This window comes from Esox lucius, chromosome 3 (genome assembly GCF_011004845.1).
Source record: "Esox lucius isolate fEsoLuc1 chromosome 3, fEsoLuc1.pri, whole genome shotgun sequence".
NCBI lineage: Eukaryota > Metazoa > Chordata > Actinopteri > Esociformes > Esocidae > Esox > Esox lucius.
This window is the reverse complement of record NC_047571.1, coordinates 35,933,598-36,049,597: the sequence shown is the minus strand read 5'-3', so window position 1 is coordinate 36,049,597 and position 116,000 is coordinate 35,933,598. Positions and strand designations below refer to the sequence as shown.

At 42.8% G+C, this 116,000-nt stretch overlaps 4 protein-coding genes and 1 long non-coding RNA gene across 11 annotated transcripts; 3 read left to right on the top strand and 2 right to left on the bottom strand.

The window, feature by feature from the left end:
• Positions 1-4,784: 4,784 nt before the first annotated feature.
• On the bottom strand, positions 4,785-42,572 carry atp6v1h (ATPase H+ transporting V1 subunit H). Of its 4 annotated transcripts, none has more exons than XM_034290701.1 (15): positions 42,466-42,572; positions 40,624-40,777; positions 39,072-39,171; positions 38,414-38,503; positions 36,564-36,677; positions 34,206-34,310; positions 33,584-33,703; positions 31,548-31,604; positions 30,269-30,366; positions 29,766-29,958; positions 19,591-19,769; positions 18,145-18,270; positions 16,821-16,922; positions 16,171-16,284; positions 4,785-5,252 (listed from the first exon to the last, which is right to left on the bottom strand). In XM_034290701.1, exons 2-15 carry the CDS (start codon positions 40,725-40,727, stop codon positions 5,183-5,185), a joined length of 1,572 nt encoding a protein of 523 aa, XP_034146592.1. In that variant the 5' UTR covers positions 40,728-40,777; positions 42,466-42,572; the 3' UTR covers positions 4,785-5,182. The 4 variants fall into 4 exon arrangements, with proteins under 4 accessions (XP_034146592.1, XP_034146594.1, XP_034146602.1 ...); XM_020043046.2 differs by lacking the exon at positions 4,785-5,252 and adding an exon at positions 5,565-5,607; XM_034290703.1 differs by lacking the exon at positions 33,584-33,703 and having other exon boundaries at positions 42,466-42,571.
• A 4,203-nt stretch (positions 42,573-46,775) lies between these two features.
• Positions 46,776-58,033, top strand: rgs20 (regulator of G protein signaling 20). 4 transcript variants are annotated; one of them, XM_034289010.1, is made up of 6 exons: positions 46,776-47,504; positions 47,693-48,604; positions 53,359-53,531; positions 54,831-54,908; positions 55,057-55,291; positions 55,639-58,033. In XM_034289010.1, exons 2-6 carry the CDS (start codon positions 48,362-48,364, stop codon positions 55,825-55,827), a joined length of 918 nt encoding a protein of 305 aa, XP_034144901.1. In that variant the 5' UTR covers positions 46,776-47,504; positions 47,693-48,361; the 3' UTR covers positions 55,828-58,033. The 4 variants fall into 4 exon arrangements, with proteins under 4 accessions (XP_034144901.1, XP_034144899.1, XP_034144897.1 ...); XM_034289008.1 differs by having other exon boundaries at positions 47,552-48,604; XM_034289006.1 differs by having other exon boundaries at positions 46,776-48,162; positions 48,257-48,604.
• Positions 58,034-59,517: 1,484 nt separating this feature from the next.
• LOC117593447 lies at positions 59,518-64,441 on the top strand. The gene is made up of 2 exons (XR_004574856.1): positions 59,518-61,874; positions 62,013-64,441. It is a non-coding gene; the product is annotated as an uncharacterized LOC117593447 (long non-coding RNA).
• A 4,125-nt stretch (positions 64,442-68,566) lies between these two features.
• On the bottom strand, positions 68,567-82,252 carry tcea1 (transcription elongation factor A (SII), 1). Its single transcript, XM_013131713.4, has 9 exons — positions 82,055-82,252; positions 75,152-75,214; positions 73,398-73,503; positions 71,397-71,502; positions 70,763-70,911; positions 70,428-70,639; positions 70,125-70,271; positions 69,403-69,474; positions 68,567-69,020 (listed from the first exon to the last, which is right to left on the bottom strand). The coding sequence occupies exons 1-9, from the start codon at positions 82,127-82,129 to the stop codon at positions 69,012-69,014; spliced, it is 939 nt and encodes a 312-aa protein (XP_012987167.2). The 5' UTR covers positions 82,130-82,252; the 3' UTR covers positions 68,567-69,011.
• Positions 82,253-86,481: 4,229 nt separating this feature from the next.
• On the top strand, positions 86,482-107,086 carry LOC105007149 (oxygen-regulated protein 1). The gene is made up of 10 exons (XM_034291565.1): positions 86,482-86,571; positions 87,777-88,088; positions 92,290-92,715; positions 97,215-97,383; positions 97,541-97,833; positions 97,925-100,642; positions 100,751-101,013; positions 104,336-104,576; positions 104,836-105,612; positions 107,015-107,086. The coding sequence occupies exons 2-10, from the start codon at positions 87,792-87,794 to the stop codon at positions 107,084-107,086; spliced, it is 5,256 nt and encodes a 1,751-aa protein (XP_034147456.1). The 5' UTR covers positions 86,482-86,571; positions 87,777-87,791.
• The last annotated feature ends 8,914 nt before the right edge of the window (positions 107,087-116,000 follow it).

Below are 116,000 nucleotides of genomic sequence, written 5' to 3'. Positions count from 1 at the left end.
ACAAATAAGGTCTGTCTACCCTGATGAAGATGTGTTTAATCATTGTCACATATTTGTTACTGCATTAGAGCTAGAGTGTGCAGCTTTTGCTTTCCTTTTCAATTAGGTCTTACCTAGCATTTCACTAACTCATTGGCCAAATGTTGTTCAGTAGGTAACACTGTGTACAGAGAAACATTATGGTTGTCAGGGCGTTTTGGCACATGATATACATTCTGTTTCTTTACCATATGGATTAACATGAACTATTCTAGAACCTGTTATTACATTATGTAGCTATTTTAGAACCTGTCATTATATAGAATTTGTCTTTACCATATGCACTTACAGTAACTATTGTAGAATCTGGTGTTACATGATATTCATCCTGCAGCTTTACCATGTAGAACTAGAATTACTATTCTATCTGTACTTAATGTAATACTTCTAGAACTTGATGCATATCTTGTTTATTTATTATGTGGACCTGCTCTTTAAATATTGCACCTTTTCTAAAACCTGTCCTAACATGATGTAACTATTCTAGAACCTTTCTTTATGTGTTGTGTATCCTTTTTCTTTACCATGTGGACCTACAGTAATCAGTACCTTTACGAGACATCTGTTCTAGAAGATACTTTAGAAGAGTAAATATGTGAAGATGTTGATACTTTCCTCCAGTTAATGACACACAGCATGACGTGTTGCTTAGTTACTGTAAGACTGCAGGTGCTGGTAGAGTTTCTCACCAAATGATATGGGCTGGGGCGCATTGTTCCAGAACTTATACCACAAATTAATACAATTCTAAACAATTCCCTTCCAATAATCAGCAATTCCCAACCTGTATTCACTGATTGAAACATCCATATCTTAATAGACATTGTTCACTTGTGCCGACTAGCATGAAAATTAAATGCAATCTGCAGCTTATACAAATGAGCTGTCACATTTAACATGGACCTGAGATTGACAGTTCTGAGAGGATCAGATTGTTAGAGTAACTGAATGTGAGAGAGGTAGAGACAGGAATTGAAAGAGACTGAGGAAGAGACTGAGCATGAAAGGAAAAGAGGGATGTGAGAGAACGTTAAAGTAGATAATGAAGAGAAAGTATGAGGTTTGGAAGGTCCTTGAACAGTGAGAAGACAGGAGCTTCTAACTCACCAACACAATGCTGTACCAAGGCATAAAGCTTCTCTAATTTCCATGGCAACAAAACATCCAGTGGCATGGGAGGTCGGTTATAGAATACTTTCCAGATGGCTGAGATAGTCCTTGGTAAATCAAACTGTACTAGATATGTAAAGTATTTTATTCTACAAACGGTTACCAGGGTGATGCTACAGTATATAACTACAAGACAGGTGACATTACAATATTTAACATGGCAAGATGGATGATGCTACAGAAACCATGTCAAACTAACTGTGATGTCTTCAACAACGACTGCCATAGTCCTGATATGACATGGTTCTGTTCTGGTCCTCATATCACATGTTACTGCCATAGTCCTGATATGACATGGTTCTGTTCTGGTCCTCATATCACATGTTACTGCCATAATCCTGATATGACATGGTTCTGTTCTGGTCCTCATATCACATGTTACTGCCATAATCCTGATATGACATGGTTCTGTTCTGGTCCTCATATCACATGTTACTGCCATAATCCTGATATGACATGGTTCTGTTCTGGTCCTCATATCACATGTTACTGCCATAGTCCTGATATGACATGGTTCTGTTCTGGTCCTCATATCACATGTTACTGCCATAGTCCTGATATGACATGGTTCTGTTCTGGTCCTCATATCACATGTTACTGCCATAGTCCTGATATGACATGGTTCTGTTCTGGTCCTCATATCACATGTTACTGCCATAGTCCTGATATGACATGGTTCTGTTCTGGTCCTCATATCACATGTTACTGCCATAATCCTGATATGACATGGTTCTGTTCTGGTCCTCATATCACATGTTACTGCCATAATCCTGATATGACATGGTTCTGTTCTGGTCCTCATATCACATGTTACTGCCATAATCCTGATATGACATGGTTCTGTTCTGGTCCTCATATCACATGTTACTGCCATAGTCCTGATATGACATGGTTCTGTTCTGGTCCTCATATCACATGTTACTGCCATAGTCCTGATATGACATGGTTCTGTTCTGGTCCTCATATCACATGTTACTGCCATAATCCTGATATGACATGGTTCTGTTCTGGTCCTCATATCACATGTTACTGCCATAATCCTGATATGACATGGTTCTGTTCTGGTCCTCATATCACATGTTACTGCCATAATCCTGATATGACATGGTTCTGTTCTGGTCCTCATATCACATGTTACTGACATAATCCTGATATGACATGGTTCTGTTCTGGTCCTCATATCACATGTTACTGCCATAATCCTGATATGACATGGTTCTGTTCTGGTCCTCATATCACATGTTACTGCCATAATCCTGATATGACATGGTTCTGTTCTGGTCCTCATATCACATGTTACTGCCATAGTCCTGATTTGACATGGTCCGATGTGTGATTTCAGTGTACCCTTAATTTTTGAGCAGTGTGCATATTTTACCCAGGGTTAAATGGGCTGTTACTATGAAGACAGAAACTATCCAGGGTTAGAGGGGTTATTACTAGAAATGATCCAGGGTTAGAGGGGTTATTACTATTAAGACAGAAATTATCCAAGGTTAAAAGTGTTGTTACGTAGAAGACAGAAATTATCCAGTCTCCATGGAAACTGAACATTTCTATCACTGCAATTCAAGAGGAAATAGATTGGGTCAATATCTACAGTTGATAATAGTGAAACATACACAGACAGTGAAAGGGATAGACAGAGAGAAACACAAAGGCACAGACAAAAACACAGACAGACACAGGCAGAAACACAAAGGCACACCCGATAAGACTGACAGACAGACAGTTAAAGGAATGAACGGACACAAACAGAAACACAAAAGGACAGACTGAAAGACGGATAGACACATTTAAAAAATACATATTTATGTGGATTCATGGATTGATGAATGTTGTTAAGAACAGTATTTTTCCCTTTACTGTTTACTTGCCTTTCTAATTATTTACAAAGAATGCTGGTGGGAGAGACTTCATTTAAAACCATTATTATTCAGTCCTGGATTACAAGGCAATAGAGATGTTATTTTATTTTTCTTGTCCTAACAGCCATCCCAGATAATCTTTGGCATGTAGCTTATAAGTCTACTAGATCTAAATATTGTTTACTGGCCTGGGTAGGGGAGTGATGTTTCTCATGGGTGTCCAGGGTGTTTCTTGGCAATGGCTTGAAAATATATTTCTCTGGGCAGTGTCCTGGAGACAAGATGAGGTTTCTTGTGGCAGTGTCCTGGAAACGGGTAGATGTTTCTTGTGGCAGTGGTCTGGGGAGTATAAGCTCCATGTCCAGGTGATTACATGGTGTGAATAAGCTACATGTCCAGGTGATTACAGGGTGTGAATAAGCTACATGTCCAGGTGATTACATGGTGTGAATAAGCTACATGTCCAGGTGATTACATGGTGTGAATAAGCTACATGTCCAGGTGACTACAGGGTGTGAATAAGCTACATGTCCAGGTGATTACAGGGTGTGAATAAACTACATGTCCAGGTGATTACATGGTGTGAATAAGCTACATGTCCAGGTGATTACAGGGTGTGAATAAGCTACATGTCCAGGTGATTACAGGGTGTGAATAAGCTACATGTCCAGGTGATTACAGGGTGTGAATAAACTACATGTCCAGGTGATTACAGGGTGTGAATAAGCTACATGCCCAGGTGATTACAGGGTGTGAATAAGCTACATGTCCAGGTGATTACAGGGTGTGAATAAGCTACATGTCCAGGTGATTACAGGGTGTGAATAAGCTACAGTGGGGTATTTGATGCACTGACGATTTTGCAGGTTTTCCTACTCACAAAGCATGTAAAAGTCATGTAGATCATGAGGAAGGTGAGGGATCAGCCCAGAACTACACGGCAGGACCTTGTCAATGACCTGAAGATAGCTGCTCAAGCCATCGCATGTCCAGGCCCATCTGAAGTTTGCCAATGACCATCTGGATGATCCAGAGAAGGAATGGGAGACTATCATGTGGTCTGATGAGACAAAAAGAGCTTTTTGGTCTAAACTCCACTCGCCGTGTTTGGAGGAAGAAGGAGGATGAGTACAACCCCAAGAACACCATCCCAACCGTGAAGCATGGAGGTGGAAACATGATTATTTGGGGATGATTCTCTGCAAAGGGGACAGGATGACTGCACCGTATTGAGGGGAGGATGGATGGGGCCATGTATCGCGAGATCTTAGAAAATATTTGGAGGGAGCTGAAAGTCCGTATTGCCCAGCAACAGCCCAGAAACCTGAAGGATCTGGAGAAGGTCTGTATGGAGATGTGGGCCAAAATCCCTGCTGCAGTGTGAGCAAACCTGGTCAAGAACAGGTTTCTGCACCAAATATTAAGTTCTGCTTTTCTGATGTATCAAATACTTAATTACATAAAAATCTGTCACTCACAGTTGAGGAGTACCCTATGATAAAAATTACAGACCTATTCATGCTTTGTAAGTGGGAAAACCTGCAAAATTGGCAGTGTATCAAATACTTGTTCTCCCCACTGTACATGTCCAGGTGATTACAGGGTGTGAATAAGCTACATGTCCAGGTGATTACAGGGTGTGAATAAGCTACATGTCCAGGTGATTACAGGGTGTGAACAACCGGATAAAGAAAGTCAACTAGACCATCCAGATTAGTAGACTTTATTGGAATGCATACTCAATGTTTTACAGACAACAAAACTAATAATTTGAGCCATTTGACATTTAGCACAACAACGTTTTTTAATCACCGTACATTACTTAGTTGTAAGGACACATAACTTCTCATAATATGCTGCGACACGCTTAGGAAATCTACACTGGAGGAGACAAGGAGAGGACTTTTAAACATCATCTCATTACAGCAAATGGACATTTGATCTAGGTCAGTAAATCGGACAATATACATGAACACAGACACATAGCTAGCCAGCAGCACACTCAGCCAGGCAGAGGACACACCAGTATGTATATTTACTCCAGTACGTATATGAACCCAAACTGCCAGCAGGTTCCGTGCAGGAGTCAAAGATCAGGGGTCAGTTCAGCTCCTTGCAGTCACAGCCTGTTGCTGCTGCTGATCAGATGACTGAAGCTGTTTCCCCAGGTACTCCCTAGAGAACAGAAAGGATATCATCAATAACACATGTATAGCCATTACTGAAGCAGTTTCCCCAGGTACTCCCTAGAGAACAGAAAGGATATCATCAATAACACATGTATAGCCATTACTGAAGCAGTTTCCCCAGGTACTCCCTAGAGAACAGAAAGGATATCATCAATAACACATGTATAGCCATTACTGAAGCAGTTTCCCCAGGTACTCCCTAGAGAACAGAAAGAATATCATCAATAACACATGTATAGCCATTACTGAAGCAGTTTCCCCAGGTACTCCCTAGAGAACAGAAAGGATATTATCAATAACAAATGTATAGCCATTACTGAAGCTGTTTCCCCAGGTACTCCCTAGAGAACAGAAAGTATATCATCAATAACACATGTATAGCCATTACTGAAGCTGGTTTCCCCAGGTACTCCCTAGAGAACAGAAAGGATATTATCAATAACACATGTATAGCCATTACTGAAGATGTTTCCCTGGGTACTCCCTAGAGAACAGAAAGTATATCATCAATAACACATGTATAGCCATTACGGAAGATGTTTCCCCAGGTACTCCTTAGAGAAGAGAGGATCAATTATAAATCAACTGAAGCTTTAAACTTGTAACTGGAAGGCATCAGCTATTTGTTTAGTCTTAACATCAGCTATACAACTGGTATAGTCTGACTGAGAGCATCATACTTTCAAATGACTCTGTTTGAGAACATCTGAATACTGTAAGTTATTTTCTTTTTATTTATCCAGGAAGGACTCAAATGTCTTTTTCAGGAGTGTCCTAGCCAATACAGGCATGGTAAGGCTTTTCTACCCATCTCTGTGTGGACAGTGGGAACTAACAGTAGATAGACATCCTGTGATGGTAAGACTTTTCTACCCATCTCTGTGCAGACAGTGGGAACTGATAGTAGATGGAGATCCTGTGATGGTAAGACTTTTCTACCCATCTCTGTGTGGACAGTGGGAACAGCCACTAGATAGAGATCCTGTGATCGTAAGTAATAGCTTTTAGGACTTTTTTGCTGATAAGTGCGCAAAGGTAGGATCGTGTCAAACCCCTAATAGCTTCATAAAAGTACCAATGAGAGATCCTACGTGTCGACAAGGAGGGCCAGCCTACTCAATTTTATAGAACACAGTGGTGAGAGAGCGCTCTAAGATTAGTAATGAACCTTAAAGCACTATGGTAAACAGTGTCCAGAGCATGTAAAGCCTGACAAGAAGCATGCATGTAGATGACATCCCCGTAACCTAAAACAGGCAGAAAAGTAGCAAGTACAAGTTCGTTTCTAGCTTCAAAAGAAGAACAAGACTCATTTTGAAAATAACAACCCAACTTTAACCTCAGTCATGTGTCTTAAAGGAGAGAGTATCATCAATTAAAATCCCAATATATTTGTATACAGACACAGGATCAATTATATTACAATGCAGAGTGGTAGGTAATGGAAGATCAATAGATTTTTTCTTTGAATCTGAAAACAACATGTATTTTGTTTTATCAGCATTTAGTTTCAGCTGATTAAATATTTGTTGAACAATATTGAAAGCCAGTTGCAACTGAGAAAGGGCTTGAATTTGATAAGGTGCTGAAAAAAATAATCACAGTATCATCTGCAAATAAATGAAAGTTAGCTTGGGGTACATCTATGCCCATCTTATTTATTAAATTGTAAAAAGGAGTGGTCCCAGAACTGATCCCTAAGGCACACCCTATAACACATTCACCGGCTTAGAGGTGAGTACCTGCACACATTGTGATCTATTTGACAAATAGTTTAAAATCCACGAGACAGTTTCTCCTTATAAACCTATATCCAAGAGTCTACGCTTCATCATTTCATGATCCACTGTACGAAAAGCCTTTGATAGGTTGATACAGAGGGCTGAACAGTGGTGCCCCTTGTCTAGAGAGACAAAAACATTATTAATTACTTGACCTGCTGTAATTGGGCTGTATTTTCATTTTCAAGTAAAACATATTTCAGTTGACTCTCTGTTGCGCACTTGTGCAATTGGGCTGTACGCTGCTGGCAATACTCGGCCCTCATTCAGGGGGGTTGCGGTTGGTGGGTGTCCCTTTGGTTGATGCCTGGCAATGTGGTTGGATTGATTTCCTGCCTGTTGGGCCCTGTCCGGGGCCTCCCCCGGGTAGGGCCACAGTGTCACCGGACCCCCCCGTCTCAGATCCAAGGTGTTACGCTGCTATATTATTGTGCTGGGGGATATGAGGAATGCACTTCTAACTTTTCTCAGTTTCCTCCAGTTTAAAATGTTAGGAGGAGATGAGGTCCTGGTCCACATCTGTGGAGTACCTGGTTTGGGGGGCCCGTTGCTGACCCTGTCCTTGTCCACCCGGTCATACTTCTGACCTAGTCTAAAATCAAATAGTCTCTGGATTTAGCCCAGAGAAGTGTATTAATTATTCCAATTGGACTCTTAATATCTCACCCGGCACAGCCAGAAGAGGACTGGTCACCCCTCTGACCCTGGGTCCTCTCTATGTTTCTTCCTAAAATTCAGCCTTCTTAGGGAGTTTTTCCTAGCCACTGAAATTTAACACTACTGTTGTTTGCTCCTTGGGGTTTAAGGCCGGGTGTCTCTGTAAAGCACTTTGTGACAACTGCTGTTGTAAAAAGGGCTTTATAAATACATTTGATTGATTGATTGAGATGCTAACAAGTGATTCTATGTTTTTTGCTAAAACAGAGAGTTTGGAAATAGGTCTATAATTATTTAACAATGTGGGACCTACTTTTAACAGGGAAAGCACAAAGGCAGATTCCCAAATTTATGAAATTTAGTTTGATCTTAATGAAAGAAAAGAAATAAGAAAATTGGTGCAATAAAATCAGAAGCTAGTTTAAAATAATAGATCTAAATTATCAGGACTAGCTGATTTATTGATATCCAAAGATGTGAGGGCTTTGAGGGCTCTGAGTTAAAATATCTGTCTAAAAAAAAAAAAGATTGGTTTGATGATTATGAGTAACAGCATTTTCAAGTATTGGGCAGGTACTTTTTAGAGACAGAAAAAAACAGAAGTAACATAATGCTCATTAAATTGAAAACATTTTGAGCACTTTCTAAATCCGGAATGAGGTAAATCTTCTCCCAGCCAAACTGAAATAACTCATGCATGAAACCTTGTCCTACAATCTGTTTCATATTTCACTTAATTATTATACAAGGCTTTGTTTTCTCTAATTTAGCCTGTCTAACGGTTGCAACTACATAATGGTCACTGGTGTCATTTGCAAAGCCAGAAGCTGAGGGGTATTTATGTGGAGCATTTGTGAGAATTAAAACTATTAGTGATGATTTCTCAGGATATTTTAAATCGGTCTGTATGACTATTGACCACTTGAAAGTAAATTAAAGAATAACAGTGTGATTCTCCCGAATACATGCATTGATCTCCTCCTCTCTAGACTACTGCAACACTCTGATTTCTGACATCAACTCTTCTTTCACTCTACTACAAATGATCCAAAACTCAGCAGTCAAACCTCTTACCCACACCAAGTCCTGGCAGCACAACACCCCTATCCTCTGGGAACTACACTGGCTCCTCGTCCCTCAGCGCATTGATTATAAAATACTTCTATAAAACAGCTACCAGACATATGTTTAAAATGACCATATAATAGCCTACATTTAAACAACAGTAAACTCTTTGATCCAACAAATGTTTTTTATTTAAATTAGTCAGCAGAAGTCTTCCCAATCTTTGCGAACTGAGCATATAGGCTACAACTAGGGCTGTCGCAATTATTAATTGCCTGACCTAAATCATTTGAGTAAGATCCCAATCTTTTTGCACAATATTATGATTCCAGAATCATGTCTCCAATCTGAATAAGGGAGATTGAGGCCAATGTTAGAAACGTCTCAACAAATACCATGCAAATGATGTCTGTTTCCATAGGTTCTCAGAGCGTTTGGCAGCTCTGCAGAAAGTTACAGGCGTGGATCATTTACTGAAACTTAGGGTATGTTTAACTTAAGTTTAGAATTGTTTTGCAATGCACCATAATGTAGCCTAATTTCGCAACATTATCATTTAATAGACAAACACGTATCAGTAACTTATTTGTCGCATCAACTCTGATCAACAGATAGAAAAAATACTCAAGCAAGTGTCAAATATTTTGGCTAATATTGTAAGTCGAACTGTGTCATTTCCAACTATATTTTGTAATTAGATAATCCACATTAAAATGTATGGATATAGGCCTAAATATATGTTGTCCCATTGCATATTAAACGTTGAAACACGTTTTGCTACTTAAGGAAGGCTATTTCAAATAACAAGGCTATTCTGTTTTGTAAACTGGCCCGGGGATGTCTGCTTTGCCTTTGACATTTGGGACTCACATGCGGGAGCTGCTGCCGGAGTGTGCGGCTTTTGAATCAACCCACCATGCTTAGTCACATGACTAAATACTCAGTAATGTCTTACTGTAAGAGGCATGCTGTTTTCTTAACAACATATCATATAGGTCATATAATTAGGCTTTATTATGTGAGTAGAGAGAGAGCCAGCCTATGGGAGCGAGATGACCTCACCCCAGCAGCTTGTTCAATGTTCAACACCAACAGAGTCAGGGCATTGGCGAGCCAAAAGATGTCCGAACTGTGGTTAAACTTCTACTGTTGCCACTTTGTGACCCAAAATGCAAAGCTGGCCATGGCAACACATCCAACCTGAGGAAACACCTGGTCAAACACAATATTTCTTGAAGCTGAAGCGTGAAACGTATTTGATGGCATGAAAGACAAGTTGCCCGCAGCGGCCGCAGCTAACGTTAGCGCTACAAAAGTACCGCTGGGTACCAGTACCGAATTCCAAGTACCGGTGTTGGTTAAAATGCGAACGGTACCCAACCCTAGCAGGTACTGCCTCATGCTACCAGTGGTAACAAGGACACTAGCAAAACGCAAAACTAGAGAAGAAGGATAAGGAGAGAGCAATTGTCTGTAGCCACCACCTGCAAAACCATTCCCTTTTTGGGGGTTGTCTTGCAGTTGCCTCTCCAGTGCACCTGTTGTCACTTGCATTTGCACCAAATGAGGTGACACTGATTTACAATCGCTTATGCTTCCTCACTGGACAGATTGATATCCCTGATGTTTAACTGACTTGGTGTTATACTGTGATGATTACGTTTCCCCTTCGTTCAGAGATGGGGACAAGTCACACATGGTCAAGTCCAAGCAAGTCTCAAGTCTAAACCATCAAGTCTTGAGTCAAGTCACAAGTCACAGTTCAGATAAATCAAGCAAGTCAAGTCAAGGGTTCACCCTAAGCAAGTCAAGTCGAGTCCTTATAAGTTTCAAGTCAAGTCAAGTCACAGTACTAAAGAGATGAACACACACACACACACACACACACACACACACACACTGTCCTCTGTTTCTGACATGCGCTCGGTGCGAAGCTCGATTTAAAAATCAAATATTTTTCTCCTCCGCGGTACAATTTTTTTGGGGGACGAAGCGGAAGGATCTTGAATCAGCCTGAAGGGGTTGTATTCGCTATAACAACCGCCTCGCTATACCTTATCCCGCTTATTACATGGCTACCTACCAAATAAATCTATAATTTCACACAAAATATTGATTTCAAAAGGAATTTATTGATTTAAAAACGATTGTATTGCTTCCTCTAAAGAAAATAGTCCGATCCGTCTCTGGTTAGAATCCTGTGGCGTCAATTGCAACGCGCTGTTTTTCAAGGCAACGGTCTGTTATCAAGAAATAACACGCATTCTGCACTGGAATTCAGCCAATCCATGTAATAAGGGCTAATAATAACAACAACCTTATAAACTAATTATTGTGACTGAAAAACTGCCTAATATGTAATTACGCTGTAATTATTCTTGTCTGTATGAGTAAAAAAAAAAAACCTCTTCGAAATGTTTAGGTGCTAATCACATCGGCGCCTCCATGTTAGCCTTTCATACAATAAAGTTAATGCTTTTTAGTTTCCACACGCAGTCCACAAACACTTGAAAATGCCCACATTTAATACAGACATTATAGCCTACGTGTAATAATATACATGCCCGCTCATTTTAAGATGCCCATCAACATTAACAGGGGTGATAGTAGAAAAACATCCTGAGCCTGAACTTTTTTTCCCTGGGAGGTAAGCCAAGATAAATGCCCTGATCAACATAATTGTCAAGCGGGATCCAGGGGTGTGCTCCCCTGGAAGAACATTCTATATCATAATAAAGATCAGAGCAAAAATCTTCTACATCTGAGCCAAACGGTCTCATGAGGGCCTTAGCAGTATTGGACACCATGTGAACAGTGTCTCCTGATATATCTAGGAGATTAGGGTTCTCCTTCCTTGCTAACGTTTCAAGCCCAGATTTCTTTCCCCTCATCACAGCACAATTGTCCAGAAGAATGCTAGTGACTTGTCTCCACTCCAGCCTATATGATTGCAGGACACCTTTTAGTTGCAGCATCAGTGCTGAGGCATTTGCAACATTAACCTTTTTGCTGGCAAGATGCTGTGTTTTCACACTGCCTGCATCCTCGTCATAAAATCGGACCAGTACATTTAGAATCTTATCCATGCTTTTGTCCGTGGCCTCATCAATGTTAAGTGAAAACATGTTATTCTTAAGCTTGTAGGACAGATTTCTTTTAAATTCTGGCGAGATGCCGTGTGTAATAAGATAGCCCGCATGCTGCCTCGAGACAGACAGATGCGTGAGAGCGAGTTTATCCTCCGCTAATTTCTGACAGAAAGTGACGAGTGGACGAGCGATTGTAAACGACAGATCAAACTCGGCAATGAAGGAGCACAAGCGAATTTTTAAATCAGCCACGCGATCGGTCATCGAGGCTCGGATATCTGCTGTGGCTGTTGCCCCCGGCAAACGTGAGGTGTGTTGAATTGCTCGGACAGCTGCTTGATGACTAGGGTCTAACTCGTGCCGTGGCAGCACTTTTTTCCCGCTAGTACCATATAATATTTTCCTTGCGCACAAAGTGCAGAAACATGCTCCTGCTTGCCGGAGTTTTTGACACCAGCTTCCAAAGGGCTTTTCGTCTCTACCCACCTCCTCTATCCAAGACCAGCGCCATTTATTCTTTATGCCTTTATCGACGAGTTTGGTGTCTTCCCCTGGCTTCATAAAGTTGCGCTCCATGACTTTTCGCGTTTCGCGCTGCCAGTGTGGGAAACAAAACAAATTCGCACGTGGAGTGACAGCTGAATCAATCTGATTGGCCAAAACCCAAGACCAGCCCCTACCCTATTACCGATTGGCTGAAGTAGGCTTACTAGTGTGGTTTAGTGAAAGCGCCACTCAGATCTTGGGAATTGTCAGATCACGCGAACGCGAAACTGATTTTATTTTATTTTTCGCAGACACATCTGTACGCCGGAAATCCGGCGTGGCGCCGGAGCGCTATCAGCCATGCATTAAAATTCAGGCTATGCCACTGTTATAGTCAAATTTCCGTACATCTATTTACCAGACGTATTCAGTAATGATAATGGTCACATTTCTAACAAGAAAAAAAACCAAACATAATATGCAACCAAGGCCAAATTATGACAAACAAAAGATTAATTAATTACATTAGTAACTTAATCGTAATAGAGTGAAACTGAATATATAAAGAGATTACTTTCTTACCTTTCCTTGTGGTTCTTAAAATAACGAATGAAATTTGACGTTGTTGCATATTTTGCATCTGGCAAATTATTCACACGGTCCAGTTCAACGTCTTTGTATCCAAACGATACTAATTGTGGAGCTCGACTAACGTTACTGTCTGCCATGTTTTGCGCGGTTTGAATTGTGCAGCGTTAAAGGCACATACGCTGATTATTGGTGCTGATGTCACAACATGTAAAATAATTTTATTGCTGTTTGTTTATTATAAGTTCAAGTCATTGTCGAGTCTTCCACTTCAAGTCAAGTCAAGTCTCAAGTAACTTGTTCTCAAGTCAAAGTCAAGTCAAGTCATTTTCATACTTTAATCAAGCAAGTCACAAGTCCTGAAAATTGTGACTCGAGTCAGACTCGAGTCAAGTCATGTGACTCGAGTCCCCCACCTCTGCCTTCGTTACAGTTCCTCATCTCATAATATATATAAACCCAGAATCGAGAATCTGACCAATTGCGCAAGATTTAAATTCAAGGTAAAATGACATTAACCAGCATCCAATTAGTTGAAAGACATTTGGTTGTAAGCACACACAATGTTTCTAAACATTTCATAATTCATAAGACTACTGCCACCATGTTATACTTTGGATCACAGGCAGTTCCTTTTTTCTACTGTCACAGATTCTATCATGGGGTAATGTACATGGGGTAATGTACATGTCTTCGTCACACTACACATTCTGTTCTCCAGAACCACTGACACCCACACTACTACACATTCTGTTGTCCAGAACCACTGACACCCACACTACTACACATTCTGTAGTCCAGAACCACTGACTCCCAGACTCCAATCTGTTTTTCAGAATGACTGACTGTTTAAAACAATAACACTAAAACAGGTCAGTTTCATTTCAGTTAAATCAAAACACAGACAAACCTTAAACACAAAATGTTGTGAATGACGGCATCATTGACGCAGAACAAACTAACAATACTGAGATGAAAGATCCTTCATGTTATCAACCTACACACTAATTAGCAAAAATAGCCCTGCAAAGGAGTCTGATGTTTTCCTTGGATGCAACTACATTTCCAAGACTGTGTCACTGCAGGACCGAGGACTTGCAGTATGGTGATGCATCATGACATATCACAGGGCGGGGGGGATAGCGGTACCATGACATATCACAGGGCGGGGGGGATAGCGGTACCATGACATATCACAGGGCGGGGGGGATAGCGGTACCATGACATATCATAGGGCGGGGGGATATCGGTACCATGACATATCACAGGGCGGGGGGAAGCGGTACCATGACATATCACAGGGCGGGGGGATAGCGGTACCATGACATATCACAGGGCGGGGGGGATAGCGGTACCATGACATATCACAGGGCGGGGGGGATAGCGGTACCATGACATATCACAGGGCAGGGGATAGCGGTACCATGACATATCACAGGGCGGGGGATAGCGGTACCATGACATATCACAGGACGGGGGGGATAGCGGTACCATGACATATCACAGGACGGGGGGGTAGCGGTACCATGACATATCACAGGACGGGGGATAGCAGTATCATGACATATCACAGGACGGGGGATAGCGGTATCATGACATATCACAGGACGGGGGGGATAGCGGTACCATGACATATCACAGGACGGGGGGGTAGCGGTACCATGACATATCACAGGACGGGGGGGATAGCGGTACCATGACATATCACAGGACGGGGGGGGTAGCGGTACCATGACATATCACAGGGCGGGGGGGATAGCGGTACCATGACATATCACAGGGCGGGGGGGTAGCGGTACCATGACATATCACAGGGCGGGGGATAGCGATATCATGACATATCACAGGGCGGGGGGGTAGCGGTACCATGACATATCACAGGGCGGGGGATAGCGATATCATGACATATCACAGGGCGGGGGATAGCAGTACCATGACATATCACAGGGCGGGGGATAGCGATATCATGACATATCACAGGGCGGGGGATAGCAGTACCATGACATATCACAGGGCGGGGGATAGCGATATCATGACATATCACAGGGCGGGGGATAGCGATATCATGACATATCACAGGGCGGGGGATAGCGATATCATGACATATCACAGGGCGGGGGATAGCGATATCATGACATATCACAGGGCGGGGGATAGCGATATCATGACATATCACAGGGCGGGGGATAGCGGTACCATGACATATCACAGGGCGGGGGATAGCGGTACCATGACATATCACAGGACGGGGGGGATAGCGGTACCATGACATATCACAGGACGGGGGGGTAGCGGTACCATGACATATCACAGGACGGGGGATAGCAGTATCATGACATATCACAGGACGGGGGATAGCGGTATCATGACATATCACAGGACGGGGGGGATAGCGGTACCATGACATATCACAGGACGGGGGGGATAGCGGTACCATGACATATCACAGGACGGGGGGGATAGCGGTACCATGACATATCACAGGACGGGGGGGATTGCATCTGTATATATTCCCACTAGCACTTCTAATCTGAGAACTGCTGACTGCTTATAGCTGGAGCAAGCCAACTGTTGACAGATCAATTAGGATGCCATTTGTCATCAGTTACCATGGCGAGCAATGCAGCCAGAAATCTGAACACTGAGACTGACTTCAATAAGAGAAGCATCAGAACCTGTTAAAGATATATTCCACAGCTAGTAGTCTGGAATCAAAAATGAAACTAGTTATCAAGCCCTTTACTACTTGATTCAGGTGAGTTAGTTCAGCACTACAACATTGAGACAACTGCGAGCAGCCCTCAGGAAAGGCTTCAAATAAATATTAAATAGACCCCTCAGGGTGATGGACTAAGCAAAACCTCAGCTATTCTGTGAAGACCAATGTTTCAACCACAAAAGTATTTAGTACACTGTAATATAATACAAAACAAATTATGCAATTTAGCAGACATTTTTATCCAAAGTGACTGCATACCCATGTACAAATTCACTACCCTGACATGTACAAATTCACTACCCTGACATTTACAAGTGCAGTGATCGAACTCTGCTACAAAGGGACAATGAAGATGTTCATGAACTGTTCTACCAGATGTTGAACAAGTTATTCTAAGGTTATGAAAAAAATACCTGTAATTAATCACGAGTTGAACATTAGTAAAACTAGAAGTGTAATATTCAAGAGTAAAATAATCAACAGACGAATAGTTATTAGTAAAATAGTTGAACTACTCACCAGTTGTGAACCATAAGTTTCTGCACGGCGAGTAGGGCATTGTAGCGAACCAGCTGGTCTTCATGGTGCATATGGTTCATCACCAGCTGTTTACCTCCCAACTGCTCTATGACCCTGGAGGACGAACAGATACATCTATAAATACAGATTATATATGCAGACGGAGAGTATATAGACAGATTATATATGCAGACAGATAATAGAGATTGAGATTACATAGACAGATTAGATATACAGACAGAAGTTGTATATACAGACAGATAATATAGACAGACCGATATAAAGAGAGTGAGATAATAGACATATTATATTTACATATATTATATACAGGCAGATTATATGGAAAGATGATATATATGCATTATAACATGTTTTCTCAATTTGGTCAGGCTCAGCTGGGGCCCAGTAGATCTGTTTGGGTTTGTGATGCCCCATAGGCCCAGGACTAGCAGTTTAGGATGCTTTGGTATAGAGGTTTTGAGAGTATGCTTCCTCTGAGCAGCAGGGTTCTGGCTCAGTCACTCAAGCATTTGGGAAATTGGAGCTAATACTTCTGGTTCTCATAATTTTCCATAAGTGTACTATTCACTCTATACACTTTGAGGGCCCAGGAAAACTGACAGACATGAAGCCTATATAAATGTTCTCACCGTTTTCCTCTAGGGTAGTGTCTGACGTACTCTCCAACGTCGTGAGCTGCAACAGCAATAACCTGAGGGTCATCAGAAACCTCCAGCAGCCGAGTTAAGATCCTGAGGACATAACAAGCAGGACATATCGTCACACCTGCCAGAACCTGATGACAACAGCCTCGATGTACTCTGAGACAACCTCCCCCCTCACTGCCACTGAAGACCGTCCCAGTGCATGCTGAAGGTCCTGGCTTGAAGGGGCCAACACGACAACATCATCCGCAAAGAGCAGAGATGTCCCCAAACCTGACACCCTCCGGCCCCTGGCTGCGCCTAGAAATTCTGTCCATAAAAATTACGAACAGAACAGGCGACAAAGGGCAGCCCTGCCGGAGTCCAACATGCACTGGGAACAAGTCTGACTTACTGCCGGCAATGCGGACCAAGCTCCTGCTTCGGTCGTACAGGGACCTGACAACCCTTAGCAAAGGACCCAGGACCCCATATTCCCGAAGCACTCTCCACAGGATGCCGCGAGGGACACAGTCGAATGCCTTCTCCAAATCCACAAAACACATGTGGATTGGTTGGGCAAACTCCCATGAACCCTCCAGCACCCTGTAGAGGGTATAGAGCTGGTCCAGTGTTCCACGGCCCGGACGAAAACCACACTGTTCCTCCTGAATCCGAGGTTCTACTAGTAACTAGTACTTGTAACATCCACCATACATAATACTTTTAAATTTCTGCCCTCCTCTATTTACTGGACTTGTACTTGTTCAATGACAATAAAGTTGAATCTAATCTAATCAAAGACAACAGATCAAATGTTGAAACTGAGAATGTTAATTGTTTTTGGAAAAATGCATGCCTATTTAGGATTTGAGGTCAGCAACACATTTAAAAAAAAGTTGGGATGGGGGCATATTTACCACTGTGTTGCATCACCTCTTCTTTTAACAATACTCTGTAAGCATTTGGGAACTGAGGAGACCAACTGCTGTAGTTTTGTAAGTGAAATGTTTTACCATTCTTGCTTGATATAGGATTTCAGCAGCTCAACAGTTCAGGGACTCCTTTGTTGTATTTTTTGTTTCATAATGCGCCAAATGTTTTCAATGGGGAACAGGTCTGGACTGCGGGTAGGCGAGTTTAGCACCCATGGTAGTATACTCTAGCTAGTGTTGTGTCTAACTACATCCACATTGGGTAGTATACTCTAGCTGGTGTTGTGTCTAACGAAAACCACATTGGGTAGTATACTCTAGCTAGTGTTGTGTCTAACGAAATCCACATTGGGTAAAGCGCTAACATCCACACTTGATACTGATAGGAGGCTTACTTGAGGAGTTCATAGTTCTTCTCATTGAGGCGGACAGCATTCTCACGCCAGAACTTCTCTGACTTGTGGACTGGGCTCCACTCCAAACGACCAGACTTCAGTTCTGAACTGTACTCATCAAAAGAACTTAAAGAAAAAGAGAAAAGACAGGTAGGAGAAAGGTAAGGTCCTCAGTAGGGGATGTACCAGGTCTCGGGCCGATACCGGGCACATAGAAATATACCGACACCATGCACCGATACCACATCATGGAAACATGAACTGAAACTCCATGGTTGTGTCGACTCTGGACGCATAAGTATAGAATATAGAACTTAGATTGGTGGAGCGGGAAGACGGAGATGTCAGCCAGGACAATTCTGCTGAATTGTCATGAGGAAAGGAAAAACACTAATTTAACACAAGCAATTTGATAAAACATTGTTAGACACAATACAGCACAGAGTTCGAGTATGCTAAAGCTAGCAGCAACTCCAACACTGGAGAAGCGAAATAAAATGTCCAGAGACAGTCCGCGGGTAGAGAAATGAAAGAGCAGAGCATGAAAAGATTCAATGAATCGCGCACAGATTAAAAATCGCGCGAGCATTAGAGCAGAGAAGCAACGTTCTGAGTATCAAACCATCTTGTGAGGTCAGAGAAAAGTCACAGGCTGTGTCTGTGCATGCGCACGTTTGCATTTAACGGTCAGTAAGTGGCTGTCACATTGATATAAAGGCAGCCATCGTCTGAACGACAACTCAAGGTAAGAAGCTAACTGCCACATCTCGATAACAACAATGGATCTGCGTCATGCAGGCAACAAGTGATTCAGCAGCAGCAATAAGACCTCCGGCTTTCATATTTTGCCTTCAAAGCAGAAGTGTGTGGTGAAACGTTATATACATTCGCCAGCAACAATAAGACTTCAGATTTTCGTATTTGTCCTTCAAAATAAAGGCTTGCGATGGGTTGTGTGTACTGTTCATATTTTCAAAGGAAAAACTAAAATATAAATTAAACAAATGACTACTTAAATATTTACTAATATTTTACTACTAAAATAAATAATATCATAAGGTGGAGCATATTGAGAAATGGTTAGAGCTAAGTAAGTTAACGTAAAGAATCACAACATGTTTACAGAGGACAAACTTTTTTTGGTGAAACAAATCCTACCTAGTGCAGCTTTGAGTACTTGGTATCGGTACTCGGTATCGGCAAGTACTCAAATATAAGTACTCATACTTTACTCGGTCTGAAAAAAAGTGGTATCGGTGCATCCCTAGTCCTCAGTAAAAGTTACAGTATGGTATGATTAAAGGCCAGGTTCAGAGGTCACAAAAATTAAGTCCTGTATGAACACTCCAGGTTTAATTAACTAGTTCACTATTGTAACCATCTAAAATGTGGTAAAATTACCCCTTTACCAGTACAGTAACTGAGGTTACGGTTAAAGCCACCTACCTGAGGTCCTGAACACTCTCACCCAGACTCTCCAACAAGAACTTAATGTCTTCAGTGATATCTTCGTCATCGTACTTTTGCTGGTCCAGATTCTCCAGCTGTTTCAGAACCTTACACTGGATCATGGCCAGGGCATATTCCTGACGGGTCTCCCGCTCGGCTGACTTCTCCAACAGGTTCTGGACAATAAGAATTATACGGATGGGGCCAAGTAGAGGATCACATGTAAACAGGATTATGTAATCCATTAAATAATAACTAATTAGCCTGAAATTCACAGTAAAAAATCTGGAGTCCATGCACTATTTCCCAGATGCATATCACAAGGCTGGGAACATTCAACTGTAGGGCATTTAGTACCAATAATGATATCAAGGTCATTATATCAATCAAACCTGTCTTTTTCTTCCCCAGAGCTGCTACTTACATGCAATGTTATCTTTTTACGTTGACACAGCAAGGAAATACCCATTCCCTCAATTAATCCTAAATTTTACTATATTTTAGTTTATTTATCAGTATGTTTTCCCACAATTGTATTCAGAAATTCATAAACAAACATACATATTCATTATACTATGATGTTGGATTCACCAGAAGGCCCAAACTGTGCCCCCTCCTGACATTCATTTCTTGGGGCTAAATGATGGTCTTTGGTGTAATAATGACTTTTAGACAACATATTTCTGGAGGAAATAAAAGTAGCCAAATAATAATGTTGTTTTACCTATTTTATTATTACTCATCAATAACTGATGATTGATAAGTAACTAATCAATTCTTCTATATAAGATGGCTCAGGATGTGGCCAAGAAAAAAGTGTCCTGTCTGACAGATGGCTGACTGACTATGGAGTGTTGTATAGTTCAGCTCCCATGGGGAAATAAAACAGAACTCATCTGCATACAGCAAATATTCAGCAATAATATATTACACATAATGAAAGCACAAGGTCATTATTTCATAAAACACCTAGTTTAAAGTAAAGTTGCGGAGAGTAGCTGTATGTCCTTTAACACCCACAGATACATTCTTTACCTCTTCTTTATAAGCGGTCTCATCATTGTTGCAGATGAGACCCAGGATGGTTGTCGCCCGCGAATGAGGATGATGTTGGGAGCTGTGAGTGGCCATGCAGTCATGTGTAAACAGGGAGTACAGGAGGGGACTGAGTATGCAGCCCTGTGGGGCTCCAGTGCTCAAGGTCAGTGCAGAGGAGGTGAGGTTGCCCATTCTCACCATCTGGGGTCTGCTCGTCAGGAAGTCAGGATCCAATTGCAAAGCAAGTTAAGTCCCTGGGTCCTGAGCTTAGGAACAAGCATGGCGGGCACAATAGTGTTGAATGCAGAGCTGTAGTCCACAAACAGCATCCTCACACGTGTTGCCTTTTTCCAGGTGGGAGAGGGAGGTGTGTCGCCAGGGCAATGGCATCATCCTTCTTAGGGAGTTTTTCCTAGCCACTGAAATTCAACACTACTGTTGTTTGCTCCTTGGGGTTTAAGGCTGGGTGTCTCTGTAAAACACTTTGTGACAACTGCTGAAGTCAAAAGGGCTTTATAAATACATTTGATTGATCATCCGTACATCTATTGGGTTGCAAATTAAAAGGGGTCCAAGGTGTCAGGAAGGGTGGATCAGATGTGAGTTCTGATGAGCTGCTTAAAGCACTTCATGATGGTGGAGGTCAGTGCTACAGGGCAGTAGTTGTTCAGGCAGGTGATGGAAGGTTTCTTTGGTACAGGGACGATGGTGGTCTTTTTGAAGCAGGAGGGGACTACAGACAGAGACAGGGAGAAGTTGAATATGGAGGTGAAAACCTCCGCTAGCTGGTCGGCACACCCCCTGAGGATGCGGCCTGGAATGCCTTCTGGCCCTGGTGACATCCGAGGATTTTTTTTAAATTTTATTTGTGAATAACAATGGTCAAAAGTCTGATCAGCCCGGGTAGGAAAGTTAATGTGCTGGTGGTATTTTGGTAGAACCTTTCCTCATATCTGCTCTATTAAAATCACCATCAATAACAGAAGCTACCTCAGAGTGGGTGTCCTCTAGTCCATTTATTACTCCATATAGGAGTTTCAGCGCGTGTGGGGAATATAGATTGAAGGTAGAAGGGTCATATATAGACAGTAGCGCTAGGTCTGGCGAACAATGTGTAGATAACAATGCAACATCCGTTTCCCAGCAAGAGTTAACCATAATGCAGACCCCTCTACCCTGACTTTTACCTGACTCCGACGTTCTGACCTGTCGGTAGATAGAAAATCCAGCAAGAGTGATGCACGAATCTGGCACCGAAGGATCCAGCCATGATTCCACGAACGCTAGCTCACAGCAGTTTACAATATCCTGTTGAAAGTTCATCCGTTGCGTGTAGTTCGGACATTTTATTGTCCAGGGACTGAACGTTTGTAGAATGGTCCTAATAGTGGATTGCAGTATCTCGTCCGAGGGCTGAGATCTGCATACGACACCAGCACCGTCTGCCGGTCTTCTTTCTCTTCCATCGGCTTATTGGTAAACAGATCGGCAGCACAACAGAAGAATTGCAGCAGTCACTCCGGTGAGTAGTGTAAAACTCTGTGTTCAATGATGAACAAATATCCAAAAGTACTTGTTGATCATACTGTATGAGCGACAGGGCAGCGTGAACAAAATAGTAAAACAATAGCAAGCTGAAAACTACATGGTAAATGGGAAGCCATTGTCAGTGTGACCGTCCTCTCTGGTGCATCGGATCCTGTCAGGAGGGTATATGTGCAGAGCCCCAGTCGGGGGCCTTAATATGGGGGTTATGCCCATTGATCTGGTGTTTTATTATTAAGTACGTCCATTTATGAAGGAAGAATTTGGGGGTCAAGGTCAGGAAGTACATACAGTACATATGACAACTTTTAGCTATATATTTAGGAATGAGTAACTAAGGTTACTAAGATCACTTATCTACTAAATTCTTTATTTAAATCTGAGATTGAAATAATTACAGAACACAGAAAACTCCAAAACCCTTATAGCTATGTTTAAAGATATCTACAGTTGTGCTCATAAGTTTGCATACCCTGGCAGAAATTTTGACACTTTGACAGTGATTTTGAATATATGACTAATCATTCAAAGAAAAAACTCTTATTTAAGGATAGTGATCATATGAAGCCATTTATTTACACATAGTTGTTTGGCTCCTTTTTAAATCATAATGATAACAGAAATCACCCAAATGGCCCTGATCAAAAGTGTATTTACCCTTGAATGTTTAGCCTTGTTATAGACACACCAGATGACACACAGAGGTGAAAATGGCTTTTTAAAGGTGAATATCCCACACCTGTAACTTTTTAAATTGCAATTAGTGTCTGTGTATGAATACTCAATGACTTTGTTAGCTCTCACATGGATGCATTGAGCAGGCTAGATATTGAGCGTTGGGGAGCAGAAAAGAACAGTCAAAACACTTGCGTAACAAGGTCATGGAACTTTATAAAGATGGAAAAGGATATAAAAAGATATCCAAAGCCTTGCAAATGCCAGTCAATATTGTTCACTCACTTATTAAGAAGTGGAAAATTCAGGGCTCTCTTGATACCAAGCCAAAATCAGGTAGACGAAGAAAGATTTCAGCTAGAGGAATTGTGCGGAATACAAAGAAAAACCCACTACCAACCTCAGGAGAAATACAGGCTGCTCTGGAAAAAGATTGTGTTTTTTTCAAAGAGCACATAACGACGATACTTGAACAAAAATGAGCTGCATGGTCGAGTTGCCAGAAAGAAGCCTTTACTGCAACAATTTCACAGAAAAAGCCCTGTTACAATATGCCCGACAACACCTTGACACGCCTTACAGCTTCTGGCACACTGTAATTTAGAGTGACGAGACCAAAATAGCAGAGAGGGAACAGAATTCCACCCCACCGTGAAGCAAAATACTGGCAGACAATATGCATTCTTCTTCGCTAAAGCTGCGCATGGGACGCTCTTGTACTTTCCAGCACGACAAGGCCAAGTTGACTCTCCAGTGGTTACAGCAGGTGAAGGTTCTGGAGTGGCCATCACAGTCTCCTGAACTTAATATCATCTAACCACTCTGAGATCTCAAAGGTGTGGTTCATGCAAGACGACCAAAGACTTTGCATGACCTGGAGGCATTTTGCCGAGACGAATGGGCAGCTATACCACCTGCAAGAATTTGGGGCCTCATAGACAACTATTACAAAAGACTACATGCAGTCAGTGATGCTAAAGGGGTAATACACAGTATTAAGAACTAAGGGTATGCAGACATTTGAACAAAGGTCAGTTCATATTTTTCTTTGTTGCCATATTTTATGATTGTGCCATTCTGTTATGACCTACAGTTGAATGTGCATCCCACAAGAAATAAAAGACGTGTTTTGCCGGCTTCTTTACAAATGGGACATCTATTACCAATTCTCCAAGTGTACGCAAACTCCTGAGCACAACTAACTACATGACGAGGTAGCCTACATGTTAGTCAGCTCTACTCAGTTACAGTACATTATAACTATCTAAAGTTGCATTGATGACACTGATCCACCTGTCAATATATGCAAGCAGGCAAGATCCATGAACAACCAACAAGAAAAGGAACCAGGCAAGTCTAGATCAGCCAGGCCGCGATTAGAAGTGATGAATGTTGCTGTCCTCGCTGGATTCGAACTGGGATCCCTCATGTGACAGGTGGCGTCTTTAACCACTACGCCACTAAGATACCTGTGCCGAGTGTCGGTAGTGTCTCGACATTAGATCATTTTGCCACGCATTAACATCACACCAAGTTTGAACATTTTGCTAGACACCATGAAGCATTGCATTAAATTGGCTAATATTTCTTATTAAGTATGCTGCCACCACAAATAGCATCTATGAAATGTATGGCTTTTTGGTTTTCCTACTTACAAAGCATGTAGAAGTCTGTCATTTTAATCATAGGTACACTTCAACTGTGAGAGACTGAATCTAAAACAAAAATCCAGAAATTCACATTGTATGATTTTTTTTTATTATTAATTAGCATTTTATTGCATGACATAAGTATTTGACCTCCTACCAACCAGTAAGAATTCCGGCTCTCACAGACCTGTAAGTTTTCCTTTAAGTACCCCTCCTGTTCTCCACTCATTACCTGTATTAACTGCACCTGTTTGAACTTGTTACCTGTATAAAAGACACCTGTCCACACAATCAAACAGACTCCAACCTCTCCACAATGGCCAAGACCAGAGAGCTGTGTAAGGACATCAGGGATAAAACTGTAGACCTGCACAAGGCTGGGATGGGCTACAGGACAATAGGCAAGCAGCTTGGTGAGAAGGCAACAACAGTTGGCGCAATTATTAGAAAATGGAAGAAGTTCAAGATGACGGTCAATCTCTATCGGTCTGGGGCTCCATGCAAGATCTCACCTCGTGGGGCATCAATGATCATGAGGAAGGTGAGGGATCAGCCCAGAACTACAAGGCAGGACCTGGTCAATGTCCTGAAGAGAGCTGGGACCACAGTCTCAAAGAAAACCATTAGTAACACACTACACCGTCATGGATTAAAATCCAGCAGTGCACGCAAGTTCCCCCTGCTCAAGCCAGCACATGTCCAGGCCCGTCTGAAGTTTGCCAATGACCATCTGGATGACCCAGAGGAGGAATGGGAGAAGGTCATGTGGTCTGATGAGACAAAAATAGAGCTTTTTGGTCTAAACTCCACTCGCCGTGTTTGGAGGAAGAAGAAGGATGAGTAAAACCCCAAGAACACCATCTGAAATGTGAAGCGTGGAGGTGGAATCATAATACTTTGGGGATGCTTTTCTGCAAAGGGGACAGGACGACTGCACCGCATTGAGGGGAGGATGGATGGGGCCATGTATCGCGAGATCTTGGCCAATAACCTCCTTCCTTCAGTAAGAGCGTTGAAGATGGGTCGTGTCTAGGTCTTCCAGCATGACAACGACCCGAAAGAAGCTTCTAAGAAGGATCTGGAGATGGTCTGTATGGAGGAGTGGGCCAAAATCCCTGCTGCAGTGTGTACAAACCTGGTCAAGAACTATAGGAAACATATGATCTCTGTAATTGCAAACAAAGGTTTTTGTACCAAATATTAAGTTCTGCTTTTCTGATGAATCAAATACTTATGGCATGCTATAAAATGCAAATTAATTACATAAAAATCATACAATGTGATTATCTGGATTTTTTAAAAATTACAGACTTCTACATGCTTTGTAAGAGGGAAAACCTGCAAAATCGGCAGTGTATCAAATACTTTCTCTCCCCACTGTATTTCAGTTGTATGTTCTCAAACAATTTTAATTCTGAAACAAAATACAATTAAATTGTACAAACCCAATTCCAAAAAAGTTGGGACACTGTACAATTGTGAATAAAAACAGAATGCAATGATGTGGAAGTTTCAAATATCAATATTTTATTCAGAATACAACATAGATGACATATCAAATGTTTAAACTGAGAAAATGTATCACTTAAGGGGGAAAAAAAGTAGATTTTAAATTTCATGGCATCAACGTATCTCACAAAAGACAAGGCCATGTTTACCACTGTGTGGCATCCCCTCATCTTTTTATAACAGACTGCAAACGTCTGGGGACTGAGGACACAAGTTGCTCAAGTTTATGAATAGAAATGTTGTCCCAATCTTGTCTAATACAGGCTTCTAGTTGCTCAACTGTCTTAGGACTTCTTTGTCGCACCTTCCTCTTTATGATGCGCCAAATGTGTTATATGGGTGAAAGATCTGGACTGCAGGCTGGCCATTTCAGTACCCGGATCCTTCTTTTATGCAGCCATGACATTGTAATTGATGCAGTATGTGGTCTGGCTTTGTCATGTTGGAAAATGCAAGGTCTTCCCTGAAAGAGACAACGTCTGGATGGGAGCATATGTTGTTCTAGAACTTGGATAGAACTGTCAGCATTGATGGTGCCTTTCCAGATGTGTAGGCTGCCCATGCCACACGCACTCATGCAACCCCATACCATCAGAGATGCAGGCTTCTGAACTGAGCGCTGATAACAACTTGGGTTGTCCTTGTCCTCTTTTGTCCGTATGACATGGCGTCCCAGTTTTCCAAAATGAACTTCAAATTTTGTATTGTCTGACAACAGAACACTTTTCCACTTTGCCACAGTCCATTTTAAATGACCCTTGGCCCAGAGAAAACACCTGCGCTTCTGGATCTTGTTTAGATACGGCTTATTTTGTGACCTATAGAGTTTTAGGCAGCAACGGCGAATGGCACAGTGGATTGTGTTCACCGAAAATGTTTTCTGGAAGTATTCCTGAGCCCATGTTGTGATTTCCATTACAGTATCATTCCTGTATGTGATGCAGTGCCGTCTGAGGGCCCAAAGATCACGGGCATCCAGTATGGTTTTCCGGCCTTGACCCTTACGCACAGAGATTGTTCCAGATTCTCGGAATCTTTGGATGATATTATGCACTGTAGATGATGATAACTTCAAACTCTTTGCAATTTTTCTCTGAGAAACTCCTTTCTGATATTCCTCCACTATTTTACGCTTCAGCATTGGGGCAATTGGTGATCCTCTGCCCATCTTGACTTCTGAGAGAAACTGCCACACTGAGAGGCTCTTTTTATACCCAATCATGTTGCCAATTGACATAATAAGTTGTCAATTGGTCCTCCAGCTGTTCCTTATCTGTACATTTAACTTTTCCGGCCTCTTATTGGTACCTTTCCCAACTTTTTTGGAATGTGTAGCTCTCATGAAATCCAAAATGATTACAAAATGTCTCACTTTCAACATTCGATATGTTATCTATATTCTATTGTGAATTAAATATAAGTTTATGAGATTTGTAAATTATTCCATTCCTTTTTACTCACAATTTGTACAGTGTCCCAACTTTTTTGGAATCGGGTTTGTATTTCAGTCTCTGCAAATGGTCTTGGAAAAAAGTACTTCAATAATTGGTACAAGCATAATCAGACAAGAGCCCTTTTTTAACATAAAGCAAATATAATTTTGTTTTCTATATCTGTGCTAAGTGTTTCTTGACAAAAGATATGGAATGAAATCACACAGACCCTGAAATAAACTTTGAATGTTACTTGCCTCTTCTTCCTCCATTAGTAAACTCCTCAACATAATGACGTAATACCCATACATAACACCTAGCGTCGAACCGTGTGTCAAACCAGGATGACCCCAAACTGATCAATGGGGAACACCAGTGGGTGTAACTTTACATTCAGGAATCCCCCATATTAAGAATGTGCTCTGCAAATACACCTTATTGGTTGATGAGGGACGGTCTGTGTGTGTGTCTAAGGGGGGGATGAATACAGGCCGGTCCTATAAGTGAATGATGCAGGAGGTGTGTGTGAATACAGGCCGGTCCTATAAGTGAATGATGCAGGAGGTGTGTGTGAATACAGGCCGGTCCTATAAGTGAATGATGCAGGAGGTGTGTGTGAATACAGGCCGGTCCTATAAGTGAATGATGCAGGAGGTGTGTGTGAATACAGGCCGGTCCTATAAGTGAATGATGCGGGAGGTGTGTGTGAATACAGGCCGGTCCTATAAGTGAATGATGCGGGAGGTGTGTGTGAATACAGGCCGGTCCTATAAGTGAATGATGCGGGAGGTGTGTGTGAATACAGGCCGGTCCTATAAGTGAATGATGCGGGAGGTGTGTGTGAATACAGGCCGGTCCTATAAGTGAATGATGCGGGAGGTGTGTGTGAATACAGGCCGGTCCTATAAGTGAATGATGCGGGAGGTGTGTGTGAATACAGGCCGGTCCTATAAGTGAATGATGCGGGAGGTGTGTGTGAATACAGGCCGGTCCTATAAGTGAATGATGCGAGAGGTGTGTTTGTGTGTGTGTGTGTGTGTGTGTGTGTGTGTGTGTAGTCAGTTGACAGAGAAATTCATAACCAGACACAAGTGTGTTTTCTTGTGCACTGGAGACCTTGAATGGTGAATTCATTAGCGCCAGTAACAATGACTACAGAGAGACAGACTACAGGAGCAGCTCCACTCTGTCAGCATCTCTCAGGGACTCATGAAATATGCACTATAACTGATTAGAGCTGCCTCATAAAGGGCCCCTATCCTCTTTGGGTTCTGGTCCAAATTAGAGCCCTGTATAATGAATAGGGTCCCCCATTAGTCCAGAAGCTCTTAGCAGCATGGAGCAACATGAAAGGGCATGAAAAGTAACTAATGTCAGTGGCTTTTATAGATTTGTATTTAATATAATAATACATGGCTGCATGAGCCCATACAGACACTCTGTTCCGACAGATTTGACCTGAAATAACATGCCTGAGGAACTACTGGACCTTCGAAAAAAAACTCTGACCACTTAATAAAGACACACGTAAATAGAATTAATTTACACTTGATTAAACAATGTTTTGCCATCAATGTATAAACAACACCCCATATTACAAAGCTCAAATACGTTTCCAGAAACGTGGCAATTTATTGAAAATAGAAAAATGAAAATTCTGCTATCGTAAAGTGCTATCGTGAAGTATTCAGACACCTTCACTTTCTCCACACATTTTGTTGTGTTCTTAATTTAATTTATTTACAGTTTAATTTGTAAATCAAAACTTTTTTTTTTACCATCACCTAAATGTATAAATATTAATTTATTGAAAATAAATTTAAACAATTATTCAGACCCTTAGCCATGAAACTGCAAAATGTGCTCAGATGCAACCTGTGCCCTCTGATTACCCAAGTTGTACACTTTATTTGCACAAATTGACTGTTCTAAAACAATTACAATTGTATTAAACAAAATGGCTATTGTATCCATATCGCCCAGCTCTACCTGAAGGGGAACCTAACGGTAGGTTATCCTAAAGGGGAACCTAACGGTAGGTTATCCTAAAGGGGAACCTAACGGTAGGTTATCCTAAAGGGGAACCTAACGGTAGGTTATCCTAAAGGGGAACCTAACGGTAGGTTATCCTAAAGGGGAACCTAACGGTAGGTTATCCTAAAGGGGAACCTAACGGTAGGTTATCCTAAAGGGGAACCTAACGGTAGGTTATCCTAAAGGGGAACCTAACGGTAGGTTATCCTAAAGGGGAACCTAACGGTAGGTTATCCTAAAGGGGAACCTAACGGTAGGTTATCCTAAAGGGGAACCTAACAGTACGTACCCTGAAGGCAGCCAGTATGATGCGTGTGACCTTCTCTTTAACAGACTCCTGTAGGATGTCGGACAGAGCTGGAACCACATTGTAGCGACGCAGCTGCTCGCATAGCTGAGGGCTGAAGGCCAAGAGCCACACACAGAAGACCATCTGGTACTGAAGCTGGAAACCACACTTATTGCTGAGCACCGCCGTGATGCTGCAGGGCCAGAGAGAGAACAAGGTCAGAGGTTAGGAGATATGGGGATTGGGTTATGAACACAAAACCATCTGATTCTGAAGCTGATATCCACACCTGTTGCAGTTCAGTTCTTTAAGCTGGTGGGTGGGGGCTAAGCTGGTGGGTGGGGTGGTGTTGTAGTGTTGATGTGAAAGACTAGTTAGTTGGAGAATGTGGTGTCATACAACAGCTGACTAAAGATGGAGTGCCGAGATCAACATGAGACATGTAGTTGAGACCAGTTGAAAAACTGTGAATCTGAAGTCTGTAGATCTGTAGATTTTCTCACCAGTTGACTCCATCTGCCTCCACCCAGGCAAACCGATACTCATTCACCCTCAGCATCAGCTGTAGACAGCCGGCTACACACTGCACGTACTGGGAACTCTGGGAGAAGAATGCACCAGAAGGGGACACAACACGCACACAAACCATGTAGACACAGACACACACACACACACACACACACACAGTAATTCTGGTTTAGGTAAACAGGCAGGGATTAGAGGAGTGTCTGGCTCATTCATCATAAAGCAGTTGTTGTCAACAAACCTCAATCAAATCAATCGTTCATAATGCAACCCTTTGAGCAGAAACATTAGTCATACAGTGCTTGACCAGGACCATCATGCACCTCACCACACCATGCCAGACCACAGACACAGAGATAGTGCAGCACATTAACAATACAGAACAGACAGACATGTCCTCTTACAGACCTGGACAGAGATGAAGAAAGAGATTAGAATTGAGATTAAAGCTGAGACGAGAGAATAGCTCAAATTAATCTGATCAAGGAAAAAGAGGAAATATTTAATACAGCAGAAAGAAGGACTAGACTGGGTGACTAAGAGGAGGAGAGGGCAGACATTCTGAGTACAGCAGCAGAATCATCATGACTACAACAGAAGTTATTCAACTGATCTCTCAGACAGAGAATAACCAAATGCTGGCTGCTTTTTAATTAGAGAACAATGTGACCTAGGCCACAAACATTGTGGACATTAAACAGTCACAATAGAGTCTGTACTCAACCATACATTAAACTATCACAGTTGGGTTGTACTCAACCAGACTTTATGGCATTATGTTGTAAGGGTTTAGATTTGCAAAATATGCCAATCACCCTGCTACCTAGTTTAATTTTAGATGGCCTCTGAAAAGATGGTCCAGATCTACTGCTGCCTGACTAACTGCCTGCTGTCTCAGTAAAGTTGGTCTCCTCTTCTCCTTACCTACAGAAGTGCGACATACTTATTAGAAGAGAAACAATCTTAAGCACTGATCAGATATGAATAAAAAAGAGAAGAAGCTGGGGTGTAGAATTGGATGGCAGAAGAAACCAATAAAAGAAGATGAATTAATTATTAGGACAGACAGAGAGACAAAGACAGATGGACAGATAGAGAGACAGACATAGATGTAAAAGTCCAGTGACTGTCAGCCAACAGAAAGCCAGGGTGCAACAAACCAAACCGCCATATCACAGGGCCAGTCAGGCCAGCTGGGCGGCCATGTTGGTTAGAGAGCTTTAGAATGCATCATCACCACACCTCAGCCATACTCACTTCACTGGGAGACATAGTGCCTTGTCCTGCTGTGTCTGCACCTGTACCATGAAGCTTCTAATGGGAAATAAAACACAAAGCCTGTACCATGAAGCTTCTACTGGGAAATAAAACACAAAGCCTGTACCATGAAGCTTCTATTGGGAAATAATACACAGCCTGTACCATGAAGCTTCTACTGGGAAACAAAGTGTGTGTGTGTGTGTGTGTGAGAGAGATCCAGCGAAGCTGTTGAGGAGAAACAAAATAATTGAACTAAATCTTGCTGCTTCAAAAAGAAGCAACTTCATTTTTCCTGGGATCCATGAACATGACTCAAAACTGATGCCCACTTCCTGCTGATGTTAGTTCATCAGACAGAAAAACATACTGCAGGGTTACACACAAAATACTTTTGTCAAACATTCAGTTCCACATTTACAGTGGGGAGAACAAGTATTTGATATACTGCCGATTTTGCAGGTTTTACTACATACAAAGCATGTAGAGGTCTGTAATTTTTATCATAGGTACACTTCAACTGTGAGTGACAGAATCTAAAACAAAAATCCAGATTTTTAAGTAATTCATTTGCATTTTATTGCATGACATAAGTATTTGATCACCTAAGAATTATGGCTCTCTCAGGCCTGTTAGTTTTTCTTTAAGAAGCCCTCCCGTTCTCCACCCATTACCTGTATTAACTGCACCTGTTTGAACTTGTTACCTGTATAAAAGACACCTGTCCACACACTCAAACAGAGTCCAACCTCTCCACAATGGCCAAGACCAGAGAGCTGTGTAAGGACATCAGGGATAAAATTGTAGACCTGCACAAGGCTGGGATGGGCTACATGACAATAGGCAAGCAGCTTGGTGAGAAGGCAACAACTGTTGGCGCAATTATTAGAAAATGGAAGAAGTTCAAAATGACGGTCAAGCTCCCTCGGTCTGGGGCTCCATGCAAGATCTCACCTCGTGGGGCATCAATGATCATGAGGAAGGTGAGGGATCAGCCCAGAACTACACGGCAGGACCTGGTCAATGACCTGAGGAGAGCTGGGACCACAATCTCAAAGAAAACCATTAGTAACACACTACGCCATCATGGATTAAAATCCTGCAGCGCACGCAAGGTCCCCCTGCTCAAGCCAGCACATGTCCAGGCCCGTCTGAAGTTTGCCAATGACCATCTGGATGATCCAGAAGAGGAATGGGAGAAGGTCATGTGGTCTGATGAGACAAAAATAGAGCTTTTTGGTCTAAACTCCACTCGCCGTGTTTGGAGGAAGAAGGAGGAGGAGTACAACCCCAAGAACACCATCCCAACCGTGAAGCATAGAGGTGGAAACATCATTCTTTGGGGATGCTTTTCTGCAAAGGGGACAGGACGACTGCACCGTATTGAGGGGAGGATGGATGGGGCCATGTATCGTGAGATCTTGGCCAACAACCTCCATCCCTCAGTAAGAGCATTGAAGATGGGTCGTGGCTGGGTCTTCCAGCATGACAACGACCCGAAACACACAGCCAGGGCAACTAAGGAGTAGCTCCGTAAGAAGCATCTCAAGGTCCTGGAGTGGGGCATAGCCAGTCTCCAGACCTGAACCCAATAGAAAATCTTTGGAGGGAGCTGAAAGTCCGTATTGCCCAGCGACAACCCAGAAACCTGAAGGATCTGGAGAAGGTCTGTATGGAGGAGTGGGCCAAAATCCCTGCTGTAGTGTGTGCAAACCTGGTCAAGAACTACAGGAAACGTATGATCTCTGTAATGGCAAACAAAGGTTTCTGTACCAAATATTAAGTTCTGCTTTTCTGATGTATCAAATACTTGTGTCATGCAATAAAATGCAAATTAATTACTTAAAAAACATACAATGTGATTTTCTGGATTTTCGTCACTCAGTTGAAGAGTACCTATGATAAAAATTACAGACTTCTATATGCTTTGTAAGTGGGAAAAACTGCAAAATCGGCAGTGTATCAAATACTCCCCACTGTAGTTAAAATGTAAGCAACATAGAAAATTCAAAAGGGAACAAAAGTCAAATGATCACCTTATTCACATTGCTAAGTGCCTCCCCTTTCAAATAGCCATTCTGCTCCCTATTTACATGGCCAAGCTCCAACAAGAAACCTGGTTTCTCAAACAGTCTCAAAGATACGGCCACCAATTCCTATCAGGATCAGATGTACAGAAGGACATTTAGGGAGGTTGCACTGCATGGTCTGTTTCAATGGGCTAGAAACAGTTGTCCGTCTTATTCGATCTTCTAAACCATTGATCCCAAACCTTTTTTGGATATTATACCACCCACTGAATTCTGACCTGCACCAAGTAGCCCTTTAGTACCCCGTCAGGTGCCTTTAACCAGTAAGCCTATGCTCCCTTGAGTCTTCTCAAGTACCCATGTGGATAGGTCACTGCTGTAGATGGCTAGTTACTTGGCTAAGTTCCCCTGGAACTAGAGAAGGTACTTCTGGTTGAGAACCACCTAAACCGATAATTTGTTTGAAAGGCACTTTGAAAGGAGATGGAAATGGAAGTCAGATGGAATATCATGTACCTTTTGTTACACTTTGAGTAAACTCAGCAGACATGCATTAAACCACCTTACCCGACTGTTTTCAGCTTTAGGGAATAACCTTCCACAAACAGAGTACAGCAGGAATTAATACCTGGGAGCTGAGCTGGGTCTTGATCCAGTTGAAGTAGTAATTGAGATCACTTCCTTCCATCAGGTCACGACCCCAGGCGGCAAGCTTGGCGATGATCCTGGCTGCCTGTTAGAGGTCAGAACAGGTCAGAACATTTGTCCCAGGATGAGGCATTATCAACATGAATATCCTGGTCACATGGTGTCCCAACAAGTCCCTCAGAAATCTTAGTGTGAAGCTGAGGTCAAAGAAAGCCCTCACATGTCAACATCAACCCACAAAAAATTAAATAAAAAAGGTCAAAACCAAAAACCCGGATCGCAATATTGCAAAAATTCAGATTTGAAGATTCCCATAATCAGAAGCTAATAAGCAGGAAAATGAAAATCCTGCAACCGGACAGGACTTTACGGACAGTTACCCAAATGCAACAAACACTACTCAGTGCTGAGTATATGCATGTTACGGCTTAACTGTCATTTCCCAATTCCCCAGTCATGTTAATCTAGCAGTCATTTCAAGGAGTACTCTCTGTGCAAATTTACGATGGGAACAGAGAGATCAAAAGATGTCCTTCATTTCTAACACCAAAATGTTGGAAATGCAATCTACATGGAAATTCTGGTCATTCTCACCAGGCCACCACGTCCTCTCACCCTTACCGTCTTTCTCTTGGTCATGGCTAGAAGGCATACAGCCAATGTTATGTTATACCCTCACTCTGTCCAACCGGCTTAGTGTAAACCTAGTGTAAACCTAGTGTAAACCTAGTGTATGGAGCGCCATTTGCATATCAAACATTTACATTTAATGTGTTAAATTAGAAATTGATTACTGTAGATCAGTGGTTCCCAACCCTTTTCAGTTCCTGTACCACTGACAGAATTTAGCTATGCCTGGAGCATCCCTGAAGTACCTCATGTTAATTTCACTAATAAGCCTATGGTGTCATGAGTGTTTTCAAGTACCCCCTGTAGAGAGGCCAAGTACCCCCAAGGAGCATAGTACCCCTGGTTGGGAACCACGGCTGTAGATGCTAATAGCAATACAGTACCTATAATGAAAAAAACGACCGTCAATAACTTATTTTCATAATGATTTGGTTTCAGGTAACGATATTCACTTGTTCAATGAAAACCAACGTGGTCTCAGTGCAATACAAAATTGGCATGGTTAATGTATTTTCTCAGTTCTATCAAGTGCACAAGCTGGGAGAGAGCAAAATGTTTCGTTGCCCACACAATAACCGGATCTTCCTCGGTGAAAGAGCAGCGTTTCAAGACACAGGGCAACAACACTTTATGATGTTAGACAGTTACAGTTAATCCATCGCTGTTGGACTTTAGGCTACTATATGTAGCTACAGAAGCTTGTAGCCAGCAACGTTTTAGTTCATCCTCTAATTCTAATTTGTTTTGTCCCTGGCTGGATTCAAAACCCGGTCTCCTGTGTGGCAGAATGCATCTCTAACCACTATGCTATTTAACAGCGTGTAGTCACACAGTCAGTCAATCAGTCAGTCGGAGACATTCACTCTTCTTGACCGGCTCTGCTTACACGGTCCAGCAAAAAGACTTGATTTATACCGTCGGAAAAACTATTTGGAATATCTGAGTATCTGGATGTGAGTGTGAGAGACATCCCAATAAGCAAACATGTATGACCTTGTGTTGACCAACAACATGCTAGTGTGAATAAATAGATCCTTCAAGTTCTACTCAGATGTAAGTCAAAAGCCATGCAGATGCAGTCAGTGGCTTCAAACTGGGCAGACAAATATCTTGTAAGGCAGCTATATAAATTCTTGGGCCAATGGGAATCAACAAGAATCAGGATAGGCAGGATTTCCACCTGCACTCTGAAGTCCACCGGAGCAGATGTGTAAAGGAGGGTCTGCTGCACATCCACGTACCCTCTGTTCTCCGCTGCACATCCACTTACCCTCTGTTCTCTGCTGCACATCCACTTACCCTCTGTTCTCTGCTGCACATCCACTTACCCTCTGTTCTCACAGCAGGAAGGTAGTATTGACGGAAAGCATTGTTAAAGGACACAGCGCAAACCAAGACACAGCTGCAAAACCAGTGAGGATCAAACCAAGATCAAACCAAATATTGCTGGACCTGTTTCTCATTGCCAGCATTTAACCAATCAGAATGCCCCTGCAGTGATTGGAACATCCTGGAGGATGGTAACACCTCCTAACCAATCAGAATGCCCCTGCAGTGATTGGAACATCCTGGAGGATGGTAACACCTCCTAACCAATCAGAATGCCCCTGCAGTGTTTGGAACATCCTGTCGTTGCATGCCTCTACCCATTACCATTTCTTCGCTTTGATTGTAGCTGTGGGCTGGTGTGTAGAATAGTGATACTAACCATGTGTACGGTGAACAGGTCCTGGCGATTGAGCATGGGAAGAAAGTAGGACCAGGCAGTGTTCTTGGTCTTCTTTGCGTAGTCAAAGAATATGTTTACTCTCTGGTGGTTCTCCTGCAGAAACAGAACATTGTCATTTTGTGTGACTAACTTACATTAGTGGCTGCAGTACATTACGCATTCTATATGTACAGTCATGTGAAAAAGTAAACCCCTTGGGAAAGTTGTCTTTTATTCTCTCTTTTTTTTTTTTTTTTTTACATATTTTAACAAAAGGATACATGATCTTGAACACTTACTGAGAGATATAGGTGACCTAGCTTAATTAACAAATGACAGAAAGATTATACATTGAAATTATTTATTAATAAAAAATCATGGAAATACATACACAACAGCTGGAGTTGCCCCATTCGGCAGAAATAACAATCTAGCAATTTCCCTGTAACTGACTATCACTATTTAACATTGACTAGAGGGATTTTTTGCACACTCTTCTTCGTAGTAGTACTTCAGGATTAAGGGCTTTCTTGCATGCACAGCCTCCTTCAAGTCCCCCAACAGCATTTTTATTTAGTGTGGTCACGATACTAAACTTTTGACTACAATACTGATACCAATTAAAGTATTGTGGTACTCAATAATAAAACAATACTTATTTAATCATTAATCATCTCCCTCAGCATAGCAGAGGGCATTATTGGTGTACTTGAGTCAACTGTAGTTGCAAAAAATAAAATAATCATATTTAATCATTTTATTCCTGCATTACTATTTACAACAGAATGTTCATCATAAAACACACCTGTAGCTCTTTAAACTCTTTATAGAGGTTTGAGTGATGCTCAGTTAAATGTTTAGTGAGGTTGCTCGTGTTGCCTCCTTTTGCTAAACACGCTTGAATGCACTGCTTGCATATTCGATGCGCTCATGTTTTCAGGGTTGGCTTTTTCATTGGCTTGGCCATATTCCACTCCGGGCACCTTAGTGTCAACAAGTTTCAGTCGACTTGCAGCAGCGAGTTCTCCTGTGGTCATTGTTAATCGACGCTTCCCATCTGCTTTTGCCTCTTGGCTCAAACACACAGAGGCTGAATCTCAAATTGCATACTATATAGTATATCAGACTTGTATGCAAGAAGACTGGTATGTCCCAAACCATATTATGCTGAAAATAGTATGCCAAAAGGTTTCCAGATGGTCTACTATTTCTGGTGGATTTTTTAAGTATGCATCTATGCATGCTTTATGGGGTAATATTGACCACAACCCCTGGCGCAGTAAAAGAGGAGGGGTTTCCATGATTCTCTAGTCTTTTCACTTTACGAAAAAGTCAGCTAAATTTACCAGTTATTTTATCAATGTCATTCATACATTAAAAGAAAAATTTATATTGTTGTGCGATGAAATGAAATAGCTTTGGCAGGGTGAAGTTTGTCTTCAATCTCATTAGCATGAGTTCAATTCTTATAACTATTGTCATTACCAACAAACGCTTTTGTATGAAGTATTAAATAAATTTCAGTAAGCGTGTGCAATACTTTTTCCTGTGTCATTTCACATTACACATAATTTACTTTCTGAACGTATTTGTATTTTAGTTTTGCGATTACTTGGGTTGTTACCAACATCTGGTGACAATTTCATGTCAATAGCACCTTTGGAAATATGTTTACTGAGAACAATGGTGACGTGTCCAATACTTATATTACCTGCTGCATGTGCTTAGCTATTACTTTACTTAGGGATGTGTACATTCTATTTCCACCATTTAGAAATAACAGCTGTTTTTATACACAGTCCCCGAATTTTAGGGCAACTTCATTGAACCCAGCGAGGTGTGTGTGTTACCTGCAGGGTATCATCTATGAGGGTCAGGATGTACTGGACTGTCTGCTCCTTGGAGATGTGAGCCATCAGGTTCAGGAACGTCTTGGAACACTGAAGACCAAGAACACATCAAAACACATCACTGACCTCTGTATCCTAACCCCAACTCTACAACACCCCACATCACTGACCTCTGTATCCTAACCCCAACTCTACAACACCCCAAAGACTCTCTCAATACACCTCTACAACAGGCCAAAGACTCTCTCAATACACCTCTACAACAGGCCAAAGACTCTCTCAATACACCTCTACAACAGGCCAAAGACTCTCTCAATACACCTCTACAACAGGCCAAAGACTCTCTCAATACACCTCTACAACAGGCCAAAGACTCTCTCAATACACCTCTACAACAGGCCAAAGACTCTCTCAATACACCTCTACAACAGGCCAAAGACTCTCTCAATACACCTCTACAACAGGCCAAAGACTCTCTCAATAGACTGCCACAAGGAATTCAGTGCCTTTATGGTCACACAAAAAAACATCCTCCTTCATCTTTCACTAAGAGTAGCTCCACCCGACTAAGAGTAGCTCCACCCGACTAAGAGTAGCTCCACCCGACTAAGAGTAGCTCCACCCGACTAAGAGTAGCTTGTCAGTAGCTTTGTTGTACCTGATGCCCTTCATTGGTCAGGATGGTCTGTTTGTCCTCAGAGTTTGCCACCTCAAACTTCTTGATGAACTCACAGTCCTCAGCAGAGATCATCTGTCCCCTTGAAGAAAGTAGAACTGAATTAGGCATGTTCATATTGATTACAACATGTTCACAAAACTCAATGAAATGTGTATGATGGACTATTAAAATGAATGTTTGACAATGAAAGATAATTGAAGACCACAACATATTCCTGGGCCAACAGGGAACATCCTGGGTTGCCCTAATCTTCAGCTGCACTACAAACAGCATTTCAGTCCTTAACTCCTTCAGCTGCAGTCGTTTAGGTGAAGTCCAATTGAGATGTGTTGTCCAAAACATCAGAATACCAAAACCAAAGACACATTTGTAAACGTTGCTGTACCCACGTGTTCAGCGAATCGACAACATCCACACGTCACCATGTGATACCATGTTTTTTCATTGAAACCCCATTAAGAATAAATATAATTAATCAGATAAGCACAACAGTTAACTTAGATTGTCAAAAACGTACAGTATAAGTGAAAAGTTTGGACACACCTAGTTATTCAAGAGTGTTTCTTGAGTTTTACTATTTTCCACATAGTAGAGTAATAGTGAATGCAACAAAACTATGAAACACGGAATCAAGCAGTAACCAAAAAAGGGTCAACCACTGCCATCTGATACACTTGTTGGCATTATATTTTATGCGGGGCAATAAGTAATTTCTTCGTCCTTGGCTTCTTTTAATCCAAAATGGCTGTTAACTGTCAGGTTGCGTCTTACACTTTTTAAGCTACAAGATGTTGTAGGTTTTATAATTTTTTACCATGATAAAAACCTATATTGTATTATTGCCAAGCCCTAGACTTAACAACAAATCTGTCAGGACATGGTGTAGGGACATCTCAACAACTCAGGTTGGTAGGGAAGGTTTATTCAGCTTCCTGGTCCTTTCAGAAGTCGTAACAGTTAGTTCCTAATTACAATGGGAGCGTCTTACACAACACTGGTATTACCCCTGTAAATACCACTCATTTACTAGAAGAACAGCTTTTGTGCCTGTTCAGTGTTGGCTATCATTGTTTTAAGACATGGATACGGAGAATCGTTGGTGCACTGGAGAAACAGTTGAAGGCCTGTTTGTGAGACAGGAGGGAGAATCTGAGGTAGTTCTACAAATCTACAGACAAGAGGAAGTTAGTTTACATTCACAGGACGTTGAGTCACCAGCCAGTTAACGAAAATAACCCACCAGCTACCAATTCGTGTACCAGGGTTGAGATCAATTCTGTTTCAAATCAGGAAGTGCACTCAAATTCCCATTGAAATTCTCTTACCTGCTATTCAATCTGTAATTGTGTTTACTTTTTAAACAGATTGGAAAGGGTACTGACTTCAATGCAGCTACCAGGGCCTTAAAGGACAGAACGTAATGACACACTGCCATTGGCCTCTGCACTTTTATGGACAACTGACAGTGGTAGAACTGAGGTTACTGAGAGGAGAAAAAAAGGAAGGATGAAGAAGACAATGGTGTACTTACTGCAGGTAAGACTGCCAGTTGACCTTGTTGGCTCTGACCTCAGCTGCCTTTGCAGCGATGATGTTGGTGGGAACGGCAGCGTCCACTGCCCCTCGGATATCCATTCTGACACACCTGTAGGATACAACTTATCTAGACTGGAACCAATGATGACCTGGAAGGACACAGGTAGGGATTGATCAATGCATGATAACCATCACAACGTTGGCATGTTCTTAGCACTAGTATTGACCAGCATGTGACAGCGCACTAACAGATTAAAGAAGGAGCCAGGCTGGAATTTAAAAGAATGATGTAGGTTGGCTCATGCAGCCAAGCAGGGCTGTTCCTCAGATAGGAGACCAAATACTGATGGAAGTGGTGTTTAGGGCCAGTAGGAGGCACTCTTCCCTATGATCATAAGATTAAAACCCAATGCCCCGCATTATCAACCTGGCCCCACATAATTAACACAGCCCTGCATTACCAACCTGGCCCCACATTATCAACCTGGCCCCGCATTATCAACCTGGCCCCACATAATTAACACAGCCCCGCATTACCAACCTGTCCCCACATAGTTAACACAGCCCAGCATTACCAACCTGGCCCCACATAATTAACACAGCCCCACATTACCAACCTGGCCCCACATAATTAACACAGCCCCGCATTACCAACCTGGCCCCACATAATTAACACGGCCCCGCATTACCAACCTGGCCCCACATAATTAACACAGCCCTGCATTACCAACCTGGCCCCACATTATCAACCTGGCCCCGCATTATCAACCTGGCCCCACATAATTAACACAGCCCTGCATTACCAACCTGGCCCCACATTATCAACCTGGCCCCGCATTATCAACACGGCTCCGCATTACCAAGCTGGTCCCACATAATTAACACTGCCCTGCATTACCAACCTGGCCCCACATAATTAACACAGCCCTGCATTACCAACCTGGCCCCACATAATTAACATGGGCCGCATTACCAACCTGTGGCTGACCAGATGCATCCTTTAATAGAACAGCTAGGCTACAGTTTAGCCCCTTTGTCACATCGATACTCTCAGGATAATGAGTCATGTCAAAAAGCATGTATCATCTAAGAATGGTTCCAGGAACATGAGTTGATTTGAGTAGCCTGTGCCGTCCCCAAACCTCAACCCAACAACAGAGTGTATTTGAGAAGAGTTGTATCATTATCCAATTTGCAGCCACGTCGTGATGCCATCCACTGAGTATGGACCAGCATTCCTGGGAAACGTTAATGACATTTACTAGCTAAACTTCAAACCATGTCATAAGAATGTAGGCTGGTCTGGGAGGAAATAGCGTCTAAACGGCTACTAGATTGTTGTACCTACTAAACTTGTAATTGTAACTTGTCTAAATCCAATACATCTGCCCTAAACCAATGTCAGCTAGCTAGCCAGCTCTCTAACTCAGGTCATCTCTTAGCTAGGTTCTGTACAGTAGCTAGGGATTGTCATATTTGTGCTGTCACGTTGACAAGCATAATTTCCATGTCACAGCAGACGTAAAATAATCTCGAAACGTGTGGTTTACAACTGCTGAATTGGCTTTAATCGTTCTACAGCCACTAGTTAGACAGCTATACTAGGTACAGTAAATGCAGTAGCTAATGTAATGTTGGTGTTTCTTGCCTAGGGTAAGCTAGGTTAATGTTGGCTTGGCAACATCAATACCAATATTCCAATGACGTAACATACGGATCAATGCAAAATCTACAATCTCACAAAAACAACAAACGTAAGTGTTTTTGCAATTGAAAAACGCGTAACCTAAAGACAACAAGGATTTATAACGTTAAAAAGGCCGTTAGTGTCACCTACCTCTCCGCTAACAGCTGACGATAACTACAACACGAACACGTCACGAACCACTATCATGTGACGCTGTCACGAGGCAGCAGGAAGGAAGCAACACGCTGAGGATCTGGTCCATGGCAGGCGCTTTCGGGCAAATTCCCAACAAATAAAAGGTGGCAGTGTACACAATTTGTTAGTCTCGTAAATCCCATAAAAGCAGGGACGAAATTACAATGTTAATTTTCACTGTTATGCTGATGACACACAGTTATATATTTCAATTAAACATAGAGAAGCCCCAACATTTGCTGCTTTAGAAGCATGCGTTTCAGATATTAGGAAGTAGATAATGGAGAATGTTTTGCTTTTAAACTCAAGAAAAACAGAAATGCTCGTTTTAGGATCCAAGAAACAAACAGGTTTTACGGCAGACCATACAGTGAATCTTGATGGTTGTATGCTTGTAACCCAAAAAACTATGAAGCCTTGACGTTACCCTCGACCCTGATCTCTCCTTTGATGAACATATAAAATATATCTCAAGAGCTGATTTTTTCAATCTTCAGAACATTGCAAAAATCTGAAGCTTTTTATCAAAACTGATGCAGAAAAACGTATCCATGCTTTAGTCACTTCTAGATTAGATTACTGCAATGCTCTTCTCTCTGGCTACCCTGATAAATCAATACATAAACTTCAATTAGTGCTGAACACGGCTGCTAGAATCCTAACTAGATCTTACAACTTTCTTTTACACATTACTCAAGTACTAGCCTCTATCCACTGGCTGCCTGTTAAGGCTAAGCCTGATTTTAAGGCTTTATTGTTAACCTATAAAACATTACATGGACTTGTTCCTACTTACCTCGCTGAAATGATCCAGCAATACGTACCTACACGTAACCTTAGATCGTAAGATGCAGGCCTTTTAATTGTACCTAGAATTTCTAAACAAACAGCTGGAGGCAGGGCTTTCTCTCATAGAGCTCCACTACTATGGAATGATTTGCCTATAAGGTTAGAAATGCAGACTCAGTGCAAACTTTCAAGTGTTTACTACAGACTCATCTCTTCAGCATGGCTTATTATTATGTGTAGTCTGGCACAGGGGTGTGAAGGTGAATGGAAAGTCTTGATACTGTCCACCCTTGCTGTCTTGCCAGGTGGGCTCTCATCGCAACTGGGATCCCCTCCCTCCAATGCCATTCGGGGCGGAGTCACTGGCTTTTCCACCTGGTCATGCTTCTAACCTGGATTAGGTTTCTGACTCTGGACACGGCTCACATGCATTTACTAATTATTACAACTTGTAGTCTTAAAATGTTCACCCAGCACAGCCAGAAGAGGACTGGTCACCACTCTGAGCCTGGTTCCTCTCTAGGTTTCTTCCTAAATTTCGGCCCCTCTTAGGGAGTTTTTTCTAGCCATTGTGCTACAACACTGTCGTTGTTTGCTCCTTGGGGTTTCAGGCTGGGTGTTTTGTAAATTCACTTTCTGACGACTGCTGATGTAAAAAGGGGTTTATAAATATATTTGATTGATTGATTACATTGCCATAGTGATGAGTGTTGAAGAGGTAGAAATTACATTGCCGTAGTGATGAGTATTGAAAGAGTTACATCACCATAGTGATGGGTGGTGAAGGGGTTCATCACCATAGTGATGGGTGGTGAAAGAGTTACATCACCATAGTGATGGGTGGTGAAGGGGTACATCACCATAGTGATGGGTGGTGAAGGGGTACATCACCATAGTGATGGGTGGTGAAGGGGTACATCACCATAGTGATGGGTGGTGAAGGGGTTCATCACCATAGTGATGGGTGGTGAAGGGGTACATCACCATAGTGATGGGTGGTGAAGGGGTTCATCACCATAGTGATGGGTGGTGAAGGGGTTCATCACCATAGTGATGGGTGGTGAAGGGGTTCATCACCATAGTGATGGGTGGTGAAGGGGTACATCACCATAGTGATGGGTGGTGAAGGGGTACATCACCATAGTGATGGGTGGTGAAGGGGTACATCACCATAGTGATGGGTGGTGAAGGGGTTCATCACCATAGTGATGGGTGGTGAAGGGGTACATCACCATAGTGATGGGTGGTGAAGGGGTTCATCACCATAGTGATGGGTGGTGAAGGGGTACATCACCATAGTGATGGGTGGTGAAGGGGTACATCACCATAGTGATGGGTGGTGAAGGGGTTCATCACCATAGTGATGGGTGGTGAAGGGGTACATCACCATAGTGATGGGTGGTGAAGGGGTTCATCACCATAGTGATGGGTGGTGAAGGGGTTCATCACCATAGTGATGGGTGGTGAAGGGGTACATCACCATAGTGATGGGTGGTGAAGGGGTTCATCACCATAGTGATGGGTGGTGAAGGGGTACATCACCATAGTGATGGGTGGTGAAGGGGTACATCACCATAGTGATGGGTGGTGAAGGGGTTCATCACCATAGTGATGGGTGGTGAAGGGGTTCATCACCATAGTGATGGGTGGTGAAGGGGTACATCACCATAGTGATGGGTGGTGAAGGGGTTCATCACCATAGTGATGGGTGGTGAAGGGGTACATCACCATAGTGATGGGTGGTGAAGGGGTTCATCACCATAGTGATGGGTGGTGAAGGGGTACATCACCATAGTGATGGGTGGTGAAGGGGTACATCACCATAGTGATGGGTGGTGAAGGGGTTCATCACCATAGTGATGGGTGGTGAAGGGGTACATCACCATAGTGATGGGTGGTGAAGGGGTTCATCACCATAGTGATGGGTGGTGAAGGGGTACATCACCATAGTGATGGGTGGTGAAGGGGTACATCACCATAGTGATGGGTGGTGAAGGGGTACATCACCATAGTGATGGGTGGTGAAGGGGTTCATCACCATAGTGATGGGTGGTGAAGGGGTACATCACCATAGTGATGGGTGGTGAAGGGGTTCATCACCATAGTGATGGGTGGTGAAGGGGTTCATCACCATAGTGATGGGTGGTGAAGGGGTTCATCACCATAGTGATGGGTGGTGAAGGGGTACATCACCATAGTGATGGGTGGTGAAGGGGTACATCACCATAGTGATGGGTGGTGAAGGGGTTCATCACCATAGTGATGGGTGGTGAAGGGGTTCATCACCATAGTGATGGGTGGTGAAGGGGTTCATCACCATAGTGATGGGTGGTGACTTTGCCGTAGTGGAGGGTTGGAAAGATGGCCATTTTACAGTGAAGGTTTGACTATTGAGGAGGAAGTGATGTTCCAGTAAATTAGCTTCATAGAAGCCTGCATGAATTAGCTTCATGCACTTATTTGTGACTTTTCCAAATGTGCACTTTTGTAATGATGTAAATAAACAACAAGAACTGTGTATGAACCCAATCCTTAAAGACGCATTCCAGTATTTTTGCCCACTCTTTGTAAAAGTGGCGCTTCGAGCCAAAAAGGGTCCCTGGAATTTTGTACTAAGTCATGTATGTGGCTATGTGTACTTATGTCATCAAAACTACCTTTACAACTTGGAATTGCATAGATAATAACTAGATATGTATGATAGTGATTATACTTATAGATTTAAAACAATGGTTTTTTATTTGCCAAAACAAGCCAAAGAAATCATACCACCTCTGAATGATGTTCATCCTTCCTCTGGAATTGTTTCATCTGCACAGTCTTAGACTTATTCCATCAACACAAAGCTTTCACAAAAATATGATGTTGAATAGTTTATTTCCCATTAATGTACTGTATTGCGAATGTATTTACACTGACCAGATAACTACCTCATTGTACTGTATAGGAAACAGTGTTGTTGTGAAAACATGACAAAAATGCTACAGCTTTTCCACAATTATACCTCATCCCTTCAGCCTGTCATGTTTCATGTTATTCCATAAAGATATCACATGCCTCCAGATCATCATATCACATGCCTTCAGATCTGCATATCACATGTCTCCAGATCTTCCTCAAATATCCTATAACAATCAGATAGGTAATATAAATCTTATTGCCTTCTTTAGGAATGTACAATGCAGTAGATTATAACTGTATCATCACTGACAGTGTCCAGCATAACTAGACAACGTGCTGAACCAATACAGTGTGTAAAGAGTCAGAAACACAATCTGATAACCAAGCTGTTGAGTTATGCTACTATCATTACAGTACTGCCCATTCATCCTTCTGACCGGGCCGTGCTACAGGAAGACAGTCTGTCTAATCTGCTCTAAGCCTGTGAGAGGCAGGAACTTACTACAGTACTGCAAAATCAGGTTAAGATCATGTGGGACTGAAAACACAGGGTCATAATCCATTCCTGTCCTCACTTCTCAGCCAGGCTCCCTGTCAACACAACAGCCCTGCTCCAGAGGAACGCTACTCGCTGCTAGAACGGACTAACTAGTTCAGCTACTGGGGTTAGGAACACTACTCTAAAACGGGCTAACTAGTTCTGCTACTGGTGTTAGGAACACTACTCTACATCGGGCTATCTAGTTCTGCTACTGGGGTTAGGAACACTACTCTACATCGGACTAACTAGTTCTGCTACTGGGGTTAGGAACACTACTCTACATCGGGCTATCTAGTTCTGCTACTGGGGTTAGGAACACTACTCTACATCGGACTAACTAGTTCTGCTACTGGGGTTAGGAACACTACTCTACATCGGGCTATCTAGTTCTGCTACTGGGGTTAGGAACACTACTCTACATCGGGCTATCTAGTTCTGCTACTGGGGTTAGGAACACTACTCTACATCGGACTAACTAGTTCTGCTACTGGGGTTAGGAAGACTTGAACAGGCTAACTAGTCTGCTCTTCTCTGGTCTGTGTCACTATGCTAGGTAGTCAGAAGATTGTTATCTTTCATGATGCATTGTTAGGAGATACTGAAAGGCCTGGGTCTGAGTAGAGAGGAAGCGACACATTGGTGGAGAGAGAAAGAGAAAGCTACTGACAGGCAGAGAGTTACTAACAGAGGAAGACATAAGTAAGTGAAGAGGTAGGATGTTAGAGACAGAAGTAGAGACGGGTAGGGTTAAAGAATTAGACAGGTGTTGTAGGTAGCTGAATATTCCTGTACAGTTTAAGACTTTGACAGGTGTTGTATGTAGCTGAATATTCCCGTACAGTTTAAGACTTAGACAGGTGTTGTATGTAGCTGAATATTCCCGTACAGTTTAAGACTTTGACAGGTGTTGTATGTAGCTGAATATTCCCGTACAGTTTAAGACTTAGACAGGTGTTGTATGTAGCTGAATATTCCCGTACAGTTTAAGACTTAGACAGGTGTTGTATGTAGCTGAATATTCCCGTACAGTTTAAGACTTAGACAGGTGTTGTATGTAGCTGAATATTCCCGTACAGTTTAAGACTTTGACAGGTGTTGTATGTAGCTGAATATTCCCGTACAGTTTAAGACTTAGACAGGTGTTGTATGTAGCTGAATATTCCCGTACAGTTTAAGACTTAGACAGGTGTTGTATGTAGCTGAATATTCCCGTACAGTTTAAGACTTAGACAGGTGTTGTATGTAGCTGAATATTCCCGTACAGTTTAAGACTTAGACAGGTGTTGTATGTAGCTGAATATTCCCGTACAGTTTAAGACTTAGACAGGTGTTGTATGTAGCTGAATATTCCCATACAGTTTAAGACTTAGACAGGTGTTGTATGTAGCTGAATATTCCCGTACAGTTTAAGACTTAGACAGGTGTTGTATGTAGCTGAATATTCCTGTACAGTTTAAGACTTTGACAGGTGTTGTATGTAGCTGAATATTCCCATGCAGTTTAAGACTTAGACAGGTGTTGTAGGTAGCTTAGTGCTCTGATGTGGTCAGGATGCCTGGTTAATTTGGGAGAATCCACTGAGGGAGTGGTCCAGATGCTGCTGATGACAACCCCTGACCAATGATAGCTGTTAGCTCCTACCTGCTAGCGGCTGTGGTGTGGATGGTGGGAGGACTGTGTGTCCGAGGGATAGGCCACACTCGGGCCCTGATGTGGCATCGCGTCCTGGGGCTTCTGAGGATCTGCCGTCAAGGCGAGGGTTACTTGGCCCCAGGGACGGAGGACGAGGACCATGACGATAAAGACTATGGTGACAGGGACCATGGAGATGGAGACAGAGACCAGAATGCAGTGTCCTCTCAGGTTGGTCCTCATTATCGTTCATCCTACTCACCACAGTTCAAACCGCAGCCTGTCTGCTCAATTCAGGATGTGCTGTTATCAGATTTGTAATGTTTACAAACACCTATTAACTATATAAATATGATCAATTATAATTGTATCTCTAATGTTCAAATATTGTGAGACAACCCAGAAGGGAGAAGTGGAACTGCATTGTTCTTTTGGACCTGTAGGATAGATTCTGTATTGGAAAGATCAAATCAACTGTTATTGGTTGTGGATACAGATTAGCAGATGTTATGAACTGTCTGACTAACCAGCTCCAATGATGCAGTACAATGTCAACAATATAAACAAATACTCAAGTCAGAAATGAATTGTGAAATCTTTTAAAAATCCATAACCAGGAATAATCAATCAACAGGTGAAATTACATTATTTACAGCTGTCAATAGTACCTATAATTGTCTAGGGATGTGGATTGGACAGAAGCTTACATGAATAAATGTCTCTGGCAGCTGCTATCCTGTTTCCTGAAGCATATCATCTATTTCTGTCACAGCGTTTCCTGTCTGAACAACACTAAGAAGCTTAGCACCGTTATCTTGGAATGTTGAGTCTACAAATAGCTAATACCCTCTAACTCTTTTCACTCATAACGTTTGGTTTTGCAGACCAGAGGTTTCCACAAATAGCTAAAGTGTTAGTGATAGACCACTCTATAATGTAGTAGTGTTAATGATAGACCACTCTATAATGTAGAAGTGTTAGTGATAGACCACTATATAATGAAGGAGTGTTTGTGACAGACTAATATAATGTTGTAGTGTTAGTGTTAGACCACTCCATAATGTAGTATTGTTAGTGATAAACCACTCTATAATGTAGTATTGTTAGTGATAGACCACTCTATAATGTAGTAGTGTTAGTGATAGACCACTCTATAATGTAGTATTGTTAGTGATAGACCACTCTATAATGTAGTATTGTTAGTGATAGACCACTCTATAATGTAGTATTGTTAGTGATAGACCACTCTATAATGTAGAAGTGTTAGTGATAGATCACTCTATAATGTAGAAGTGTTAGTGATAGACCATTATATAATGAAGGAGTGTTTGTGACAGACCACTATAATGTAGTAGTGTTAGTGTTAGACCACTCCATAATGTAGTATTGTTAGTGATAGACCACTCTATAATGTAGTAGTGTTAGTGATAGACCACTCTATAATGTAGTAGTTTCAGTAATAGACCACTCTATAATGAAGTAGTGTTAATGATAGACCACTCTATAATGTAGAAGTGTTAGTGATAGACCACTCTATAATGTAGAAGTGTTAGTGATAGACCACTCTATAATGTAGTAGTGTTAATGATAGACCACTCTATAATGTAGAAGTGTTAGTGATAGACCACTATATAATGAAGGAGTGTTTGTGACAGACCACTCCATAATGTAGTATTGTTAGTGATAGATCACTCTATAATGTAGTAGTGTTAGTGATAGACCACTCTATAATGTAGTAGTGTTAGTGATAGACCACTCTATAATGTAGTAGTTTCAGTAATAGACCACTCTATAATGTAGTAGTGTTAGTGATAGACCACTCTATAATGTAGTATTGTTAGTGATAGACCACTCTATAATATAGTAGTGTTAGTGATAGACCACTCTATAATGTAGTAGTTTCAGTAATAGACCACTCTATAATGAAGTAGTGTTAGTGATAGACCACTATATAGTGTGATTGGTGGGCATTAGGAAATATATTTGAAGATATTTACTTACACTCCCCTGATTAGCTGATAGGGTCCTCTAGAGCCCAACCCTTTAAGCAGATTAACCAGATGTCTCTAACCTCATAATGTGGACATCATCAACAAATCATCTATGTGTGTGACCACATTTGGCCTCTTTATGATTTTGTTTTTACAAACAAATGTTTTACAAAAAATGGGTGTGTTGCTAAACCCACTGCACCATCTAGTATCTGGATATGATAGTGGTTATTATGGTCTGTAAAACAGTATTCTGGTTATAGGCCTAACCAGGATATCTAACCTAGAACATCCTCACCACCTTGACCATTTGCTAGGCTTTTAAACTCAAAATTCTAAACTTGAAAAATTCTATCAGTGTGATTAGCAGGAAAACGTTTTCACATAATCGTATCCATTTGAAAAATACCAAGACACAATAATTGCTATTTTTTCAAACATTTTACTTTCAAACTTTACTTTTAGAGGATTCAAACATTCCGCAATCAAGGGAGTGTGCTACTGCGGACTGCAGTTCCCCCATCAACCTACAGAGGTCTCTTGTTCCATCTCCCAGCAGTGCCAGTGCAGCACCATAATTCCAGATGTTAGCCCACTTTCAGACTCCTGGAATCAGTGGCAGACTCAACTGTGGCTCTTGCTGTGAATTTTCCACCTTTAGCTATGAAGACAAGGGCCCTTCTCACGAGACATCGCTGTTTCACTGTTTCAGAACCACGGACAGCGCAACACCACGCACAGAGGCCTCTCAATTAAAACATAACTCCAGTTATAACAGATCGTGTTTCCGTCGTGGTATTAGTCTATACGCGTATGTTTGTGCCCTTTTATCAAAAATTCAAGGTGAATGCACGTGCATTTGTCTTATTCGGGCTTCAGCGCCTCGGTATCTATCCCACCGCAAGCAGCGGACTCCACCGCTAGCCCCGAGTGATGATCAATCTGTGACATCCACCCGCGCTACGCTCCCACTACTACTACAACATAGCGAGCTGGCGCATGCGCACAGACAGCACGCAGCCGGTCGGGAGAAAGAAGCCGTATGCCGACGGATGTAATCTTAGCAGAGAATTTCCTCTTCTCCGTGGGCATACATGGTGAAACTGTGAGTATTGGTTCCTCGATGGGTTCGCTGAACAAGTCTTGCCCGGAAAGGAGATGGACAGGCGGGTTTAAACGGCCTGTCAAGGTGGCTAAACAGTTGGCTTTGAGTGATGTTTCTCGGTGGTAGCCGAGGGCGATGGATAGATGGAACTGTGAGCTCCGTAGTGGTCTCTTGGTTTGCTCTTCATCATGTCACTGTTTATTGATGTGGTGATGTGTGCTGGGCTGATAATAACCCAGCGGCTTCTCCGATATTCGTTTCACACAACAACAGCAACCCTGTATGTGCCTTGTCGATATCCATTCGTTTAATTTTATAATACGAGTTCTGATTTTGTGACATCAGGATTCTTGCCTGTATGGAACCCCCTCCCCCTCCTCTTCCTCATCCACCCCCTCCGTCCACCTTCATCTCATCCTCTGCAGCTGATGATTGCGAAGCGAGCAGTACCGTTATCCGTCCTATATCCATCCTGAATGAACCGACAAACCAGTGCTAAAGATGCTGCCGCAAATATCCGAATATCCTCCCACATCTCAATGCCTCATCCCTGCTATAGGGTCCATTTTAGAAGCGGACAGATAGACAGAAAGTGTGTTGTACTGAATAAAGGGCTGTGATTATGAAACTAACACGTCCCCTATTGCTGAATCTACCCGCTGCCAGGCATTCATACTACAGAAGAATATAGTTCTCGTGTGAGGTATCAGTATCGACACTGCTTTTGCTTGAAAACTACAGCCTTGCGGTTGTTACGTAAAGTGATTCGGTTTAATTTGACCAATGTTGATGCTGATTGTCCAGTATAATTCGTTACAGCCGTGGTTTGTCTAGTGATGTCACAGCAAGGGAGAGTTTGTTTTCTACTACAACTAGGCCTGTACAATCTGAAGACATTATGACATCACCAGCAGTTATGTATTTTACTGCCATACTTGCCATATCTAAATGTTCAATAATACTACCCAGATTGCTGCTCTATCAGTAATACTACCCAGATTGCTGCTCTTATCAGTAATACTATCCAGATTGCTGCTAGTTTACAGTACTCTTTGTTAAACTGCTGCTAGTGTACAGTGTGCACGTATATTGTTGTTTTATTTTATTATTATTTTCTGTCTGACAATACTTTTGCTTATATACTCTTCTTAACTCTCACTACGTAGTTGTCGGGTGCCATGTCACAATAATTTCCTTGTGCAGGATGACGCTGTGTTGTTGGTTGCATTTGACAAATAAACCTTGAAACTTGAAACCACTATCAGAAGCATACGCTCGGCCAAGAACATTATGATGTCATTCACTGGGCGGTTATTACAGAATGTTATGATGTCAACAACTGGGCTATTACTGACAATTATTATGTAATTTACTGGGCTGTGATTACAGAACATTATTATGTAATTTCCAAGGCTGTTATTACAGAAACATATTACCTCAGTTACAGGGGTTTAATTTTAGGAAATTGTGATGTAATTGGTTGTTATTACATAACATTGTAATTTATTGGGCTGTTAATAAAAAACATTGATGTCGGTTACTGGGCCGTTTATTACAAAATAATACTATGTAATTTACTCTGTTGTTATTACAGAACATTATGAAGTCAGTTAGAGGGGTTTTATTTCGGAACATTATGTAACTGACTGGGCTGTAATCAGTTACTGGGCCAATATTAAAGAACATTGTTATGTCATTTACTAGGCTGTTATTTTAGGAAATCGTGATGTCATTTACTGGGCTGTTATAACAGAACATTATGATGACACTTACAGAGGTTTTATTTCAGGAAATCATGATGTAATTTACTGGTCTGTTATTACAGAACATTGTGATGTATCAGTCTTCCTTGGACCTAACTCTAGTCTTTGTGTCTTTCTGTTCCACAGCCCATGGGATCAGAACGTATGGAGATGCGAAAGCGGCAGATGTCGGTGCAGCAGGAGTCGATGGTGGGAGGAACTGCACTGCCACAGCAGGAGCCAAACCAGAACCAAAACCAGAACCAGAGAGGAAATAATGCCTGCTGCTTCTGCTGGTGCTGCTGTTGCAGTTGTTCCTGGTACCTGCACCGTATTATCCATATAGCACACTACTATGCTAACATGGCCCTATTCTCCATATAGCACGCTACTACGCTAACATCACCCTATTCCCCACAAAGCACGCTACTACGCTAACATCATCCTATTCTCCATAAAGCACACTACTACACTAACGTCACTCTATTCTCCATATAGCACGCTACCACGTTAACATAACCCTATTCTCCATAAAGCACGCTACTACGCTAACATCACCCTATTCTCCATAAAGCACGCTACTACGCAAACATCACCCTATTCTCCATAAAGCACGCTACTACGCAAACATCACCCTATTCTCCATAAAGCACGCTACTACGCTAACATCACCCTATTCTCCATAAAGCACTCTACTACGCTAACATCACCCTATTCTCCATAAAGCACGCTACTCCGCTAACATCACCCTATTCTCCATATAGCACGCTACTACGCTAACATCACCCTATTCTCCATATAGCATGCTACTACGCTAACATCACCCTATTCTCCATATAGCATGCTACCAAGCTAACATCACCCTATTATCCATATAGAACTCTACTGCGCTAACATCACCCTATTCTCCATAAAGCACGCTACTCCGCTAACATCACCCTATTATCCATATAGAACTCTACTACGCTAACATCACCCTATTCTCCATATAGCATGCTGCTACGCTAACATCACCCTATTCTCCATATAGCACGCTACTACGCTAACATCACCCTATTCTCCATATAGCATGCTGCTACGCTAACATCACCCTATTCTCCATATAGCATGCTGCTATGCTAACATCACCCTATTCTCCATATAGCATGCTACTACGCTAACATCACCCTATTCTCCATATAGCATGCTGCTACGCTAACATCACCCTATTCTCCATATAGCATGCTACCAAGCTAACATAACCCTATTATCCATATAGCACGCTACTACGCTAACATCACCCTATTCTCCATATAGCATGCTACTACACTGACATCACCCTATTCTCCAGCCTTCTGGGCCCTAGTCAAACATAATATACTATATAGGGAAACATGTCTGGGATGTACGCTCAGTCACCTCATAGTACTGTCATCCTCGGGTACCTACATCTACCTAGCATGGCTTATCCACCAATACCTTCATCCACCAAGCATGGCCCATCCACCAGTACCTACATCCACCTAGCATAGGTCATCCAGACAGGCACTCTGGCATGGCCCAGTTTAATTCATGTCATTATTTTTGATTGTAAGGTGGACCGACTCAGTTTAATACGAAATTCTGTACCTCTTCTGCAGGAACGAGGAGCGCGAGGAGAGGAACCGGCAGGCATCACATGATGTCAAGGCTGAGGGGACAGCTGACTGTGAGGACAGGTCAGATTTAGGGTTCTTTTACTGCTGTGTCAAGTTTCTGTCCAGTCCTCGTATATCCTGAAGGTTTAATCCTATCATGCATATCTGGCATTGTACCATGGGATGATAGTTCATCTGCCCACTGTTGTTTGATTGGTCCTCTCTACAGCCCGCCCCCTACTCTGGAGGAGGTGCGTTCCTGGGCCCAGTCATTCGACCATCTGATGTCTTGCCCAGCTGGCCGGGTGGCATTCCGAATGTTCCTGCGTACAGAGTTCTCAGAAGAGAACATGTTGTTCTGGCTGGCCTGTGAAGAGTTCACTAAGGAGACCAACAAAACTGCCATTGAGGAGAAGGCCCGTGTCATCTATGAAGACTACATCTCTATTCTCTCACCTAAAGAGGTTTGACAGACATGCAAGCCCTGCATACCGCTTAACATGCTCCTCTATAAAAGCCTTACATTCTGCTCCAAATGCTCCTGCATAGAGGCCTGTTTACTGTTTTACATGGTCCAGTTTGTAGTTAACTGCAACACTTCAATCCAAAAGGTCCTCTTTGTCAAGGCTGAAAAAGACAGGCAAATTGTCGGACTAAGAGTGTTTCTGTAAGTCAGGTTAAGTATGTTCAAGCTAACTGTCGAGCTAACTGTGTTCAGGTTCATTGTCAGGCTAAGCGTGTTCAGGCTGTCAGACAACGTGTTCAGACTAACTGCTGGTATTGTCTAACTCTTGATACTGTGTTCTCTCAGGTCAGTCTGGACTCTCGTGTTCGGGAGGTGATCAACAAGAACATGCTGGAGCCATCGTCCCAGACCTTCGATGATGCTCAGGTGCAGATCTACACGCTGATGCAAAGAGACTCCTACCCCCGATACATGAACTCCCCAGCTTACAAGAACCTGCTCAACTCTCTCACAGAGCAGGCCCCAGAGTCTTAGAGCAGGCCCCAGAATCTTAGAGCAGGCCCTAGAGTCTCGGAGCAGGCTCTAGAGTCTCGGAGCAGGCCCCAGAGTCTTGGAGCAGGCCCCAGAGTCTTGGAGCAGACCCCAGAGTCTCGGAGCAGACCCCAAAGTCTAGGAGCAGCCTAGAGTAGGCCCCAGAGTTTTAACTCTTTAAAAGAGTGGGAAGAAGTCTTAGAGTCTGCCCCACAGTCTTAGTACTATAACAAAGTAGAAAACAGTCTTACAACAGACCCCACAACCTTAATACTAGAACAGAGTAGGAATGTTGTCTTAGAGTAGGCTGAGGTTTTAACACCATGTGACAGAGCAGTAGGCATGCTTTACTGTCTCTGCTGTTAGAGGGATCAACTCTTAGCACAGGGTTTTGCTCTACTGAAGGGCTTCATTGTACCCTAAGGGTGTGGGCTCTACGTCCCAAGGGCTCTACAACCTGAGGGCTTTTTTTCTGCTTATGGCTCTTTTTGACCTGGGTCTGCACTCTACTGATGTTACTATTATCTTTAGGCTTTACTGGACCCTGCTGTCACAGGGCATTATTCCACCGGGGCTCTAATCCCCGAAGGCTCTATTTTACAAAGAGCTCTATTCCATATAGGGCTCTATCCCCCAGGGATCTACTCTATCAGGGCTCTACTAGTCACCATCACTACTGCTCCAGATGAACAAACACTCTCCAAAGGAATATGAAAAGAAGGATTCTCTGTCTAAAAATATATAACATCTATATTTTATTTGTGTTCAATATTTTTTATTGTGTTATTATTATCTGATTATTTTTTGCATAATTGTTTTGAGGGACAAGTAATGCCTATTTGTTGGCTATATGATATATATTTATGAGTTTGTAAATAGACAAAAGGGAATTATGGGTATAGGAAAATGCCCACTTCTATCTACTGCGTCTGAGAATCAAGTGGGTTTGGGACTGAACCCAAGTAAGGTTACATGGTGACTTCTCCACTCGCAGGCAGCTTCCTGGGCTACTGTATACTTCCTGGGTTACTGTATACTTCCTGGGGCATTGTATACTTCCTGGGTTACTGTATACTTCCTGGGTTACTGTATACTTCCTGGGGTACTATATACTTCCCGGGTTACTGTATACTTCCAGGGGAACTGTATACTTCCTGGGTTACTGTATACTTCCAGGGGAACTGTATACTTCCTGGGTTACTGTATACTTCCAAGGGTACTGTATACTTCCTGGGGCACTGTGCATGTGCACTCCAACATGGATTCCTATTCCATATGAAATGACAGTCTCTGGGAATAGGATTCCATATGATCTCAGACTTGGCAACTCCAGTTCATTTTGAATCAGAATCAGCTTCCTTCAGAATGCAGAACATGTTTGCTGGGTTTTCAAAGGCAGCACAATAATTTCACTAAATTGGTCTTTTGAACATTCAGATCAGATCTGAAGAATATCTGATGATCAATCAATCAATCAAATTTATTTCTAAAGCCCTTTTTACAACAGCAGTTGTCACAAAGTGCTTTACAGAGACACCCGGCCTTAAACCCCAAGGAGCAAACAACAGTACTGTTGGATTTCATCCAAAGATAGAACAGCGCTGCCTGTGTAAACTAAGCCATTAAACGGGTCTATGATGATGCGGGCTATGTTCTACTTTATAGCGAAGTATATACGGAGGAGCTTCATCTCCACAGAGCAACAAATTATGAATTCTTAGTCACTATACAGTAGTGGTAATGAAGAAGGTAGTATTTATAAAGCAAGATCATGTTCTGTAGATTTAAACCTCAGAACCCATAATGTCCCTCCCAAATGGAATCATATTTTCCTCAGAGCCCTGTGAGTCTAAATAGCGAATAAGGCCCTTGATACCATTTGGGACATCTGAAAAGGATGCTGCTGTGAATGGTGATATGTCTATGCCAGCTCATTGTTTCTATATCAGAGTTTTCATTTTCAGGTGTTGTTTCATGGCTGACTACAATTCTTTGTCTTTTATAATGATCATTGTTTTTCTAACATAATAGAAGAGCAAGAGGAGACTGCAGTGGGTTGTTAGGGCTAGAGTCAGGTCTAGAGACAGGGTTAGAGTCAGGGCTAGAGTTAGGTCTAGAATCAGGGCTAGAGTCAGGTCTAACGTCAGGGCTAGAATCAGGGCTAGAGTCAGGTCTAACGTCAGGGCTAGAATCAGGGCTAGAATCAAGGCTACAGTCAGGGTTATAGTCTGGGCTAGAATCAGGGTTACAAATCAGGGTTAATCAGGATTGGTTTCCCCAAGAAAGGTTAACTTCATACAATGAGTGAATGTGTCTGAAAGTGAGTGTAGCTAAATCATTAGGACGATCAAAACAACCTGGGTGTAACTTAGGTGGTGCCCCATTCAAAGCTGACAGTGTCAGGTTTAGGTTGAGCCTACAGTGTCAGGGTTAGGTTTAGCCTACAGTGTCTGGGTTAGGGTTAGCCTACAGTGTTAGGGTTAGGTTTAGGATTAGCCTACAGTGTCAGGGTTAGGTTTAGCCTACAGTGTCTGGGTTAGGGTTAGGGTTAGCCTACAGTGTCAGGGTTAGGTTTAGCCTACAGTGTTAGGGTTAGGTTTAGGATTAGCCTACAGTGTCAGGGTTAGGGTTAGCCTACAGTGTCTGGGTTAGGGTTAGCCTACAGTGTCAGGGTTAGGTTTAGCCTACAGTGTCTGGGTTAGGGTTAGCCTACAGTGTCAGCGTTAGCCTACAGTATAATGGTTAGGTTTAAGATTAGCATACAGTGTCCGGGTAAGTTTAAGTTTAGCCTACTACATAGTTGGCTCAAAACAACAGACATAATTAAACGTGTTGTAAAATGAAATCCAACAGTATATTACATTGTTGCATACTGTACATTGTGCTTGGTGGTTCTGGATAATGCACTGCACTCTTGGAAAACATGGGGCCTTGAAGAACCTTCAGTGGTGGTAACAATAGCCATGGCAGTGGAACATTTCTTTGTCAAAAGTTTTTTTTTTGAAACCCATAAAACAGGTGTATCAGGAACCCTGTGTGAAGGTTCCCATTGTTTTGATAAGGGTTCAATATAGAACGCTTTTAATAGTATTTTGTAGTCCATTGGACTAGAGTAGCATATTGAAAGTATTGCTTTCTAACTGTATTTTGGCCACCTGTTAGCCCAAATTTCATTCCTGTCCATCTTTTAAATTTTTGTAAAATATTAATGCATATTATCTATTCTAATATTATCTTAATTACATTAACTTTGATACTTTCATATCATAAAAAGTGATAACTCTTACATATCATAAAAATGTGGTCATTAACCAACTCTGGGATATAAACTATATCAACTTATTGACCCGAATTATATATACTATAACACGTGGCCAAAAATAAATATATTAAATCTAAACTCCTACTGAGGCTTGCCTCTAATTTAATGTTCCACAAGAAACCTGTTACACTGAAACATTAATGTTCATCCAAGAACCCCCCAACTAAGAATCTCCCCTGTCTACCTGTCTCCCTGTCATCCTGTCTCCATGTCTACCTGTCTCCCTGTCTACCTGTCTCCCCTGTCTACCTGTCTCCCTGTCTACCTGTCTCCCCGTCTACCTGTCTCCCCTGTCTACCTGTCTCCCTTGTCTACCTGTCTCCCCTATCTACCTGTCTCCCCTGTCTACCTGTCTCCCTTGTCTACCTGTCTCCCTGTCTACATGTCTCCCCTGTCTCCCCTGTCTCCCCTGTCTCCCTGTCTACCCTGTCTACCTGTCTCCCCTGTCTATCTGACTCCCCTGTCTATCTGACTCCCATGTCTACCTGTCACCCTTGTCTACCTGTCTGTCTGTCTCCCCGTCTATCTGCCTCCCTTGAGGTCTACCTGTCTACCTGTCTCCATGTCTACCTGTCTTCCCTGTCTACCTGTCTCCATGTCTACCTGTCTGTCCTTCTGTCTGTCTACCTGTCTGTCTGTCTACCTGTCTGTCTGTCTACCTGTCTCCCATCTACATCTCTTGCTGATACACATAAGGACTAAAATCAATGGAGGCAGGATGAAGAATGGATCATGTTAATAGATATTGGTGTTAAATTCAGGACTTGGTTATATCTGTATCCTGACCAACTGGCTTTCAGAGTAAATCTCTGACTTCAGTTGTTGCATTTAAAAAGGCCAAAAAGTGAATTAGTAGACAACCAGGGATCCAGAGAGCTTAGCAGTGACACCAGAACCACCAAATAAACGGTGTTATTAACATTACAATCTATGTTATTACTATGTTATTACAATGTCTCTTATTGGAATTGGAGTTGCCAAGTGTTTGATAATGATATTGTAGTTCTTATTCTCTAGTTGACTATGTTGTTGCCTCAGACGTCACTATAAAGACAAGATCCTCTCTCTTTGGGGAAGTGCCTTGATATTAGACCTGTTGTGACATCATCCTCTCTAGCAGGCAAAAGTGTCTCAAAGGGCACCCTGTTCACTATGTAGTATGAAACATAGCAGGTTATGAAGACAATCCTGTTCACTATGTAGTATGAAACATAGCAGGGTTCTAAAGACAACCCTGTTCACTATGTAGTATGAAACATAGCAGGTTATAAAGACAACCCTGTTCACTATGTAGTATGAAACATAGCAGGGTTCTAAAGACAACCCTGTTCACTATGTAGTATGAAACATAGCAGGTTATAAAGACAATCCTATTCACTATGTAGTATGAAACATAGCAGGGTTCTAAAGACAACCCTGTTCACTATGTAGTATAAAACATAGCAGGGTTCTAAAGACAACCCTGTTCACTATGTAGTATGAAACATAGCAGGGTTCTAAAGACAACCCTGTTCACTATGTAGTATGAAACATAGCAGGTTATAAAGACAACCCTGTTCACTATGTAGTATGAAACATAGCAGGGTTCTAAAGACAACCCTGTTCACTATGTATTATGAAACATAGCAGGGATCTAAAGACAACCCTGTTCACTATGTAGTATGAAACATAGCAGGGTCCTAAAGACAACCCTGTTCACTATGTAGTATGAAACATAGCAGGGTTCTAAAGACAACCCTGTTCACTATGTAGTATGAAACATAGCAGGTTATAAAGACAATCCTGTTCACTATGTAGTATGAAACATAGCAGGGTTCTAAAGACAACCCTGTTCACTATGTAGTATGAAACATAGCAGGGTTCTAAAGACAACCCTGTTCACTATGTAGTATGAAACATAGCAGGGTTCTAAAGACAACCCTGTTCACTATGTATTATGAAACATAGCAGGGTTCTAAAGACAACCCTGTTCACTATGTAGTATGAAACATAGCAGGGTTCTAAAGACAACCCTGTTCACTATGTAGTATGAAACATAGCAGGGTTCTACAGACAACCCTGTTCACTATGTAGTATTAAACATAGCAGGGTTCTAAAGACAACCCTGTTCACTATGTAGTATGAAACATAGCAGGGTTCTAAAGACAACCCTGTTCACTATGTAGTATGAAACATAGCAGGGTTCTAAAGACAACCCTGTTCACTATGTATTATGAAACATAGCAGGGTTCTAAAGACAACCATGTTCACTATGTAGTATGAAACATAGCAGGTTATAAAGACAACCCTGTTCACTATGTATTATGAAACATAGCAGGGTTCTAAAGACAACCCTGTTCACTATGTAGTAGGAAACATAGCAGGGTTCTAAAGACCGACCTGTTCACTATGTATTATGAAACATAGCAGGGTTCTAAAGACAACCCTGTTCAATATGTAGTATGAAACATAGCAGGGTTCTAAAGACAACCCTGTTCACTATGAAGTATGAAACATTGTAGGGTTCTAAAGACAATCCTGTTCACTATGTAGTAGAAACCAGTAGGGTTCTAAAGAGTGCCCTGTTCACTATGTAGTAGGAAACAGTAGTGTTCTAAAGACAACCCTGTTCACTATGTAGTATGAAACACAGTAGGGTTCTAAAGACAACCCTGTTCACTATGTAGTATGAAACATAGCAGGGTTCTAAAGACAACCCTGTTCACTATGTAGTATGAAACATAGCAGGGTTCTATAGAGTGCCCTGTTCACTATGTAGTATGAAACATAGCAGGGTTCTAAAGACAACCCTGTTCACTATGTAGTCTGAAACATAGCAGGGTTCTAAAGACAACCCTGTTCACTATGTATTATGAAACACTGTAAGGTTCTAAAGACAACCCTGTTCACTATGTAGTATGAAACATAGTAGGGTTCTAAAGACAACCCTGTTCACTATTTAGTATCAAACAGTAGGGTTCTAAAGACAACCCTGTTCTCTATGTACTAAAAACATAAGAGAGTTCTAACTGGAACCCTGCTGACTATGTAGTAGGAAATATAGTATGGTTCTAAAGGGAACCCGGCTCACTATGTAGTAGGAAACATAGTATGGTTCTAAAGGGAACCCTGTTCACTATGTAGTGAGAAACATAGTATGGTTCTAAAGAAATGAAGTGAAAAACTATATAGGAAATAGTGTGCAGGGACCGTAGTTGTAGTCAGAAGTATGATATGAGGAATAGGGAGGCAACATTGTGCACTATAATGAACAGGGTGCCATCAGGTTCTGGTGATAAGTAGTGAACTTTCTAATAGTGAACAGGGTGCCATCAGGTTCTGGTGATAAGTAGTGAACTCTCTAATAGTGAACAGGGTACCATCAGGTTCTGGTGATAAGTAGTGAACTCTCTAATAGTGAACAGAGTGCCATCAGGTTCTGGTGATAAGTAGTGAACTGTCTAATAGTGAACAGGGTGCCATCAGGTTCTGGTGATAAGTAGTGAACTCTCTAATGGTGAACAGAGTGCCATCAGGTTCTGGTGATAAGTAGTGAACTGTCTAATAGTGAACAGGGTGCCAGGCTAACTCTTGCCATATAGATGTGACAGTGTAACTAAAGGCTATAGAATCAATTAAGTTCAGCTCCACAAATTACCCTTAAGTTGAGCAGCAACTCCTGCTAGTAGACTGAAGCTCAGGTGCATTGACACTGGAAAATGCCAGGTCACAGTGTGGAGATTCTGTGGTGCTAAAATCCTTTAACATCAGTGCCAGTCTACAAACAACTACGGTAACTATTACAACTGGTGGATTTGAGTTAAATTGTCCATTATATATTGGTCATTATAGCAGTGGGATCTCACTTTTCTTAAGGTTAAGTTACCCTCCACCTACATGTATTCTTATGTGTGAGGAAGGAGATATGTCTTGAGTTACAAAGACAGACAGAGAGAGATAGACTGACAGGCAGAGACAGACAGAGAGACAGAGACAGAGCGAGACAAACACTGCACTATAAAGGGAATAAAGGGTCACTATAAAGGGAATAGGGGGTTATTTGAGACTTCGATATAAGCTGTCTCTAGTCCTCACAGTCCCCCAACATATCATGCTTCTTGGCGGTAAGAGCCTATACTGGATCTAAGACAGCCTTTTTCAACCTTCTCCTAGTGGGGACACAGTCCAACCTTCTCCTACTGGGGACACAGTCCAACCTTCTAGTGGGGACACAGTCCAGTCTTCTCCTAGTGGGGACACAGTCCAACCTTCTCCTAGTGGGGACACAGTCCAACCTTCTCCTACTGGGGACACAGTCCAACCTTCTAGTGGGGACACAGTCCAGTCTTCTCCTAGTGGGGACACAGTCCAACCTTCTAGTGGGGACACAGTCCAGTCTTCTCCTAGTGGGGACACAGTCCAACCTTCTCCTAGTGGGGACACAGTCCAAACTTCTCCTAGGGGGACACAGTCCAACCTTCTAGTGGGGACACAGTCCAGTCTTCTCCTAGTGGGGACACAGTCCAATCTTCTCCTAGGGGGACACAGTCCAAACTTCTAGTGGGGACACAGTCCAGTCTTCTCCTAGTGGGGACACAGTCCAACCTTCTAGTGGGGACACAGTCCAGTCTTCTCCTAGTGGGGACACAGTCCAACCTTCTCCTAGTGGTGACACAGTCCAATCTTCTCCTAGTGGGGACACAGTCCAATCTTCTCCTAGTGGGGACACAGTCCACCATTTTTTCCATCCCTGCACTGAAACTCCTGATTCAACCTCTCACCTCACCACAGAGCCCTAGGTCAGCTGACTCAGGGGGTGGGTATACCAGGATCTGAATGGAAATATAAGAACATTAAACTGTTCAGGTTGCAAAAGGTTTTCATGTATTAACTACACCCTGGGTGTTGTAGAAAATACCAGCTTATAACCAATAAGTGTATAGTCAGAGGGTTGAAAACAACATAAATGGCACCCAATGTTCTAGTGTCTATGGTCTCTACATATATATCCTGTTCAGTAGGTCAGGGGGAGGATGTCCTGGATGGAGGTGACAGATTGAACATAGATCAGAATCGATCAATCCCAATCTAAGCCTCTGGTTTGGAGATACTGCCAATACATGTTCATCCTTTCATTCATATATCAACTGTGTTCTTCTGCGTTGAGTTTACTAAAGGATACCTTTTAAAAAGAAATAACGTGAATGTTTACAGTATATACTGTATTTTATGGTTTAGTATTTTTTTTCTCCTGTTTTATTCAAAGGAAATGTGGCATTTTGATTCTTTAAAATGAAATAAAGCACAATAATTTTACAAGGTTGTACTGTCCTGAGTAGCGGATGTCTCAACAGCAGAGTGGACCGTTGACACACCAGAGCGTCTTCCTTTAAGATGTCTCAACAGCAGAGTGGACTGTTGACACACCAGAGCGTCTTCCTTTAAGATGTCTCAACAGCAGAGTGGACCGTTGACACACCAGAGCGTCTTCCTTTAAGATGTCTCAACAGCAGAGCACCTGTCAGAATGGGGAAGGGCTGTCCTGTAGGGGAGTTTCTGCACCTGTGCACCACAAAGGAGGACGCTCTCATGTCTTCCTGGCTCAGCACTCTAAGTTCTCATCCATATTGACACAGGCTCATTACCATTCATCATTCTGGTGGCTCCAATGGCAACCACTCTATCTAATGCACTAATATGGAGTCCCCATTGGACTCTGGTCAAGAGTAGTGCACTAATATGTAGGGTTCTTGTTGCCATTTAGGCCTCATTGGGAAAACTCTTTGGGATTTTTTTTTTACCAGTACAATAGCTCAAAGGAAACACCTTTTTAGCTATGAATATTATTATCTTCTAAAAAATATACTCAGTTATGAATGAAATTAAACTTTAAGTCACTATTTGATTTTATTCTTAACAAAAACATCTGACTTGAGAAAAACTATTGTGGCTTTCCATGTCTTCCTGTTTAACTAGGGTAAAACAATTCAAGTGACACAAGTAAAATACATTTATAAACACCAGGGGAAGAAAGCAAAAACATAGAGTATTTTTTTTTTCATATTACTATTAGGGCAGTCATTTGTTTAGATTTTTTTTGGAATTATGCAGACACTCATCCAGTCAACAAAACAAAAACTAGTGGTGAACTGGTTGAAAACAAGTGGTAAACCTGCCTGATGGAGGGAGGAACTTCATCTTAGCCCCACGCAGTGATGTTTCGGGAAGCAAAGAAGATCAGGACCACACTTGGTTGCATGGTCATGTCAACAAAACTCAGTAAGAGCCCATGGCAACATCTCCATGGCAACAGCTCATTCACTAGGGCTGCCAGAAATGAGGACAACAATGAGAGCATTAAATATGAAAGATACTGGAGTTTTCATAATTAGCACAGTAAATAGATATCTGTGTGCCGAAAATAACTTCATCCCTACTGTAAAAGATGATTGTGGAACGTTGATGTTGTTGATGATTCGTTTCCACTGGTCCTGGATAAAGAACCTGGTCGCTACAAGTTGATCTTCCAAAATGAAAATGACCACAAGCACACATGGAAATTCATATATTTATGATGAATTGAATAAATCCCACTGAAAACCTTTGGTTTGAAAAGGGTTGTCCATTAGTTCAGGAAGAAGGATCAAAGATCAGAAAATACTGTATTTCTTGTACCAGGATTCTGCACCACTCAAAAAATTTAAGGGAATACACTCAACACAGTATAACACCAAGTCAATTAAACAGGGATATCAATGTGTCCAGTTAGGAACCATAAGCAATTGTGAATCAATGTCACCTATTTTGTGCAAATGAAAGTGACAACAGGTGCGCTGGAAAGGCAACAGCAAGACAACCCCCAGGTGGTGGCCACAGACAAATGCTCTCTCCTTATCCTTCTTTACTGATTCTTCTCTAGTTTAGCATTTTGCTAGTGTCCTTGTCACTACTGGTAGCATGAGGTGGTACCTGAAGCCCATTCAGGTTGCACAGGGAGTCCAGCTCCTCCAGGATGGCACATCCATACGTGCCATCGCAAGAAGGTTTGCTGTGTCACCCAGTAGAGTCTCAAGAGCATGGAAGAGATACCAGGAGATGGGCCATTATACAAGGAGAGCTGGACAGGGCCGTAGAAGGGCATCAACCCAGCAGCAGGACCGGTATCTGCTCCTTTGTGTGAGGAGGAACAGGAGGAGCACTGCCCAAGCTCTACAAAATGACCTCCAGCAGGCTACTGGTGTGCATGTTTCTGACTAAACTGTCAAATACAGACTCCATGAGGGTGGCATGAGAACCAGACATCCTCTAGTGGGACCTGTGCTCACAGCCCAGCACTGTGCAGCAAGATTGGCATTCGCCAGAGAACACCAGAATTGGCAAGAATTGAAAAAGTCTGGAAATACTGTGGTGAACATTATGCTGCCTGCAACATCACACAGCATGACTGGTCTGACAGTGGGTCAGTGATGGTCTGGGGAGGCATATCATTGGAGGGTCACACAGACCTCCATGTGCTAGCCAACGGTACCCTGACTGCTGTTAGGTACCAGGATGAAATCCACAGACCAGTTGTCTGACCTTACGCTGGTGCAGTGGGCCCTGGATTCTTCCTGGTGCAGGACAATGCCCGGCCTCATGTGGCCAGAGTGTGTAGGCAGTTCCTGGATGACGAAGGCATTGATGTCATTGACTGGCCCTCAAGTTCCTTAGATCTGAATCCAATTGAGAACCTCTGGGACGTTATGTATCAGTGTATCCAATGCCATCAAGTAACGCAACTGACTGTCCAGTAGTTCACTGATGCCCTCATCCAGGTCTGGGAGGAGATCCCCCAGGACACCATCCAGCATCTCATCAGGAACATGCCCAGACGTTGTTGGGAGTGCATACTGGCACCTGGGGGCCTTACACACTACAGAGTCACATTATGAGTTGCCGTGATGAAATTCACACAAGAACAGCCTGCGATATCAATTGTTTAATTAGATTTTCAGTGCAAGTTTGAATCCAGCCCTCAATCGGTTGGCGATTTTGATTTCCAGTGACCATTTGTTAATTTTGTTCTTAATGAATTACACAATGTAAAGATTTTGATCTTTAATATATTTTGTTCATCAAGACCCAATGTGTGATTTAAGTGTTCCCTTAATTATTTTGATCTGTGTATGACTGAGAACCCTGGGAGCAAGGGCCTTGATCATTGATAGAACTATATATCACCTCACCGTCGAGGGAATTCCATCTATCAACCGTCCAGCAACTAGTCAGATTATCTAACCAATAGAGTTCCTCTTGGAATGAGTTCAGCAATCTCATGATAACAAAGAGGCTCGGTGTTCTCTTCCTTTCAAGAGCAAGGTGTACTAAGCATTGATGATAAAGGTGCCAATCATTTATGACACCAGGGTTCGGAAAATATTTTATTTGCTGTGACATTTTCTTTGATTCCATGAAATGATTAATAAAGTGCACTTTATTACACATTTTGGAAAATATATACTGTGTATACATTGGGTGTATCTTCATTTCATAAAGCCATATAGCTAATCTTTGTCAAATCTGCCAGTAAGTTTTGCAACCAACTGTCAATGAATGAAAGGAACAAGCCACTGGGACACACATGCAATTGAAGAAAACCCGTAAGAACAGAGACTTTTAGAGAACCGGCAAGAATGGAAATAAGAGACCCTGTAGACAGGATTAAAGAACAAGAGGACTTGCCAACCCCTAAGAGCCTGGTTCCTCTACGTTTCTTCCTAAGTTTCAACCCTATTAGGGAATTTTTCCTAACCACTGTTTTTGCTTGCTCTTTGTGGTTTCAGGTTGGGTGTTTTGTACAAGAGCGTTGTGATGCTGCTGTAAAAATGGCTTTATAAATTACATTTGATTGCCAACCTGTTTAAAAGATGTGTATTAAAGAACCTATATAAATGGAGATGGTTACAGAACCTGTATAAATGGAGATGGTTACAGAACCTGTATAAATGGAGATGGTTACAGAACCTGTATAAATGGAGATGGTTACAGAACCTGTATAAATGAAGAGGATTACAGAACCTGTATAAATGAAGAGGATTACAGAACCTGTATAAATGAAGAGGATTAGAAAGCGTATATGAATGGTGTGGATTATGCTTAACGTGGTCAATGATGCCAAACGGCGCAACGTGGCCAATGACACCCACAATCATTAAACATCAAACACATTTAGAATTGGTTTTTAACCCAAATCAAGTATTTTCAGATGAGTTGTGAAATGATGGACCCGTTTTGGGGGGGGGGGGGGGGGTTCTAAAATCATCATCCTGCATAAGAATCCCATTGATGATTCTCAGTTCAGAAGTTACCAACACAATTTGAATCTGGGCACAGTGTTGGAACATCTACATGAAGTTTCTACCTAAACATTTCATGTTTTGACAATGTAAAGAAAATCAGAGATTGTTTTTAACCAAATTTATTTGCACATTTTACTGGCATATTAAATAAAACACTCATGAGGGTTGAACAAGAAGCAAAACTCAAATAGTAAATTGTAGAGCCAAGTTTGTCAAAATGTTAAAACTAGCTACATATAAAAATTGATTGATGGTAAAAGAAACAGTGACAACAATATTGATAATCTCAACAGCTTGGGGGCGGGGTTAAAATACAGGGGCTGAGCTATCGACATTAATATCTTCCAATAGAAACTGTATGCAGCCGTTGGTTGGTGCTGGTACCAGAGGTCAGGGGTCCTTTCCTGTAGCTAGCTGTATGTGTACTTGTCAGAGCCATGATCTCTGATTAATTCTGACCTTTAACCTTGGTCTGTCTAGATGGTCCACTAGTACAATATTTCTCATTCCATAAGATCTCGTCGCCCTCCTCCACGTCTTCCCCGATTTCAACAAAACTGGAAAGATAATCAGCGAAAAACAAAGTGGCGACATTACTCGTACTAATATACATTAATCTCAACAAGTATTGGTGCCCTTCATAAAATTAAGCAAAAGTGAATGCAAAAAATATAACACAAACAAAGACACATAGTACTGACACACCTAAAGAATTATTCAAATAAAGTATCATTTCCGTTTGAAGCGGCGTGTCAGTCGAGTGCGTCCGTGTGAAGCGGCGTGTCAGTCGAGTGCGTCCGTGTGAAGCGGCGTGTCAGTCGAGTGCGTCCGTGTGAAGCGGCGTGTCAGTCGAGTGCGTCCGTGTGAAGCGGCGTGTCAGTCGAGTGCGTCCGTGTGAAGCGGCGTGTCAGTCGAGTGTGTCCATGTGAAGCAACGTACCTTCCATCGGTTTCCACATTCCATACAGAAGACAAAGGTGGTCATGGGTTCATCAGCACTCCGGGTCTGGACCTGGACATTAACCACACATGATAAACGGATATAAGCATACATAGATATAAATATACACACAAATCTAATCACTATATACACCCACACACACACAATACATTATATATACACACAATTCTGCTCAAAAAAATGAAGAGGACACTTAAATCATGCATCAGGACTTGATGAAGGAAATACAGCTCTGGAAAGAATTAAGAGACCACTGCAAAATTATCAGTTTCTCTGGTTTTACTATTCATAGGTATGTTTTTCAGTAAAATGAACAGTTTTGTTTTATTCTATAAACTACTGACAACATTATTCCCAAATACAAATACTGTCATTTAGAGTATGTATTTGTAGAAAATAACAACTGGTCAAAATAACCAAAAAAGATACATTGTTTTCAGACCTCAAATAATGCAAAGGAAATTAATCACAGCTTTCATGCGTCTTGGCATGCTCTCCACCAGTCTGTCACAATGCTAACAGACTCGAATGATAGTTTAGATTAAATATATTGCCTTATATATTTTAATGATAGCTTTTATTTTGAAAACCTGAGTTAGCGATACTAGCATAATATCCTGCAGCTATAAGAAGGGTAATGAAGCCTCAAATGGCCATCACTAGTATTAACTGAGGGTATAAAACGTTATATAGAGGAATACCTGAGTGTATGTGCATCTCTTCTTCTTGCACTTGCCGCAGGTGAACAAGTCGGTCTGGGTCCCTCCTGTCTGGGAAACCTGGTGGTCTCTGATGGCCTCTTTTGTCAGGTTCTTCCTGATCAGCTTCAGCTCATCACTTGCCATCTCCTGTGTCCGGTCAGGGGAAAGGTCAGGGGAAATATTAAAGGTCAGGGAAAATAGTAAAGGTCAGGGTCTAGTCATATATTTTGGCTATATCGTTTGGGGAAAGGTTCCCACAGAGAAGGTTTATTAGATTAGGTCAGGTTCCACAGGGTATTGTACCTCAGCTGTCATCTTGGCCATGCGGTCAGGGGCAACGTTTCCACAGAGAACATTCCTCCTCAAGTTGGGGTTCTTGATGTCCTTCAGGTTGGCAATGCGGCTACGAACACGGTTCTTATACTTTGGGTCAGTGTTCTGGAACTCGCTGAAGATAGATTCCTCAATCTGAGCACCCAATTCATCACAGTCTGCTCCTATAGCGATGTAATCATCTGAAGGAGGGAGACAGATATATTGAGGAAGTCACAGACTACTAAAACAGCATGCTTTCTACACTTCTGACCTTGGGACAGTACCTGTTTTAACTCCATTACCAGTATGTTATTAGGTCTCACCTCCGGCCTGTAAAGCCTGGGAAAGCATCTCACGACACTTCATCCTGACAGAGTCTGAGGTGGAGGGGGCGCGAGGGAATGTGGAGATGAGAGAATTTGAAGGCATCACCTCAACAGGTTCACTCTTACTGCTGGAGTCATTACTGGAGCTAGAGAAGCACACAAAAAACAACAATGTTGAAGTAGTAGTACAGTATAGTCGAATGATTCAAAACAAATGAATCACTAGTAACTAGCGAGTGGTAGCAAGATAAGAGGGTTTCTTTAGTTACAGGTTCAATGAAACGGCCTTAGCATTTTTGCTGTCGATACTGTGACCAGTTGCCTAATACGCCACAGTTAGCTAGCATTAATTTCTAAAAGCGTCAATCCATGTTTTTTTCAGGAATTGTCAATGCAACTTTGAAAACCACAAATTAGCATATTAACATTCTCAATCTACCGATGACATTACGGTCAAATAACATGAAATACTGTGACATCCCTGGTAGGCTGAAGTCGACACTATGCCTGCAATTATCTTCTAGTAGCCAAAACAAATTCCAGTACCAAAATGTTTTCGGGTATTGAAAAAATACATGTAATATAGGCGATGCAGTAGAAGTAGTATTGTTGTAGTACAGTAACTGGGTACCTCTCTTCACGTGGTTCAGGACTGCCCTGGGATGGAGACACTGTACTGGTGGGTGTTGATGGCTCTTTCCTCTTCTCCTCAGACTTGTCTCCACCTCCAGGCTCATCTGTTGTACAATCAAAATATTTGGTCAGGTTAACAATCTAGAAACACTTTGCCTAGCTCAGTCACACCTCTCTGATCATGTCAATTAATGGCATTTCAACTTGTAAAAAGCGCCTGGGAAGCAACTAGGAAAGATGAGTCTGTGTCCAAAACTGAGGTTCTGTATGCTCTGGATCAGGTTCTTCAAGAACCTCTCTGAATATTGCTGTGTTCATCCTACCCTCCACCCTGACCGGTCTCCCAGATCTTGCTGCTGAGAAGCAACCCCATAGCATGATACTCCCACTAGCCAGGTGAAGAGCAGTACCTCGCCAAACATGGCGCTTGGCAAGCTTAAAAGGGGGCAGGTCATTTGTACTTCCACAAAGGCATGATAGATGGACTGCTGCAGAGATGTTTGTCCTTCTGGCAAGGTCTCCTAAAGTGGCAGCTGGGTTCATGGTCATCTCCCTGACCAAGGCCCGTCTTGCCTGCATCACAGTTTGACAGCAGCTCTGGGAACAGTCTTGGTGGTTTGAAAGTTCTTCCACTTCACAATGATGGAGCCCATTGTGCTCCTGGGAAATTATTCTGTCTGAATTCAAGTAAATCCTTACAAACCAGAAAAGGAAACCGGCAAGCCTAATTCAGCCAGCCCGCAATTAAAAGTGATAAATATTGTCACCTTCACTGGATTCAAACCCATGTCTCCCACGTGAATGGCTGTGTGCTTAACAACTACACCATAGTGCTATGTTTGCCCAGTGTTGGTATTGCATTTCGGCACTCCCAAGTTAGAATTTTTCGCTAGACATCATTAATCAATGTGTTCAACTGACTAATGTTACTTATTAAAAGTTTACCTCCACCACAAATAGAATCTATGAACTGTATGGCTTTTGCCACAGGTTGTTTTAACAGCTTATTAGCCAGTAATAGGCTACTAGTATCTAACATACTACTTGAACTTAACACAGCCAAAGATATTTCATGGCGCATTCATTCGTGAATGACATTGATACAATAACTATTAATATAGGCAACGATTACTGACTTCTCCGTCAAGTGAAAAGACAAGAGAATCGTGGAAACCCCTACTCTTGTACTGCCCACAGTGTTTTATCTAGGCTATATTACCCCAAAAATCATGCATGGATGTGGACTTTAAAAATCCAACAGAAATAGTCACAATATAAACCGTTATGGTCATGAGCTTTGGGTCATGACCGAAAGGACAAGATCCCGGATACAGGCGGCCGAAATGAGCTTTCTCCGCAGGGTGGCCGGGCGATCCCTTAGAGATAGGGTGAGAAGCTCGGTCACCCGTGAGGAGCTCAGAGTAGAGCCGCTGCTCCTCCACATCGAGAGGGGTCAGCTGAGGTGGCTTGGGCATCTTTTTCGGATGCCTCCGGAACGCCTTCCTGGGAAGGCGTTCCGGTCCCGTCCCACCAGGAAGAGACCCCAGGGAAGACCTAGGACACGCTGGAGGGACTATGTCTCCCGGCTGGCCTGGGAACGCCTCGGTGTCCCCCCGGAAGAGCTAGAGGAAGTGTCTGGGGAGAGGGAAGTCTGGGCATCCCTGCTTAGACTGCTGCCCCCGCGACCCGGCCCCGGATAAGCGGAAGAAGATGGATGGATAAACCGTTTTATTTCAGGCTTACTATTATGCAGCTGCAAGGGGCAGTTAGTCAATAAGAGACATTCTCTCTTCTTGGCTGGTTCCGCTTAAGCACTCCGGCAAAAAGCTATTGCATAATGGTAGCATTTGGATATGTGTGGTGGGACTCTAGGATTCGATCAGGTAAACATTCAGTCACCATTCCAATGCACTAAACATTCAGTCACCATTCCAATGGTTTGTAGGAATGGTGACCTACAAACCAGTAAGCCAGTCTATACTATTATTATGTTACTAACCGAGGAGTTTCTTCCAGGACTTAATGAGAGCCTTGGCCAGAGAGGTGACCTCATCATCTGTACTCTGCTTCCTAATGGCGTTCACAGACATCCCGATCCTGGTAGACTGGAGATGAGAGACAGAAGTTAGACTACAGTTCAGAGACCCACAGGGTTTAGTGACAGAAGACTACCGTTCAGAGATCTACAGGGTATAGTGACAGAAGACTACCGTTCAGAGATCTACAGGGTTTAGTGACAGACGACTACAGTTCAGAGACCCAAAGGGTTTAGTGACAGACGACTACAGTTCAGAGACCCAAAGGGTTTAGTGACAGACGACTACAGTTCAGAGATCTACAGGGTTTAGTGACAGAAGACTACCGTTCAGAAATCTACAGGGTTTAGTGACAGAAGACTACCGTTCAGAGATCTACAGGGTTTAGTGACAGACGACTACAGTCAAGAGACCCAAAGGGTTTAGTGACAGACGACTACCGTTCAGAGATCTACAGGGTTTAGTGACAGAAGACTACCGTTCAGAGATCTACAGGGTTTAGTGACAGAAGACTACCGTTCAGAGATCTACAGGGTTTAGTGACAGACGACTACAGTCCAGAGACCCAAAGGGTTTAGTGACAGACGGCTACCGTTCAGAGATCTACAGGGTTTAGTGACAGAAGACTACCGTTCAGAGATCTACAGGGTTTAGTGACAGAAGACTACCGTTCAGAGATCTACAGGATTTAGTAACAGAAAACTACCGTTCAGAGATCTACAGGATTAAGTGACAGACGACTACAGTTCAGAGACCCAAAGGGTTTAGTGACAGAAGACTACAGTTCAGAGACCCAAAGGGTTTAGTGACAGAAGACTACCGTTCAGAGATCTACAGGGTTTAGTGACAGAAGACTACCGTTCAGAGATCTACAGGGTTTAGTGACAGAAGACTACCGTTCAGAGATCTACAGGGTTTAGTGACAGAAGACTACCGTTCAGAGACCTACAGGGTTTAGTGACAGAAGACTACCGTTCAGAGACCTACAGGGTTTAGTGACAGAAGACTACCGTTCAGAGACCTACAGGTTTTAGTGACAGAAGACTACCATTCAGAGATCTACAGGATTTAGTGACAGAAGACTACAGTTCAGAGACCCAAAGGGTTTAGTGACAGGCGACTACAGTTCAGAGACCCAAAGGGTTTAGTGACAGAAGACTACAGTTCAGAGACCCAAAGGGTTTAGTGACAGAAGACTACAGTTCAGAGACCCAAAGGGTTTAGTGACAGAAGACTACAGTTCAGAGACCCAAAGGGTTTAGTGACAGAAGACTACAGTTCAGAGACCCAAAGGGTTTAGTGACAGGCGACTACAGTTCAGAGACCCAAAGGGTTTAGTGACAGAAGACTACAGTTCAGAGACCCAAAGGGTTTAGTGACAGAAGACTACAGTTCAGAGACCCAAAGGGTTTAGTGACAGAAGACTACAGTTCAGAGACCCAAAGGGTTTAGTGACAGAAGACTACAGTTCAGAGACCTACAGGGTTTAGTGACAGACGACTACAGTTCAGAGACCTACAGGGTCTACAATAGTTCAGGTGCAAAGTGTCTGAACACCTTAAGTTAGCAAAAATGCTAGTCTAATCAATGTTACAGTGTTCCAATTACAAGGAGCTAAGGTTACTATACCTGTAATAACTAGCTACAGTCATGGCCCTCAGCTCCTTGAGAAGGTCCAGAGCCCTATACCCCTTAACTCCATCCCCAACTACAATACCTGTAGAAGCTCTAGTGTCATGGGTACAGCCCTCAGCTCCTTCAGAAGGTCCAGAGCCCCCACCTGCAATAGGAAAAACATACAGTGGATTAGTGGTGACAAGACTGACAGTAGGATTTGGGGATCTGCCAAATACAATTAGCACAACATGTTCTCATGTCATTTGATATTGATAAATTACAATACACACTCGGAATGGAAATCTGCAGTAATTAAGTGATCAAACTTTAGCGTATTAAAAAGTGCAACAGCAGTGTTTTCAGGTAGAGACTATTACCTACCAGAAACATTGCCCTCATTGAATTGCATTAGACAAGTTAACAAATGACGATAAAAACCAATGCGTCCTTTTCAAACGGTAACAAAAAACGGAGCAGCCACATATGTGATTAACAAAGTCTGTAGCTTTTTCAGACAAGTAACGTGGGTTTATTCAGTCTTAAGGAAAACTGCTTGTCCTCACTGCACCTTAGTAATCTAAAGTGACCATTATGTAGGTCAAATTTAATGTTTTTTGTAGGGGGGTGTGGGGGGGGTAACAAAGCTAACAAAACAGTGATCAAGTAATAATAATTTAGGGTACACAAACTCATCCTTAAATAATACATAATCAAGCTCTATGTAAAATTAAGGTAATATTCTGCATAGCAAATAAGCCTGAAGCAACCAAGGGGTTCATTGTAATTCAGAACACATTTTAATTTTATGAACAAATCCAACACATCAAGGCAACATTGAACACAAAATAAATTGATGCCAGTTCTCTTTTCTCTGTGACACACCCAACTGCTCTGTTAAACATATTGTCTGCCCACTTCTATCTAAAGAAAAACAGACAAGCAAATAATAAATTAATGTTTATAATTTTAGAATGCTGACCAAAGAGTAAAACAGATGATTACATTAATGAGTTGACGGCCCCCTTTCTCAGACCACTTCCTTGTGCCTCCATGCGTATTTCTATTAAAACATTATTGAGGATTAATGAGATTAGTCAAAAAGTGCCGCAGTTTAATTGTCAACATGCTGTAGATCAGCATTTTAAATTCTTATCTATCATTAAAGACATGAGGGAATTTTGTGTCCTGTAAAGTTATAGCCTAGTTCACATTACACACGTTCTTTTGCCAGCTAAAAGCAATTTATCCAGGGGAAAAAACACAGCAACTAGTCGAAAGAATTATGCTCAAAAGTCCATTGTGGGCCCTTTCGGTAGTGGTACAGTGGTCAGCATGGGCACCCTGACTGGTCTGCGGCTACGCAGCCCCATACCCAACAAACTGAGACGCACTATGTGCCCTGACACCTTTCTATCAGTACCAGCATTAACCTTTTCAGCTATTTGAATTATAGTAGCTTGTCTGTTGGATTGGACCACACGAGCCAGCCTTCTCTCCCCACGTGCATCAATGATCTTTGGCCGCCCATGACCCTGTCCCCGGTTCACGGCTTTTCCTTCCTTGGACCACTTCTGATAAGTACTGCCCACTGCAGACTGGGAACACCCCTCAAGGGCTTCAGGTTTGGAGATGCTCTGACCCAGTCGTCTAGCCATCACTATTTGGCCCTTGTCAAAGTCACTCAGATCCTAACGCTTGCCCATCTTTCCTGCTTCTAACACATCAACTTTGAGGACAGAATGTTCACTGCTGCCTCATAAATTCCACTCACTGACTGGTGCCATTATAGCGAGATTATCATTGTTTATTCACTTCACCAGTCAGTGGTCACAATGTTATGGCTGATCGGTGTGTAAAGGAAAACCAACATATTGTCTTTGTGAGGTGTTATTGGCTTGTGTGAAACATGGCTAATGCCTGATGAATTCACTGCCCTAAATGAGGCCTCTCCTCCTGGTTATACTAGTGATCATATCCCTCGTGCATCCCGAAAAGGAGGGGATGTTGCCAATATTCATGACAGTAAATATACATTTACTCTCAAACACATCACTGGTTTTCATTCTTTTGAAGTTTTACTCATGAAAGTTAACCAGGCTGATAAATAGTTTTACATAGCTACTATTTACAGGGCCCCCCCAAGAATTCTTGTCTAACCTTGTAGTCATGGCAGATAGTATTCACATTTTTGGCGATTTCAATATTCATATGGAAAAGTCCTCTTCAAAAAGCCTTTGAAGCCATAATTGAGTGAATGGGTTTTATCCAACATGTCTCAGGTCCAACACACTGACACAATCATACCTTAGATTTAGTCCTGTCACGAGAAATAGATATTGTAGATCTAATAATTTCCTCCCGAAAATCCTGGATTATGGGATCACTGTCTTATTACATTTACCGTTAAAACAAGAAATCCACTTGCTCCGCAAAGAATGAGTTTCAAAAGCCGTACCATAAATTCTGGGACTACAAATAGATTCCTTGATAATCTTACAAGCTCATCAACGACAGATTAAATAAACCAGCAAAACAAATCAAAGCTATGTTTTGGTGTTCCTCAAGGCTTGGTTCTGGGCCCATTATTGTTCTCACTATACACTCACCTAAAGGATTATTAGGAACACCATACTAATACTGTGTTTGACCCCCTTTCGCCTTCAGAACTGCCTTAATTCTATGTGGCATTGATTCAACAAGGTGCTGAAAGCGTTCTTTAGAAATGTTGGCCCATATTGATAGGATAGCATCTTACAGTTGATGGAGATTTGTGGGGTGCACATCCAGGGCACGAAGCTCCCGTTCCACCACATCCCAAAGATGCTCTATTGGGTTGAGATCTGGTGACTGTGGGGGCCATTTCAGTACAGTGAACTCATTGTCATGTTCAAGAAACCAATTTGAAATGATTCGAGCTTTGTGACATGGTGCATTATCCTGCTGGAAGTAGCCATCAGAGGATGGGTACATGGGGGTCATAAAGGGATGGACATGGTCAGAAACAATGCTCAGGTAGGCTGTGGCATTTAAACAATGCCCAATTGGCACTAAGGGGCCTAAAGTGTGCCAAGAAAACATCCCCCACCCCATTACACCACCACCACCAGCCTGCACAGTGGTAACAAGGCATGATGGATCTATGTTCTCATTCTGTTCATGCCAAATTCTGACTCTACCATCTGAATGTCTCAACAGAAATCGAGACTCATCAGACCAGGCAACATTCTTCCAGTCTTCAACTGTCCAATTTTGGTGAGCTCATGCAAATTGTAGCCTCTTTTTCCTATTTGTAGTGGAGATGAGTGGTACCCGGTGGGGTCTTCTGCTGTTGTAGCCCAAAACAGAAATGCTAATTTTAGGACAAAAGGAACAAGAAGCTTTTGTTGGCATATCTTGTTGGCAGATCTTCAAAACACTGCAAAAATCTGAAACGTTCTATCAAAAACTGATGCAGAAAAACAAATCCATGCTTTTGTTACTTCTAGATTAGATTACTGCAATGCTCTTCTTCCCAGTTACCCTGATAAATCAATAAATATACTTAAATTAGTGCTGCACACGGCTACTAGAATCCTAACTAGAACAGAAAAATGTGAACACTACTCCAGTACTAGGCTCTTTACACTGAATACCTGTTAGGATTAGGGCTGATTTTAACCTATAAATCAATACATGGATTTGCTCCTATTTACCTCGCTGAAATGATCAAGCCATACATACCTACACGTAACCTACGACCGCAAGATGCAGGCCTTTTTACTGTACCTAGAATTTCTAAAACAGCCGGAGGCAGGGCCTTTTCTCATAAGAGCTCCACTACTGCGGAATGATCTGCCAATTAAGGTTAGAAATGCAAACTCACTGCCAACTTTCAAGTGTCTACTAAAGACTCATCTCTACAGCATGGTCTATGATTAAGTGTAGCCTGGGCCAGGGGCGTGAAAGTGACCAGAAAGGCTTGATACTGTCCACACTTGCTATCTTGCCAGGTGGGCTCTCATCACCACTGGGATGCCCTCCCTCCAATGCCATTTGGGGGCGGAGTCACTGGCTTGTTGTTGTCTCTCTGTTGCGCACTTGTGCAATTGGGCTGTACTCTGCTGGCAATACTCAGCCCTCATTCAGGGTTGTTGCAGTTGGTGGGGGTCCCTTTGGTTGATGCTTGGCAATGTGGTTGGATTGATTTCCTGCCTGTTGGGCCCTGTCCGGGGCCTCCCCCAGATAGGGTCACAGTGTCACTGGACCTAGCTGTCTCCGCCCCAAGGTCTTATGCTGCTATATTATTGTGCTGGGGGAGTAGGGTCAGTTTGCCTTCCCCACTATAACTCCCTGTAGATCTAAGGAAACCTAGGAGGACATGAGGTCTTGGTCCAAACCTGAAGAGTACCAGGCTTGAAAGATCCGTTGCGGTCCCTGTCCAAAGTCCTCCAGGTTGTGTTGCAGATCAAGACCAAGCGTGCCGCACAAGCCCTGAAAAGTGAAGCCAAAACGTCTCGATCGCCCCCTGGTGAGTGGTCCCAGTACAGGTCATAAACCCCACCCTCCCCATGTTATTCAATGGGACGCGAGACCAACTAAACAATTAAATTACCCTATAATTTTCTATAATTGATATAATTTCACACGGACATAATGGGTTGTTCTGCAGTACATTGTGCTAACCGATCTGGCATTTCCAATTGATCTTTGAATTGTTTTCGGTAAGTTAAATTTATAAGCTATTTAATTAGTAAATAAATGTAATGGGCTAGCTAACGTTAGCTAAAAGACAACAAGCCTCGTGAGGGCGGGGCACAGCGGTGGGGCCGTTGATTTCGCGGCTTTACTTCCTGCTCGCTACTGCGCATAACTACTGCACAGAACTGGTCCCAAGATCGCTATCTGCGCAGACGCAAGTCCAAGATGTCAGCGCCGTATCGGGACACTGGCGGCTTCAGTTTTCACCAATGGAAAAGAGCGAAAGGGCGTCGTCCATTTTATTTACAGTCTATGATCAAGACGATACCTGACGATTTCAGCTGCCACTGTGCTGACTACTCCCCCCTCCCCCGTGTTGTCCCTGTCCTTGTCCATCTGGTCATACTTCTAACCTGGACTAAGTTTAAATAGACTCTGGACATGCATTTATTAATTATTACAATTTGTGCTCTATGTTCACCCGGTACAGCCAGAAGAGGACTGGCCACCCCTCTGAGCCTGGGTCCTCTCCAAGTTTCTTCCTAAATTTCAGCCTTTCTTAGGGAGTTTTTCCTAGCCACTGAAATTCAACACAACTGTTGTTTGCTCCTTGGGGTTTAAGGCCAGGTATTTTGTAAAAGCACTTTGTGACAACTGCTGATGTAAAAAGGGCTTTATAAATAAATGTGATTGATTGATTAGGCCACCAAAAGCAGCTTCAATGGGCCTTTGCATGGATTCTGTGAGTCTCTGGAACTCTACTGGAGGGATGGAACACCATTCTTCTAAAGGATATTCCCTCATTTGGTGCTTTGGTCATTTGGTGATGGTAGTGGAGAGCGCTGTCTAACACGTCAGTCCAAAATCTCCCAAAGGCGTTCAATTTTGTTGTGACCTGGGGTCTGAAGACCACAGCATATGATTCACATTATTTTCATACTCTTTAAACCATTCAGTTACCCCTTGTGCCCTGTGGATGGGGGCACTGCCATCCTGGAAGAGATCCGATAATGAACCCTCTTTCAAAGTCTCTTAGAACCTTTCCTCTTGCCAACTAGATTCAAAACCAAGGTCAACAGGGCCTGCTCAGCATTCTTATGCTGAATATTAATTGCTTAATGGTTTCATGAAGCAATACACCTGTACGGAAGCATAATTTATGTTCCTCCATGTTACCACGTTTTTGTTTTAATTTGTGACCTGTTCATAGAGGGTAACACTGAGACAAGGGATTGAGAAATTGCTGGTGTATATGCTAATGGTGCAGTATCACAGAAAACATTTTTTATTGCCAGACTGCATAAGTGGAGCTAACCACGAAGAGTGAATGTCACTGACTGACAAAAATGTAATGGCTGAGCTAAAAGTTATTCCCGCTGTTTACATAGGGTAATATTGGTTAAAGACAGAGTCAGCCACGTAGAAAACCGTGGATCGAAACCAGCCAGGGACAACAACATTCATCCTTTCTAATCGCGGGACGGCTGGACTAGGCTTTTTAGTTCCTTTTCTGGTTTATTTAAACAGTAAACTAAATAGAGCGTTAAAATAGGTGGGTTGATGTCGCTAGACTGGCTATGGTGGGCGTGTCGGTCGTTTGATTGACAGTAAAGGAAGGCGCGGATAATATTCTGGATGCATGAATTCACTTTCCATTCGGTTTGTTTCACTCAGCCTATGACATGTAACGATGCGCAACTAAAGGTGTTGACAAGTCAATATCCGATCATTAATAAGGAGACAATTCCTTAGTTGCTTCCGAAACTAACTACAGTAGTTGTTGGTGTTTGCTAACAGATACACAGTTCTCTAACGTTACTCAGAATGTCAACGTTTTACAATAATCTAGCTGACGCAAATCCAGACCTACATAAAGAGTGGATACTATATACATTGTCCCCCAATATAACATAGTAAAAGCTGTATAATAAAACGTCAACAGCTAGTAATCATTAAACGAGGTAGCTAATTAGCCTAAATGAGTGTGATGTAGCCGAACGTAAACACCAACTTCCACGCTGTGCTCGAGAGACGGGTTAGCTGTTGTAAGCTTAGCTAGGAACTGGACGTGCATGGTTAGCCACAGTGTTAGTACAGTACCGGCGCACAATAATGTTTTGACTAACAAGTATCACTGAAATAGCTATCAAAAACCACCAGTATAGAAATATACTAAATACAGTGATATATCTCTAGCAAGCTAACTAACGTCAGTCAATGTGTGTGGTTTGAATTCCATTACTTAGCTAGCTAGTTTACGATAGCATGCTAAGCTATTACCAGCCAGGATAATGCGAGCCAATTCATTCATGTCAGAACACCTCACCCCACTTTTCTTCTGCGCCATTTTATCCATCTTCTTCGCAATTCTTATAATTTCCTCCTCTTCCTTTTTACCCATTGTGAATAATTGGCTCTAAAACGGTCAAATTATAAAAAGAGGGGTGGGTAGTCCTTATTGACAAAGAGCACCAAGCGAAAGCAGCGTTTGGCGGACTGCTGGGTTCTTCGTCCAGAAGAACACAGAAATCCCACCAACTCATCAGACCCGACTAATCGCTCCAAATTGAAGTACAGTTAATCGAACTCCAAATAATACCTTCCAAACAGTGTTTTGAGAATACAACATTTAATGACTGCTGCAAATACAATCATTGTCATGCCAATAATTGCAAAATAAAATACAAAATTACAACGTTATAATACATAGCAAAGATCGTCCTATCGATACCAGAAACAACCAGTAGTGTTCGCTCAAGTAATAGTTTTTGTTCATATGGTTTGTTCCAGTACGTAACTGCGGATTGGACAAGTTAGCACAGGGGTTCCCAAACTCTTTGGGGCGACGACACGATTTCGATATCAAAAAATTATCGACCCCAACATGTAAAGAAAAATTATATAATCGATATTTTTTATTTGAGTCTATGAGACTCAATTATAAAACATTATCTCCCGACCCCATTTTCATATCAGGGACCTCAAATGGGGTCGCGACCACTTAGTTTGAGAACCTCAGCGGGGTTTAAATTATTGTAATGTTATTAACTCTTAACGAACAAAACATACATTTATGTTTCAGCATTTTAAAGAAAATACAACTGTTGTCATAATTACGTGGTACAATCAACTGTTATTTATATCACAGCACATGTAGTATATTGTAATACCGTACATTTTATTTAGTTGATTAAATTAAATTACATTCACAATAAATCCTGAGAGACAAAGATATGGTGTAGTTGTATTAACGTACTCAACTCACAGCAATCATTAGCATAGCTGTTAATGAGGAGGAAAGGTAAGGATAGGTCAACATTATTAAAAAAAAACATTCCAAGTGCGTTTCACTTAGAAATGAACAAATAATAAACAAATAGAAAGGGCAAGATGAGTGTTAATGCAATAATATATACTGTAATGACTGAGTAGATCAGACAATAGGTACTTTTATGACTGACTGGGGGTTTCATATAGGTTGTTGGTGGAGCTTAGCACTTGCTAGGGCTGGAGACCCAATTCCTATGGGAGGTCTGTACCAAACAATCTTAATATGAAATCACTGTTATAAGTTGACTTGTATGCAAAAAGAAAATCAGGGTTAATTTGGAATTTAGCAACTTACCAAAGGATGTGCATAGATTTTCATATGGAGTTGATGAGAGAATAGGTACTGTACTCTGGCTAGGTTAGGGTTAATGAGATAATACGTACTACGCTGACTGGCTAGGTGGGGTTAATTATTGAGGTCCTCACCCTTCTAATGGTTTTAGTCTAGTCACCAGTTTAAATGGTGGTGACTGAAATTGTCTCATGGCCATCCAAGCTGTGGTGTGGATTTCACATGTGCTTCTTCTGGAACAGCTCATTATACTGATCTGAGATTCATGACATCTTTTGTTCAGTTTATAATTTGTTTTGAACGGCTGGCAGCAATGCACTACAGCAAGATCACATGCAGAATTTTCCTCCTACACAAGTGCATGGGTTTGTGTGGCATATTCTGGAGTAAGGGTCAACAGGTGGTGAGATTTTAATTATTTTCCAGGGGGTCAAATTAACTTGTCTTATCCCAAATGTACCCCATGTCCTCTGGCTTATAACTCAGAACAAAAACGATTTGTTTTATGTAGGTATGAATAATGCTGCTGGCATTAGAGGAGAAAACGGAAGATTATTACAGGTGGTTTTGAAGAGCCAAAGATACAGAGCCTCTTCTCAACAAACTCGAGAACAAATCAACATACCAGCAGCTTTTCACAATCTACACTCAAAACTTAACATAGACCTCATTTGAAATACTCTATTTGTAAGCATAGGATTCCCAAATGGACACATTAGTTCACTTTCAGAAGTGTCAGTAACATCAAATGACTTATCCAGTTGTATCTACAGACTTGTTTTGTAATTAACCAATTAGCTGTGCAGGGACACAAGCAAACTGAGGTAGTCGCTAGAGTAAAATGTAATCCCTGCTGCTGATGCCTTCTCTCTTCTCGTGATTGGCTAGTTAATTACTATCCCCATGGGGCTTCCAAGCCACTGCTCATCTGTACAGACAAGGCTTGAATCTAGACAGTGGTGGTCAGCTTGGTTCTGTTGCTTTCCCTTAGGAGACAAATAATCATGATATTTTGAGTCTTTCTATTTGTGCCAGACTGCATAAGCGGAGCTTACTGACTGAGTGAGTGACTGACTTGCTTACCCTTGTTAAATAGCATAGTGGTTAAAGACCCAAACCTGTGACCAATAGGTCCTGCATTTGAATCTCAGCACAGTCAATGTAAATTGTGTATTGGGATTTTTTCCATGTAGACAAAAACTTTGCTGTTGTATAGTTCACGGTTATATTGCGACTATTTCTGGTGGATTTTCGAAGTACGCATCTGTGCATGCGTTTTGGGTCAGGATAGACAAAAACCTTGCTGGCTACAACCTTCAGTAGCTACGTAATAGTAAGCCTAAAATAAAACTATTTAGCCTATATTGTGACTATTTCTGGTGGATTTTCCAAGTACGAATTTGTGCATGATTCTTGGGGTAATATAGGCTAGATCAAAACCCCTTGGGCAGTAAAAGAGTAGGGGTTTCCACCATTCTCTCTGCTTTTCAAGTCAGTTATCCTCACCTATATTGATAGTTATTGTCGCAATGTCATTCACGAATGAAAGAAAAACTAATGTTTTTGTGGCATAAAATAGTTTTGTCTGTGTAAAGTTCACCTTCAGTCTCATTAGCAATTGCTCAATTCTTACGACTTTTCCAAGTAATAAGTTAGATACTAGTAAGCCTATTACTGGCTAATAAGCTGTTAAAACGGCCACTGGCAAAAGCCATACATTTCATAGATGGTGTTTGTGGTCATGGTAAACTTAATAATAAAGTTTAAAACAATACTTAATGGTGTCTAGTAAAACATTTTAACTTGGTGTGATGTTAATGCGTGACAAAATGATCTAATGTCAAGATGCTATACCAACAAAGGGCAACCGTGTAGCACCGTGGTGTAGTGGTTAACCGTGTAGCACCGTGGTGTAGTGGTCAACCGCGTAGCACCATGGTGTAGTGGTCAACCGCGTAGCACCGTGGTGTAGTGGTTAACCGTGTAGCACCGTGGTGTAGTGGTCAACCGTGTAGCACCGTGGTGTAATGGTCAACCGTGTAGCACCGTGGTGTAGTGGTTAACCGCGTAGCACCGTGGTGTAGTGGTCAACCGCGTAGCACCGTGGTGTAGTGGTCAGCCGCGTAGCACCGTGGTGTAGTGGTTAACCGTGTAGCACCGTGGTGTAGTGGTCAACCGTGTAGCACTGTGGTGTAGTGGTCAACCGTGTAGCACCGTGGTGTAGTGGTTAACCGTGTAGCACCGTGGTGTAGTGGTCAACAGCGTAGCACCGTGGTGTAGTGGTCAACCGTGTAGCACCGTGGTGTAGTGGTTAACCGTGTAGCACCGTGGTGTAGTGGTCAACCGTGTAGCATCGTGGTGTAGTGGTTAATGACACAGCCCCTTGTGTGGAAAACCCAGGTTTGAATCCAGTGTGGGCAACAAATAAAAATTATCACTCTCAACTGCAGGCCGGTTGAACTAGGCTTGCCTGATTCCCTTTCGGGTTATTGTGACAGCACACGTCCCTGTAGAGTTCCGGCCTCTCCCTGCTGTGAGGCAAAGCCTCCTCTTCTTCTCTACCCCCCCACCAACATGCCTCTTCTCTGGTCAGCACATATAAGCTCAGGTAATCCTTAATTCCCAGTACTGCTCCAATCTGATTACAGGGCGTAAAGTTAGAGCAGACCTTAGTTCTGTCATTAAATGTAGTCCTGTCTTTGATCTGTCTATCTATCATGTGAGATAAAATAGCAATGTTTTCTCTTTTCCTCGTTCTGACATGCTTGGAGACACTGATTTATAGTTAGAATACAGTCTCAAAGATATTGTTATTATATCTTTCAACTGTTCTGTGTACAATTATTTCCAAAGTGAATTAACTAGGTTTTGGGACATCTACACTGTTTCATAACATACATTGTCTTTCTACCCCATTATGCGTTTTTCACACGTCCCCTATTCTGATATGCTGATTAACAGTGAGCAAAGATTAAGCAAATTGACCCTGAAGTCGCGATGACCAAAATAGCGCAATGAAGGTGAGCTGCTTTTACCGCCAGAAAATACCGACTGTGCGCTCCGCCTTTCTGTTTGGCCGGTAAAAACGACCTGGAAATGTGATTAAAGGTAGGTTTTTATTTACTTTACGTTGTTTTAATTTGACCGCGCTAATTCCATCTATAAGCATAGGCATACTATACCACGCAGTTTAGGAACACGGTGTTTTGTTTTGCTCAGAGGTGAGTGTTGTAGCTATTGATTATGTATCGCTTCATTGATGTTTACAATAATGTCATGTCAACAGTAATGTTTTTTTAGCTTTGTTTTTATACAATCTGTATTTTTTGCGAATTGAATATGGACAGGGATTGTGTTTAGCCGGTAACATAGGCTGAATGTTGCTTGGCGTGTAAGGTCGTTTGTTGATAGGTTTTAATAAATCACAACACAACTAGCTATTTGTAGTCTAGACGAATTAACATAGATTTAGAAAATCAACATTGTAGCAGTGTTCAAATTTAGAATCGATTTTAAGGAACTGTGGTCTTTTACAGACCCGTTCCCTTAAACGTCATGTGCTTTTCATTACCTACGTGAATATTTTGTTATTACTATGTTATTTTATGACAATGCATCACATTATCATCTTATCATAAATAACTTCTTTTTTTTTACAATAAAAGGTAGTTCCAGACCTTAATAGAACAATGAAGCATTACTAGTAATTTCTATTTGAGCAACTTTCTTTTAAAGCGGAGTAATATATTTTTTCTTAAGTTTCTATCTAAAACTAAAAAACCTCTTTCAATTAAATAAAATAAAAATGTCTGCAAAGTTTAACCACTACAGGATATTTCCAGCTAACACACAGAAACATATTAAGTGGTCAGAATAATAGTTTGTAATGGTATGAGTGGAGATTGCTTGTTATTAAATTTTCTTTTCTTTGAATACTGATCAGAAGAGAGAATTGGCTTGATTCTGCTCTGCTTGTGTTGTTTGAAGCATTTCTCTGTGCTCTGAGGATGCTATTAAGGAATTCTGCAGGCAGGGTTTCAAATTGAGTATTTGCGCTCAGACTTTAATTGGAATGTTTATTTTCATAGCTCTTTCAGAAAGCTTTACTCTATCTTCTTATCAGTTCATAGTTCCTTTACTAGGTCAGATTAAAGTTACTTGTGGTTGAAATATTTTAGACTCAAGTAATCTGTTGCAGTAGGTGTTCTAAAGGGGTAGATCCAAACAAATCTGTTGCAGTAGGTGTTCTAAAGCGGTAGAACCCAATGAATATGTTGCAGTATGTGTTCTAAAGATGTGGGGCCCAGGACACAAGTTGCCATGGGTGTTCTAAATGAGAGGAACCCAGCAAACATGATTGTTTCTTTGACATCTGGACATCTTAATCACTTTCTTGGGTCTTTGTATCCCTGTTATGTCTCTACAGCCGTGCTACTCAGGAATGAGTTCCACTCCTCTCCTGGAGGCAGGGGCCCAGCCCCTGTTGCACCCCCTGAATGAAAAGCTCCAGACTGGGCCGGGCCAAGGCCAGGATGGAGGTCAAGGTGGTGAGGTAGTATCCATGGGTAGTTTGGGGACCCAAGCCTCCCGGCCCCCCCAGCTCCCTATGGACCCCCAGGCCTCAAGGCGGGTCTGCTTCTATAAGAGTGGTGACCCCCAGTTCAGGGGTCATCGTATGGTCATCAACGCCAGAACCTTCAAGACCTTTGATGCCCTCCTTGATGCCCTGTCTAAGAAGGTTGGTTGGCATTATTAATGATACATTGGATTTACATTAGACAGACAGTATACACAGTGACAGGCATGTTTATACAGTGAGCAGCATAATTAATTGTACAGCAACAGGTTGAAGTGCCGACTGTCAGCTTTAATTTGAGGTATTTTCATACATAGCAGATGAACTGTTTAGAAATGACAGCACCTTTTAGACATAAGCCCCCCCCCCCATTTTCTTGCATCAAAAAACATTGGACAGTTTAACATAATGTAGAATAATAATAATTAATGATTGTTAATATTTAGTTGCATATCCTTTGCATGCAATGACTGTGATGCATCGACATCACCAGAAGCTGGGTATCTTCCCTGGTGATGCTCTGCCAGGCCTGTACTGGGTATATTCCCTGGTGATGCTCTGCCAGGCCTGTACTGGGTATATTCCCTGGTGATGCTCTGCCAGGCCTGTACTGGGTATCTTCCCTGGTGATGCTCTGCCAGGCCTGTACTGGGTATATTCCCTGGTGATGCTCTGCCAGGCCTGTACTGGGTATATTCCCTGGTGATGCTCTGCCAGGCCTGTACTGGGTATATTCCCTGGTGATGCTCTGCCAGGCCTGTACTGGGTATATTCCCTGGTGATGCTCTGCCAGGCCTGTACTGGGTATATTCCCTGGTGATGCTCTGCCAGGCCTGTACTGGGTATATTCCCTGGTGATGCTCTGCCAGGCCTGTACTGGGTATATTCCCTGGTGATGCTCTGCCAGGCCTGTACTGGGTATGTTCCTTGGTGATGCTCTGCCAGGCGTGTGCTGGGTATGTTCGTTGTTGATGCTCTGCCAGGCGTGTGCTGGGTATATTCCATGTTGATGCTCTGCCAGGCCTGTACTGGGTATCTTCCCTGGTGATGCTGTGCCAGTCCTGTAGTGGGTATCTTCCCTGGTGATGCTCTGCCAGGCCTGTACTAAGGCCATCTTCAGTTTCTGCTTGTTTTAGCAAGCAAGTTTATTTATATAGCACAATTCATACATCGAAGCAATTCAATGTGTTTTACAAAGAACAATATATGAAAACAATAACATACAAATACTCAAATGAAAACATAAAAGCAAATGAATACATCATAATAATAAAAAAATACAGTAAGAAAACATATAAAGATTAAAAGTGGGAAGCTATATGGCTAAACAGTGTGGTTAAGTTTAAGTGCTCAGTCATAGGCACGTGAGAAGAGAAGTGTTTTTAACCTGGATTTAAAAATGGATAAGTTTGGGGCACGTCTAAGATCTTTTGGTAGTTTATTCCAGTTTTATTCAGCATAAGTGCAAACGCAGCTTCTCCATGTTTAGTTTGGACTTTGGGCTGTACTAGCTGACCTGTGTTCATGGATCTAAGAGCACTGCTCAGTTTATATTTTGCAAACATATCAGAAATGTATTCGGGTCCTAAACCATTCAGAGATTTATAAATTAAAAGCACCACTTTGAAATCTATTCTGTAACTGACTGGAAGCCAATGCAAAGTTTTAAGAACCGGAGTGATGTGCTCTGTTCTCTTGGTCCTGGTTAACATTCTAGCAGCAGCATTCTGAATGAGCTGGAGTTGTTTTACAGTCTTTTTCGGGAGTCCAGTTATGAGGCCATTACAGTAGTCAACCCTACTAGAGATAAAAGCATGGATGAGCTTCTCTTGGTCTTTTAGGGACACCAAGCCTTTGATTCTGGCTATATTTTTTAGACGATAGAATGGTGTTTTGGTGACCGCTTTGATATGACCTAAATGTGAGGTCTCAGTCAATCAAAACACCAAAATTATGCACTTGATCCCTGGTTTTAAGGGCCTGAGAATCCAGCTCTTTACTAATACTTGTACTTTTGTTTTTGTTGCCAAACACAATAATCTCTTTTATCTTGGTTTAATTGTAGACAGTTTTGGTTCATCAAGTATTTATGTGCTCTATACAGTGACACAGATAGTCTATTGAGCTGTTGTCATACGGTTCGAGACCCATATATATTTGAGTATCATCGGCATAGCTGTGGTAGTTAATGTTGTTGTTCTGTAGAATTTGGACCAAAGGCAGCATATAGAGATTGAACAGAAGCGGTCCGAGAATTGATCCCTGTGGAACTCCGCATGTCATAGCCACCCTATCAGATTCATGATTACCAATGGTGACAAAGTAACTCCAGCCATATAGATAAGATCTGAACCAATCAAGGACTGTCCCGGAGAGTCCTACCCAATTTTCCAGCCTATCTATAAGTGTTATATGATCTACACTATCAAATGCTGCACTGAGATCTAATAGGACCAGAACTGTTATTTGTCTCAGAGACCGATTGAGGTCACAAAATTGCTGAGTTGATTGAAGACAACCTTCTCAATGATCTTGGCTATAAAAGGGAGATTTGATACAGTTCTATAGTTTTTTTCTTTTTTAATAGGGGCTTAATGGCAGCTATTTTTAGAGACGTTGGGAAAATGCCTGATTGCAGAGAGCTATTAATTATTTGCTGTAAGTCCATTGTTATAGAGTTAAATTAAAAATTAAAAAATTCTGATGGCATTGTTGTAACAGTCCCAGCCTGATGGGACTGTTCCCCTTCTTGTTTTCTGTTTGTCCTTGGCTTGTCTTATCCTTGTATAGTCTTTCCTGTTCTTCTTTCAGTTAATCGGTCTATTCCTTTTACATGTGTTTAGCCCCCACCTGTTTCTGTTCTCCTTGTTAGTCTGTGTATTTAGTTCATCCATTTTCTCCCTGTCCTTGTCGGCCATTGTGCGTGTCTGCGTGTCATGTTTCTGTGTCCCCATGTCCCTGACTCCTGAGAGTATCTGAGAGTTTTTCAATAAAACCTGCCTCAACCTCTGCGCCTGCCTCCATCCCCCTCCTAGCAATGTGGCTTTAAGATGTCTAACTGTTTCTTCTTGGGATTTTTGATCAAATTGTGACCTAATAACCAAGTTATGTCTTGGTGGTCGTGGTGACGGTACAGAGTCCTTGTTAGACTGTGTAGTTCGGATGTTCCGTCTAATACTTATAATTGTTTCACTAAAGAAACACGCAAATTCATTACATTTCACAGTGGACATGAGTTCTGATGCTATCTGCTTTATTGGGTTTGTAAGCTTGTCGACCTTGACAAATAGAGTGCAGGTATTGTTGATATTTTTGTTGATCATTCCTGAGAAATGTTGCTGTCTGACCCTGTGTAACTCATTGTTGAAGCTACCAAGGCTTTGTTTATAGGTGTCATAGTGAATTTGAAGTTTAGTTTTCCTCCACTTACGTTCTGCTTTCCTACATTCTCTTTTCAGGGCTCTTACCATCATGGTGGTTCTGCATGGTGTTTTCTGTTTAGGGCCTTATTGCCTTCAGTCAGATATTCATTTTCTTGTCAATAGCTATGAAGTGAAGCATTCCATGACTACGAAAATGACAGACTTTTAATCGGGATAGGATGGACTTCAATCCACATCTTTTATTTTTTCAAAATGTTTACGTGTTTTTGGGTAACATTCAGACCACAAAAAAATTTGAATATTATAAAACATGCATATTTTGAATTGGGGAAGAATAGACTAAAATACACAGCTTTTGGTTTTAAAAATGTTATTGCCATGATGGTTGCCATGACCATTCTCCTATCCTCCTTTAAAAAAAATAAGATCATGACTGGTTCATGTAGCTTGTCTTTAGATTTATAATCCCAAATAAAATATTTTTCGATTGAGATCAAAGCCAGGGCTGACAGCTGGGCAATTGCCACCCTTACATACACTTACTGCAAAAAGCTAGCCCGCTAGCTTTCATTAATTTGAAGTTTCACTGTTTTATAATATATTTCCCCTGCAATATCACTTTGATTGGACCAAAAGCATGATCTTACATATTTTGCATTTTGGGCGACTGTGCGCCCTCAGCATTCTGGAACGTTCATAGTTTGGGCGCGTATTATTCATAATTGGGGCGTCTGTGGCACAGAGTGAGTTAAAGCCTTTGTAAGCCAACCAAAGGCAAGGGTTTACACTGCTGGACCACCCTATACCACTGATTCAGGTTTTTATAAGAATAAAAATCAAGTTCATAAAATGTGTAATGGCTTGATTTATATATGTAGTTCTAGTGTGTTAGCTTACAAAATATTTTTTCTATGTTTTGTTAACTATAATAACCCTGTTTCACACAATATGTTATTTCACCCACGATCCTGTAACCACAGGTCCCCTTGCCCTTTGGGGTGCGCACCATCACCACCCCTCGAGGGACCCACCCGGTCCGGTGCCTGGAGGATCTGCAGGACGGAGGGTCCTACATTTGCTCTGACCAGCGGAAGGTCAAACCTTTGAACCTGGACATGGCCAACCGGCGCCAGCCGCCCTGGAACAACCCCACCCGGCAAGTCAGCGGGAGGCGGAGGGCGTTTCCGGGGGGTCGTGGGGTAGCCAGGCCGGCCGAAAGCAGGGTCAGTAGAGTGTCTATCAGGACCCCTAAAAGACTCATAGTGTTTAAGAACAGGGACCCTAGTGTGAGGAGAACCGTGGTTCTGCAGAGACGGACAGCTCCAACATACGATGCTCTACTGGATCACCTATCTGGCATCATGCAGTTTCCAGTTCTGAAGCTCTACACCCCAGATGGCAGCAGGGTGAGTCCCTGTATCTCATCCATTAACAGTGTTTCCCATAAATGTTTCCCCAGCAGCGGTGGACTGGGGGGGGGGTTTTGGGGATTAGGGCGGTTGCATGTTGACATCAACGACAACAAAACGCTTGATGCGTAAATAGCTACCAAGGCGTTTTTAATGTATTACAAATGGACAAATATGCCCTTCCTGTACACCAGTCTCTCTTGCTTGTCAACTTTATTTTATTAACATTATCTTACAATACTTTCTAACATAATTAATACCAACGTGTAAGTCCTGTCCCTCAATTACATTTTCTAAAACTGTTTTTCTTTATTATGAGCCTCCCAGACTTATAATCTAGCTAATGTAGGGAACTAGTTTAGAAGAACTGTGGAGTTTCGACTAATTGGTTTTACAATACAGAAGTATACACAGCACATGTATAGGGTTAGTGGTGTAGTGGTTAGAGCCATTGCCTGTCACATAGGTGTCCCTGGTTTAAATCCACTGAGGGCCTCTGCATTCATCCCTTCCAGTTCATAAAGATGTTCTGTGGCAGAACATTACGTGCTGTGAAAATGCAGCATGTTGTGCTATTGGAATAGTGATGTGTATCGTTAGCTTTAGGCTTCTTGTAATGGTTTTCATCCAATCTAACAAACAGATTCCTGATAAAATAAAGAAAATAAATCAACAGAACAGGGAAGCAAAGACTTAGAACCGAAAGAGATGGAACGACTGAAGGTGGTACGATACCATTGACCCAATAGAAAAATGGAGCACTGAGACCGAGACGTAGCCTGCAGAACCTACAACAACACAAAATTACCAGTGATGAAACAGTGATTAAATAGCCCTAGAACTTCATTCATGAAATAGTCCCTGTACCTTATCCATGAAATGGTTCTATACCTCATCCATTAAAACACCTAATGAAAATGTCTTATTCACTTATCTGTAGATTTTAGTACCTCTTATGTAGTTCTAATACATAATCCATAACAGTCCTAGTACATCCTCCATGATATCATCTTAGTTGCTCATCCATGATATAATTTGTACCTCATACATTATGCAGACATTTTGATATTTCTTCATGACAAGGTCATGTATTTCAACATATTTGAGTCAGTTCACTTTACAATAAAATACTGGCTAAATATAGGTGAACATATTGATAGAAGCCTGCTTGTCCAATAGATATTTACTTACACATTATTCATTTAATTGCTTACTTCAGACAACGATAGAACCCTTTCAACAATAACACAATACTGAGCGGTGTTCCAGGACTGCCACTGCACTTACACTATCAGCAAGTCTGAGCCATGTAGCCTTTGACAAATATAGTACCCCATGTAGCCTTTGACAAATGCAGTACCCTATACAGACACATTTTTGGCACCTCATCCTTAAGTAATTAGCCCAGGTGTCAGACCAGGGCGTCATGATGAGGCTCTGTCCATCCTTGGGAACCCATACTGGGTGATAACAGAATAATCTGCCTGCTGTGCTGCTTCTGTCTGGATGACGTAACTGTTCTGGCCCAGAGTCAGGGATTCATTTCTCCAGGTTATTTTTGACTTAACCAGGCTCACTTCATTGGTACATGGATGTAATATATTCATGCAAACAAGGGAGCAAACATTTAAGAGGAAGTCTTGTCTCTTTGATCATGTGATAGTGTCCATGTACAGACTGGTATTTACTCTATTTAACCAGGTAAATTGACTCATCAACAGAAACAACCAGGGGCCGTGTTCACAAAACATCTTAAGGCTGCTGCCGGCAATCTGCCTCATAATCAGGTCGACGTTTTAGAAATATTTATTGATACTGAGCTTTTAACAAGGTATTACCTTAATCATCAGGATATTATGATCATAGTAGAACTAGTCAGGGATGCAGTCACTTCACCAACAAACAGAAACATCCCAATAACACCAGAGAATAAATAATGCTGACTTCATGGCGATGGCTGGACTACCCAGTGTAGTTGGTGCTATAAATGGGACACATAATTGTGCAAATTATCCATCCATCCATCCATCCATCCATCCATCATCTTCCGCTTATCCGGGGCCGGGTCGCGGGGGCAGCAGTCTAAGCAGGGATGCCCAGACTTCCCTCTCCCCAGACACTTCCTCCAGCTCTTCCGGGGGGACACCGAGGCGTTCCCAGGCCAGCCGGGAGACATAGTCCCTCCAGCGTGTCCTAGGTCTTCCCCAGGGTCTCCTCCCGGTGGGACGGGACCAGAACGCCTTCCCAGGAAGGCGTTCCAGAGGCATCCGAAACAGATGCCCAAGCCACCTCAGCTGACCCCTCTCGATGTGGAAGAGCAACGGCTCTACTCTGAGCTCCTCCCGGGTGACCGAGCTTCTCACCCTATCTCTAAGGGATCTCCCAGCCACCCTGCGGAGAAAGCTAATTTCGGCCGCCTGTATCCGGGATCTTGTCCTTTCGGTCATGACCCAAAGCTCATGACCATAGGTGAGAGTAGGAACGTAGATTGACCGGTAAATTGAGAGCTTCGCCTGACAGACGGATCGCTCAGCTCTTTCTTCACCACGACAGACCGATACATCGACCGCATTACTGCAGAAGCTGCACCGATCCGTCTGTCAATCTCCCGTTCCATCCTTCCCTCACTCGTGAACAAGACCCGTAGATACTTAAACTCCTCCACTTGAGGCAGGCACTCTCCACCAACCTGAAGTGGGCAAGCCACCCTTTTCCGACTGAGGACCATGGCCTCGGATTTGGAGGTACTGATTTTCATCCCCACCGCTTCACACTCAGCTGCAAACCGTCCAGGTGCATGCTGAAGGTCCTGGCTTGAAGGGGCCAACACGACAACATCTTCCGCAAAGAGCAGAGACGAAATCGTGTGGTCCCCAAACCTGACACCCTCCAGCCCCTGGCTGCGCCTCGAAATTCTGTCCATAACAATTACGAACAGAACCAGCGACAAAGGGCAGCCCTGCCGGAGTCCAACATGCACAGGGAACAAGTCTGACTTACTGCCGGTAATGCGGACCAAGCTCCTGCTTCGGTCGTACAGGGACCTGACAGCCCTTAGCAAAGGACCCAGGACCCCATATTCCCAAAGCACCCTCCACAGGATGCCACGAGGGACACAGTCGAATGCCTTCTCCAAATCCACAAAACACATGTGGATTGGTTGGACAAACTCCCATGAACCTTCCATCACCCTGTAGAGGGTATAGAGCTAGTCCAGTGTTCCACAGCCTGGACGAAAACCACACTGTTCCTCCTGAATCTGAGGTTCTATTATCGGCAATCTTCTCCTCTCCAGAACCCTGGCATAGACTTTCCCGGGGAGGCTGAGAAGTGTGATCCCCCTATAGTTGGAACACACCCTCCGGTCCCCCTTATTAAAAAGAGGGACCACCACCCCGGTCTGCCATCCCAGAGGCACTGTCCCCGACTGCCATGCGATGTTGCACAGGCCTGTCAGCCAAGACAGCCCCACAACATCCAGAGATTTGAGGTACTCAGGGCGGATCTCATCCACCCCCGGTGCCTTGCCACCGAGGAGTTTCTTGACCACCTCTGTGACTTCAGCCCGGGTGATGGACGAGTCTACCTCTTAGCCCTCATCCTCTGCTTCCTCAATGGAAGACATGACGGCGGGATTGAGGAGATCCTCGAAGTACTCCTTCCACCGCCAGACGACATCCCTAGTTGAGGTCAACAGCTGCCCACCTCTACTGTAAACAGCGTTGGTAGGGCACTGTTTCCCTCTCCTGAGGCGCCCGAGTTTTTGCCTCCACAACCATCCGAGCTGCAGTCCGCTTGGCCTGTCGGTACCCGTCAGCTGCCTCAGGAGTCCCACAAGCCAACCAGGCCTGATAGGACTCCTTCTTCAGCTTGACAGCATCCCTTACTTCCGGTGTCCACCACCGGGTTCGGGGATTGCCGCCTCGACACGCACCGGAGACCTTCCGGCCACAGCTCCGAGCGGCCGCTTTGAATTATTATTGCACCATCAAAAGATTTATGCGCATTTCTCTATGAGTTGCCAGGCATGTAAGAGACTGACACTTAGCTGAACTTATACTTGACTTGACTAGTCAGTATATCATTCTTGGTTTGATGTTTATTCAGTGACAGTTTATATTTTTATTTTTATATCTTTATTTCAATATGGCTACATGACATATCCTTCTACAGAACTGCTATGATGAATTCACTGACAGACCCCTCCCTTATCAGCCAATCACTGTGGGCAAAGTAAGTAAGCTTGTTCATGGAAAATGTCATCATCCATAGCAACAGGGTCAGGGTCTATAGTAACCACAGAGAGTCAAGACACTTGTTCAGCATCCCAGAAAGAGCAGTGTCCCCTTCACCAACCTGGGGAACTGGGATTTGATCATTAAACCAGAATGAAGAGTGACCCCTACTGGCCCTCCAATAACCACGCCACTTAGAATCAAAGGCCAAGCAGCAGTGGGATGCATGGTTTCCATGTGAGTCTGCCCCTCCTCTTCCAGGTTGATGGTCTCCTAGCCTTGATCCTGTGCTCTGGAGTGGTGGTAGCAGCAGGGAATGAGCCCTTCAGGCAGAGGAACTATGACGTCATGAGGACAGCACAGCCAATTCCGCCTGCTGCTCAGTCCTCCAACTCTGACTCTGTAGAACCAACCAGGCTACAGCCTCTAAGTACTGATTGATTGATTTATTAGTTGATTGTGTGTCCAATATGAAATTATTTGACTTCATTTTGAGTCAACATTATTAAAACAAATATTCATACCTTTCTAAAGCTCTTTCTTTTTTCTTCCTTCCTTCCATCCATCCAAATCTTTGACACTGTCAGAGAACAAGACATCATTTTCCAGTGGACGGCGGTCCAGGAACTTCAGCTTGTCATCAGAGAAGTACTTTGTGAACCAAATCAACAAGTCTGTGAACGGTAGTTCCTACGACCAGCCAGTCCAATCAGAAAGCATGGAGACAGACCTTAACCAAAGAGAGACCATGAGGTCAGTGGACATCGAGACTGAGTCCATTCAACAGGTAGTTGGGGACACAACTATGGTACCGCAGGACGATGACATTGAGAAATCCTTCAGGGTGAACCAGGACGGAAGCATGACTGTTGAGATGAAGGTTAGTACTGTTGTTTCTTTTGTGAATTTAACCAATGTCATGTAATGAATGTAATGGTAATGAAATAACTCTGAGTTGATCTGATTGGCAGGTCCGCCTGACGATCAAGGAGGAAGAGATGATCCACTGGACAACGACTTTGAGCCGCTCCAGCGTGGTGACCACTCATAAGTCAGGAACCGGATTGGAATCCACCCCTCAGTCACCTGAGAACAATGTGGAGGCAAACAACAATAACAACTGTCTTAGCAGCGAGAAAACCAATCAAAACCACCCCAGTCAGAAAGCAACGATGGGCGTCACCTTCAGCGGGACAGATGGGGGAGGGACCGACAGTGGTGATGCTGGTTCCCTGAAGGCCGGCCCCAATCAGAAGCGGGCACTGACGCCCGGGCTGAGACAGGTGAAGAAGAAACAGGCGTCCATGGAGAGTGTAACCACTGTGACAGACACAGGTGTCCAGGAGACGAGTCTGGAGACGTTCTTCTACACAGAGCGCATAGAGGACAGGGAGACCACTGAGGGTTACTGTGTGGTTCATCAGAGCAGCAGCAGCAGCTCCAAGATCCCTCATGTACCACCTATCCCAATGCCCAGAAAGAGTGGCTCAACTGGGGTTAGCAGGACCAGTAGGACTGGGTCCTACTCCAATCTCCAGTCACCTGGTGTAGCTGAGGTGATGCAGATACAGACCAACGATAACGGCAGGGAGATCACAGAGAAGGTCATACACATCCACGAGAGGAGACAGAGCATCTACGATAACTACTATGCAAACGCAATGGGGGCAGGTTACGCGACAGTAGGACTGGCTGGTGTGGGGTGCGCTGGTGAGGTAGGGAATAATGGAGGGTATGGTGACCACTCCACCCCCATGCCATGGCGTAAACCAGCTTCAACAGACTCTGGGCCGTGCTCCTCTGTGGACTTCACCCAACAGTCCAGTAGCAGCACCTCATTGAACAGGGAAAGGGAAGATATGTTGTCTCTGTCCTCTGAACCTACCTCTCCTTCACAGAACATCTCCCCACCTGAAAAACTACCAGATCTCACTACCAGTCCCAGCAACAACCTGTCGACCTTCACAAAAGAACAGGCTCTTTCAGGGGCGTTTCCTAAAGAGAAAGTATGCTCAGAATCCAAGGAACTTGGATTTTCAGAGACAGAGGAATTGCAATGTTCAGAGAAAAAGGAATTGGAATGTTCAGTGACAAAGGAATTACAATGTTCAGAGAAAAAGGAATTAGAATGTTCAGAGAAAAAGGAATTAGAATGTTCAGAGAAAAAGGAATTAGAATGTTCAGAGAAAAAGGAATTAGAATATTCTGAGAAAAAGGAATTAGAATATTCAGAGATAAGGGAATTTGAATGTCCCGAGACAAAGGAATTAGAATATTTTGAGACAATGGAAATAGAATGTTCTGAGCCTGTTGCAAAAGACAATGAGGATATTGAGTATGATGTTCTTGAAGAGAAGAAGAAAATAACATTAAAGCAGAAAAGTCCAACGTCTACAACAAGTTCCAAGAGCAGAAAGGCCACTAGGAAGACCTTGTCTCCCGTCAACACAGAAAAGAATTGTAGCAGTTCAACAGGAAGTGAGAAAGTTTGGATTATCACAGAAACTGACAGAGTCGGCCAGAGGAGTAGGAATAAAAAGACTGTCCCGGAGAAAAATGGGACCTTGGCATTGAACATAAATGTTAAAGATTCAGAAAAAAGGGGGATTGCATCTGAAAAACAGTTGAATATTGGGGAGAATGTTAGCAGAAGGCCAAGGTCTCAGGTCAACAACTCTGAGTCATCCAGGCAAAAGGCACAGCCAAGGAAGAAGGTGTTGGACATCACCCCACCCAGACAAACTGTACAAAAGGCAAACAGCCAGCCAACCAGAAAGATCTTGGCCAAGCAGAGGTCCATGTCCAATGAGGACAGAACCAAGTCCCCCAAACAGACTCAGGAGATGAGTGAGAGCGTTTCCCTGCCTGTCTTCCACCACCCCCCTCCAGACATCTTTGGGGTCCACCAGTACGTGGAGAATTGGCTGCTGAACATCACCCCTGAGTCTAGTCCCTATGTTCCCTTTCTGGAGGAGGGAGGACAGGGTGGACACATTGAAGGGGGAGGACAGGATAGTCACATGGAAGGGGGAGGACAGGATAGTCACATGGAAGGGGGAGGACAGGATGGACACATGGAGGGGGGAGGACAGGATGGTCACATGGAGGGGGGAGGACAGGATGGACAGATGGAGGGGGGAGGACAGGATAGTCACATGGAAGGGGGAGGACAGGATAGTCACATGGAAGGGGGAGGACAGGATGGACACATGGAGGGGGGAGGACAGGATGGTCACATGGAGGGGGAAGGACAGGATGGACAGATGGAGGGGGGAGGACAGGATGGTCACATGGAAGGGGGAGGACAGGATGGACAGATGGAGGGGGGAGGACAGGATGGTTGCATGGAAGGGGGAGGACAGGATGGACAGATGGAGGGGGGAGGACAGGATGGTCACATGGAAGGGGGAGGACAGGATGGACACATGGAGGGGGGAGGAAAGGCTGCACACATACAGAGAGGAGGACAGTGTAGACCCATGGAGGGGGGAGGACAGGATGAACACATGGAGGAGGGAGGACAGGATGGACAAACATCGGGGGGAGAACAGGATGGACAAATGGAGGGGGGAGAACAGGATGGACAAATGGAGGGGGGAGAACAGGATGGACAAATGGAGGGGGGAGAACAGGATGGACAAATGGAGGGGGGAGAACAGGGTGATCATGACTCTGAACCCAGAACCAAGGTATGTCTATGTACGTGTTTATGTCCGTCTGTGTATGTCTGTGGATTGAAGGGGTTGGTTAAATAAGAAAAATGACTCCTTAATTTAGTCTTCTTCATCCCCTTCTAGGAGGATATGGAGGAGGCTGACCCCAGGACCAAGGTGATCTTTAAGATAGGAGCTGACTCAGATGTTGAGTCAGAAGTGAGGAGTGAAGTCCTCCTCCCTTTTTACCCAGAAGAACAATATGTATCCCATGGAGGAGATCACCTCTCAGTGGAAGGGCAGTCCATGTCCTGTCTATCTGTCCCTGTCGGTTACCCAGAGGCTCAAGTTCACCTGCCCAACCCTCTGAGGACACGAGGACTCTGCTCCTCCATGCCCAGCGTTAGGTTGGTCGATTTACCAGACAACATTCTAGCCAATGAGGGCATTTTCCAGCATAATTCTGGAAGTAGATGTTACTTCCAATTCCTTTTCTGTGCAATCATTATTAGTAGGGATGCACGATACCCTTTTTTTTCCATTGCCGATACTGATTCCGACCACAGAACTTATTTGCCGATACCAACTACTGATCTGATAGCGACTACTGATTAGATTAGTGATGGGCCACAGAGTTCAGCAGGGTTACAGTAGATGTAAAGAAACTGTTCCTGAGCCTGCTGGTGCGGGAACAAAGAGACCTGTACCGCCTGCCCTGGTGGTAGGAGGACAAACATATTGTGGCCTGGATGTGAAAGGTCCCTGATGATGCTGCAAACCCTGTTCACACGGATGTTGGAGGACAGGTGGGCCTTCTTCAGCCTCCTCAAAAAGTACAGGCGCTGTTGTGTCTTTTTGACCAGGGCTGAGGTGTTGAAGGACTTCAGATATGTGGACACCCAGGGATTTGAAGCTGGACACGCTCCACCTCAGTGCCAATGATGATAACTGGGGCGTGACTGCAGCCTTTAGACTTCCTGTAATCCACAATGAGCTCTGTGGTTTTCTTTGCATTGAGGGTCAGGTTGTTGTCAGCACACCATGCTGCTAGGCACTTGAACTCCTCCCTGTTGGCTGACTCGTTGTTGTCACTGATCAGGCCTACCACTGTGGTGTCATCTGCAAACTTGATGGTGTTGGAACAATGTACAGGAACTCAGTCGTAGGTGAAGAGGGAGTACAGGAGAGGGCTCAATACGCAGCCTTGTGGAACACCAGTGTTCAGTATCAGGGTGGAGGAGGTGAAGTTGTCTAACCTGACAGACTGGGGCGTGTTGGTTAGGAAGACCAAAGTCTTGGCAGAGCGAGGCTGATCCCCAGGTCATGGAGTTTGTTGACCAGCCTAGGGGGGATGAACGTGTGGAATGCTGAGCTAAAGTCTATGAATAGCATTCTCACATAGATGTTGGTTTTGTCCAGGTGGGTCAGTACAGGGTGTAAAGCTGTGAAGATGGTGTCCTCTGTAGACCAGTTTGACCTGTAGGCAAGCTTGTAGGGATCCAGTGTTGGGGGGAGGCAGGACTTAAGGTGGGCCAGAACTTGTCTTTAAAAGTACAGCCGTCCAGGCTAGACGCAGTTGACTGCTTTGGCCCTGGCACAATGGTTGCGGTTTTGAAGCACGTTGGAACAACTGCCTGGGCCAGTGACAGATTAAAAAGGTCAGTAAAGGCCCCACCCAGCTGCCCAGCACATGCTCTGAGCACACGCCCGAGGACAGCATCAGGCCCAGCAGCCTTGTGTGCATTCACCCTGCTCAGTGAAGAAAACACATCTGCTGTGGATAGTCTGAGGACACCATCAGGCCCAGCAGCCTTGTGTGCATTCACCCTGCTTCTGCAGTGGATAGTCTGAGGGGGGGGTCATCTGGGGGGAGTTCAGATTTAATGGCTGACTTTTGTTGTCCCTGTTGAAGCAGGTGACAAAGAACCTGTTTAACTCGTCAGTGAAGGAGACATTGCTGGTTGTGGGGATAGGGTTCTTTGGCCGGTAGTCTGTGATGGCTTGGATGCCCTGCCACATGTGTTGGGTATTGGAATGCTCCTCAATCCGCAGTTGGTGGAAATGTTTTGCCATCTTGATGCCCCTTTTCAGGTTGACCCTGTAGGCCTCCGCATCACCGGATCTGAAAGCTGCATTGTGTGCCTTTAGCAGCTCTTGGACCTTCTGGTTGGGGAAGGTCTTTATTAGCGACATTGTTGATGCAGATGTTGATGTAATCCAGAACAGAGTTTCAATGTCTGTATGGGAGTCAAGGGTGGCTTGAATGGCAAACAAACTCCAGTCTGTGTGTTGAAACTGATGCTGTAGAACTGATCCAATACAGACTACTGATCCAATACAGACTACTGATCCAATACAGAATACTGATCCAATACAGACTACTGATCCAATACTGATTACTGATCCAATACCGAATACTGATCCAATACAGACTACTGATCCAATACCAATTACTGATCCAATACCGACTACTGATCCAATACTGATTATTGATCCAATACCAACTACTGATCCAGGACCAGTTAATTTAATCTTGTTGATATAAAACAGCTATAAATGACCTAAGTGGGCATGTGCTGTGATTACCATATTTATTGTATATAAAATTGTAAGTCAAAAACCCCAATCCAAAACTTGCAAAATCTGAAGAAATATAAATAGTTTAATTGAATTATGTGCCATACAACTTTTTATAACTGTCTCAATCTTAATTTAAGATATAGTCCAATGTACAACATTTTAACAATATAAAGTCTCATGAAAATATTTTCAAGTAAGCTCCATTCCAGGGAAGAGTAATTGTGGAACCTATATGAATTTAGTGTGGACAAGTGGATGCGTATTGGACGAGTAATTGACACTACAGTAAAAAAAATAGGACTGTAACAAACTGACAATTTTCCTTAACATTTAATAGGCATTTTCTTATTGGTTTGAATTGGTAAGTGTCGCTTTTCTTATTGTTGTCCAATCACAAGGTGATCAGTGGCACTGAAGAAAGTCCATGACTTCCATGAAGCATTTTGTAATAGACAGGCTTTCTGGCTAACTAAATGAAGATGGAATTAAAAAAGAAAAGCTAAAGCACAAAACAGGTAGTCAAAACAGGTAGTCAAAACAGGTTGTCAAAACAGGTAGTCAAAACAGGTAGTCAAAACAGGTAGCCTTGTTATTTTACAACGAATATGAATAGGAGGATAGACTAAGATGTTTCATCTCAATTAGTCTAGGATTAGTAAGTGTTAGCTAGCTTAGTCTTCTCTAGTTCCACTGTGCAATGTATGTGGTTTAGGCTCATTACACAGACTCCCTGCAGTCTATACCCAATGTTGTATTTTGGGCCGGTTTTGGCAAAATACTGATGCTCAGCACTTTTTAAATAGGGAAATATGGAATTGGATGTTCCAGAAATGACTGGAATTGTAATTGACCTCAACTGTTCATCCATGTTGTTATCTGTTACCCCAATATTGTATTATTATTGTTGTTTTTATTATTGTTGTTGTTATTTCTATTGTATTTTTCATATAATCTTAGAATATTGTATTATTATTATTATTGTTGTTGTTATAATTACTACTGTATTTTTCATATAATTTTTGTGCATAGACTGCTTGTGCTATTTTAGTATTTACTATTTCATGCTGATACATTCAATTGGTGTAAAACTCAGTCAATAAACACAACTGCTACTAATCCTCCTGCTCCTCCACCTGTCATGGCTCCCAGGATTGACCCAGAGGAGCAGCAGACTCGGCTGGGCCTCCTACACCGCTCAGCCTCCTTCATCCCTCCTCCGGTAGAGCAGCACAGTGAGACGTTCTTCTCCACGCACAACCTCCTCAGCCCCAAGGCCACGTTAACGCCTGTCCTCCGACAGCTCTGCTCCTCCATTCATTGCATCAGACAGGCCTCCCAGAACCCTGCCAGCCTGGAGAAATCACACAGCATGCCTGACTTCTCCTCTCAAGTACCCATGTTTATTAAGTTTAGTTGTGTTATCTTAATGTTTTAGGATTGTTTCTGAGGAAATGTTATTTATTTATACGTCTTTGTTTGATCCCTTACAATAGGTAACAAAATAGGTTGCAGTTAGTTTTACAATTAAAGCAGGAAAGGCAAAAAAATATTTCTGTCCCTAAGCAAGCAGCTAACCCTAATTTCTCAGAGTTATTTATTGTAAATTGGTTTGTGAAAAAAGTGTAATTGCAAATGTTGTAATTTTTTAGGTGGCGTCTGTGTTTGGCTCACCCTCCACGTCTCTGATGTCCTTCCTGTCAGTAACAACCCTAAAAGAGACCTTGTCATCAGCCCTGGGAGTTGGTGGAGGGTCAAGGAGCGGTTCAGAGGCCCTTCTAGTGTTGCAGTCACTCCAGAAGATCTCTGCAATTGAGGACGAGGAGGAGCAGAGAGCCAGCCTGGCCAGCCTTCAGAGCCGCACCTCCGACCAGCTGAGGGACAGCTGGAAAGACTTCCAGGAGAGGAACAGTGAGGTGGGGGTCATGGACAGTCCTCCATACTCTCCCAGCACCAACCAGGAGTTCGCCCTGGATGTAATGTCTGAGGAAGGGGAGGAGAATGACGGACAGTTGGACATTGATGAGTTTATGGAGGAACTCAACCTGCCCCAAGAACTGAGAGATGAGGTTTCATTGTTGGTAGATGGCAACAGAACAGTGCAACATGCCATGAGGTCTCCAATGTTAGGGGGAAGCATTAGTGAGGTGTCTAATGTGGTGGACACAGAGATGGACAGAAGGGACTCTGAGGAAATAGAGGAACTTGAAGTATTTCAGGAAATTGTGAAGAAGAGGCCAGATAATTGGCCAGGGAGCCCAGCTGAAGAGGAGATGGAGGAAAAGGGTGTTGAGGAGTTAGAACAGAAGAAGAATAAGGGTGAAAATGAGAATTTGGAGAAACATGAAGAGGAAAATGAGGATGGTTTGGTCGTTAAAGAGATAAGAAATATCCCTGATGGGAAAGAACCAACCCAGAATTCTGAGGAGGTTAGCTCTGCAGCAGATCCGATACTACATGGGAAAATGGTAACGGAAACAGATCAGACAGAAGATGGCGAAATGGTAACAGAGTCAGGCATGAGGGAATCAAAGTCAAGGAACTCAGTGAATGTGATGCCTTCAAGTAAGTCAGAAAGCTCCATAACGTCTGTGAAGTCAGAAAGATCAGTAAAGTCCATGAATTCAGAAAGGTCAGTGAGGTCTATGAAGTCAGAAAGATCATTGAAGTCCATGAATTCAGAAAGGTCAGTGAGGTCTACGAAGTCAGAAAGATCATTGAAGTCCATGAATTCAGAAAGGTCAGTGAGGTCTATGAAGTCAGAAAGATCAGTGAAGTCCATGAATTCAGAAAGGTCAGTGAGGTCTACGAAGTCAGAAAGATCAGTGAAGTCCATGAATTCAGAAAGGTCAGTGAAGTCACTAAAGTCAGAAAGGTCAGTGAAATCTATAAAGTCAGAACCAGACGCAGAAGTGACACATGAACGTGATTCAATTAAATCAATTAAGTCCAAAAACTCAATGAAGTCATTGCTATCAGTTCAGTCACTCCAATCTGTGAAGTCCCTAGAGTCACTAGGGCCTGATGATAAGAGTGGAATAATAGAACCAGTGAGGTCAATGACATGTATCAACTCTTCAAAGTCAGCCCACACAGTAAAGTCTGAAAATTCAGAGTCGGATGATCCTGACACGAGTCAATCAACAGAGAGAAAGTCTATGAAGTCTACAAAGTCAGTTCAGTCTGTGAACTCATTACTATCAGTACAGTCATTGAGGTCAGTAAAGTCATCACAAGATGTTAGTTCAGTAACTGAATCCAGTATCAGGGAATCAAAGTCAATGTCAGTGTTGTCAATAAAGTCTACACAATCAACGAAATCCATGAAGTCAGATAACTCAATGACAACAGCAAAGTCAGCCCAATCATTGAAGTCTGAAAAGTCACCTGATCTTGGTGAACTATCTGATTCTGATATTAGAACATTAACAGGAAGAGAGTCAATGAAATCTACAGAGTCAATTCCTTTGATGAAATCATTGCTATCAGTACAGTCATTGAAGTCAGTAAAATCAGAGAAGTCACTGAGATCATTAAAATCAGAGAAGTCACTGAGATCAGTAAAATCATCACAAGATGTTAGTTCAGTAACAGAATCCAGCATGAGGGAATCAAAGTCAATGTCAGTGTTATCAGTGAACTCTACACAGTCAATGAAATCCGTAAAGTCAGAGAATCAAACAATAGTGTCAAAGTCAGTCCAGTCATTGAAGTCTGTAGATTCATCAAAGTCAGTACAATCCTTAAAGTTGCTAAAGTCAGAGAGATCTATAAAGTCAGAGAAGTCAGCATCTGAATTTAGTAGTGCATCTAGTTCTGCCCATGAACAAGAGGAAGTTGAAGAGGCAGAGGAAGGGGATTCTGAGGATGTGGATGAAGAAGGGGAGGAGAAGGAAATGGTAGAGGAAAAGGAGGAGGACAAGGAGTATGAGGAAGAGAAAGAGGAGATGGAGTATATAGAGAATGAGGACTACCAGGATATGGATAAAGTTGAGGAGGTGGATGAGGCAGAGGAGATTCCATGGGAGAGGGAAGAGTTTGCAGAGGTGGTAGAGGAGCAGAGAAAAGAAGAGGAGATGGAGGATCAGAGAGAAGAAGAGGAGACGGAGGAGCAAAGAGCAGAAGAGGAGATGGAGGAGCAAAGAGAAGAAGAGGAGATGGAGGAGCAGAGAAAAGAAGAGGAGATGGAGGATCAGAGAGAAGAAGAGGAGATGGAGGAGCAGAGAAAAGAAGAGGAGATGGAGGAGCAGAGAGAAGAAGAGGAGATGGAGGAGCAGAGAATAGAAGAGGAGATGGAGGAGCAGAGAGAAGAAGAGGAGATGGAGGAGCAGAGAGAAGAAGAGGAGATGGAGGAGCAGAGAGAAGAAAAAGAAGAGGAGCAGAGAAAAGAGAAAGAACTAGGGGTAGAGCAGCAGAGAAAAGAAGAATTAGAGGAGGAGGTAAAGGACCAAAGAAAAGAAGAAAAGGAAGCATTTGAAGATGATATAAAGAAGCTCAGAAAAGAAGAAGAAAAGGCAAAATTTGAAGAGGAGGTAGAACAGCAGAGAAAATATGAAAAAGAGGAATTAGAAGAGGAGGTAGAAGAGCAGAGAAAAGAAGAAGAATCAGTTAAGACAGTGGGGGTTGAGAGGGAGATGGAAGTCAAAAATTTAGAGAAGAGATCAGAAGATGAAGAAGAGGTGGAGGAGGAAGAACATAATGAAAAAGAGGATATAGTTGAGGAGAATGAGAGTGAGAACCAAAACAAGCTATCTGTTGAATCTGCTTTTGAAGAGGACAGAAGTGTTCACAGTAATTTCTCTACAGAGAGCAGTGGTCGTTCCAGTAGGGTCCCGGATGAAGCCTGTTATGTAGCAGATAGATGTGAGGACAACAAAGAGAAGGAAATAGGTGAAGACCAATCCCACTCCTTGGAGATATCTCAGGAGCTTCTAGACTTTGTCAACACTGCCCTGAAGTCATCCTCCCTGATGTTCACCTTTGATCCAAAAGGTAACCTCCGTATCGAACCAGACAGGGCAGCCAGGGTCATCCAGACCAAACAGATGTTTATATCCACTAATGGCAACATGGAGAGTCAGTACGGCCTGACAAGACTGCAAAGCCCAAACACCTCGGATCTGTCCGACTACAGACCTGAGACCTCCAGCAGTGGAGGGTACAAGACCCAGGGGTCAGTGGATCTGTCAACGGAGAGTGGAGAGGGAGACGAAGAGGAGGGGGCTGGGAGACAACGTATCAGAGGGACTAGTGACCAACAGAGTAAAGCTAGTACCAATTCTCTGGAGCTCCAGGCTTCTTATCTCTCATCACAACTCTTAAAGAGCCCAGAGAACTGCAGGAGGAACACAGCAGAGACTCGTGACTCTGGCGAGAGCCTCTCGTACATCAGCGGGTCCAGCTTAGTGAAGACTGGACCAGGGCCAGATCCGATTGCAATGATGAACCAGGACTGGTTGCTCCTGAAGAAGGGGCACCGTTCGGATCAGGTGGGAATAGAGCAGCAGAGCGCAGCAGACTCTAAGAGCCTCCCTGGCTGTAGTGATGGGATCCTGATTGATCAGGGACGATGGCTCCTTAAGGAGAACCATCTGATCAGGAAGTCACCGCCGGTTACCATGGGGATGTATGGTAACGTTGATAGCACCTCTGTGGATACAACCTTAGACAACATCAGTGAAGACGCTCCCCACTCCTCTCCCCTACACCTCTCAGCCTCTGCCCACGAGCCCCTTCACCAGCACCTCCATCCCCTGGCTGTCCTCTCCTCCTCTGAGCTAGAGGACATGGCCCGACCTCCCACCCCGAAGTGCACCTACTTCAACATGTCTCACAGCAGCGACTCAGACCCATTCCTGAATGACCTTAGTGTCAGTGACACCAGGAACGGGGTTAGGGTGAGAGCGGAGGGTAAAGGTCAGGGATCAGAAATCAGGTCCAAGACAGAGAGGGCAGTAGATACATCACAGAGCTGGGCGAGGAAGAATGGCAGCATTTCATCGTTTGCCTCGGTGGAGTTCAGAATGCCCGATGGCAGGGTGCATCCGGAGCCAGGTCTGGCTGGGGCAGGGGCTCCGGCTGCAGTAGAGCAGAGCTCCAGGGCTGCAGTGGGTGTGTCCAGACGGGACAGGACTCTGCAGGTCCAGGACAGTCTAGAGTCTCTCCATGTACGCTGTGGGCCATACTGCCCCATACTGTAACAGTCCAGGTGAACCATACTGCCCCATACTGTAACAGTCCAGGTGGACCATACTGCCCCATACTGTAACAGTCCAGGTGGACCATACTGACCCATACTGTAACAGTCCAGGTGAACCATACTGCCCCATACTGTAACAGTCCAGGTGAACCGTACTGCCCCATACTAAAACAGTCCAGGTGGACCATACTGACCCATACTGTAACAGTCCAGGTGGACTATACTGACCCATACTGTAACAGTCCAGGTGGACTATACTGCCCCATACTGTAACAGTCCAGGTGAACCATACTGCCCCATACTGTAACAGTCCAGGTGGACCATACTGCCCCATACTGTAACAGTCCAGGTGGACTATACTGCCCCATACTGTAACAGTCCAGGTGAACCATACTGCCCCATACTGTAACAGTCCAGGTGAACCGTACTGCCCCATACTAAAACAGTCCAGGTGGACCATACTGACCCATACTGTAACAGTCCAGGTGGACTATACTGACCCATACTGTAACAGTCCAGGTGGACTATACTGCCCCATACTGTAACAGTCCAGGTGAACCATACTGCCCCATACTGTAACAGTCCAGGTGGACCATACTGCCCCATACTGTAACAGTCCAGGTGGACTATACTGCCCCATACTGTAACAGTCCAGGTGAACCATACTGCCCCATACTGTAACAGTCCAGGTGAACCGTACTGCCCCATACTGTAACAGTCCAGGTGAACCATACTGACCCATACTGTAACAGTCCAGGTGAACCATACTGCCGCATACTGTAACAGTCCAGGTGAACCGTACTGCCCCATACTGTAACAGTCCAGGTGAACCATACTGCCCCATACTGTAACAGTCCAGGTGGACCATACTGCCCCATACTGTAACAGTCCAGGTGAACCATACTGCCCCATACTGTAACAGTCCAGGTGAACCGTACTGCCCCATACTAAAACAGTCCAGGTGGACCATACTGACCCATACTGTAACAGTCCAGGTGGACTATACTGACCCATACTGTAACAGTCCAGGTGGACTATACTGCCCCATACTGTAACAGTCCAGGTGAACCATACTGCCCCATACTGTAACAGTCCAGGTGGACCATACTGCCCCATACTGTAACAGTCCAGGTGGACCATACTGACCCATACTGTAACAGTCCAGGTGGACTATACTGACCCATACTGTAACAGTCCAGGTCATATCAAAATGACTGCAATCATGTAACAGACTTGTTCCATGTCACAATGACTGCAACAAGACTACACTCATCACTGTTGGTTTCGTGAAGCTCAGATTACTATTAAAAAAATTCCTGGATTATTAATTCCTGGATTATTACTGTACAATGACTTCAGTATTAATCATTAGAAGGTCTTCCCTATTAGTTTCAGGACTAGGCTTAATTTAGTCTGGAAAGTCGTCCCTTAAGATTCAAGCCCTCAAGTTATTTTGATTTTAAATGTCATATAATTTGCTGATTTATGTTTGGTCCTTGTGGACAAAGGAATAATTTAAAAAAGGAGACTTGAACATTGAATTTGTTTATGTTTATGTTGCTGTTGTACTGTAAGGTCTTCTATGTTTGACCATGTGTTGAAGAGAGAGTTGTGCCTCTTTTTTACTAAAATATATTATTATAATTATATAATAACATTACTCAAAGCAGCAAATACATTTTTGTAATAAATAAGATGTTGAATATCACACAGTCACCAATATGGCAATTCACATATGCAGATGAAAATAAAATTCAATAGGTAATCAGGTACTAACTATAATTCTTCAGAGGTAATCAGATATTTCAACTATTTATGGATCATTGTTTGATGGTCAACAGCTCAAGTGTTTGTGGTCTGTATTGTTCTAACTTCTCTGGATGACATTCAGACTGAACATGTCAATGCTGTACCATTCTCAGAATGCAAAAATTAAGATCTGTTTATATGTATATAGCACAGTTCCTTTATATTCAACATGGTTGATCATTGTACAGTAAGCTAATGATGATAGGAAATATTGCATGAAAACTGAACATAATACATACAGTAAAAGGCAGCTCTTGTTATCAATGTGTCAATATACTATTGCTGATTGTTGTAAGTATTTGGAATGTACAGTAATAAACTGTTTTAAATGCATAATCTTAATCTATAATTAACATTGATGTAGGTACAAGGTAAGTCTGTTTAAATCCATAAGCATGTTGGCAGGCAGGTAGACAGAGAGACCAATGTGATGCGCTCTATCGACTGCACTACTCAGGGTATACAACCCTGTCAGATAAAGGCTGTTTGGTTCTTAGAATATTGTTCTCAGTTCTGGTTCTGAACCTGCTCCACTAAATATTCAAACATATTAGCTAGGTGTGCAGGTATCCCCACAATCTAATTCATAACCAAGTCTATCCAAAACTATCAATGTTTGGACATGGAGGCAGAGGTCACACAGTCCTTGTCAGTAGGATATAAACAAGCACACATATTATTGTCCAAAAGTTTAATCAACAGCAAGTCAATAAAAACCATACCTTTCATAGAAAGTTCTGTCTGCCTGGTTTAACTTTGTCTTTGGGTCTCCTAGCTGGATATCTTCTCTCTAAAAGTGACACTAATGGCTATGATCCCTGATTTACTTTGTGTTGTGGGAAAGAAACAAACGCTGGAGAGAGTTGCCAAATTGTCTTGCTGTTATTCTTCAAAATCGCATTTCACGTGGCAACAAACATTTTAACATGTCAGTAACCAATGGAGATGCAATCCATGAATAGGATGTGAGTGCTACATTGTTGTTGCTATGGGAAGTGAGTGCTATATTGTTGTTGCTAAGGAAGTGATTGCCAGAACACTTGCTATGGGATGTGAGTGCTAGAATGCTGTCGCTAATGGACTTGAGTACCTGAACACTGTTGCTAAGGGATGTGAGCCATGGAATGCTGTTTTTAAGGGAAGTGCTAAAACACTATACAGCTCCAGAAAAAAATAAGAGACCACTGCACCCAAAAAAAGCTGAAAAGGAAGGTTTTGAGTGAGGAACAGAAGGGTTAAAATTAAGAGACCACTGCAAATTGAACACTTCTGTTCCTCACTCAAAACTTTTTTGGAAAGGAAAGATAAAGGTGCAGTGGTCTCTTAATTTCTTCCGGAGCTGTATCCCTCAGCCTCCCCTGATTAAACCGCTGTTCTGGACAGCAGGTAGAGGGCACCAGATACATTTGCCTGTCTATTCTGCTGTGTTTCCTATTGAACTTTCTTATTATTATTATTCTACTTCATTTATTCAACTTCATCCAACTGTATTCTACTCCATTCATCTTATTTTTTAATGCCATGAGATTCTCCCTGCCTACATCCGCCCATCTTACACACCAGGCTTCAATACTTTGCCACCAAATACAGAATGCATTAGTTTAATCAACTGATCACTCTCTTCAGAATGCATTTGGTTTAATGAAATAATCATTATGTTCAGTTCAGAATGTCTTTTTATGGTGAGTGAAAGACCCAGGGGAATGAAGTAGCTGACCCTTGACGTCAGCAGTTCTTTTGTGCTGTGTCCCCTGACCATCAGGTAATCAGGGACCAACCAGGTCAGAGCTGTGAGGGATGTTATGGTTCTGTCGCCATGGTTACAGGACATGCAGCGCATGACTCACCATCATGGGACTGCAGCGATGTGGCGCCAATCTGCTGATGCAGAGCCTAAGGTCTGAAAGCACATGCCTCCCCAAGAGGCCCTGCTCCTAAAGTAGTACACTATAACAGCATCCCCAATGGGTCCTGGTCTAAAGTAGAACACTATATCAGCATCCCCAATGGGTCCTGGTCTAAAGTAGAACACTCTATCAGCATCCCCAATGGGTCCTGGTCTAAAGTAGAACACTCTTATCAGCATCCCCAATGGGTCCTGGTCTAAAGTAGAACACTATAACAGCATCCCCAATGGGTCCTGGTCTAAAGTAGAACACTATATCAGCATCCCCAATGGGTCCTGGTCTAAAGTAGAACACTATCAGCATCCCCAATGGGTCCTGGTCTAAAGTAGAACACTATATCAGCATCCCCAATGGGTCCTGGTCTAAATTAAAACACTATATCAGCATCCCCAATGGGTCCTGGTCTAAATTAAAACACTATAACAGCATCCCCAATGGGTCCTGGTCTAAAGTAGTACACTATAACAGCATACCCAATGGGTCCTGGTCTAAAGTAGAACACTATAACAGCATCCCCAATGGGTCCTGGTCTAAAGTAGAACACTATATCAGCATCCCCAATGGGTCCTGGTCTAAATTAAAACACTATAACAGCCTCCCCAATGGGTCCTGGTCTAAAGTAGTACACTATAACAGCATACCCAATGGGTCCTGGTCTAAAGTAGAAACACTATAACAGCATCCCCAATGGGTCCTGGTCTAAAGTAGTACACTATATCAGCATCCCCAATGGGTCCTGGTCTAAAGTAGAACACTATAACAGCATCCCCAATGGGTCCTGGTCTAAATTAAAACACTATATCAGCATCCCCAATGGGTCCTGGTCTAAATTAAAACACTATAACAGCATCCCCAATGGGTCCTGGTCTAAAGTAGTACACTATATCAGCATCCCCAATGGGTCCTGGTCTAAAGTAGAACACTATAACAGCATCCCCAATGGGTCCTGGTCTAAAGTAGTATACTATATCAGCATCCCCAATGGCTCCTGGTCTAAAGTAGTACACTATATCAGCATCCCCAATGGGTCCTGGTCTAAAGTAGCACATTATGATCCGGATTCACAGACACAGACTAAAAAATCCAGTTCAATAGATAACTCCATTGAGCTTGTTTTTTTGGTCCTAGACTAGGCCTAATCTGTGTCCGTGAAACCGGCCCTATATCTGACCAAAGCAGGAAAAGAAAGAGGAAAGATGTTGACACATTGTATATTAGTCAGTAGACTATCTGCTGATAGGAGCATAACTGAATGACAACCAATACCTCTATCGATCAAGGACAACAGCAACTACACTTAAACTGACTTGTAGTGCAATGAAGCAAAAATAAAACCAGATCTCACTTGCCCTTCAGTTCCACACTGTGACGTACAAGTCTGTTTTGTATAGGAAGCAAAAAACGTTCAGGTCACCTCCTGGCCAATTATGCGTGTAACCATTCTCACTGATCAGGAAACCCTCCACCATAGCATCTATGAACTGTACTGTATTGTATTCTCAACTGTATTGAGAAAGTACTTTTTGTGAGGGTCCAATGACTAACAAACACAAACAGACACACACCCAGACACAGACACACACACATTCTGTATAGTGACTGGCTCAGAGACAGTCCTCCATTGTAACCAATATAATGACTCCAGGCCAGATGATTTTACAACATTCCTGATCCTTTTAGAGAATATTTCTAAAAACACTTCAATTTCTTTTTGAAGAGGGTTAAAAATGTACTGATCCCCACTTTTTTATATACTTTATTGAGTAAACCTACATTATATACACCAGAAGCATAATTTCATTAAATTGCAGGGACCTAGGAACATTTTGCTTTTTTGTAGCGATTTCCTGCATTTCTACATTGTATATGCCAAAAAATAATTCTAGGTTGTCTCTAAGATATAAGGAAGTTGAGCCACTATCTTCCAAATCATGACAGAAATGGTACGATTACATAGTTTGAAAAAGAGAAAGAAAAAAGAAAGAAATACAGACAGAGAGACAGACATGTTGTGATTAGACAGACAGATAAAGACAGACAGACACAGTGCTGGTATGATTATACAGACAGATACAGACAGGCAGAGACAGTGAGGGTGTGATTAGACAGACAGATACAGACAGATACAGTGATGGTATGATTAGACAGACAGATACAGACAGAGACAGTGATGGTATGATTAGACAGACAGATACAGACAGATAGAGTGAGGGTGTGATTAGACAGACAGATACAGACAGACAGATACAGTGAGGGTGTGATTAGACAGACAGATACAGACAGATAAAGTGAGGGTGTGATTAGACAGACAGATACAGACAGACAGATACAGTGAGGGTGTGATTATACAGACAGACAGATACAGTGATGGTGTGATTAGACAGACAGATACAGACAGATACAGTGAGGGTGTGATTAGACAGACAGATACAGACAGACAGACACAGTGATGTTGTGATTAGACAGACAGACAGATACAGTGAGGGTGTGATTAGACAGACAGATATAGACAGACAGACACAGTGATGTTGTGATTAGACAGACAGACAGACAGATACAGTGATGGTGTGATTAGACAGACAGATACAGACAGACACAGTGATGTTGTGATTAGACAGACAGATACAGACAGACAGGCACAGTGATGTTGTGATTAGACAGACAGATACAGACAGATACAGTGATGTTGTGATTAGACAGACAGATACAGACAGACAGGCACAGTGATGTTGTGATTAGACAGACAGATACAGTGATGGTGTGATTAGACAGACAGACACAGTGATGTTGTGATTAGACAGACAGATACAGTGATGGTGTGATTAGACAGACAGACACAGTGATGTTGTGATTAGACAGACAGATACAGACAGACAGATACAGACAGAGACAGTGATGGTGT

What these genes read in the sequence shown, in the direction of transcription:
- atp6v1h (XM_034290701.1), bottom strand. Translation starts at nt 40,727, where the DNA reads ATGGATATCCGAGGGGCAGTGGACGCTGCCGTTCCCACCAACATCATC. An exon ending in TGACCAATGAAGGGCATCAG is followed by an intron (nt 38,504 to 39,071) that starts GTACAACAAAGC and finishes CTTGGTCTTCAG; the next exon opens with TGTTCCAAGACGTTCCTGAA. An exon ending in AGACCCAGCTCAGCTCCCAG is followed by an intron (nt 33,704 to 34,205) that starts GTATTAATTCCT and finishes TGATCCTGATAG; the next exon opens with GAATTGGTGGCCGTATCTTT.
- rgs20 (XM_034289010.1), top strand. Translation starts at nt 48,362, where the DNA reads ATGATAGCTGTTAGCTCCTACCTGCTAGCGGCTGTGGTGTGGATGGTG. An exon ending in AGAATGCAGTGTCCTCTCAG is followed by an intron (nt 48,605 to 53,358) that starts GTTGGTCCTCAT and finishes TCTGTTCCACAG; the next exon opens with CCCATGGGATCAGAACGTAT. An exon ending in ACAGCTGACTGTGAGGACAG is followed by an intron (nt 54,909 to 55,056) that starts GTCAGATTTAGG and finishes TCCTCTCTACAG; the next exon opens with CCCGCCCCCTACTCTGGAGG.
- tcea1 (XM_013131713.4), bottom strand. Translation starts at nt 82,129, where the DNA reads ATGGGTAAAAAGGAAGAGGAGGAAATTATAAGAATTGCGAAGAAGATG. An exon ending in CCTGAACCACGTGAAGAGAG is followed by an intron (nt 70,912 to 71,396) that starts GTACCCAGTTAC and finishes GTGCTTCTCTAG; the next exon opens with CTCCAGTAATGACTCCAGCA. An exon ending in AGAGATGCACATACACTCAG is followed by an intron (nt 69,475 to 70,124) that starts GTATTCCTCTAT and finishes GTTAATGTCCAG; the next exon opens with GTCCAGACCCGGAGTGCTGA.
- LOC105007149 (XM_034291565.1), top strand. Translation starts at nt 87,792, where the DNA reads ATGAGTTCCACTCCTCTCCTGGAGGCAGGGGCCCAGCCCCTGTTGCAC. An exon ending in TTGATGCCCTGTCTAAGAAG is followed by an intron (nt 88,089 to 92,289) that starts GTTGGTTGGCAT and finishes CTGTAACCACAG; the next exon opens with GTCCCCTTGCCCTTTGGGGT. An exon ending in AACCAGGCTACAGCCTCTAA is followed by an intron (nt 97,384 to 97,540) that starts GTACTGATTGAT and finishes TGACACTGTCAG; the next exon opens with AGAACAAGACATCATTTTCC.